This window comes from Scleropages formosus, chromosome 19 (genome assembly GCF_900964775.1).
Source record: "Scleropages formosus chromosome 19, fSclFor1.1, whole genome shotgun sequence".
NCBI classification, from domain to species: domain Eukaryota; kingdom Metazoa; phylum Chordata; class Actinopteri; order Osteoglossiformes; family Osteoglossidae; genus Scleropages; species Scleropages formosus.
Genome location: NC_041824.1, coordinates 9,608,139 through 9,718,965, shown reverse-complemented (window position 1 = coordinate 9,718,965; position 110,827 = coordinate 9,608,139). Strand labels below are relative to the sequence as shown.

Genomic DNA, 110,827 nt, shown 5'->3' with positions numbered 1-110,827 from the left:
CTAAGCATGATATATATATATATAATAAACTATCTACATATATACATATTTAAATTATTTATTTTACAGACATTACAGTTCAAGTCTCGCTAAAAATCCGAAAACAAAAAATAAAGCACATTGAGATTCGTCTGGAATGCCTGGCAAATGGAAGCTCAGAATGACTGTTTGGAATCTTTGATGACATTATGTCATTCACAACAGTACATTATTTAAAACTTCAGCAATAGGCATTGTGGCACCCTTGCTACCCCAGACCCGACTCATTGAGGCACTTTTTTTTGTAAAGAAACATTTGCAGATGTGACTACTTAATTTTTCGTACTGTAATGCCAGGAACTGTCAGAGGGAAAAGGTTAAACGTGGCGAAACAAATAGCACAATGCAAGGTGGGATCTGTTGTTCCGTGCTCGTTTGTTTGTTTAAAAATATAAAAACTTGTTTTTATTATTTTCTTGCTTAATAAAGGGTCTGGCTGCTGAAATGCACTGCAAAGAGTTTCCACAGCGCGCAGCTCAGAAAACAGCCCATACACAGGCTAAAAAGCAAAAGACACACACTTCAAGTACAGACAAAAGTATGTACACTGTAAAACGGGCAACAAGCAACTTTGCTTTAGTCGAGAGCACGGTGAGCATATACATTTCTTCAAAGGGTTACTGCCGGAAGAGCTGAACCGCCGCTTCCAAAAATACAGCCGTTCTTATGATGTTACGGAGGTTAGACTTCAGTAATTCTCACTGTAACACTTGTTACACACTGCAGTCCTTTCCCTGTCACATGAACCACGTTTACACAGACGAAAGGTCTCTCATATCAAATGCAGCTTCCTATGAACGAAACCCCTTGCAGTGTCACATATTACTGGAGTTTGACTAAATAAAAAGTCATCCTGTCAATTAAAATGGGATTACACATAAATGTATTTCATCCAGTTTTGTTACACTGCATTTATACACACACCTACATATGTATGTAAAAATATAACTATTGTGCAGTAAACGAGGTTTGATAAATGTTCATACATAAAACTCAGTCATGCACACACACGCACGTACACAGACACACACCTTGCAGGTTTACAGATACTGATAGAACCTGGAGCGTACAACTTGTGCACCTGACAGCTTGTGCGGATGTGCGTCTGCTGCCAGGCTCAGAGTCACCTTGTTCTTGTTCTGCAGACCACCGCCATTCACCTGCTCCACACACTCAGGGGCCGCAGATGCGCTGGGCGAGGCCCCCCCAGGGATGGCATCGGGGCCTTTGTCGCGGTAGCGCTCTCGAGCGATCCATTCCCGGATGGAGAAGTCCTGTGGGCTGCACTTGGGCTTTAACCGGCCTACAGCTGAACGCTCCTCCCCCGGGCTCCCATGACCCTGCCCCTTCCAGTTGCCAATGACTGCCAGCTCGGCAAAGTCGCGCTGACCCCCAACCGTATGCCGCCGGCGGACGTTCTTCTTCCTGCGCGCCTCTGGTGAACGTGTCTTTGGAGAGTTTCCTCCAAACATGTCATCTGCCGAGGTCTTCAGGCGGAACTTGAGCCTCTCTGTTATCTTAAGCTTCCAGGCCGGTTCCTGCCTCTCGCCATCACTCTTGGGGACAGTCACAGTGGAGCCCCCGCTGTACTTGCCCTTCTTCATGACCTCCAGTACCCGGGACAGCCGGTTGGTCTCACGTTCCGCCCGGCCACTTTCTGACGACTCGCTGTCCGTCTTGTGGCGGAGTGACCTCCTCCTGGAGAGCGAGTCGCACTCAATGAGCTTGTGGGAGGGAAGAGGGCGACGGCCATCCAGCTTGGGCGTAGAGCTTCCCTCAGCGGTGCACAGCCCCCCAGGGGAGAACACAGAGAAGTCGCTCTCGCTGTCCGTCTCAGCATGTCTGCCCTCGCTGACCAGCTCGCTGCGCTCGTCATCCGCCTCGTCTGCGTGGCTCTCGCTTACCGATTGCGCTTCAGGGCTCAGCATACCGCCGTCGGCCCCCATCAGAAAGGTCATGGAGGACGTGGTCGAGTAGTCCGAGGTGATGGAGCTTACTTCTGCGGCTGCCACCTCGTCACTCCGCCCCTCGGGCCCCACTGACTTCCTGTGCCGCGTACTTGGCCCTGAGGCCTGGGAACTCATGGTGCCCAGGTCGGATGCTGCCTCGTCTAAATGGGAGGACGGGTCCGAAAGCGAGGACTTTCCTCCTGCGGGCAGGCATACGCTCAGGCTTGGTGAAGGTGAGGGCTCTGCATGGGGCATCTTCTCTCTCACAAAAAAGGAGTTTCTGTGACCTTCCTTCTTACTCTTGGTAGTGAACTCTGTGCTATCCACACTTCCCTTCTCTGACTCTTGAGCTTCCTGCGCACTGGCCTCCTTCTTACTCTTCAGGTCGCCCGTGTTGTGGCTCTGTGCCCGGAGCTCATTCTTCACAAACACACTGTCAAGATCGTCGTCCGAGCTGCTAGGCTGCAGCTTCTCCCTGGGCGTCTTTCGTTTGCGGCTGGCTGCAGCAAAGATGGAGGAGACCAGCAGATCTCTGCTGTACTGATCCTTCCCGGACCCCCAGGAACCCTGCTGGGGGGGAGAGAGAGAGAGAGAGAGAGAGAGAGAGAGAGAGAGAGAGAGAGAGAGAGGGAGAGGGAGAGGGAGAGGGAGAGAGAGAGAGCAAAAAGATCACAGTGAGTTCCACCAAAGGGCCACTGAGAACAGAACAATAATACTCAGCCTAAGCAGATGTCTAGATGGGTGGACAACCAGTACTCCACCTGTTCCTCTGCCAGCGTCACAAAAAACAGGAAATCCATAAAATCCATAAAAAAAACAAGTGAACAGAAAGAGCGTTGCTGATGATGGGGATCACCTTCACAGCACCTCCCAGCTCCAGCAGCACACTTCTTAACAAACGTGGCACGGGCAGCTGCTGTATGGCAAGCACAGTGAAGCAATACTACGGTGTCCGCGGGTGCAAAAAGCCCATTCAAGCTGTAACCGGCAGCCAAGTGACAGCAGTGCAGCGTCAGCAAACTCTTGGAAAAATAAAGTGCCTTTCAAGCTGGATGGATGAGCGACTAGGAGTGTTCATGACATGAGAGCCCAGGGCTCCCGAATCCTCATTACTCATTCTGATCCCTCTGCCAAGAGTTTGTTATTTAGCAAAGTGCTGCTGTTGTTGCTGTCCCGCAGCTCACATTTCTTGTTTATGATCTGATGGAGCATACCGGGCCTGACCTAGAGAACAGCACCCCCACCATGCCCATGTGCAGCATGAGCGCCGTTGCTTCAACCCGGTCTGTGTTCTGGTACACTCCTGAGCAGGCAGCTCACCTCCCAAAGTAGTACAGGTGCTCCTAAGCATCCAGACAGACACTCACCTTAGATTTGGCAGAGTCACTAGTGGCCGAATCTGAAGGGGAGAGGAAGAAGAAAGAACAGAGTGTTAGTGCTACAATGAGCGCCCCAGTAGGCCCACGGTGTCACAGGGCACAGGTCAGAGTTTACGGCCCAATTAGTGAATGGTGAGGAAAGCCTGGTGAGTGACATCGATGGAGAGAGGTGGGTGGGGCAATGGAGAGACATCATTCTCACAGAGACAGATCATGCACACTGGTCCACCAACACATGTGTGTTACTCAGATCTATATTTGCAAGACAGCTCTTTCGCAAGTCCAGAACTCATGTATTTGCCTTGGAGGTCAGTTTTCTAAAGGCTTGGTGAATGTCTGTGAAATATATATATATATATATATATATATATATATATATATATATGTATGTATATGTGTGTGTGTGTGTGTGTGTGTGTGTATGTTGGGTACCAAAAGCATGTGCAATGAGGATTCTTCTATCTGCTGTTGAATGAACACTGTCTGAAATTCACATCTACGGCAATAAGAAAAAGCAAGTACACCCCCTGAAAAGTGGTTACTGTCAATATATTAAGAAAATGTGACCCTCTGGAGGACAAGTGGAAGAAAAATTACTGACTGAGTTTATTAAGACATGGATGTCTGATCCACAATGAAATGCTCTCAGTAAGGTTAAGGTGACCACATTTAACAAAAACACCAGACATTTGTTGATTATTCATTCATTATCAATAACCTCTTGTCCTAATTCAGGTTTGTGGTGGGTGAGCACTGGAAAGCTGCATAATTAATTATAAATAATATAATTATTTATTCAACAGAAATGCAGCTTCCCAGGGCTGAACTACGAGCACATGTCTGGTCATCATTTCGTCAACTGACTATGACGTGCCCCTGGTGCACCAACACGGGAGCAAATGATTGGCTAGACAGTAAAGAGATGCTACTAGGGTTTAAAGTGACCATATTGGTGAGAGGGAATGCACTGTGCCAAGGGCAATGGAGCAGTCAGGGGATCTAAGAAAAACTGCTGATGTCCATGTGTTTGACAGAAGATACAGAACCCTTTGTACCCCACCACATTTGCAAAATTTAGCCCTCTTGCTAACCATAAGATGCTCCAAGATGTGCGAAAAAGCTACAGGTCAACATCAAAGTATCTACATGAATCTCCTATCAGTCAATGTCAATGTGAACAAGTCAACAGCCAGAGAGAGACTAAACTAACGTTGAGGTCACAACTGTTGAATAACGGATAAACTTTCATGCAGCCGCTCATGTGATGTGCATTGGTTCATATGGTGGAAAGTAAATTAACTGTGCTCTGCATCTGGGTCTCTTTCTGTTCATGAAATGCACTGTTTTTTCTGTTAGATGTACGTCACTTTGGAGAAAAGCATCTGCTAAATGAATAAATGTAAATGTGAACACACTTGGTCTTTATGGGCAGTCAAGAAGAATCCTGTTCTCAAAAAAGAAGACAAAAGTATAACTGAAGTCTGAGAAATCACCTGGACTTAGAACATGACATCTGAAACAACGTACTCTACAAATACAACTCAAAGGTGAAATAATTTAGCTACAAAGCCAAATGCCACATTTGGGCACGAATCACTGAGTTTGAACATGGGAACTTTACCCCTAAAAATGGTGGTAGGAACATCAAGGTTTTGGACTGCTTTGCTGCTTCAGGGCCTGGGCAACTAATTTTTACTGAATCAATTATATATAATTTATAATTCCAAAATGTACCTGAGAAAACAAGCACAATGCAAGACTGTCAGTCAGAAAACTGAAGCTCCATCAAAAACAGGTTTTCCAGCAGGACAACGATCTAAAACAGAACACAACACTAAAGCAAATGCACAACTGAGGAAGAGGAAACAGACTTTTGGAGGAGCCAGATCAAAGTTCTAATTTACATCCAGCTGAATGGTGGGGGCTCAACGTGTGCTGTGTCTATGAGAAATCCTTGAGACGTCACAAGTGAAGCAGTTCTGCGCAGAAGAGCAAGACGAATTTCCTTTCAGTCCATGACAGATAGCCAGAAAAAAGAAAAAAAAAAAAAAAAAAAAAAAAACACTAAACACGCAGTTCTTTCTGCCAAAGGGGAACACACGATACTTAATCTGGGAGATGTTATTTGCTATTCCACCACAGAACACTGCACTTCAGTCAAATTTTGCTTAACATCTATCTGCAAAGTACAAATTTTCATTGCAACCTGTTAAATGTTGCCACATTAACCCATTATTTAAATGAAAAGACATCCACATTTCTTAATAATTTTAAAATGACAAACTTTCCAAGGCTCACACTTTCTCACATCACCGTACCTTTTCATTTCTCAAAACCCCCTTATTGAACAAATATGGTCAGTGGAAAAATGTCAGCTTAAGGGAGTTGAGTAGACAATTTCTGATTAATATCCTAAAGTATTCTTCGAAACAGAGAAGTTTTTTTCTCTCATAGCCTAGAAAATCTCCATTTGTAATACAAAACAGGCCACTGCCTTTCGTCCTCCTTCCCAGTGACAAGAAACAGAGAGAAGTGGAGCCACAGCGATGTTATGGTCCTGTAGATGTGAGGGGGGTATGATGTCAATATGCAGCATGATTGCTGTAGAGCAGCTATGTGGGAGAAGAGAGCGGCATGGCATGGGGGGAGACACACAGAGGCTAAACATGATGGTGGGGGGAAGAAAGGGGCTAGCTAGCCACAAGGTACACTACAGGAGAGGATGAGGAAAGTCCTCTACACAAGCAGCTGGGAAACATGTCAGATTTGTCCAACATTGGGCTGTTTTTCCAAAAAGAGTTTGTTCATTTTCATTTTTGATACATACACATTATAAATTACTTTTTTCCTTCTACTGAACTGTATTGTGCTGTAAAGCTGAGCCCCCAACCACACCCCTTTTAGACACATGGTGGTAATGCCACACGATAGTGAGAACCCAGAGACCATACCATGCTATTTCTCCTCATGGATTGCTTCAGAGATAATGAGAAACAGCAGAAAGGCTTAGAGAATGGCGTACCGGTCTGTGTGAGGTATTCTTTAAATGTAAATGTGTACCACAGATGACAGTATGGATTTTTATTTTCCAATTTACAAGAAGCGGGGGTTTCTGCAGACTAGGCAGCTACATTGGCCACAACAATCCTCCTTCTTCCTACAGTTCCAGCTGTCCATCAGAGATATTACAGAGTCCATGAGTGACATCACCGTGTGATAGACTCCTCCCACTTGGCCTGTTTCAAGATCAGTATGTGTAAATGCTGGAAAACCCTTAGACACTCAACAAGGAAAACTAGAGACAGAGGGATCATTTTTCAGAGGGGAAAGAACATGCCGGGTTAGTCACATTCACAGTAGTACGACAACACGTGTAAAGAACATGAGCAGAGTCTTTACTTTAAAAAAAAAAAAAAAAAAAAAAAAAAACACAAGAAAAGGGGAGGACAAATGAAATGGTGAGCGGAAATAAGATAGAAAGCAACAGAAGTAACTGAAATATGCATTTTCTTTTTAGATTACATTTTTTAAAAATTCTTTGTAATAAACAAAAAGTTATTACAAACCAAAACTGAATGTTGGCAAACTACTTTGAAGCTTTCCATTTTTTTTATTAGAATGGATTTATGCTATATATGCATGATAAAGAAACGGAAATAGTTTGCCACGGGAAAAACTGGCTTATTCTGCCTTAAAACAACATCTCAAATGAAAATGATGAACAGTTGAAAAGTAAACATTAAGAAATAAAAGGCAAGAACCGAAATCATTTGGAAAACAGCATTTATCTTTTAATCAGTTAGCATTACAAGAATAACTAGCTCTGTTTACTCTCGTATTCAAAGCAAAACTGACATGCATTATGTTTTCTTCCCAAAAGGAACTGAACTATAAAGACATTTCTCACCATGACAAGCTCAGAAATAGAATATGTGACCCACCCACAGGTCGTCTGGTCCAGGTGAGTTACCTGATACGTCTCCTGGGGAGGTGCCCGTCCGCCCAATGTTGGTGAGCAGGTGGTCAATGTTTGGCACAGGCTGAGACTCAACCGTGCTCTCCTGCTGGACCGCTGTCTGTGGGGGGGGGGGTGGGGGGGGGCACAGGTAGCTCAGCCTTTGTAGGAAAATGGGTTTCAACCCCCTTCAATTGTTCCTCAAAGCTGTACTGCCACAATCAATCAGTATGTGTAAGAGACAAATTTAAATTCCTGTGAAATAGTTAACTGTGTAGTAATGGCTTTCGCAAAGCTTTCTGCAGAACAAATACCAGCATGGCAGAATGGACAGAGGAGACCCATAGTGAAAAACAGCAATACTCATCAATACACACCATTGGTTCTTCATTTCCGTTGTCAGTGAAAAACCAGTCGTACTGAAAGAGAAGAGGGAGATGCTCAGAAACCACATTACACTGGCCAAGTGAAACCCGTGTTTTCCAGCACACCTTCAGCTCTTACATGCTGAATGAGGGTCTCGACAATTTTGTACTGGTCAGGCATGTGTGTGACCATGTGGGTCATATTGTCCTCAGAGGTTCTGACCAGCGTTGGACCGAACACGATGGCCAGGTTCCGTGGCTCCATCTGCAAGATAAGAGAGCAGAGGCTCTCAGAGAGATGAAAGACCACTTTATCCAGACGAGAAAGGCAAAAACCGCCTCACTGCTGTACATTGTACATACACAATCTGGGGAAATATTCTCCACCTTAGACCCACAGCAGGAGGTGGGATTCAAACCTAGGTTTTCAAACCCTCAGTAACAAGATAGACCACCACACAACCTGCTGCTCTTATATTGTTATCACTGTTATATTATAACAACAATAATAAATATTTAATTGCCAGTTCTTCTATATAAAGAATCAAATTTTTTCCACTTCTACAGGTGGAAATTTTTACTGGAGCTGTTCAGAGTGCGCTGCGTAGGGGTATTAAAGTGCCCTACTGCCCGACTGCCACTCAAACCCAAAATGCTGAGGACTACAACAGCCAGCTTCGGACATCTCACCTTGTTTTTCTCCGAGTTCTCCGCCACCGTTTTGAGATGTGCCGAGAGGAACTTCAGAGTTTCATAGTGGTGACTTGGCAGCTCACGGAGCTGTAACAGCAAGTGAGGTCAGTCTCTGTGTGCCTTCAATCAGGGAGAAGCACGATGGCAGTGTTTCACTCACCAGCTTCTTCAGTATCTTCAGCCTCTCAACTGCATCTTCAATCCTGTTGGCTTCAATAAAATCTCCATATTTTTCTGCAAGGACCAAAGACCTCTTAGTACATGATTGCCACTAAAAGCGCAGTGGAAAAAATCCACAATGATTTGCAAGTTGCACACTGCTCACTGTGTGGCGCTGTGTCAACTCTTTGCACTGATCTTTGTAATATGTTCACACAGAGAGCGCATTCCATCTAAAGAAGCAGTTGTAAGACAAAGTTCTCAAAAAAAAAATTGAAGAAAAAAAAAAAACAAGCAGCTAAGTAAAATATGTAGCCACTAAGTGCTGTTGAAACTAACAATTAACTTAATTGTTAAGTATCAGTTTAGATCATGACCTATAAAACACTAAAACGAAGTCAAGCGCAAAAGTTATCAAAGAGCCAATCATCCTAAAGTCTCACCATTAGTAAACAAAGGTTCTGGAAGTTTCCGGAAGAAAGACTTCAGCAAGCTGCTTATCACATTCAGGTCTTTCCATTTCTACAAGGTAAAACAGAGCGAGAAAGAAAGAAAACAGTCAGAAAGAGGCAAGAAGGTAGAAGAAAGGGAGAGAGACCAGTGGACAAACTGGACCATGACTGGGGCCACGTGGAACAATCGCACATCTGCGACGCACACTCACATCATCCTGAATGTCGATGTCCACCAGGCCCTTGTTGTTCAGCTCATCCTGCATGCTTGAGATGGCGGCGTTATTGCCGGGCACACGGTAGATACCCGTGTACTCGAGCCCTCGCTCCTCCACGAGCTTGCAGCACAGCTCCACGATGAGGGGCACAAACTGGAGCAAAGAGTGGGCCGGGTTGGATACAGCGCTACTCAGAGTCACTATAGTGCCACACACAATATTGAACAACACGCACCCAGACACACTCTGCACCATCTGCTGTGATGACTGAGTTAGCAAAATGGCAATGGACAGAAAACAGATTTATGTCATGAAACACCTCAAGATAATACATCAAGTAACTGAGAACCTTCAAACCCTTCACCATCAAAAATTTCAATTAACAGATTGCCATTATTCTATAGACAGAAAAAATAAAGATAAAAACAAGCAAGTATGAAATAACCTATCATGAAGAAACTGCAGACGTTAAAAGTCTCAATGTAAACTGAATGGTGAAGACCGTTGCTGAAAATCATCATTTTTGGGACCATTTTCACATGAATGAGATTCACTGTGATAAACTGGATCGACAAATTAAACTTTTGTGAACACAATCAAATAAAAAAAGATATTAAAAAAAATTTTCTGGGAACAAACATTAAAAAAGTAAAATCATATTTAAAAAATATAGAAACATTTCAGGATTGAGAATTTGTTATAAAAATGTATTCAGCTGATAACAGATGGGCATGTAGCACCACAAAGGCCATTATTCTTATTGTTCGTGGAACACAAAGGAAGTAAGGGAAAATTTGGCCCTTACCTTGTTGGTGTGGGCAGGTGGGCAGTCATCCAGTCGAACCCCGAAGGTGACTCCTGCAGGAGGCTTCTTCTCAAAGGGCTTCCTGATGAGACCTGGGATACCCTTCCGCCGGGGCCCCTTTTCCTTAGGGGGACTGCTGTCATCTGGGAGGGCCAAGTACACACACGCATACACGCTTCAGATAACAAAATGTCCACACATACCTGACAAACACAGACAAAGCAAAGGCTGCTTTCAAGAACACACACGCACCTTTGTGTAATGCTTTCCTCTCACTGTCCTTTGGTGAGTGTGGGCTCGAGCTCTTGTTCTCCCCTTTGCCGCCCAGGAAATTTGGTCTAAGGGACTGGCGTGAGGGCTTGGGTGATGGCTCTGTCTTACTGCCAGTGGGGCTGAGACACACTCGGAATTACACCAAGGCTCAGTAATTAGCACATCATTGAACAAGATCCCTGCAGCGAGGTGGTTTTAAAGGGCTCTCAGTTTACCTCATCAAGTTGTTGTACTCCTTTATCTTCCTGCTTATTAGGTCCCGGCTGGTAACAGCTGCATCCTATAAATGTACAGGAAAGTAAGAGGGATGAGAGAGCGGCGCTCCACCTGTCACATAACTGAGAACGAAGGCAAACTGCAGGTGACAGCAGTCCAGGTCTGATGCACTGTGTTAAAGGGCACACAATTTAGGGATGACACAAAAACAAAAAACTGCACATTCAAATTTCCTGTGAAGGCCTCCCGATCATCTTATCAATAACCAATTTGTCTAATGCTTGACTGATACTCCCTGATGATTCACTTTTGCACATACATTTACATTTATTCATTTAGCAGACACTTTTGTCCAAAGCGACATACATCTCAGAGAAAGTACAATTTATGCATTACATTAAGAGAAAGAGACATAGCTGCAGACATGAAAGTCTCAAGCAAACCTAGCTTGTTACCTACCACTTGTCACACCGAGGTTCATCATTCAAGTAGGTACATAACGCACGTACGCACGCGCTGTCTGAACTGCTTGTCCCATTCAGGGTCGCAGGAGCCTAACCCAGCAACACAGGGAGTAAGGCTGGAGGGAGAGGGGACACACCCAGGACAGGATGCCAGTCTGTCACAAGGCACTCCAAGCAGGACTCGAACCCCAGACCCACCAGAGAGCAGGACCCAGTCCAACCCACTGTGCCACTGTGCCACCCTTACATAAAACACAGGATAGACAAATCCTGATACCTTCCCACCAATTTTTTTTTTAAATATTATAAGATACACAAATAAGCAAGTACAATTCCAGAGTACTGGTTGAATAAAGGTTGTATCTGGGGAAACAAAAAACTGCACATAACCACCTTAGAAATATTTTGGGTATTGTCACACTGATTTCTGTAAAACCCAGCAAACTTTCCAGCCACAGTTTTGCCAAGCAAATCTCCTGGTTAGCCTTACACCCTGAAGGTTGTTGGATTAAATCCCACTTCTGCTCTAGTACCCTTGATCAAGGTAGATAACCTGTAAGAATACTCTGCTGTATAAATGGGTAAATCTCTGTAAAGTTGATTATCTATCACTGCAAAGCACCTTGAACACAAGTTTCAGCTAAATAAATAGCATTCCTAATAAATCAAAGTCATTGCATGTCACCTCAAGCTGCAGGAGATCCATCAATGACAGCAGACAACCTGTAAACCTGAGCAGTTCCTCACCTCTTCATCCAGGTTGCTGTTCTCCTGGATGACGCGGATCCAGGAAAGCATATCCTCCCGGTCCTCAGCCTGAAACAGGTACTCGCAGTCTGAGGTGGTGAGTCGAAGTACATTCTTGCGCTTGGTGTCGCTATAGGAGATGTCAATCAGGCAAGCCTTTATGCTGATTGGCTGCAGTTCATCCTCGGACTGTGAGGAAACATGGGCCAGGCCCTCCTTCTTGTCTTTGTAGAGACAGAGGGTATCTCCCCGTAGCACGGCATACATCTGTTTCCAGGGTCGAATGCCCCCACTGACACGCTGGAGGAGGAGAAGGATAAAAAGATATATGAACTTCCAATGAGATTCTTGGATGGGCTAACAGGGTAATGAATTCCATGAGAAATTTCCAGCATCACAGTTGCAAGTGATGCAGCAATTTCATGTCAGCTATCCATTCAACCATCAACCATAACCACTTATCCTAACGCTGGATTGCTGGAGTCCGTCCCACCATGGTACATCCAGGATGGGACACCAGTGTATCACAGGGCAGCTTACTCACTCACTCAATATTATAACTTCTTGTAAAGTCAGGGTACAGTCACAAATTCACCTGAAACACATCTCTGGACTATGGGAGGAAACCCACATGAACACGGGGAAAACATGCCAACTCGACACAAGGAACCACATTCAAATACACAGTGAGACAGTGAGCCTGAGATACCCGCTCAACCAGCAGTGAACACTATTGCTTTCAGTTCTGCCAACTCTGTAGTGTAATCCACTCAGAGAGAAAGAAATTAAAAAAAAAAAAAAAAAAAAAAAAACTGCCCAGAGAGTCCTTATAAAGTGAAGCTGAACAACTCACATGTAGGTCAATGTAAAGAGATTTTCTGGTACTCAAACACAAATGTAGCTACTTCGAGTATGACTGCCACGTTCTGAGCCTTTTCTCAAAAACTCAAGTATCAGAAAGGCTACAACTCAACCCTGCATATGCAAGTGGTCGCATTGGTGATTCAGTGGTAGAATTCTCACCTGCAATTCAGGAGGCCCAGGTTTGATTCCCGGCCAATGCAATGCTCTTTGGGGGAGCTGTTAGCAAAGTGGTTGTGGTTAGAGCTACAGCCTTTGGACTCAAAGGTCACAGGCGCAAATCCTACCTCCAGATGTAGTAGTATCCTTTAGCAAGACCTGAGTTACTCTAAGCTGATACAGTAAAAAAATACCCAGCTGAATAAATGGGTAAACAATTGTAGGCATCTTAACATTGCAAATCACTTTAGGGGGGGAAAAAAAAAAAAAACAACAAAAAAAACACCAGATAAATGTAAAGGTAACACATGAGTGGAGTACCTTGCCCTTCTCAGTGCTGAGCTGCCTGAAGTACAGAAGACCTTCCTTGGTGGCATCGCTGAAGACTTCAGAGGAAGAATCTCTTCTTGATCCAGAATCTTCTGAAGACCTGTCTGTCAGCTGAAACCCAGATCACAGTCATCTTAGCAGGGATCATAAAAAGACAAGCTCTCTATCTCTCTTAGCTGTTCATCTCCAATTAGAGAGGCCGTGTTAGAAGGTTGGTCACCTCCAGGAAGGGCCGAACCAAAGTGTGAGTGTCGCTGTTTTGATACAAGTCTGGGAATTAACACAGAGGTCCTGTGCAATTGGAACAGGGCATGCCACACAAAATCACAGCCTCTTTTTTGATGAATAACCCCACGGTGTGTCACCTTCATTCATCTGGACGTCTGCTTTCAGGTTACATACAAAGGGAAACCCAGTGGTGGAACAGAAGCAGAGCTGAAGTCTAACACCCAAATGAAACTGATGCCACTGTCTATCGCTGATTATTGTTCAGTTAAATAATGCATCGTCAAACATTTTTACTCCCGCATCTTATCATATAATAGATGCAATTTATCAAACCAATACTGAAGAATGCATTGCACATTTTACCAGATGCCCACAGTAGACTCCAGCTCTTTACCTAGCATACCTCAGTTCAGTGACTGTAAGCTATAGCATTTCTGGACACTTCAAACCTCAAGACCCTTTAAGCATAGGATATAAAATTAACAGCACATTCAGAAGCATTCAAGCTGCTCATCAGATGAGGTACCACAACAATCCTGTGGCTTCCTGAGCATGTTTTTGGGTGGGAAAGACTTGGATACTCACCTTCCGCAGGCTCCTGAGACCAGGTATGTGCTTAATGGATGGCCCACTGTAAGCAAGGTTGAAATAAGAGATTTGCTGAATAACATGCATTTCTGATATTAACTGAGTAAGAGACCTGCATGATGATATAAAATCAACAACAGTAAAACGCCTACAACACAGTTCCAATGGGCACATAACATACCCTTTTCCTTCTTCTCTATAATTGTCTAGTCCTTCATCGTAGGACTTGGAGCGCTCAGTTTTGGCATCAGACTCTGACTCCAAGATTGTGAGACGAAGGGAATCTTTAAAAACAAAGACAGATATTGAAAAATTATAAAAGTCAGACTCAGTAAAAGGCAGCACTGGTTCACATGTGAGTAAATACAGCTACCTGCAGGACAGTATGGGGCTAAAGGAATGGACCATTGGTGTGTCTCATTGGTATCACTCTTACTGTATCACAGTGACTTAAAAGCCATTCACACACCTTGGTTTTCATGCTGACATTAACCCGTGTCACTGTGTTAAGTGCCAGTGTAACACCATTCCCATCTGGGAAGATTTGGTTCTCACCTTGGTCATGTGACAGCTGGCGTCGAATATGGGGAGTCGGGGAAGTGGGGCTGGGCGGAATCGTTGTTATGACTGGTGTGATGGATATGACTGCAGAGGCTGGAATGTGCACAGCATCATGGTCGGCGCTTGGGCTGGAGGGCTCATCTGTGACAGAACAATGTGACGTAGGCATTAAGAGTCCTCAAGGTGGCTCAGTATATTGCTGCATTTTTTACATTTTTGAGTCGACCGGGATCCTTAACCAATGTCCACCATTACCTCGCCCACCTTGAAACAAAGCTATCAACAACAAAAAAATCTGTCTCCGTCCTCTTGTTCCAACAAACCAGAACAGCTGTCACACCAGCATTTTGTGCTTTAGAACACCCCATTACACCCTAGCTGGTCAACAAGCCCAGCTCGTACACAAATGGGTTCACACCCTGAAGTTCCCTCAGTTGACAGTGTCAGGCAGCAGAATGAGCAATGCTGCAGCTTTCACAATCAAACAGGCCTTTATTGCCGCCACACACACACACACACACACACACACACACACACACACACACACACACACACACACACACACACACAAAAAACAGAAAACAAAGGAATCTTACATCACCTTAGCAATGACCGCATCACTGATTCTGAATCTAATGCAATGACAGGAAACTGACTAAGTGAAAAGCAAAAGCTGTACAGACATGCAATCATATCCTAAACCCTAAATAAATGACTGGAATCCTTTATTCATGATACAGTCCATTACCCTTGGACTGGCATTCAAACCGCAGGTCTAAACTCAAAAACTACCTTCCTCATTCCTTCCAGATATTAAAATGTACCTGATAACACAGCTCAGGTACATCCTCAGCTCAGCCCAAAACATTTTCTACTATTAGTGAAAAAGGATCTAAACCATGTAAGAAGCATGGTGGGACAGCAGGTAGCCCTGCTGTCGTACAGCACCTGGCTGTGTGTTCAGATGTTGGTTTGAATCTGACTCACTCTGTTGTATTTACATGTTCTTAACGTGTTCACATGGGTTTCCTCCGGGTGCTCCTGTTTCTTCCCACAGTGAAAAGAATTACATTTCAAATTAATTTGTATCTCTAAACTGCCCGGTGCATGGGTGTTTGTGAATGTGTGTGTGTGATTTCCCTGTGATCGACATCCAGGGTGTTCACAGCCTTGTGCTGTATACTTCCAGGATAGGTTCTGGACCATGACCCTGCAGTGGACAAGCAGTTATTTATCACATAATGTAACAAAATTATGCAGTTTTTTTTTTTTGGATTTTCCATTCAGTTGTTAGATTAAACATATATTCCAATATTCCACCTTCTTTAAAAGAAAAAAAAAGTTTGGCTAATTTTGGCACTGGATTCAAACCATGACTATTCCAGTACTGTTTAGGATTTGATGCTTGATACCTGGTTTTGGGGGGGGGGGGTGCGGTGGCGCAGTGGGTTGGACCGCAGTCCTGCTCTCCGGTGGGTCTGGGGTTCGAGTCCCGCTTGGGGTGCCTTGCGACAGACTGGCTTCCTGTCCTGGGTGTGTCCCCTTACGCCCTGTGTTACCGGGTAGGCTCCGGTTCCCCGTGACCCCGTATGGGACAAGCGGTTCTGAAAATGTGTGTGTGTGTGTGTGTACCTGGTTTTGGGACTTTCTAGAATATTCTGGTACCTTGTAGAATCTTTCAATGGCTGTAAAGTACCAAACTAAAGCTGACATTCTAGAAAAACTAGTGGTATTTTTGTAATCAGTAAACTTTTATCATAGTCAATGCAAAAATCAGCATAACTAAAAACTTTGAAAATTTTTCTTGCGTTGTGTAATGGATTCGTGAATGAATGAATGCTGAATTTAATATGCTCATGTCCCTGAGGAAGTGTGTGTGGGTGTTACATTTTCCAGTTGTTTGGTTGAGCAGATAACTGTATGAAGTTTAGTGTATATAAGTTTCCTTGAACAAAAGCGAGGGGGGCGCGGGGGCGCGGTGGCGCAGTGGGTTGGACTGGGTCCTGCTCTTCAGTGGGTCTGCGGTTCGAGTCCTGCTTGGGGTGCCTTGCGACGGACTGGCGTCCCGTCCTGGGTGTGTCCCCTCCCCCTCTGGCCTTACGCCCTGTGTTACCGGGTTGGCTCCGGTTCCCCGTGACCCCGTATGGGACAAGCGGTTCTGAAAATGTGTGTGTGTGTGTGTGTGTGTGTGTGTGTGAACAAAAGCGCCAGTTGCATAGAAATTCACAACAAAAAGATTTTGGATCCACCAATTTGGGTGCCCCTCTCACTTTTGGTGAACGAAAGTATCTGATTATTCAATTTTAACATGGAAAATATTCCTTTTTTCTCCATAAAAGAAAATAATTGAGTTGCAGAATTAGTCAACAGAACAAACAAAATTGTTAGATAAATGGGCACTTAAAGATGAACTCCGTTAACAGCATGTTCACTGGAAAAGCAAAGTAACTCATACATAGCATGTGCTTACATATTTTCACACACACCTAGGTGTGTTTGTAGAGCCCGATAGCCAATGGGGATGTATACATACCTTAAAATAAGGATTTATCAATGGTCTGGGCAACTTATTTTAGGACTGCTTTCATACAAAAAAAAGTCTCTGTACCTTATGATGTAAGCACAATGATGTACAGTGGCTTTCAGCACTCACTCAAATTATGATAATATATATGCGCAGCAGCTGCATCAAAATTACCTGAACAAAATAAATACCAATCATAGTATTTCAAGGTACGCCTAACTAAAATGTAAAACCTCTGAAAAATTTATTCCAACAAATCATACATACCATGAACTCAGGCCTTTACACATGAAAATAATCAAATGTGTGTAAGCACACACATATACAAACACCAGACCAAATCTACAAGATTGAAAGAAGACTCAAATCTGATGATTTTAGGGACGGGATACTAGCTGATGTGGTAAGAACGCAACCTCAGCCTCAATATTCATGACTGAGATGCTGTAAAAGAGGACAGATGGTGTTTTTCTCCCAGTTCTGCATTTCAAAAGCCAAGATTTCTACATTTGTGCTTCTGTCACCCCCGCCCAGCAACTTCCTACTGAATAGATCTTTCCACAGAACTTGTGCACAGAAGTGAAGCTCTTTGGCCAGAAATATAGAACAGCTGCCCTAATTACAGCCCATTGCTGGAGAGTTGTTGATGTCGAGTGCGCTCACCCACCGCGGGGCTCCTCCATGGGCCGATACAGCCTATCGGCACAGTCTGCACAGTCCAGGCACCATCGGGGCACGCTCAGCCAAGCTGTAGGTGCCACACTCCCTAGCCATGCCAGGCCCTCAGTCCCCAGCCTCTCTGCCAACAGCATGGCACCTCTGCTCACTGTGAACCCACCCAAGACAGCAAGGGCTTCTGGGAGATCACTGTGAGCTCACAGAGAGGTGAGCCACAGGGGCAAGCAGCCCTGGTCAAACAAGTCCATTGATACGGCACCCCCCCATCCTCCAGCACAAGACCCAGGCCAATTCCGCTCCCGGATTGGTTCTGTAGGCGCTGTGACTGACTGCTTTGTCCACAACTGCTGCTGGCAAACTTCACTCCAACTACAGTAACGGCTGATGTGAAATCAGCTACTGGAGACAGCAAGTACAGTCACTGCTCAGTTAACGCTGCACACAGTAAAGGACAGCGCACTTTAACAATGGTGCCTTTTTCACACAATGTTCACTAATCTTCACTTAAGGAACCATGCTCCTAAATATGTTCTTCTTAAAACTTGTGTCCATGACCAGACCTGCATGACTTACCAATAACGTTGTCTCAGTGAAGGTGCCACAGTTCTTGTATGTGCATTATAATAACAACAAACCAACTTACAACAATGAGAAATGTATTTCTGTGAAGGACAAGTGCCTACATACAAACTTGCTTATAGGTGTGTGAGGAATATGTATCAATTTTCATTAATTTTTTTACTTGCAAATAGAGACCTAAAACATAATGTATAGGTAACCTTAAAAAAAGAAAAATCAGGCTGTTCAGTTTTCTGTATTTTTGGTGGGGGAAACAAAAATACAGAAAAATTTACTCTCACACGCACGCACGCACGCACGCACGCACGCACCCACCATCTGAAACCACTTGTTCCAGGCAGGGCTGCAGGGAGCGGGAGCTTAACCCGGCAGCACAGGGCGCAAGGCTGGAGGGGGAGGGGACACACCCAGGACTCAAACCCCAGACCCACTGGAGAGCAGGACCCAGTCCAACCCACTGCACCACTGTGCCACCACACCCCCCATGAAATTAACTGTAACCATATATTTTCTATTTTTTATACTAAAATGTATTTTGTACATTAGGAATCATATGACAACATAGAGAGAGGTAAGCAGTTATTACATATTATTTTTAGCCACTTTCCAATGGTTAACTAGAACGATACCAGTCACAGGACCTCACAGGTCCAGGCATTTAACCCAGTCAATGGACAAATGTGGTTACCAGCAGCACTTCAGTCCATAACCCTGACATAAACTGGACAATCGTATTCTTAGCGAGTGACTGCGCCTACTTAGAGCACTGAATGTTTGCCAAAGGAGTTCTGCCAGGTCTCAAGGATATGACGGCAGTTCCCCTTCAGCAATGCCAATTTACAACTCTTGGGTCCCGGTTATGTGCTGAACCATCTGATGCTTGTGCATCATGAACCATGAAGAACAACAGCCTGCTTATCGCTCCAAGGCCTCCACGCACTGTTAGCATACCACCATCACCTCTCGCATAGCACGCCCAGAGCCGTTTTAGAGGAAATTATAATAACAACAAACCAACTTACAACAATAAGAAATTTATTGCTGTGAAGGACAAGTGCCTACATACAAACTTGCTGTGAAGCGCAGGAAGGATGTGATTAATGTGCACTGGCTGTGGGCCATGGCCTCTAGGCAGTGAGGGGGTGACACTGAATCAGTGGCAGGGCAGCTCTAGGGGAACAGTTCATGGTCCACTTGCCACAATCAACACCAGGATGCCACAAAGTTTTGGTGGTGGTGGTGGTGGTAGGACCTCTGGGCAAGGCCCGACCGCCAGGTCTGAACCGCCCGCCCCAGACGGGGCATGGGGAACCGGAGCCCAACCCGGCACACAGGGCGTAAGGCCGGACACACACACACACACACACACACACACACACACACACACACACACACACACACACACACACACAGGACGCCACTAAGTTTTACTGAAGAAAAATAAAGGTTGGCCCTCTATTCAACAAAAGGAAGGAAATGTTCTCCAGCAGAACCTCAGCAACCAGGTCGATCACAAGAGGGAAACTGTGCCGTGTTCAAGAGATTCACTTCATACTGCAATGCAAGGCTATATGCCGTTTCAGTGTTTCCCTGGGGAATGGAATCTCACAGACCGAGGAGGACCCAGAGTGCTGCTGCTCCTAATTTCCCAACATCAAACAAACCCGACAATAAAGCATGCAGATTCAGGCCAGGCTGCTGCATTGCAAACCAGGGCATGCCTTGCATGCCTTACAAACACAAACACAAACACACACAAAGTCAAACTACTGTGCATTCTCTTACTGACAGTTTACGCTATCAAGGCCAAATTACTGAATCCCACCTTCAATTCAAAAACTTGAGCTCAACTACGAAAGCGCTGAAGTTAACTTGCAGGCATTAAACGTTCCACTGCTGTGAATATACCAGGGTCATAAAACACAACGCAGTAAATCTAATCATAGCCCAAACAAGAAGTGTGGCTGCAGACGCATTACGAAGCAGACGCAAGGGGGCAATTCCCGTAAACCTTGGGTGAGTCAGACAAGCGCAGAGGGAGTGTCAGAATGAAACAAGAGTGGCTCGGGCCGCTGAGCATAGCTTTGTTATAACTCCACTCCTCTACTGTGTTCAAACTCATTGTTATGACTTCCAGCTCCATGGACTCCACTCCAAAGCTAACAAGACCCTACTGCTCAGCAAACATTACCAATGGGTGCTATCAGTCAACAGTCCAAAAACCAGGTGAGTGATTAATTGGACTAGTGCCAATTATACATAAGGTTAGCACTGGAATAAAAAAGGATTACACTTAGGCTTATAAGAGGGTTACCAAGTTACCACACTTTCTATGTGTGCAGAGTTGTAAACAGTAATGTTTTGGAATATTTCACACTCATTGAGATGGATTAGACTAACAGGAGACCTTAGAATTCTGTTGCAGTCATGGTACATGGTCCTCTGTCAACATGTTATATTTACTAATTTAAATAATGCTTACTCCAAAGCAACTAACACACACACACACACACACACACACACATTTTCAGAACCGCTTGTCCCATACGGGGTCGCGGGGAACCGGAGCCTACCCGGTAACACAGGGCGTAAGGCCGGAGGGGGAGGGGACACACCCAGGACGGGACGCCAGTCCATCGCAAGGCACCCCAAGCGGGACTCAAACCCCAGACCCACCAGAAAGCAGGACCGTGGTCCAACCCACTGCGCCACCGCGCCCCCCTAGCAACTAACAATAAGTTAAATTACTATACCTGTATTTGCAAAAAAAAAAAAACTCTTCATTAGTGTGCCATGCCTCCCTATGATCATTTCATACAGTGTGTCGCAAAAGTATTCACATCCTTCATTAGCCATCTTATTTCACTGAATTATAAAAAGGACAATGAAATTTTGGTAGAGGTGCCTTCTGGCAGAATAACAGCTTTAACTCTTCTGTGGTAAGTGTATATATATATATTCATTGCTCAAAATGAGCCATCTTAAAACATGTTTTGAGTTTACCAAAAAGCATAAAAATGACTAGCTATGATGAGAGTAAAGATTTTGTAATCATGAGACCACTGCATAACTTTTTATCCAAAATTCAAAATGTTATGAGTGGTGTAAACTGAACACTGTCCATGCCTCAAGAAACACCATCCATGCAGTGATGCATAATAGCAGCAGCATCATGCTGTGAGGCTGGGTTTCCATCAGTAGGGTCTGGGCATCTTTTCAAAACAGGAGGAAGAACTGATAAACACAGAACTTAGTTCAGTCTTCTAAAAAACTGAAGCTTTTGAGAAAGTTCATATTTCAGCAGGACAATAGTTCCAAAAACAAGTCCAAAGCAACACTGGAGGCTGAAGAAGAAAAATGTGAATAGCCTGCAGTGCCGCAGCCAAAGTCCTGACATCAATCCCATTGAGAACCGTGGCGCTGTTGGAAAACTGAAGTCCACAAGTGTTATCCATACAACTGGAATTAGAGTTTGTGATGTTCTGTAATAAAATATTACAAGGAACACTTTAATTTACCATTTCTTATTCAGAGAAAAAAAATGAATGACTCTGGCAACCGAATACTTTTGTGAGGCACTGTATTTGTTTCCCCCACCCCCTCCGGCCTTACGCCCTGTGTTGCCGGGTAGGCTCCGGTTCCCCGTATGGGACAAGCAGTTCTGAAAATATATGTGTGTGTGTGTGTGTGTGTGTGTGTGTGTGTGTGTGTGTGTGTGTATATATTTGTTTCACATTCCTGATGAGTGACTTAAATCCAGAACAATTTTGTATCACACAGGACATGATCATATGACAACAAGCAGACAGATGCCACCTCAAACAGTAAAGTTTTCCACAGGCACAGCAACCAGGTGATGGCGTCAAAAATCAATATAGACCATAAAATCATCACAGCCACTTGTATCCCATCTGGATGAGAGTCAACATCCCCAAAATCCTGACTCCCTAGGCGGGATGATCAAAATGTGCAAAACACACAAAATGGCCTGCTGGGAAACTCCCTGTTTTTTTACCCAGATTGCTCTGGAGACTATGGCCAAAACACAAATTCATTAAGAGTTTGCACCAGGTCAGGGTTAGGGGTGCCAATGGAGGTGGACATACTCTCATACCTTAAAGAGCACAGTCCAAGCTCCTGCTTATCTTTACTGATTTACTAAATTTGTGTCTGACTGCAAAGTGTGATTTTAATGAATATAGTCATTTATTAATTTACCTTATTTTTTCCACAGAGTGATTTATAATGTTAAGCTACGTAGTTACCTACACATCTAGTCTACAACTGGTTCTAACCACTATGCTACCTGCTTCCCTCTAACCTTTACCATCAAATACATACCACTAGGAACTTGTTACTCTTTGTTCTAGCTAGTAGAAATCAAGAATATTGTTGGAATGACAAACTTAAAACTGTGCAATGTGTTCTCACAAAATCTGAACACATGGCAAAAGGAAAAAGGCAACTCACACATCAAGTAACATGCTCAGTATGCTCACTGAACTGTTCCTGGGCTACCAAGAGACGGACGGATCTTAATGCAGGCCATCCACATTCTACACTGTGTCAAATTTTCCACTTCAGCATCTTTTTTTTTAAATTCTGCACAATTATTTTTATTCAGTTACTCACAAGTATTTGCAAACTGAATGTTTTCCAACAGCTTGTTACCCTGCCCTCCAGCAGTCCCCCATCTATTGCCCATTACTCCCTACACACTCACCATAACCATGGCAACACATTGGCCAAGTTCCCAACAAGTATCTGTGGTGGTCCATACCTATGAAGGGAATGGAATCCAGGGATTCGTCCAGGTTGCTGGAAAAGGAGCCTTTATGCTGCTCATCCAGTCGCTTCATGTGGATCTCCCGACGTGCATCATTGGGCAGCCAGCAGGTGGTGCTGGGCGTGGGATCTCTGTCCAAGTCGGTCACTGCCAGGATGTAAGAAGGGTGCCGGAGCGCTGGCCTCATCGTTGTCAGCTTTTCCCGCAGAACAACAGCATTAGGTGGTGCAAGAACCTGTCCATTGCTGGCGGTTGTGGAATTGGCACCTTCCTGCTTCAGCACGGAGATCCTAGTGGGCCCTGAACAGGAAGTGGTCCTAGCAGTAGAAGGCTGTTCTTTGGCTGGCTCCTGCAGACTCTCAGCGCGTGCCCTTGACTGGAGACGCAGGTGCTGCACGGCTTCAGCTAAATGGGTGGCAAGCACCCCCTGTTGACCCTTCACTGGATCAGTACTAACAGGGCCCTGAACAGACACAGACGCTGACGCTGCCGGAAAGGCGGGCTCAGCTACAGAGTTTCTCACTGGCAGACGTGAAGGCCTGCTAATGTTCACCAGTCCTTCTCCCTTGGAAGTGAATGATGAGGCAATGGGCATACTCCGGAAGCTTCCTACACCCAAGCGGCTGTCTGAGCCATATGCAGTTGGAGTTCGGTTGGCCTGACCAAGGGACCAGGCTGGAAGGGACTGCCTGCTGCCTGGGGAGCTGTCACGGAAAGTCAGGGACCTGTCTTCCATCTCCACCCTGCTGTATCCCGACTTGTCCCCCAGCCTGCCCAGGTAGTCACAGGAACGTGCCCGGGGCTTAAAGACCCCTGAGGGGGCCGAGGAAAGTGCGTCCTGTGAGGCACTGCGAGGCCAGTCCTTGGCAATGACAGTGTGCTCAGTAGTCCCCAGGCGCTCCTGCGAGGCACTTCGTGGGGGTGCTGTACTAGGACCCTGGTGTGCCCGGTCGTGGGAAGTGCTCCTCCGGCGAGCCTGCAATATACCTGCAGACCCCCGAGGTTTGTACTCGGCTGAATTCTGGGAGGCAGCCCGCAGGCTGTCCAGTCGCTCCTGGATGGTCCGGCAGCCATACATGTGCAGTCGCTTGTTGTCAATGTACTCTTTGTAGGTGGTGTAGTTGCGCCAGTCAATGTTTTGGTGAGCGACAGGGGAAGTGGATGCAGCTGAAGAGGAGGGAGGGTAAAGACTGGGTTCAGCTGGGAACGGGTCACCTGCCCCTGGGACGGGGGATCTGGCAGACACGGCATGTCCATCGGAACAGCCTGTGTAATTTCCAGGCTGGCTCACCGTGGAGAACGTGGAAGATTCTGATGGATAGGCAGCAGTGTGTTGTGGTTGGCCTCCTGTTGGCATTGCCTTGATGTTGTACCGGTTCTCCTCGGTTCTGTGGCTTGGACCTGTCCGGTTTGCACTGGCATCTGAGAGAACCGCGACTGTCCGGACACTCTCGTTGCACACAGACACAACGGTCTGCGCTTTTGGCGTCTGTAGTGGTGACGGGGGCACGGGGATCTCCACTCGGTAGTTGAGGTCAGGTGGGCTCCCTACAGAACCTGCTGGCCAGACCCCTCGGCCCCCCAGTCTAGGACTCTTCAATGCCTCCTCCGTCGGGGATGGGTCAGGAGATTGTGCCATCCCTGGGGACTTACAGTCTATTCGAGGGTAGCATATGGGTGGCGGTTCTGGGATGTTCCGAGCGTTTCCACTGTAGGCCTCGTTTCCTTTAAGGTATGCATCTTGGGAGTATGCCTGAAAGAGACAGAACATCATTCAGCTCACAAAAGTCGCAGTGTGGCTCCAAACCCACCGAGGCGTCGACACACGAGCACACAGAAACAATCCTGTAAACATCTGGGCAAAATGTGAGCGAATAACAAAGGGCCCAAAGAATTTAAATTCAAGTCAATTATAGATGGAAAGGAAACAACAAGAAGCAAAACCTGTAGTGCTCACGTTTCAATGATCAGCAAAAGAGCATGCAAGACAAGCATGAGAAACGCCAATGGAAAGGATAGACGGGGAACAACTCAACCAATAGCAAGAATATTGAAAACAGTAGCACCGATAAGATTTCACACAATAAGATAACAAAGGAAGAATATAAACAGACTACAGAGATGAATGAAAGCACCGCTGCTCAAAAAATATTCTTGGCTTGTCTGTGTCCCACAGGCATCAGATGACCTCTATGCTGGAAAAGTGACACATGCAAAAGAGCGGCGAAGGATAAGGGCATCGTGCCAGAATGAAAATAAGAACAACACAGGAGAGAGATCGTCTGCCCACCTTTTGCCTCAGAGAATGAGTCGGGAAGAGCGACAAAAAGGAGAGGGAGCGTAGCCAGCCCCCGCTGTGCTTGCCAGTGAATGACACCTCGGGAATCATCTCCTGCTAACTAAACACTTGCAAAAAAACGCGCTTGCTTTAAAAGAACAGCGTGTGTGTGCGCGCGCACAAAAAGGTGTCGAAAGAGTAGAATCCAAATTCCATTAATATTCCTACAGCAGGAAGGAGAAAAGGAATGGTATTCTATGACCACAGCACGACCCGGGCAGAAGAAATTAAAACGAGCGGAACTATCTGGGGGACTTTAATCCGCGGTGTTTCACTGGCGGTGTCAAATTGCACTTCCTGCCCACAGTCAAGCATGCCTGTATCTCTGCTAAAACATGGGACACGCCTTCTCCGTTTGCATTGATCTGTTGTAAAAGCGGAGCTGCTGAAACCCAGAGGGCACTGGGGGAAGTGCAGTAAAGGCAGTTGTACGACATGGTTACACACTGATAAGCAATCAAACAGGTATCACACTTGGAACAATCAAAATGTCATCATGGCCAATGAAAGCAGCCGGGGGGGGACGACATCTCAGCCCCATGGGCAATGAGAGTGGACACTGGAGTGTTGCTCCCCGCAAATAACCACATGACAGCAACAGCGGTGGGGCTAAATCACACAGATGACATGAAAAGTGACACGTTGATTTTATTTTATTTTCCTTACCAGAGCTGTGATATCCCTTGAAAACTGCAGAAGGCAGGGCCGAGAGAACAGTGGCAAGCAGAAAGAGGGAGAGAGGACAAACAGTACAGAAACAAACAGGGAAAAAAACAGTGGTAAGAGAGACTGAGCGAAGCTGTGTAGAGACAGAATTATCCTGTCGCTTGATGTTGGATACAGCAAGCTAAAAATATACGTCTAGCATTCAGCCCCTGGAAGAAACCATCGGAACGAAAGGGCGGTGGCGCTGAGCAGTGCAGGGACAACCCGTTTGGATAGCGACACTCGGGGGAGCCAGGAAGAGCCCAGCTGCTGCGCATTGCCACAGTAAACCCATCGCCGAGCCTGAAGTGCAGCTCCCTCCTGCATGGCGCTCTCAGACACCGTTCGCAGTCACTCCTCTATCAATCCGCCTCCGCCCCCCTCGCTCATCCTCCGCACTTCCCGCTCACTGCCTCCCTCCTTGCCTGTGAAGCCACCTCTATTCAGTCAGAGGAAGCAGCTAAGCCGTTCCGATGGTACAGCCCCCACCTCCGACATACCTGCTTTCTGCGGTGCGCCACATCAGCCTGACCTGAGCTGAAAGCTGTTGGCTCATTGCAGATGTTTTCTCTCCATTTCCAGCCCTTCCCCCTCATTCACAAACTACCTCCAGCTGGTCTCCTCCTCTACTCCCCCAAGCAGTCTCGCCCCCACATACTTGCATCTTTGCGGCAGACCATTCTGTCCTGTTAACGCACCTTGTTCAATCTCCATGGGTGCTTCCCTTGATCTCAGGTACACAACACCTCCTTTGAAAGGATGCTCCTCACCGCAACCAGCTTGGCTACACGTACCGACCAAAATGTCTACTAGTGGCTGCGGCCACAACGCATTGCCTTTACGCTTGAGGGGTGGAGAGAAATGAATCAGCCACCCTTAATCAACCTGTATGAGTATTTGTGTATTTTTCTCACTATGATCATTCCTGTTTAGATTAAAACACTCTGAAGTGGGCCTGTTGGCAGTGATGGGGCTCTACTATGTCAGGTAGGCAGGCTGAATGGACGTGACAGGCACAGCACTAAAACCAGATGCACAGACCAGCTGTGGCTCTGCTTGCCATGGTGCCCAATACAGTCACACCCCAAGATATGCCCATCACTGTTATGAGAATTGCACTTTACAAGTAGGTCCATGTAATAGCCTTACTTTGGCTTTCGAAGCATGCCTTCACATTTACAAGCACCATATGGATTTTTGGTGCCTCCCAACAGTTGAGAGATACAAGACCAGAGCCACCATTCAGTCATCTTCATAGTTATATTTTAGCTTGTGTTGCCTAAAGTTCTCAACATCCATTAACGTTGTTTGCCATTTCCACCTGTTAAGATCTTGCAGTCATGACGCTCATTCGGACTGCCCGAACCATCTCAGTTTATTCAGTGAGCGTTTGTTCATTTGAACTGTTTTCACTTATTTATTTTGTCTTTACATCATTTTGTTTTTTGCATCAGAGGTTAAATTAATACCTAAACACTGAAAACCACATGCATGTCTTTTGTATGTGTTTAAGTGTACAGCTGTATTATAGAATAATTGAGAAACTGATCTGTTGTTACGAGCTCTAACGATTGAAGTAACTATGTCAATTTTAATGGGATCTGGTGATATTTCACCATAAATTAGTGTCTGTTTGGGGGTTCAGGAACACATAAAAATTTTTACCATTAAACTAATGGCAATTACGAAAATTCATCTTACAAAGGGGTTTCGGGAACAAACTGCTTTCATAGGGCAGGGAAGGATTGTAATCCTCTGTTACAGCCTGTAAGCACTGGGAAAAGAGCAGAAAAACACTGGGGCTTGTACCACAGAGGACTGACCTGCAGCAAACTGGGCACTGAACAATGAAAGTCCCCTGAATTCCTCCACAAAAGAAGTGCTCACAATTCCTTGTACATACCTCAACATTTAAACTTATCACGCAAGCACAATGCACTTAATTCATGCTTTTCACATAAACTGTATGGTAAGATTGGCTTCCTGGGAACTCAAATTACACGCATCATTCCTTTGTGCTAAATGCATCACATGGTTCCATTCCCATCATGCAACAGGGCACCTTTGGCCACAAGGTTTCCTGCAGTTGGGAGCTGTTCTTTAGCTACGCCTGGAATCCAGTCCTGTGAGAAATGCTAAATAATTTCCATTGCTGGGGTTTTTAATCTCGCCACCCTCCAGCGGAAACCGCAGGAACAGAAAACAAGCCCTCATGTCCCAGGTTCCTTGGCGCTAGGCACAGGGCACTGCTCTCTGCGTGTGCGGCTCTCTTGGAAGCCGTACAGACGGACAAGACTGGCGCCCTGGGGCACGGTCCATTGCTTGCCCCACATGCTACCGCAAGCTTCGTCATCCTTGCTTATGACAGTACTCCATGCTCAACAGGGGCCTCTACTCTTTTTCTTATGCCTTCCAGCCCTCCTAGGGCATAAGCCACCAACAAGGGTACTCCAGGTGTCCCTAAGAGCTGAGATGTTAGCTGGGTAATTCAGGACACAACAACACCAGGAGGGGAATTCAAACTTGAGTCCTGCAAGTCCAAAGGTCACAGCTCTGACCACTACGCCACCTGCTGCTTAAACTGTACAGCTAGCAGAACTCTGTTCAAGTAAACCTCACCTCACTTACAGAAAAAGAGTTGTGTAAAAAAATTTCTTAGAAAGGGGGCAAAAGAGGAAGAAAAATAGGAACATAAAATTAGCTAAGACAAAAGTCACAGTCTCAAGAGGGGAAGTCCATGCAGGGGTATATGCACTGAAGCCATGTTTATGGGTTCTGATCCGGTTTAGCTGGAAGTGTATTATCCCTAGAGCTGCGTGACGACAGAGGGAAGGACTGCCTGTAATCCTGTACTGAGAGCAGGCCAGCAGGGCCACCAATAAAGCAGCCCATATGAGCTCTATCTGACACACTGTGCCCCTCGGGCATGTGAACGCCACCCTCGTACCTTACCCGACAGAGGGAGTCCCAAAGCATTACCATCAACATTCAGCATATTACTCCAGAGGATAAACTCACTCAGGCAGGATTACCTGGAGAAATAGCAATATCCGGGGAGCACGCAATCTTCTCCGAAGTTTCATTTTAATGTGAAAACAAAGCACAACATACTTTGTTTTTGTTTGTTTACATCTCATGAGCTTAACTGCTGTTATGTCAACAGCGCACACACACGCGCACACATTTTCAGAACCGCTTGTCCCATACGGGGTCACGGGGAACCAGAGCCTACCCGGTAACACAGGGCGTAAGGCCGGAGGGGGAGGGGGCACACCCAGGACGGGACGCCAGTCTGTCGCAAGGCACCCCAAGCGGGACTCGAACCCCAGACCCACTAGAGAGCAGGACTGTGGTCCAACCCACCGCACCCCCTATGTCAACACCAATAGGTATTAATATATTCATGTGTCTAACAGTAGGACAAGTGGCAAAGTAACACCATGGGGACCACATATACTTGAATGCAAACTAAAACTGGTCTAGAAGATAGACACATTTGTGTCAAGGCTGGTAATGTGCCCCTCCAGTTTCCTGCACCAATATGTAACTGAACGTATGTTTACAAAAAGCACAAAATCTGTGATTCAGATAGGCTTTTGAAAAAGCTGTCAAATTACACCATGGAGAAACTACCCATTTTTAATTTCTATCACCACAGAATTGCATAAAACAGTTGACAAGCTTAACTTCCAGTGGGAAAACATTAACATGATAAATCACAAATTTCAAAACAAGGCCCAGCAGATGCAAATGTAGTTGAGATGGATGTCACCAACTTCTATAATTCTTCCTCTGTAAGTTCTGAACAGAAAGGCCAGTGAAAATTTCTGCTGCAAATTACAGCTAATTAAAGTAATAAACTTCATTCATCACTGAATGTCCCTGCTAACCTACCATGGCCTAAGCACAGTAAGGCAACTGGGCCAGACTGTCACCGAGTGAGTGTTTAACACACTGTACGTACCAGCTGTAGTATGTCTTCATCTTTTGGCATCACGCAGAGTTCAAGAGTGGTGTCGCTAAAATAAAAACATGGTACATATCCATTAAACTGCTGACCAAGTCCAACATGTGCCACATTACAACACACTGGCGGCTGAGCCGGGCTACAGAGGTTGGCGCTCAGTGCACGTCAGCTTTTCGCCTTCCCTTTGTTGCTGTGAGTTCTCCAGAGTAAAATCAGTTTCCTGCTGCTAGATGTCCCAAATTGTAGATTATTAAGAACTACGTATGTGTCACAGCCAATGGAATGTAATTTCCTGGAGAGGACGGCAGATGGTCTTCTGTGCCAACAGTAAACAATAAGGACCAATTTAGGCAAATAATGCACAAAAAACTCACTACATACAACCTGACCAAATTTGTTATTTTATGGCTCGACGAATTACAGGTTTTCCAGTGTTAAATCTTATGTTCTAAAGACATCTGAGGGAGTACAGTTATAACACTAACAAATCATTAAACACTGCCTGTGGTTGCTTACCTGTTCTGGATCAAGGCTATCACTTGGGAATATGTTTTTCCAATAATGCTTTCCCCATTGACTTTCACTATCCGGTCCCCTGTGGGAGAAGAATGAATGTAAGGCCACCAAGCCACCAAAATCAGTCCTGCTGAGCAACCCATGGCCATCCCCTGGGAAAAGACAGCATCAGAAGTGGGACTGCAGAAACTCAAATCCACTTAAAATCCTAGAAAGGGCTCCTCAATTCTAATGGACATCATCCAAATCCCACCCATCCCCCACAGACTCAGAAAGCAAGAGGGATGGACAGTGCATTCTGGGAGATAGAGAGGTGGAAACGAAACCATGGGAACGTCCGTAACAAATCCCTCCAAAAGATAAAGAACATTAAAGAATGGCCTTGAGGGGGTTTGCAGATGAATAAAAAGCAACTGACCCACCACATATCCCCCTCACCCACACACATCTAGACAGTCTCAGATGATTGCTGGGTTTCACCGGATTAATACTTAATTACACACACACACACACACACACACACACACACACACACACACACATTTTCAGAACCGCTTGTCCCATACGGGGTCACGGGGGAACCGGAGCCTACCCGGTAGCACAGGGCGTAAGGCCGGAGGGGGAAGGGGACACACCCGGGACGGGACGCCAGTCCGCCGCAAGGCACCCCAAGCGGGACTTGAACCCCAGACCCACCGGAGAGCAGGACCGTGGTCCAACCCACTGCACCACCGCGCCCCCTGGTAATACTTAATTAGTAATTGTTAATTAATACTTGCTTGGCCATCACTAACATTCAGTACTTTATCAACAGTGAGCACTGAAAAAAACTAATGTCAAAAAATGGCTCTAAAATGGCTGTACTCAATTTACAAACGCCACTGTGGAAGTGAACTAAGTTGATACAGTTCTAAATTCCTAGCCTGTCCACGCGTTTTAACGCCAACTAACCGTGTGTGGAAATACTGGTGGCTTTTGCTCTGCAACAAAGACAAATTTTACAAAACATAAAGCTTAAGAAAATGTTATTCAATAAACAAGTTGTTTATAGTTTCAAAAATTCCCCACTGAAATGTTTCTACGAGGACCCAGTGTATTAATTTTATCCTGAACTTGCCAGGTGGCATGAGTGAGTGAGGTATTACTGTACCTGTGCAGAGTCCAGCTCCGTGGGCAGGGCCTCCCTCCTTCACCTGCTTGACAAAAATGGTATCCATGGGCTCCAGGCGGGTTCGCTGTCTCCCTGGCAACAACACAGCACCAGAGTCACTTGCAACCTAGATGATCACAACCTGAACATGCAGCCTCAATTCTGAAGAGTGGCAGCATCCTGGGTTTGAGCCTCCTCTCTTGCAGTAGTAATGCCAATCAAAGTATTAACCCTGAAGTGATACAGTAAAAATTACTCCGTTGTATAAATGGTTAAATCGTAAGCAGCTTAGTATACAAACCCAAAATTGTAAATTGAGTTGGAGAAAAACGTTGCATTATTAAACAGCAGTACTCAGCAGTGTGAAGTATGTGTCATACCTTGGCTGCTGTAAACCTTCAAGCTCATTGGAAGAATAAGAGAGCCAGGTGTAGAAGCTATCAAGTATATGTTGGTACTTATGGTGAAAGTACTCCAACGTGAGTGACTCAATCCATAGGGAGTGACACATATCACATGGCATTAACACACAGCATCTGCCACAACATGCCAAATGACTTTACTCATGTATCATGTAAAGTATCAGTGCATCTTAAGAAGTTGAGCATATTATGCTTCTGTCTTTTAAAATATCTCTTTTTAATTACAACTATCAAACTGCAAACAATGCCATGTCACTTTAAACACGCTGTTGGTTAAATTGAGACTATAAAAATAGCCAATCTTAAAAACAGGTTACAACTCAAAATATAAACATGAAATACTCCAGCAGATATTGAGTACTGGCAAGTAGAAACTATCTGATCACTAGAAGTATGTGAAAAACCTGTCTAGACATCAAAGTGATGTGGTTCACCTAAATAAGAATGTGATTAAAATATTTTCCCATAAGGGTACTCCTACACACTCATATCTCTTCCTTTGTTAGTCAAATGTTTTTGTCTTATTGTGCAACTCCAGTGACTCGTACAAGGAAGCAAGCCTCACATCTAGCTCCATCTTACCCAAATTTGGTAAGCCAAAGCAAAGAAGTATAATAGCAGGATACATGATGCGGGGTGGAGTAGCTGGTCTCAGTGGCCAGATATCGATACGATGTTATGGCTTGACAGACTGGCACATGCGCTGTGAGGTGAGATACTGAATGGTCAAAACACTAAAAACCCAACTTATGGGTGACATGGTGGAACAGCAGGAAGTGCTGGTGTCATGAAACTCATGGGCTATACATTGACCATGGGTTCAAATCTCAGTCTGTCTGGAATTTGCATCTTCTTCCTCTGTTCTGTCAGGTGCTCCTCTTGTTTCTTCCCACAGGCCAAACACACGTTTCAAGTGAATGGATGACTCAAAATCACACACAATGTGTCTGTGTTGTACAGATATGTGAATGACTATAGGGAGTTTAGTAAAGGATATCTAGCACTGTAAGTCACCTCGAATAAAGGTGTCCACCGAGTACTAATCAATCACTCTGGACAAAAACTTACCCTAAATTAATATAAAAGCAAAACTTATGGTTCAGCTGTCTTTTTTTCTTCTTTTTTAAATTTCAGCTGTGGTCCCAACTGCTGATACAGAAACATGAAATAGCTCACTCTGTCTAAATCCACAACTGTACAGGGTATGGGCCTAACTTCAACGCAGGCTTTGACCCAAATGCACTGTAGGATGAGTGTTTGTTTTAATCCTGGCCCATACTTGTCCCCACCCCATCCGACCACTTTATCAAAAGAGCTTTACCTCCCACGACAAGCAGTAAATAAGAAGTGTGTGAGGATCACACGTCAATGACAATACCTCGGCAATTCAGCAAAAACTTCAAAGGTTTGCATCAGAGAGAAAGCACAACAACCAAAGGGTTTAATTTTCTTCCATTAGAAAAATTAACATCTCATCAGCAAGTCAATTGAAAGTGCTTCTGGAATGTCTGGACACCCTTCTGGAATTTAATAGATAGCATTACATGAGCACCATGGCTAAATATTGCAACATTTGCCCTTGTTTTATGTGTGTTGACATATTTGCAATTCCTCTATGTATAGTTTCTCTCGACGCTGCTGTGACTCAGTGCTGTTCTGCTATCAAACAAATAAACAGATAAAATTACTAAGGTGATCTGTGAGGGTCAGGGAACAACACAGAAAGAACACTCGTACTGCCTGGTGGGGAGAAAGATCACACACACTCTATACCTACCACTGTTACAGGGTATGAACCCAGCGTAGGCTCCCACTTGGGGAAAATCGGCAAGCGTGCCTCCGATTGCCCACCGATGCCAGTACACAGCTTTGCTCTCGTGTTAAACATGTAGGGTTCCAGCTGCCCAAGTTCAGACACAAGCTTTAAAAAAACTGTAAAACGTAAACTGTAAATGTCATACTGCTGTGCGCAAACAACAAATTAGTCACAGGTAAACAAGATTCCTCAGGTATCCAAAAAAAACAAAATACATAAAAAGTGATTACAGTTAGAGGCAGAGGACACTTTGTTTAGGTCACCTCTCTGAGTCCAACCTATGACGCAGTTACCATGGTAACGGTTACAAGCACCACCCCCTGTGCTAAGACCCAGGAAGGACTCACCAACAGCCTGGAGGGACACACAGAAACATGGGACCTGCTACATGCTAAAGGAGGGCACACATGTGCGCGCGCGCGCGCGCGCACGCACGCACACACGCACGCACACACACACACACACACACACACACACACCATCTTATGTAATGCAACATCCCTCCACACGCCTACAAACGTGAGCTCAGGCATCACTGCCCTCTGTTGCCCCCAGTGGTGGTGATGAGATATTGCATAGCATTTCCTTTTCTCAAAGTCCAGCGAATTTGACCAAACACCTGGACTTGAACCATGCGTTCTTGCTCTCCCACATAAAAAGATAGGAGGAACAAATTTTCATGTACATTAACTTTTTGCTATTTATTTCAGTAATTTTAAATTACATTGACCAGTAGCTGACAAACAAAGCGCAGGTATGTAATCTAGTGTTTTCCTATTTTTTGTGTTACCTCAGTAATGAAAATTTAATAGGACATTTCAGAGCTGACTTATTTTCAGCAAGTTTCACCATTAATTTTGTTTAAACTTTTTTGAATAAGTCTTACATATCAATTATTTTCTATTATACCTTTGAGGCAGAACCTGAGTAGTGAATAACTACGGATTTCTGTATTATTAAGCTTTTTATCAATTTTGTCTTAATGATAAAGCCAACTTTAAACAAACTGAACTTAGAAAAAAGCTGAACATATTTCTGGTCACAACTGATTGCAAAGTAAGGAGTCAGTGTGCTGAGTACAGATTTCAGTGGAATGCTATTTTACACAAGTGTAGAGCAATTACATTTTCCAAAGCCCAGAAACAAAATTTATTGAGAACCAACCAAAAAATGAAGAAACGCTTCAGAGTTGAAGTGTAGCCAAAAGATCAACTGGTACCCTCCAACCATTTTCTACAAGGCTTATTCTCTTAATATACAGCCATATATAAGCAATAAACAATTTCATGAAATGGATTGTCATGAAGTCCCCTAACTAGCTGTTCAGTTTGCATTAGCAGAATTATTTTAACAGACAATATGGATTTTTTTACTGATGAATCCTATGTGATAGACAGTATGAAAATACCATAATAAAGGGGTTTTATTCTGAAAATGTGCATTATTTCCTTTAATTGCAGCTTTCCCATTAACTTATCAAATTATAGTACACTGACTCTTCAGTAGATGGCAGCAAAGTCCACATAACAACTAAGATATCCACTGTCATCCAAATCAAACGAGATGACTATAATTTAATCAATGATGAAAAGAATCATTTTAAACACAGCCTACTGTACAAAATATAAAACTGCTTACATTACACAACCAGCAGCATAAGTAATATTACAAATTTACATTATTTCATTTAGCCGATGCCTTCTCCAAGTGACTTACAGTGTTAAACTACTTACAATTATTTACCCATTTTTACACCTGGGTTATTTCTACTACAGCAATATTTGGTTAGGGTATTACAGCTGGAGGTGAGATACTGATGACCTTTGGGTCCAAAGGCAGCAGCTCTAATCTCTATGCTAGCAGGTCCCTCTATTAAAATTAAAATTAAAACAGAACATTACATATTTAGCAGATGCTTTTCTCCAAAAAAACTAACAGTAGATACTATGTAGTGTTACCAGTCCACACACCTTATCCACCAAGATGACTTACACTGCAAGATACACTACTTACAATGGGTCACTCATCCATGCATCAGTGGAACACACTCTCTCTGTGTCACTCACACACTATGGGTAACCTGAACAGCATGTCTTTGGACTCTGGGAGGAAACCTGAGCACCCGGAAGAAACCCATGCAGACTCCACATAAGCTGAACAGGGATCAAACCCACATGCTCTCGCACCACCCACACACTGTGAGACAGCAGCAGTACTTGCTGTGCCACCATGCTACCCAAGCTATGATAGTTCCGTTGGAGAAAATTTTCTTGCCCTAGCTGCTATTTTGAGCTCTATACACTATAAATATCACACAGCATCCAATGAACACCACAGCACATCAAATACAGAACCTGGAGTGGAAATAATCCACATCTCTACAGCCTGTTCACATTGTTGTCCACAAGAAGGCAGTGTGGTCTGTGTATTCCCTGACAGCCTCCTGGAAATAAACATGCTGTGTGGTGGGGGCCAGCTCAGTGCCTCATGGGTGATGAACACTTGTGGCTTTCATCTCTGCAGATACAGGCGCATTCCCCAGAGGCTCCGATCTGACCGGGTAACTTTTTCAGAGGCAAAGTAAAAAGAAACACTACAGCAATTTGTGGACAGGAAGGATGCTACCCTTAAGTGCAGGACTGCAGCAGAAAGTACCACTAAGCATCACACTTTAAGGCCTATGGCAGAATGTTACCCTTTACCCTACAGAGGGGCAGTACAAAGGAATCCAAAGCTAAAAGACCAGACAGGGCCATGCATGACCTTTCCACATGACAAGTGCTGTGACCCCAATTGAAAAACAGTGACACATCATCAATACCTTGGTAACCACACACAGCTGAGTGCACAACACTACATGAACATATGTTTACGGACACCACAAATAGGATTGCAGAGCATTTCCACTGCCCTCACAGTAAATTACTACAATGCACCAAAACACGATGCATGTTGGGAACTGATAATAACTTGCATCTAGTCAGTGCACTAGCAAGCCTGACCACTTTAGGAGTAGACGAGTCAGAAAACACGATTTGCTTCGGATTTTGAAATTCAAGGGAAACATGAACTGAAACAGAATCCCAGAATGCAGTACTCAGTCATGTGACCTGGTGGAAGCAGGAAACCAAACCACCAAACCACATTGTCCAAGCATTTCATTTTTGATGAAAACAATCAAAACATGTACAAACTGCTCAGTGCACGTGTTTCTCTGTTGTTTTGTCACTATTTTATTACATGCGTACAACTATAGCCTTGTGCAGTTTCCTTCGCGATTAATTAAGTATGTATTGTGCAACTGTACACACATACTTATCTATTGAGTACCTACATTCTCAGTCTACCTGTCTACCTACAGTACCTATGTGTAGTATTTACGTACTTAGCGCATTTGTCTACATGCAGTAACTACAGTAACTAGTTATAGCATCCAACCACTTACCCAATGTATCTGTCTATTTACTTACCTAATAGTAACCCCCTGTATACCTACAGTATCTATCTATAGTATCCACCTACTTACCTAGCCACAGTAACTGCCTGCCTACCTACAGTACCTATCCATCTAAAATACTGACCTACCCAGCAACAGTATCTATCTGGAGCACAGCTACTTTTCACATTTGAAAACACAAAGCTGACAACAATGAAAAGTTGTTCCAGGGAGTCTGGGCAGCTTAATGAGACAGAGGTGCTTTCCAACAAGTAAACCTCACTGGTGCAGCCTGTGCCCAGTATCAATGCTGGCCCGCTTCCTGAATGACACAGCCAGACGAACTGTGTGGGCCCACACTGTATGTGGACTTTGTGTTCTGATATAATCCCACAGCACCAGGCAGTGGCCCATGCCTTTTACAACTCCAGCTCATTATACGACAAGTTGAATTTGTCCTGTTTCTCAAACATGGTAAAAATGGGTGGGATGGGGTATGGGGTTAGCACTCAACTGCCTGCTCTCCCCCAGGAGGTACAGGACATTGTGTTCAAAACCTGTTCTACAAAAAGTTACAGATGCACAGTTTTGTAAAACATAGCATTTCATATTTACTGCTACAAGTCAGGTAAAATACCAAGTTCAAGGTAGAGCTGTGCCTCCCCTGCCAGAGAATTAAACAAACATCCTACTGGTTAAATATTCTTCCTACTGGTCACATATATATTTCATATGTCCCAAAGATAAAGCCCCTGGAGTCATATAACTAAGATACCAGAATGCCACCATTGCAAAGTTAATTCAGGAGAATCATCCATGCAGCTCCAAATTTTGTTGCCTTTGGTATGAAAGCATAAGAAACCTGGTGCATTGTATGTTGTTACTTGTCAAGGTCATGCTGCCAGGTACATGCCAATTTCACACACTGCACCCAGGGCAAAAGAGACTGGCAGCTTTCTTCAGCACAGTTCTCCAGAAAGAAACATCTCTCCCAGCTTCCACAGTCTGCCTTGTAAAAATCTATCATAGCAGGTACCCCACACATCACAGAAGACGAGAGCATGAGGTTAGCATAAGTTTGAGCTGCAGAAAGACCAGAAATCACAGAGCATCAGACAGAAAACTTGTTCGCTGCTGACAATCAACTCTGAGCAGCGACTGTCTCGTCAGGATGCCTAGGTGTGTTTTGATCAGCCAAAAACTTGAAGCCACTGTCACATGATCACAGCATAGAGCATCAGAAAAAGGCAAAGGTTTAGAACTGGCAAAATTTATCGAAGTGGAACTTTTAAGGTGGGGGTGCAGTGGCGCAGTGGGTTGGACCACTGTCCTGCTTTCCGGTGGGTCTGGGGTTCAAGTCCCGCTTGGGGTGCCTTGTGACGGACTGGCGTCCCGTCCTGGGTGTGTCCCCTCCCCCTCTGGCCTTACGCCCTGTGTTACCGGGTAGGCTCTGGTTCCCCGCAACCCCGTATGGGACAAGCGGTTCTGAAAATGTGTGTGTGTGTGTGTGTGTGTGTGTGTGTGTGTGTGTGTGTGGAACTTTTAAGAGCTGGGTTTGAAAAATATCCCTTTGAGGGATTTCCAGGCCAAAGCAGAGGGATCCTCTCAGGGAGTGTGAGCTGGGACACAGGAGTCACATAGAGGATGTCTATTACTGCCATCACTTCCTCTGTAGCCTCTACAGTATGCTTCCACTATATCAACTTTCAACAAAGTAAATTAAATACTGATGAATATATGTGTGTGTGAGAGAGAGAGAGAGAAGTTGTGTAAACTCTTGCAGGTTCCTGAAAAGCAGAGCATCCCTCTTTGGCATGTTTCAGTCGATGGGGAGAGCTCTGCCTGTTGCTGGGATCAGAGGAATTCCAGCAACAACACTTGGGATACTGGCAGCCAGTCAAACAAACAGAAGGGGTCCTCTGCAAAGTCACACCCTGCCTGCCTGGCCCAGATGTTTTCCACAGCATCGAAACCATGTGACATCCCGAGTGCAAATGGAAAACAGGGATGGGGAAGTAGGGTGCACAGCAGGGAGATGGGCGAGAAGGGTCTTATTCACACGTCACCTCTTCCGTCAATAAAAGAGGAACCTGTGATGTATGGGCAGTGCTGGTGAAGCTGTTAATATTCATAGAGTCACTGCATCAATCAAGAAACTGGGGAATTTAAGGTAGGACTGACTGGCTCCTCCTGACAGAGCTCCTTCTGTGGGGAAGGTGGAGTAGAGCAGGGGGGTTACGAATGAGCCAAAATAACAATCACGACACTCACCATATGTAACCTCTTTCCTTGCTCTTCTCGCTTCCCCTCCCTCTGCTCCCTCCTTCATTACTGATTGCAACCAAAACCAACGGCAGGAGCTTGGAAGCACACAACCAGGATTTTGTGACTTATATTAACTATACACTGAGTACCATCTACATCAGAGCACACAACACAAGCCACAGTGAAATCCATCCAGAATTTAAATGTGTTCAATTACCTGATGCTTTTCTCCAAAATGTCTTAAAATTTTATGGTACTTACTATGAGTTACGCATTTATACAGGCTGGTAAACTTTACTGGAGTAGTTCAGGTTAAGTACCCTGTTCAACAGTACTAAAGCAGGAGGTGGGAATCAAACCATGGTCAAGTCCAAAGGTGGCAGCTCTAACAACTACACTTCCAGCATTGTTCCAAGCAGATGTAGGACAAGAACAAACATAATACTGATGTCACACCAAAGATTAATCTTCTTTACCATAAAACAGTGGAGCCAATCGGGCAAAGAAAGCTAAGGTGTGTTTGGAGTAAGCACCTGGAAGGGCCCATGTGTCAACGGAGCAGCATTAATAAACATGTACAATGACCACAACAGTCCAGGATTTATGCCCATCTCTGGGTGCCACCGGTTCAACCCTGTTTTGACCCACCGCATACTGAAATGACATTCACACACTAAGCAGCACCATAAATCACACATCCCAGCAGGAAAGAGATACATTTAATCTGAATAGCCTCAGTGTAGGTGTGACAACTCACTAGTTTCCCTGAGGGCAAATATAGGTATCAGTACTTCAGATGGTCACTGCATCAGTACAAAACTCATCTGTAAATAATATTAAATGGCAACAGAGGTTCCATTGACCACTGTGCTGACCAGGAGTAGTGTGGTGAAGTGTGTTTCAAAATGCCAACAACAGGAAATGTCTGGGATCACAGAATTAATTACTCATGTTAAAATCCTGCCCTCTCCACAACCCCCTAATGCCAACATCATCAAAAGGCACCTTAAACACACTGGTCATTGCTGATGGTGGTTGAGGGCTGTGATCAAGAGACTGAAAAGCAGAAGTCTTGAACAGCCTTAGCATTTGCAGAGGGACCTGATGTGGGGGTCCAGATCAGTTCTCAGCACCAATGCTATCCACTGCACTACTGTACCTTTGGCTTTACAGACATAAAAGCACAGATTCTGATCAAGTCCTGCATGATTACATTATGCGTGGAGAGATATGCAATGTTTGACTTGAGAAACTCAGGTTCAAGTTTCCAGGTTCGGAGTACACCAACTCCAACACCCCTCCAACCATCACCAATGCTAATAGCGACAGTCAGTGCCAAAAGATGCTGAGCTCTTACCTCGGCTACCGTTGTCTTCATCCTGGGGGGAAACAGAAAAAAATTAATTATTTCACAGATATTTGTTTTTAATTGTAAGGAACAGAAAGACATTCAAAAGGGAAGAGGAATTGCAATGAAACTGCACAATACAAAGACAAAAAGAAGCATATAAGATACATCAAGAAAAAAAGCTTCAAATGTCTATGACCATCAAAACCATAAAGCCATAAATGAAACAGCTACATTTCTCAAAATTTGTAGGTGTCATATTGGAAGAAAGGAAGCCAAGGAGTTGTTAAGGTGAACCCAATCGAAGGTGCGTTTATTGCAAACAGATCAAAAGAGCAGGCAAAAAACGTAGTCGGAAAGCACTGCAAGGGTCAGAAGCCAGGAAACGGAGAACAAGAGAGGGTGGACAATGCTAAGCATGCAGGAGTTGCGGTTGCTCAAGAGGAGGTTCTACGAGCAGGTGTGGAGTCTCTGCCCTTTTATACCATGCCTCCTTGATCAGAAGCAGGTGTGGGTGTCATGCGTGTGACAGTAGGTTTGTTTTTATTTATTTATTTATTTATGTCATGTCTAATACAAAAACAATATTGAAAGCTCCAAATCTTTAACTTCTGTAAAATTCTGCACACCAGACATTGCAGGTTTTGGTTCTGTGGTTCATGTGATTGGTAAGGTGGACTAATAAGAAGAAATATTAGGAAACACAAAACAGTACAAATGGCACCACAGAGATAACTCCTCAGTGAGATTACATAACACTCTTGAAAGAAAAATGCTCCTTCTTTGATCAAAGCCAAAGAACAGATACAGACCACATACTCATTACAGCCATAAAAGTAGAGCAGAAAGAAATGTTTTAATGTCTTTTTCATACAGAGTTATGGCTTGAGGCAGATGGAAGGCTACAGGGTGTACTAAATGATGTGCTAGGGGAGTAAGCAGTTATCCCACAGAAAGTCTCACTCTTTCTTTCTCTCTCACACACACACACACACACACACACACACACACACACACACACACACACAAAAGAGACCCAGTGTAACAGGGTTCCATTACTTCCTGTGCTGTAAAGTGAAATGACCAATGTGATCACAAATGGCAGCCTGGACAAACTACACTGATTCCATTGTACTTCAGGAGTTGGAGAGTGGGAGGGAGTTCTTTACTGGTTGCCAGTTTTAGTGTCACCAGAGGGCTCTTTCTGTTGTGCTCCTTAGAAAGGGAATCGATCTGAATGGTCATTTTTGATGAAAACTATTAGACTATTAAACTATTAGTGAAATTATTATAAATATAACTGAACTGCTCTACATGTGAAACTACAATGTAATTTCAAGAATGTGTTCCCCTATTCAAAAAGTAAAAAGTGCTAAATGAGTAAAGCAAGCAGGCAAATGCACCCTCTCTAAATACAGTTTTACTGTACATATCACAATGTTACTGTCAGGCTGTATATTAAGATTGCAGACTAAAAATAAGAGGTTGGTCAAAAGCACTGCTAATTCCAGCCTTGACTTTGGATAAATGCCACAGCTGCAACATCTTAGAGGAAGAGGGATACTGTATGCTGGCTGTGAAGAGAGCACTTGCTTTCACAGTGCCACCAACACCCTCACAGCACAAGCAGATGCAAGCCCCCAAAATGCCCCAGGCTTGTGCTCGGCCTCACCTTGAGGGAAGAGTGCACAGCCGACTCAGGTGGGTAAACAATGAAGTGGCGCAAAGTGAAGCCAAACCCCTGTGAGGTGCGACGCAGCCGCAGCGTCTTGGGCCCAGGCCACGAGAAAGGTTCCTCTTCTCCGGGAGATGGAATGCCGCTCTGCTCTGACACGTCCTTCCGCTTGGCCTGCATTGACAGAGACAGAAAGAGAGAAAGACATGGGATGATGCTGGACTTGTGTTGGCTCTCTGTCCAGTCCACTCCCATCCTCACAGAATTAGACTCTCAAATATCACACCACAAGGAAACACCAAAGTTGATCCTTAATATTACTAACAACATATTATCTGTATGCAGTCCATGGAAGGTCCAGAAAAAAAATGCTGTTATGAAAATCTGCATTAAGAAATTCAAAAGAAATGAGAAGAGGAAAGAAAAGTTTCTAGTATTAGGCCTGGTCTCGGTCACTCCCAGTTAACTAGCCTGAAAGTCTCACTCCTATGGGACTTAGACCAAGCCAACAAGATTTTTATCTTTATCTCCCTCCACCACAGAAAAAAAAAACAAAGTTTGCATGTAAATCCTTAGAGATCACTCATATCCCTGCTCTCTCTAGCGGAAAGAGATTATCCCATTACAGAAATGCCTTCAGAAGCAAATCCAGATATGTCCCCAGACTCCAGTGGACCCCACAGTACAAGTAGGACAATAAAGAGCAAGCTGCCAAAACCACCATTTCACATCAGACCAAGCTGGCAACCTGGTGCAAAACCCTTCTGAAAAATGCCAGTGCCTTGTGTACATCACGCAGCCACCTGCAGCCTTCCCACAAAACATCAGGCATGCATTCAGAGAGCACGACCCTCCAGGTAAACACAGTGTGGTAACCCAGCCTCCGGTGTCTCTTTTCAACTTCCTACAACAAAGGCTTTCCAGGGAAAAAACAAGCATACAGTTGTACCCATGTGTGTCTTTGAGAGGCCCAGGGCTTGGTGATCCTAACAAGTCCATTTCTCCTCATTCCACAGCAGCTGTGGAGTCCTCCAGAGAATGGGCTGGGTCTCTGTAATGAAATGAGGTCATCCTGACCCAAGGATCCTGGATGCAGACGCTCAACAAGCCGGAGCAGGCCCGTAAGCACGGAGGAAATGCTGACTTAAGCTGAAGGAGAAAACTGAAAATGCTTTAAAAATGTCTGTGAGGTATGAGGGCAGGTCAAAAAAGTATCCACAATAAAGTTCATTAAAAAGGAAAAATATTATTGTGGATACTATTTGACTTACCTTATAACTAGCCTGAGCTGCAGTGGAATCCATTTTTAACAACTTAACGTGTGATAATTTGGACACAATTTCATATCGTTGGCATTTTCTTCAGCTTATACCCACACCTTGGCCTGACAGTGTTCCTGCAATGAAGGCTGTGACATCGAGCTTCCTGAACATAACACTCTTTGTTGTTGCTAAAACATTCATGACGTTATGTAACCGAGCCATTAAGCGTCTCTGAATACTCCCCTCCACCACCGGTGCACAGGATATGCCAGCTTCTATATTTAAAGTGTTAAATTATAAAGCAGGAAAGACAAAAATCTGCTCTAGAGAAGCCCAGACTCTGGACTGAATATCTGCTTTGTGTTGGGCACTGACAAATACGCTCAACCGAAATTTAGCTTCTAAAGATGAAAATGCAACGATTAGGTGCAGTAACTTCTTACTTCATCGACCTAAAGAGTGTTTGTTTGGATTGACCCTGCTGTAGTACCTCTCAACAAGGACTAAAACATTTAAAAAAAAAAAAAACCTGAATTTCTTCACCAAAATGTCCAGCTTTCTCAGTGTACAACAATAACAATCTAATTCATAACCATTTGTGACATGTGACTAAAATTAAATGCTGATAAATTTGCAACAGTTCGGCTTCTTCTGAAGTTCGCAAGTTTTTCAAAAGAAAATTCCAGAGCCATGACGATACAGAGCACGTTGGGCGGGAGGGAATGGTATCAATTTCCTTCATCCAGCTGTCCAACCTCCAGACTCGCAGCTCAAGGATGCTCCTCAAAGTCACTGCCACGCCTCCCTTAAACCCTGCTGCCATGGTCACTGGTACAAAAAACAAGTTCTCTGTTGAGCTTATACAGAGCAGACAGGGGCTATACTGGTGCCATTGGGGTCCTGTCCATCCACTCTCATGACTGAGTGAGGGAAATGAAGTCAGCGAGTGAGAGTGGTGAATGAAAGAGAAGAGCGACAGAGCCATAGGAACCAGCCTGATTCACTGCCTGCTTCAGCCAAGGACTGACCAACAGTTTCCTCAAACCAAAGCCACACACTTTAACCACAATTCAGTCTTTTCACAAATACACCATTACTATAAATGAGGAAAATAAGGACCATGGTATGTCACGTCTATTTTAAACTGTCACAAGTCCCCCCCACTGCCTAGAAGCAGCACAAAAAAATTCCTTAGGTGACAAAACTGGTCTCTGTTTTGGGATATCTGAAGCAATATTAAGTTCCTGTACATTATTTATATTCAAAGTACAGCAGAAAAATCCAGCTATAGACCTAAAGAGTCAAAACCACATCATTCAGGATCATTCGCTCTTTTTATGTACAAAATGGAGAAGGTGCTTCAAGGTTTTGCTACATGAATCTGTAGTACTGGTGATGCCGGTATGCTGCACAAGAAAAGGACTGCATGGAAACACTGAGAGCACTGACAAAGATTTAAATAAATAAATATACAAACAAATAAATAAACAAACAAACAAGCAAAAAAATATAATAAAATGCTTCCATTAACCACTTAACCGATTACCATTCTGACTGCCATAAGGAATGAAGAAGACTGACAGGTATGCGGTATTTCTTACCCTGCCTTTCTGACGGTTCCCTTTGTATGCCTGTGCCAGTCTACCCCAAGAAAGTCCATCGTGACACTTGAGTCCCAGCTCCACGTCTCCCCAGTGGGCCCTGGACAACAGTCTGAACCACAGGCAGTAGGGTTCCGACAGGCATCCCTCCAGCCCTGCCAAGCGGGCCCATGGGCAGCCATCCACACATGGACTGCAGCCCACCTCGGACAGGTCCACCCCACGCAGGGACACGCCGTTCCTCCCAGCCAGCATGTCCGGTGTCCAGTAAGGTGTGAGGATGGGCTGCGTTGAGCGAGCAGGGAGCCTCTTAGCGTCTGGCAGGCAATTCCCACGACCACATGCTAACACTGGGGCAGAACAGCGCAGCTGCCTTAAAAGCGCACAAAGTTAACATGTAAGCAACCACGCAACCACGCACGCACGCACGCACGCACGCACGCACAGACGAGCACATCTGGGCAGACTGCAGGGGGAGGGGGAAAAGGACCAGCGCGTCCTCTTTTGCTCAGCCACCCGCTCGTTCTCTCTCTCCCCCTGCTCCCAGGCAAAAGAGGAAGCCGCCACTGGTGGATCAGTTAGGATCTTTCTCCCCGCCTACCCTGTCCCTAGGCTCCACTCCCCTCCAAATAAACCCACACACAGTCCCAGGTCATGTTCACAAGGACTAAGCCCAGAATTTCCACATGTAGCACATTCAAGTGAAGGGGGAAGAAAAGAAGCAAAGCATTGCTACGTGGGAGACTGAAATATGAGCTCCTGCTAGGGGAGTGCAAACTGGACACGTTTTGTGGCCATTTTGGCCTCTTAATTCCTGCGACTACTTCTACGCAAGCCTGTTACATCAGCGTGTCCTTTCTCTGTCCCTCCACAATTCCTCCCTCTCTAGCTGTTACATAACGGATGAATCTGTGCAACGTGTGGCCCTTCGGCAGCTGATGGTAAACAAACACACAGAGTGATTGAGGAGGTTTTATTTTTCAGCGTAGCGGTCAGACTAGAGAAGTGGCGGCAAGAACAGCCCTAGCCTTTGGAGGAAAGGAATGGAGCCAAAAGCCACGAATGTATGGACAAGTTCAGGTGAAGCATTCAAAAAGCTGAGTTTATCAACATAGTTTCAAATTCCTCTGACAACTCTTAGATGGATCTTAGTTCCAACAGGAAAAGCCTCGCTTGTTTATACTACAAAGCAGCTAATTTGTTTCGGATTCCCCTGGCAATAGCTGTTTTTGCAGAAAGGTGGAAAAAATTAAAGTATTTTACAAAACAAATGTTACTATGGAAACAGAGAACGTTAAACAGACATTACACACAGCTTTTTGTATTTTCGACATCCAACTGCCCCATTCCAGGCCAGGATTCCCAGCAGTCTTGTTGCCTGTATTTCAAACCCTTACAGAAGGTAAAGTTTCTGACCTCCTGCTCTCACACCAAGCCACCATCCGCCACCTTGATCGCATAATTTCCCCTTTCTTACAACTGATTCCCCCACAAATCATTTCCTTTTTATTCCCTCTTTAATTCTTCAGTCCCCTTTGGTTGCTTCCCATGTACCATTAAAAAATTCCTACTGCTGTTAAGGAATCTTTGTCAGAACCCAAACTATGTCAGGCTTTCTTCTCCCTTTTTCTCAAAAACTCTTGTATGTAGGGGGGGGCCATGGTGGCATGGTGGTGTGGTGGCGCAGCAGGCTTGGCCAGGTCCTGCTCTCCGGCAGGTCCAGGGTTCAAGTCCCGCTTGAGGTGCCTTGTGACAGACTAGTGTCCCATCCTGGGTGTGTCCCCTCCAGCCCCACGCCCTGTGTTGCCGGGCTAGGCTCCAGCTCGCCGCGACCCCGCTTGGGGTGTCAGTGACTCTCAAGTTGGGTAGAGACACCTAGGTCCTCAATCTACTCAACCTCTATAGAGTATTTGATACTGTGAGGGACCAGATTCTTTCTGACTTTTCTCTTCAACATCTTGGAATCAAGGGATCAGTGCTGAAATGGTTCGAGTCCTATCTATCAGGTAGTTCATACCAGGTAGTTTGATGTGGAGTCAGTTTCTCTCAGATGGTGTTCTGCAGGGCTTGGTGCTGCCCTCCTACTTTCTTAGGTTGTGTCATCATCTTTCAAGGGTTTACTGCAGACAGACAACTATCCTCTTTTCCTGAAGCTATATCTCCGCTTGACTGACCATCACCTACAACTCAGTATTTCCAAAACAGATCTTCCATCTCCTAGCATATCTGCCCACCTGTGAAGAACTCTATCAATCACTGACACAGGTTTTTATTTTGATTCCTCCGGCTGTTGCATCAACAGTCCACTCATCTCAATAAGACAGTCCTTTGCTGATCACCTCTGTGACAAACACCTCTTTTAGTGAGACAACCATGAAGCAGGAGAGTTTGCAAGTACATACTGCCCCACCTTGTATTTTTGTGACTACTCATTCAGCAGCTTGTTCCACAAAGCAGTCCCCCAGCATGACAAGTTAGGTATCTAAAAATCTAAGCAAAGCAATAAAATACATTTAAAAAAAATACAGTTCAGTTCATCCATCCCTTTATTAACAGCTTTTCTAAAGCAGGGTTAAATGGTCTGATGCATCCCCAAAGCATATGAAGTAAGGCAGGGTACAAATGACGTGACGCCACTACATTGTTATGCAACATTGTTGTTCCTTTGTATTAACTTAAAATTAAATTAAAATTTTTAACATTACTGAAAATAAAAAAATATGTAATCTCCACAACCTCCAGTTCAATGGAATTGATGGATCAATTCCATAAACATGGCCAACATTTGTAATTGTCAGGCCACTTTCAACCTTCTCATCTATAAAAATCAATAAAAAAGTTAATAAAAATACACACACACACACACACACACACACACACACACACACACACACACACACACATTTTCAGAACCGCTTGTCCCATACGGGGTCACGGGGAACCGGAGCCTACCCGGCAACGCAGGGCGTAAGGCCGGAGGGGGAGGGGACACACCCAGAACGGGACACCAGTCCGTCGCAAGGCACCCCAAGCGGGACTCGAACCCCAGACCCAACGGAGAGCAGGACTCTGGCCCAACCCACTGCGCCACCACGCCCCTGTAATAAAAATAGATTTTCACAATATATACAAGAATATAAATTAAAAAATAGTTAAAACACTTTGTCAGACTTTCAAATATTTCTATTAAGTTGAGCTAGAATAAAGCTAATTTAAAGTTACTAAAAAAAAATACACGCTCTTGATAAACCTCAACTGAATGCCGACTTGTTGACCAATTAGTTCCAGAAACGTTATTAATAACTGACACTCAGTATCTTATATCTGGAACTTTATTTATATCATAAACATCTCTGATCAAAATTAATAAAATGTCTCCATCCAAGGTGTACTCTGCCTTGCACCTAATGCCTTCTGGATAGTCTTTGGACCTCTGCAACTCTGAACTGGACAAGTGGTTCCTCAATGAATGAATGAATCAATGAAAACTATTAAAACATAGTTGAATCAAACATTAACAATGACAAAACATTACATTGAATCAATTTAAAAAATTACAAGACAAGCTACAAATAATGTTACGTATACCATAAAATACATTTGTGTTACCACTTTCATGTATAAAAATGACTTTTTTGCATTTTTGTTTATCAAAACAAGGTGATGTAGATTCTGTCCAAGAGCTGATGATTATTTTTTTCTGCAAGCAATAAAAGTAATTCCCTCTCACAATGGGAATTTGCCAAGCAGGGGGGACTTAATGGAATGAATTAACCAAACAGAAGAACAGAGGCATATGGCTCAGAAGGTTTTCATTCCATCTGGACAGTAAACCACCTGATTAATCCTAAAGTCCTCCCTTTAGTCCTCACAGAGCCCATTAAACTTGCTTTCTTCAAAGTCAAACAACTATGCACAGCAGACTGTAGCTTGCTGAAATTAATTTTTTATAGTGCACCACACACTTCTCTCTCCACGTCACATTCACATGGCCCAGCAGTGAAGCCTAGATGTTCCTGGACTCTCCCTCCCTTCCCCTCCATGCTTGCTTGCCTAAACATCAAGGTTTTTGCTAAACATAACATTAAACATGTCCAAATGGAATTTGTACAACATGTCAGAAGACAACTAGATAAGTAAAATGAAACATAAAAATTTGGTGTTCTTTTAATTTGTTTCCCTTTTTTGAAACCACATGAAAAGATACTTGCATTTTATTCCTTTGGTAAATGCATAAAACACTAACTGAGCACTAAAATCATAAGTAAACTTGGCAAGTCTACAAAAAATAAGGACACAGTGCAATTGAAGTGTCCCAAGTCACAGTAAGCAGAAGGTAGTCAAAAGCAATAGTGAAGTAAAAACTCTTGTCACTTAAAAGAATTTATTCAATAGGAGTAGTTCTACAAATATGAACCTGAATAACAAAGAATCGGGTCAAGAAACTATGCATCAAGCTAATTTGATCCAAATTATACTTTTCTAGTGTTCTGAAGCATTGGGGTGCTAGTAGCTTGAGTATAGTTTTAAAACATATATAAACAAACACATATGTAGACAAACACACGTAACATTTCAATGACTATCATCTCCCATTTCAATAAAATATTGCCAATAAGAGCAAAGAAAAATAAAACAAATAGGTCACAGATAGTCTACTAGCAAACCAGACGATGTAAAATGTAGCAAGTTAGCCATAATATACAGACAATATACTACATCTCTCCAAACTGTTATAATAGCTAAATGAGCAGGCTAGGAAGGACTATTATCTACAAAGTAAACATTTTGAGAGATCTTGATTATGCTCACAGCAGTTGACTCCATGGTTACCTAGAATGGATGTCAAAATTCAGCCTGTGAACAAGTCACATTTATTTTACTGCAGTTAGCTAAATATTATTTGTTGGTCAAATAAAGCAGAGTATGTCAGCTAGGTAACAAATACCAAGATAGCTACGCAACATGAGAACAGTAACAGTTTACTAACCTATCTTCTCTAGATTGGAAATAGAGCTCATGAACACAGAAATTTCAGCATCCTTTTGCAAAGACAAGAACACATAACTGATATTTCATGACCATGATACACAGCAAGTAGTATAACAGTTAGGGATAGGTAGTCAAAATTTCAAGCCATGGATCATCACCCTCCCCTAAACTATGTGGCTACTCCACTAGCTCCTGTGACAAAGTGAGCTCCAAAAAGTGAAGGTTTGTTACTAAAAGTTTTACAGTTGCAGAAAAAGTTATTACTGTGCTTGACTCATTGAAGGTGAGAGAAAAAAAATAAAATATTGCTGTCAGCCAACAATGGCTACTGTAATGTACACAACATAGGTGACACTGAACATGTTGCTGCTGGTTAACAGCAGAAGTGTACAAAAATATGTTTATGCCAGAATAAAAAAAAAAATTACCAAATACTAAGTTAAAAAGTAAATTTTTTCTTACTGCTTATAACGGAATAAGTGCAAACCCTTACTACCCTACTGACGGTACAGTTGCCACAATTTTGATAATAGAAAATTAACACATGAAATCCAAGTAAATGGATGAGGTGTGATTAAAAATTGTGGAATGTGTGCATTAAATAATTTCTTTTAATATGAATTGAATTCAAATTTGAATTTATTTCATGGCTAGTCCCACACTTATTCTAACTGTTCTGTTACTTTTGGAAGCAGGTCCAGAAAACTGCCTTTAACATTTTTAGACACTGCTGTAGCCTCACAGGTCTCGAGAACTGGGTGAAATGCATTCCTTCCATAGTCATTTTAATTTTGGGGAACAGCTAGAAGTTGCAGGGTGCCAAATCAGGCCAGTACAGAGGTGCGGGCATACAGTAAAACTAACAGGTAACAACAGATGCATGGAAAATAAGGTTCTGTCATGTTGCGTAATTAATGCAATTATCGATGTGAGGTCTGCAGGTGAAAGTTTTGACTCCAAAAACCACCAAATTTCAGTTCACTCTTAGAGCTTTACGGACCACAAACCGATGACACACAAGAAAATGGGAAATAAATTCATAGGAAATGGTACAAAGAAAAGGGGGCGCGGTGGCGCGGTGGCGCAGTGGGTTGGGCCGCAGTCCTGCTCTCTGGTGGGTCTGGGGTTCGAGTCCCGCTTGGGGTGCCTTGCGGCGGACTGGCGTCCCGTCCTGGGTGTCCCCCCCTCCCCTTCCGGCCTTACGCCCTGTGTTACCGGGTAGGCTCCGGTTCCCCGTGACCCCGTATGGGACAAGCGGTTCTGAAAATGTGTGTGTGTGGTACAAAGAAGAATAAAGGAAAGTGAAAAACACCTGCTGTTTAATTGAAATGATGTTGTTAAAGCTGCATAAATGAGTAAATAGGCAACAGAATTGTAAATCACTTTGGAAAGAAATTATCACAAAAAAACAAATGTAAATAAATATTACAGTAAAAACCACACAACGTTCAACATTCTGTGCCTGTAAGTCATCACATCAGGACATGTTCCACTCAGTATCCTCAGGACAGAGCCCTGAATGCAGCACCAGTGGCTTGCTTCTTGAAATTTTCAAAGGCGCATACCTCACAATGAAAAGTGCTAAGACCTTGGCCTTGTGGCAGAGAGGAGGGAATGTCAGTCTCTCAGGGCACCCTCCTTGGCTCCCTTGACACAGACACACAATCGCTGCTACCATTCATTCACAACAGTAGCTGTGGCTGTTGACAAAAATAGGCACAAGTAAAATTTTATCATTGAATTTCATTTAGTTGATGCCTTTGTCCAAGGCAATTTAAAATGCAAGATATGTTATACTAAGCTACTTAGTCATCTACCTAGTCACACCAATGTTAGGTACGCGCACCAAGTCTCGCTCCTACACACAAAGACACACAAAGGGAAATTCAGAGTCGCTAATTCACCCGAAACCCATGTCTTTGGACTGTGCAATGAAACTTGAGCACCCAGAGGAAAGCAACAGACAGCCAGATTTAAATCCACATCTTAACCCACAGCCCAAGAGCTATGAAGCCTAAGCACTACCTGCTGTCACCGTGTTGCCTACACAAGATTAAAAAAAACTACACTTAAAAGTAACAAAAAATATTGGGCAGCGTTTCATAAATTACATATTTGTCTATCTTGCAGAAACTTCAGTTACAACTGAAATTCTGCCGCTGATACATATCAAAATTTTAAATTGTCTATTGCCATAATGCAAATCCAAATTAAACCAACACATGACTCAAGCAGTTGTGAAACAGACAAATGGAGTGAGAAAACAGACATTTTCAGTTTTCTGGAGACAGTTCACGCAAGAAGTGGTGGGTAGGTGGCTAGTTGGCACAGCCACATCCTGTTCAAGAAGGAATCTGGAAAACCTATCCCCCAATAAGATTACAAAACAGCCCCATTAAGTAACAATAGAGACTTGCATATAGGCCTAATATAGCGGAAAAGTAAGCTGATCTGGCATCGCTAGCATGATTCTGCTGAGGGAAAGAAAAGGGGGGCATTCCAGACACATGCCTGACAGATTTGTCACGACCACTAGTGCTCCCCAGCACAGTGACACACCCGGCAAAACACATTCCAGCATAACAGATCGGAGCGGCTCATCCCCAAAGAGAGCCCCACTCCAACCATTTTTTTAAAAATGGGATCACATACGGACAATCTTTTCTCAGCATGGAATCAGGACATTTTCTCAATAACTATGAAAAACTACTACTAAAAAAAAAAAAAAAAAAACAACACTTATGTCCAAATATTAGCTTCATGATACAGAAACAAACACAAAATGAATCAAATTAACCTTTTCAAAACATCTCTTGATTAATTGGATTCAGGTGTGGAATATAATTAGGTTCTTTAAACTCTTTGTATTTACCCATAAGGCTGAAACGTTTCACATACACACCCTTGCCCCCTCCAACCTAAAGCCCCAGCTGAGAAATGCCATGCATGTTACCAGCTGTGTCCTGCATGTCTATTTCTGTAGCCTAGTGAAATATCTATGGTGACATTTTAAAATACATCAGCCTTAGACACATTTCATCATCCAAAAACTGCTCTTGCAGATGAAAATTAAATCTAAAATAAAATCAGAGTCTCGCTATTCATGCCATTTCTGCAGTTCAATATTCAAACTGCCCACTCAGAGTTCAACCAGTAACCCTTTGCTCCAGCTCCTTTACTGTCCACTTTTGATTTGCAGAAAAAATTCAGCAGATCTAGTACTACCTGAGAAGTGCCCATAGTGTAGTTAGAGTTTCAGCGGTGAAGAAAAGACCCTAAGAGTTGTGGAGGACGGGTCTGAGGAGGATGAGTGTATCAGGTCAAGAATTGAGCTGCCAGAGTGAAGTGCAATGAAGTGAAACGAGTCCACACCCTCAAAATATGACAGTGTCAAGCATTCTACGCAAGCTTGAAATTACACATAACATTTTAGAAAGTCGGGGCGAGCGGGAGGAGAAATTAATACAATGATCACAGTTATTGAGTCATTTCTAACAACCTGTAGTGTTCACTTTATTGAAAAGCTGCCCTGGAAACTGTCACATTGGTGATTTTCCACACAAACACAGCCTGAAGCAAGAGCACTTGGAACAAAGCAACCCCTTTCCCCTTTCATTTCATCTCTTCCTCCTGCTGCGCCTCTTCTCTACGACCCCTCCTGCCAATGGGTGTGCACCTCGCCAATGTCTTCCAGACAGCTGACAGCATTGACTCGCCACTGCTTCCAAACACTCCTAAAAATGAGGCCTGTCCAGCACTCTTGCATGTCTTCCAGTTGCTCCTCAAAGGGGCCTCTTCAACTCAAGGCTTCAGCAGCAGCGCTTGTCTAAGTTGTCTGGGGTACACTCCAAGCTTCACGATATCCCAGTCAGCACATGGGAATGTGACATGCCGTAGCAGAGAACAGAAATAATCCCACAGCCCAGACAAACCAAACCCAACCCAAGGGTTACAGCACAGCTGATGAAATTACAGACGAATAGAGCAGAAGAGCAGCGGTGAGCGCACTGAGCGAAGCCATTCTTGCTCTTTCTGAGGCATTTTCCTGCCATGGCTGAATGGGACTGAGAGCAGGGATCAGCTGATTTATGGCTTGTTGTTCTGCAACAAACAGTTGTGTGGAACATCTGTGCTAAAATAAGTTGCGTCTCCACAGGGGCCTCTGCCAAAGTCAGCTGAGGGGGTGAGAGACGTGAATTGGGGAAGGCGTCCCGTGGTGCATTCCGGGGCACGGAACAGAGCCTAGTCAAGCTATTTGCAGAGGGCGGAGGCAGAGCTGACAAACATTGGCGGCTTGTGCCAGTGGAGCAGCCAAGAATGCAGTCTTTCACTGACTTCTTTACGACTCTTTATGAAAATGTTTTGGGAGAGAGACAAACTCGCCAAGACCGAAACAGCTCCTTACAGACCGGAGTGGCCAGTGTGAGGAAGAAAAGGGTTGTGTGTTCCTCCATTGTTGCTTTAGAGATCAAGACTTGATGGAAGTACAGTTTATGAAACTAACAGGTTTGGAAAAACCTAGTTGCCATAAGGTGCTGCACATGCCTCCCATGAGATCAGAAGAATGTCCAAACATGAGAAGAACCCCCTTCCCCAACACTGACCTTTGTGAAGGGCACTGAAGGCCAAACAAGCCTGAAACACAAAACATTACTATGTCACACTGTGTCAGTACATCAAGATGTACCCGGATTACCCTCCACCCACCATAATGTCTTTGAAAAGCTAGTTTAAACTTCAAAAGGACATTTCAACAACACAACAAAAAAGAAAACCAGACATGGCTCAATTCATGAGCATCAAAGGACTGTAACTGTGCCCTTGTTGAACAAGTTCCTGTTATGTAATGCGAAATTCCTAGGGCCATTTCCTGCCAACTTGCACCTGTCAGCCATCAACACCACCACTTGCCCCTCCCTGCACTGGAGGGTCTGCCCACATTTTGGGTGGCTGATCACCTCAGGTATCACATTCTGTGGCCACAGGAAAACTTCCAACTTGTCGGTTACAGTTCAGCGGGCAAGAGAGCAGGTGGAACAGACAGAGCCGGTAACAGACAGAGGTGGAAGACTCAGAAACAGAAGCCGCAGTATGGTGCTATATATCACCCCGGCAGGCACAAACAGCATGTTACAGCAGGTGATGGGATGAAAAAAAATACTTATACAATTCTATTAATCACAACCGTTTCACATGGATGCATTCTTTTGGTGCTGAACAATAATCTCATTACACTAGTATTCCGGAAGAAAGGCTTCCATGGTGAATGCTTGTTTTGGATCAGCAAACCCAAAACTCTTTCATTCACTCACACCTCACTGCTATTCGCCTGGTTAATTACTTTGGCCTTATCCCTAAAAAAGCTGAGAAGACATTCGTCTCATAGTATGCCTTGAGCGTTTTACAGTGCGTTTTCTTTGTTGTTTCAGATGCCAAACCTGACACCCAAAGAAAGCCCAAATAACTGACATTGGACAAAGGGTAAATTAACTCAAGAGGGGAAAAATTTCTGACTTCTGAATAAGGAATCAGATATGCAGTGAAGAAAAAAGCAATAGAAATTTAAATAAATATCGGCTTTGCTAACCATCAGGAACATTAAAAAAGAAAACAAAGGAGCCAATTCAAACTGTATGATATCAAGCAGCGTACCAACATTTCTTTAAGGTAAAGTGCAAAAATGCTTTGCCAAGAACTGCTGCAGTTTGGCATGTACGTTATCTCCTTTGAAGAACAGCCCTCTTCTAATTTTCAGGAGTCTTGCCCTGGACACATAATTCCCAGACACACAATAGGACTGGAAGGAACCACCAGCTATGCTCACTGAAGTTACCAAGATCAGGGATCCAGTTTATACATGGGCAGATGGCAGGCCTCCTACACACAGTCTGTGAATAGCCACATGGCTCACACCACAGAGCCTCGAAACATCTAACAAAAAGCAACTGAACTGCAGCAAGGCACTCCAATCAACCGTGTAGCTAAAAGAACCTTTACCAAGCATTTCCCGGAAACGAAGCACCTGTGCTGCTGAAGCCAATGCTGCAGGATACCAGCGTCCATGCAGGCTTCTCCAAACCTGTGGCTGACAACTCACTGCAGATCTCTAATGTCCTTCAGTACATGAGGAAGCAACATCAAGCATTATGTCAAGATTCCACATCCATTCTCGTGATCAACTGAGCCCTGACCTTTCTCTGTATTTACTTTTTAATGCAAAAAAATTGCTCCAAACCTGATTGCAGGGCAGCCCAGTCACCTGGAGGCATGACTCAGCATGAAGCGGGACACAAGCTAAGGGACAGGTGGCCTCCACAGCTAGGCTCTCATGGAAAGGCACTGGGAACGGAAAGCCTGATTAAGTACCAATCCTGCTGTAATCGGGCGGCCAACCCCAGATCTCCAGGACGCTAAGTCGTCACAAAGGAGCAGTGAACAGATTTTAAAGGATATAAATAAGACAACAGGAGCAGACAGACTTAAAGGGATATAAATAAGATCAGGCTGTTGCTGCTCTGTGATGCCAGCACAGCCGAAAGCAGCAGGGTTAAGAGTTAAAGGGGCTGTTCTTCCAAAGTACTCACCAGTAGAATTTCTCAAAAGGGTCACATAATGTTTCAAAAGATTACCAAACTTCTGCATGGGACACACAAACCATCATTAAAAAAAGCACAGGGCTCTGTTTTAGGGCAGTTTATGGGTGACACACTGTGGAGTTTGATGAATGATGGATGATCCTGACTGGACATGTGCCCATGCTGAGGTGGCAAAAAAGAAAAGGAAAAACCAAGACACAAACAAAAATCTGAAGCAGTTAAAAGCAACTACTGAAGAACCCCTTCACTGGAAAAGAAAAGGTAGCTTTGGCTAAAAGACTAAAACACTTGACAAAGTTCTACTTTCACATTACACCTACTTAGGATTAGTCAAACTACACAGGAGGTGACACAGGCTCTCGACTGATCTTACAGAGCTCAGGCATCCAGGAGGACAGGGCTCCCTTTATTTCTGCTACAAAATCTGCTTGATTAAGTACAACCCCAGTCAGTTACTTCAAGAAAGACTAAAGCCTCTGCACAATGGATACGGAGCCCTAGAAAACTGCTCTGACATGCGTGTCAGTGGAATGTTACAGAACTGGGGGGGGGTTGCTGGGAAGAGGTTACGAGGCTGGAAGCACCTTGTTTTCTCAGATGGACTCGTCTAAAGATTTCTTCTCAAAATCCGACCAAGTCCAACATTCCCAGTGTACCAAGCGAAACAAGCAGAGAACACAGGAGGAACAGCGAGGGAATCAGGAAAACAGCAGCCTGACACTCGCTGGCCCTGGTAGCTACAGAAATAAACAGATCGGACACAGAGACACCATTTCAGAGAAATCAGTACAATTAAAATTTTATGCTAATACCATTTCCACTACTTCATATGCTTCGACAAAACTACAATCTATAGATTGGAGTGGAAACAGCATCCGCATTCTGTGGGTTAAAAAAATGTATCCCATGTGAACTCTTTTAGAGTGAGGTTTTTTTAATTTGTGCATTGTTTCAGCTGATTAGGACTCCATAGCCCACAGCGATTCTATGACAAGGGGGTTGGGGCAGGTCTGTGCACTGCTGTTCTGTGAGGTGGTGTGCAGGGCCCTGCACGTGGAGCCTGCCCACCCAGCTGGCACCAGCACTGAGAGTTGCCTGGAGGATGGTCGGGTGGGGACTCTGACAAGCGTTAGTGAGTGGCAGATGGGAGTGAGATCGCCTGAGTTGGATGACGTGGTGTGAAAAAGAGGGGGCCAGACAGCCAACTGCAAGCATGCTCCAGTGGATTAATCTTATCGCTCTCACCAATGGCGACTGCTTGCCAGTCATCCCACACCGGAGGGGCTTCAAACCAATGTTGCTGTTAGGATGATGAAGGTAAAAATCCTCTGTGAGAGGGTCTGGCCTCTTCACACAGGCATGAGGAGGAAAGATGGCAGACTTGCAAAAGAGAGAACATAAAGCAGGCACTGCAGAAAAGGCTCCACGTTGCATGACAGGTGAATCCTTTAAGGGACTGGTTTGGCTTTGCTGCTTATTCCATGCAACTCATAAAATACAGCTACACATAAGATAACCCTACCTCAGCACAACAATGTGCAGACATTGGCTAGAAAGAAAAGATTAGGAAAACGAGCATTAAACCATCAAGTGGCAAACATTGCCTTTCACAAAAAAGCAGATGCCACACAAATTCAGTTGCAGCTCAGTGTCAGACTGAAGAGGCAGGTCTCATAACAAAGGCCTGGCTGCCACATGAAAGAGTTTTTTTTACAGGTTCACTGCAGGTGGAGTCCACACACAGGACATGCCACTGTGTCCCTTGTTGCCATGGCAACATTTCATGGAAATTCTGCTGCAGATTCCATAAAGCTGGGAGAGGGTGCAGTATCCAAGCTAGGAGACATTTCATCTGCTTGTTTGTACTGTTCAGCCACAGAGGCAAGACAAAGACTGTCACCAAGTGACAGCAAGAAGTGGAACGGGTGGTGCGCACTGGCTCAGAACAGTTGCCAATGTGGAGGTATTTATGGGGTGGAACAAAAGGTAAGAAGGGAGTGTGGGGGGGGGGGATATGAGGCCAACGTGTCATTCCTGCTGCTACAGGGTATGTACATTAGATATGTGCACCCTCAGGCACACAACACTTCTAAAAGCAGCTATGAGTGCATGGCGCACGCACGCGCACACGCGCACACACACACACACACACACACACAGCATTCCTTTACAGACAATACTTATTCTCTCTACATTACAGCCACATAAACATTGCAGGGTTTTGTAAACAAAGCCAAAGGGTTCCATTCAAGGTGGGTAACAACCAATGCTCCATCAATTCAAAATTTGCATTTTAAAACCCAATGGCATGGATAAATTGAAAGCCTGTGAGAAATAAAAGAAATAAATCAATGTAAAGGGATTTACTGGCCATGCCTTCCAGCCAGGGGGGATTTCCACATAGACAGGACATGTGGAAGCAACAAACACCAATATGAACACTAATCCCTTATATCATTTAAGGCATGCAGGCAGAATTTGCTTTAAATAATCCACTACTGATAAGGGAAGCCCATCCTGATTTCATTATAATGTTTCTGTGACTAACCATTGCAAAATGGCTTAAAAAAAAAAAAAAACTGAAAACTCTGTCAAGTAAACATATCAAATACATCAAAAAAAACATTCATGGTTAAAATGACAAATGACACAGTGACGTTGGAGAACAAACAGGATCCCACAGTTTGGTTTCCAGGGTGACTGCGATGTTGAGTGATTTCTAAAACACTATTCACTGTTAGAAGCCTCAAACATGAGCACACATACGACATTTCACTAAGACAAGACAAAGAGAGAAATAAGACAAAAACTACGGGGTTTAAAAATTCAATACCCAGAATTTTCACTTCAGTGTAAAATATCTTAAGTATCAGTAAGTGCCTTATAAATTACACCCAATTAAAACAAGCCCTATTTCTCTTTGACTTTTGGGGCAAAAGGACAGTGAAGCTGGATCTGTTTTTCATATGGACATATACTGAAATACTTGAACTAAATATCCTGAAGGGATGGTTAAACAAACCCAAATCAAGGCAAAGTTGACTTTAACTCATAACAGGTTGTTCTGAGGAAAGACAAGCTCATAAGGGAAGTGGAGGTCAAATATCAAATACTCTGTTGGGCAGTCAACTCATGACTGTTATAGGCAGAAAAGTATTCAGGTCTTGGTTACATCACATGCAGACATGTCACAACTGCAGTGTCGTTCACTGATCTCAATCGGGCAATGGCCATCCATGCCTGCAGCTTGCATGATCCCAATGATCGATCAAAAAACTTCCGCTTTAAAGTTACGCATATCTCAGAAGTCAAAAGAAAGCACAAACCTGCTAACAGGTGCCTGCTTCTGTACTCTGAAGAGCTGCAAAGTTTCCCACAAGCAAAGTTTCACCACCCAATACAGAATTTATTTTTTTTAAATTATAACAGATTTCTATAGCACTCATACAATCAGCACCAACACCCTCAAACCACCACAAAACATCACATGCTCTGTCAGGTACCAGGCAGTCAGAGCTAAACTCCCCTCACACTCCGTCCGCAGCCCAGCTGTCACCTGCTCTACAGGCAGGAGGTGAGAAATGAGGCATGAGTGGAAGAGAACAGGGCTCCCTCTTCTCCTGACCGCAACATCCCCAAAGAGTAATGCATAATCCAAGTCACTCACTCTCACACTCAATGAGTTCCCCCAAGTCATGCTTTCCAAAACCACCACTTCCCTGAGAAAGAGAACTTTAAGTCATTATGAGCTGAACAAAAAAAATATGTACTCTGGCTGCAGTAAATCACTAAAGCTCTGACAGCTCATACCACCAACCATCCAGTGCATACAATGACTGTTATGGGAGTAATAGCAATCTTTGTTGCACATCTGTACGTTACCATTCTTAACATTTACATTTATTGCTTAACTGTATAATGACAGATAATGGGGGACATAATTCAAGGACAACAAAATAACCCAATTAGCCTGGAGATTAGAAAGCAAAATGCAGAAAGACAATTCAGCCAGGAAATGTGTGTTATATGTGTTAGAAAAGCAGGTCTACTACTCAAAACCATGTGCTAAAATCTGTTTAATAAAAGATGGTCCAAACACTGCCGTATGGGATACAAGACTCTTTCCATATTTCCCAAGCTTTATCAGTTCTGTTTTACCTATTGTTTAATAAACATCACCGTAAAAACATTTTACAAAAGATGCTGTGTTCTGTGACAAGAAAAGTCTTGTGGCAGTTAGGCATATCAAATACTCCTCTGTAAATTTATGCATATTCTTTAGTAGATTTATTTAAACAATTAAAGTATTAGCCCAGGGGGTGCAGTGGCACAGCGGGTTTGACCGGGTCCTGCTCTCCGGTGGGTCTGGGGTTTGAATCCCGCTTGGGGTGCCTTGCAATGGACTGGCGTCCCATCCTGGGTGTGTCCCCTCCCCCTCCAGCCTTACGCCCTGTGTTGCTGGGTAAGGCTCCAGTTCCCCGTGACCCTGTACGGGACAAGCGGTTCAGATAGTGTGTGTGTGTGTGAGTGAGTATTAGCCCAGCTCAAAGTTCATAGTTTGTTACCTAACAATTAATTAGACAACAAGCAAACAAAGAAATGCAGTGCCATTCCTTGACCACAGGACAGAAAAATTTATCTAGACAAATTCAAAATCTTAAGATTTAAAATAAAATCCAACATATGCAAGTTAACTTCATCAAGCGCGAGCTTACAACAACCCTGAAAACTTACTTACATACCAAAATATGTCTAACAAATGGACAAATAATTCAAAATACTGCATGACACTGAAAATTCAGTGTTTGTACTTAGATGTCCACTTTCCCTAAGTCTACATGGCTGCTATATCTGCTAAATGTCCAACACTGGGACTTAAAGGGAAGGTTGTCATGGAAATACTTCATGAAATAGCAGTATCTCTTTCCATCAACAACCCACCAAAACATGCAAATCAAACCATTAATTACCTGAGATCACCAACTAGGATGCACTGTGATTACTGCAAGTTAAAAGTATTTCAATTACTTGCACACACTGCAGTAACTCAACTGCCCCAGTAAAAGATTTACACTTTATTTCCCATATTTTTCCATTTCCTATATATACACACTACTGCTACAGCTTACATCAGATCACCACATTATACACAACAGCAAAATACTGGTAAAATACTGATTAGAAGACAGGGTCAATTGGCCTTTATTCTAAATAGAATGGAAAGGAAAAAGAAAAAAAAAAATACACTTCATGTGATGACAAAAAGGAGAAAAAGCTGTGGTTCAGGAACCATTCATCTCACACACACTTTATTGGGACAAGAAATGCACTACAACAGGTCCCCTGATCTCTGGACACATCCCTTCCCAGCTACAAGCAGTAGAAGTCTATTCTCTTGTCCCCTGGCCTTGCATGCTTGAGTGGGTGGGTCAGCTGCTTACTGCTCAGAGACAGGAAATACTATCCTGGATAGATGTCAGATGCCTGGGCATCTGTGCCAAATCTTTAAATAAAAATAATATTACTTTCAAAAACTAATAAACATGGAAGTCAGCTATGGGACAGCTGGTTGCATAGTGGTTAGAGCTACTGCCTTTGGACCCAAAGGACACAGATTTGATCACCACCTCTGGCTGTAGTACCCTTGAGCAATGTAGTTACCCTAATTTGCTTGAGTGAAATTACCCAGCTGTATAAATGGGTTAAAAATTGTAAGTTGCTTTGGAGAAAAGTATTAGCTAAATAAATGTAATGGAAGAAATTGTGAGGCTTCCAAGTCTTGAATCTCTCTTTTACAAAGGTGGAAAACCATTTGGTAATAGCATCAAGTCAAAAAAAAAAAAAAAAAGGCTGTGATCATTTACACGCATGTTGAGACAAACCACTGTGCTACCCACTGGAGCAAAACAACATGAATCTGGAAAATGGCAGGAGGTCACCTAAGCTCAGCATGTGGGGGTACAGCAGAAGCCTTTCCTAAATGATGCACTTGGGCCTGCCAGAATTGGGATGGCACATTTTGGCACTGAACAGATGCACAGTTAGCATCCCTGTTACAGGACCCCAGGCTAAGAGGAAGAAACAGGAAAGGTCTTTATTGCCCAACCCCCCCCCTTTTGTTTTAGCACATCTCAGACACTGCCTCAGCTGCTGCTGTGAATCAGTATACAAACACCTTTAATATTACAGCTGCAAGGAGCCCTAAAAGTGTACAGCACTAACTATGTGTGTTATGAATCAAACTACAGCACAGAGGCAGTCAAAGAAGCCACAATGGGGAAGTCTCTGTCAAACAATATGCTCTGAATCATAAAAAAGGAAAATAAGGTAAAATCAAGAGAACGCACAGCTCATGGTGAGATACAATGAAATTTGCAAAGTGACCTTTTCCTGCATTGCACAACCTGGCATGGCAGTGAAGGGGAGTGGAGGTGGCAGTATGTAGCTGTCAAATTCACATGGTTGTCATAGTGATGACACCCTCCCCCACCCAGATCTCATCTTCTACTCTGTACATCAAATTGAAGACTGGTGCTGTGCCTCACCCATGCGGAAGGGTAGAGGCTGGGAGTCTTAAAGCAGCTAGCCATAAATGTACACATATTAGCATGCGATCAAGTATACAGGCACACATACACACACCCATGCGCATGCGCCTGTAGTGCAGCACAGCCTGCTCCATTTCAGAGCAGTAAGGCTACTGCGGCAGATGGAGCCCCACCTCCCCTTGCTCTATTCTAGTAAACAAACGAATCTGCCCTGAATTAAATGAAAGCTTACTCTGTGTCTGAGTGTGTGTGAACCTGGACTCAGTCATGCATACAGAACAAATGAAAGGCACTGAAATCTTTGACAAATTGCTTTCCTATTGCTGATTTTGCCAACATGTTGTATTCAGTGTTACATATCTTGCAGGAGCCTGCAGCAAATGTCCCCAACCACCCCCTCCAGCCGAATGCACACGCGCACACCATAAAGCCATGCTCCTTCCCCAAAGAGGAAATTCTGAGATCAGGTCAAGTTTTAAATGAGCTTTATGTCTGACTTGCACCTGATATTTCTAAGGCATATTAAATGAGCATGTTTAAGACTTGAACTCAGTAACACTGAAAAAAAATAAGAATCACTACGTGTTACCTCCAGCACCGAGCACAAGGCAGCCTTTTTTCCTCAACGGGAAACCCATTACACGTCTACAGACAAATCAGGGTAAAATGTGAGGAGAGCTGTGTAAACCATCACTGTGAAGCAGCTCATTTACGGAATTCTCATTGCAATGACAAGCTGCTAGGCAAAACGCACACACACTTTCCAAACCATTTGTCCCATACAGGGTTGCGGGGAACCGGAGCCTAACCCGGCAACTCAGAGCGTAAGGCTAGTGGGGGAGGGGACACACCCAGGACGGGACGCCAGTCTGTCGCAAGGCACCCCAAGCGGGACTCGAACCCCAGACCCACAGGAGAGTAGGACCCAGTCCATCCTACTGCACCACCGCACCCCCACCTAGGCAAAACAAACCTGTCAATTATCATTAGAAATAAAATTTAAGATGCAACTGTATTACACCATACCATTGCAAAAGGGTAATGGTATCTTTGAAAAATCTTGATCGTTTACAACATCGAAGTAAGTAACACAGCAGAATCTATTCATTCCATCTACAGAATTCTTAATACCATCATTCCTTTATAGCTGACTGTTACCTGAAGTGCTCAGTGTGCTAAAATAATATTGATATATTGTAAAATAAAATTATGAAGAACAACTGACCTAACATTTTCAGGTTCCTAATACTCATTTTCCCTTGAATGCCTGGAAAAGTGAAAGTGGACAAGATCCACTAGATTATAGCAAAATTTTTACTGGGCTTCAGTGGAAACAGTATTGGTGGTTAATGATCACCATAAATGTAAAGCATAACAAAGCATTAGAAGAGCTGAGAAGCACGAAAAGATTACTTACAACAATAAATGAGCAATATCTGGTACAGATATAGGGACGGGCTGGCGTGGTGGATTTGGCCGGGTCCTGCGCTCTGGCAGGTGTGGGCTTCAAGTCCTGCTTGGGGTGCCTTGCAGCAGACTGACATCCCATCCTGGGTGTTTTCTAAATTGGGTGATTTCTAAAGTGTAAACCTACAGAGCCTAAACTTCATTCTTTAAAGCAAGGATTAGACAGCAAAACTCTCATGCACCTGTGTGTTTCAAAAACTGAGGGCAGAAACTTGATGACCACATTGCTGAATGCCTTTCTGTGTGTGTATGCGTGTGCAGCATAGTGCTGTGCTAGACAGGAGTGCAGGCTGGGAGAAAGGCAGGAATGTCTCGGCAGGATGCAGCGAGTTTCACAATGACACCTCTCTTTCACATGTAAATGTTTGCCAATTGTGCTCAAGGGCTGCCTGAACTCCTCCACCCCCAATCCATCTTGAGGGACAGCAGGAAAACTGCACATCACAGCTTCTGAGCACGATTCAGCTACATAGCCACAAACCAGTCGAGACCCACAGTTCCATGGCCCTACAGGCCTCCATCCATTTGCTCTTCCCTGATGTCTGGACCCTTCGGTCTTGCTAGACTGCAACGTTTCCAAAGCTATTCTTTCATTCTTTGCAGTGGATGTTTCCCTCCGTACAAGATCTGACCATTGCATTTGCAAGCCCATGGGCCACTTTCTTTCTGAAAATACCAGAAGCTGGGCAGCAAAGCAATTTGATTGCATGGAAGCCATTCAGATAGTACCCAGATCTCTTAGCTTCTCTCTGCGTCCACCATCCTTCAGCACTCTCTAGCTCCTTCACTGGGAACCACACTAATGAGTGCATTAGGGGACATTGCCTTTAATCCCTGTAAGGGTTGTGTGCGCACAAGTAAGTGTGTGTGTGTGTGTGTGTGTGTGTGTGTGTGTGTGTGTGTGTGTGTGTGTGTGTGTGTGTGTGTGTGTGTGTGTGAGTGAGTGAGTGAGTGAGTGAGTGAGTGAGAGAGAGAGACCGAATAAAGAGACAGCCCACGCTGTTCTAACAGGGAGCAGGTGGACAAATTAACAGTCCGCAAAACCACAGACACCACCAGAGACAGTCATAATTGGAGTCCTTGCCTCTTGGACGACATGAATAATTAATGGAACTTCTTTCAGGGTTTGATAATCCCCAAATACGTCTTCGCGAGGGCAGGGTTACTCTGGTAGACCAGATAAACAGGGTAGTAAAGACATAAGCACCCCCACTGAGATCCCCAAAAGTAGTAAGACTTCATTTATTGCCTGTGGGGGCGAACACCGGCTGGCATCACCAGGTGCTTGTCCGTGAAAATTTCATAAGGGTTCCCTGTGATGAACACAAAGGCAGTTTTCAGAGTTTTCCCACCACACAGACACCCCCCTCTGTCCCCCACCAGCTCCCCCCAGATGAAGAGAAGAGCGAACAGAGAACCGTCAGTTCCACATGGGACACTTCATTTTGGAACTGCTAAAATTAAGTTAGGAGAGAGAGCCAGATAGGAGCTAAATTAAAGCTGACATGGCATAACTTCTGTGTCAGATCATGTAGTTAAAAACTCAAACAATAAGTACAGTGTTGAAGTTTAACGTTACAGAGAGCCAGAGGAAGAATCTGGGTTTGGAAAAATAAAATGTAGAGCAGCTCTTCTGATCTCGAGCCTGTAATCTCAGTATGCTGTTATCCATCACCTTTTATGTGATGCCCACAATGAATCTCCAAATTCATTTTCGTAACAATGTAAATAGCTCACAATTACAGACATCAACGCAGCCATTTTTTTCTAACTCTCAGGCTGTCATGACCAGGGGTTTGTCCTTAGCAGCAAAACAAATCAAAGCATACCTTCTTTGCGGGTGGGTGGGCTCCAGAGACAAAAGTGAAGAAAAAAAAAAAAAAAAAAGGGCCATCTTGTCAGATAAGCATGACAAGGTACAGCATCTGGGATTCCACAGGACTTATGATTTAACTGTGTGCACTGCAGTTATCAATCAAGTGTGCTTGTCCTTAGAAGCAGTAAAAACAAACAGCTAGTAGAGGAATTAAGACGGAATTAACAGTGGAATTAGCATGAAACACACACACGCACACATTTTCAGAACCGCTTGTCCCTTACGGGGTCACGGGGAACCGGAGCCTACCCGGCAACACAGGGTGTAAGGCCGGAGGGGGAAGGGGACGCACCCAGGACGGGACGCCAGTCCGTCACAAGGCACCCCAAGCGGGACTCGAACCCCAGACCCACCGGAGAGGAAGACTGCGGTCCAACCCACTGCGCCACCGCACCCCCTGATCATTAGCATGAAACGTGCACGTAAAACAAAAAAAAAAACATGCTGCTCAGTTGAGGAGTATATATTCTGCATGAGAAGAATATTTTACTTTTTTAAGCTAAAAGCAGAGGCTTGTAGAGAGGGTTGGGAAGGGGCACAAACCTCACTGTTCCAGGCGCAGTATAGGTTGCAGATCAAGTTCCAGTTGTGGTTGATCACACGATCCAGCACTCTAAGGTGAGCCATTGCCGCAACCCGCGTCCCCTTCAACAATCAAACGCGGGCCTCTTGCTCCTCAGAGGATATAGAAAGGACACCCAACGATGGGCTCCATTCCAGTTACAGCTTGGTGACCCAAACTAAAATGAACATGACACAACCTGAAACTGCCTTAAAGGGAGCTTTAAAGAAATCCAAGGAGAGTGAGCCAGTGAAGAGAACGAGTGAGTGAGCGAGCAAGAGAGCTAGCCTGACTCAGCAGCATCGGAGCTGTGGTACCCGCACTGAGACACTATGCCGGAAGGCTGAGTCTCCGCATCTGCGTCATGCTGCTGTGGAACGCAGCAGCACACACCGTCAACGAGATGGAGCAGAGGAGGAAGATGATCAGACTGAAGCTATTCCACACCAGGATAGAGCATGCCGGCAATGTGACGACATCCAGCAAATGCAGGTCCTTAGTGCACTGGACAAGCAGCACACCTTCCCCTTACAAGGAGCTTCGCATCAGCTCTGTGTTGTGGTGGTGAGTATAAGGTTTTGACTTGCTGCTGCCAACGAATGACTGCAGAGTGCTGGGTTGTGAGACTGCAGAACCTCCCAAAAAGAGTTCTGTCTGACTTTGCAGATAGAAATGACCTAGTCTGTAGACAGGATGGAAGAACATGTTAGAGAGTCCTAGTTCTCATGAAGAGGAAGCTGCACTCCAAATACATCACGAAGGAACCAGGGAGGGAAAAAAAAAAAAAAAAAGTCACAATATTTACTCAGTCCTCAACATCTGTAATTTTTTTATCACAAATAATGATGGGAATCACATCAAAGGAAGGAGACAGTGGAAAGCACACAGATAGGGTTTGCTGAGAGAGTCTCCTTTCTCTTGGGTTGACTGCTCTGGGTCATTAATAGCCTCCATCTCTGCACAACACTCTCACTTTCAACTCAAAAAAAAAAAAAGCACCAAACGGCTAGTCCGGCACAGAGACTCCTCCATGCTGTCATGAGGCATAAGACTAACCATTATTAACGTCACATCGTTGCCAAATTGTCAGTCAGCAGATTGCTGACACCCTGCAGAGCTGCTGTCAACAACTACAACATAACTGTAGATGCAAGATATTGGCTAGGGTTAGAGTAACTCCAGGGTATAGGACCCTAAAGGACACAAAGCCTTGGCTACGCAGGGCCACCAAGACTAAAAAAAGGTCATGCAGAGGAAAATCTGAAGTGTGCAGGAACCATAGGAATGTACTGTTCAAAACTGGCATAGTCAGTAAGGGAAATGGACAATGCAATGCCTGCTTCTCAACAGAATAACTGTTGGAGGCTGACGGAAAGGCAAGATGGAGCTCAGAGAAAACATCAACTGCATGGGTGTAGAAGGGGACTTGCTGCAAGCAACACTTCCTGGTTTCACATTCCAGCTTCGTATTATTATTTTTCCTTTAGTTGACACCCTAGTCCAAGACAACAACGTGAGGCCTACATACTAAGCTACATACCATGTATTTACTGATTTATATCACTGACTAATTTTTTGTGGAGTAATTTGGGATAAGTATTTTTTATCAAAGGGGACTAGGGCAGGAGCAGGGATTCAAACCTGGGCCCTTTGTGTGCGAGGCAATTTAGTAACCTCAGGGTCTTACACACTGCTACTTCAAAAAACTGAAGCAATCTGGTTCTCAGATTAAACAGATAAGCTCCACATAGTGCAAATATAAACATAACAATGATTCTACACATTTTTTCTGTCCCCACCTCACTGTTAGAGTTGTTTTTTTTTATTTCTGCAAGACTGGATGTTTCACAAACCCTTGAACTAGTAAACAGCACAATGCACTGCAGGGTATCAGAAGGCAATCAAATCTATCACTATAATTTATTCAGCAGAAAAAGACAAGTTAACTGGCAAAGGCTGTCAGGGAAACTTGCATCACATTTCTGAAACAATACACTACCACCTAGTCTTCTCTTTAGAAAAAGTAAAGGGCCAAACTATGATGGCTCAATAACCCCCAAACCAAGCCCCTGCAGGTTGCAATCTCAGGAACCTGATCAAGTCCCGTGTACAGATAACGTGGCACAGGCAAAATGTCCGCGGCTGTAACGACACACATTGTAAGGAGAGTCAATTTGCCCCGGACATCAGTGAAAAACAACCAATAACTGAGACACTTAATGTGTATGAAGACCGGATGTGTCTTGGGTTAAAATGTTCCCCACAATGTGTGCTGTTAGAAGTATCGCCTTCCTCATCCTCCTCACACTTGTTGTTTTAAATATCCACCTTATACATCAAGATAATTTTCAGTTGCATCATTAAGCATACAGTAAATACAGTATAACGGTGATAAATGCTGGACTATTTAGTGTAGGAGGGGTACATAGTTGAGTGCACATAATCAGAAGAGCTAGAAAAATTGAGGAAAGCGCAGGTGTGAGAGCTGGCTGTCTAGATGTGTCTGGAATTGAACAATAAACTAATGGTTGCTTTAAATCTTCTTGTGACACGCCTGGTCTCAATCTCACCAAGCACTGAGAAAGACGGATGAGGGTGGAGAGAGGTAAATAAGAACAGGTAAGCCAGTGTAAGCTGTAAAAACCACAATCTGCAAGGTTTCACAACATGAAATCTTTTACTTCTGACAAGCATTTTTTTTGACCTGTCATTGTGACAAATTTGGCAATGAGGAAATTACATGGTACTTTCAGATATAACAACTAAGACACCGTTAACATAAAAGATTTTATCAATGTCATTCATACTTCAAACAGTGGCGAAAGGTAATGCTACAACACTAAAGTAAAAAAAAATAACTGCTCCACCAAGTCAATGGCAACAAACAAATGGAGTGCCTTAAAAGTCTTTAAGTAGGTGTCTGGATGAGTGACCCATTGTAAGTAGTCTATCTAGCAGTGTAAGTCACCTTAATGAATAAAGTGTGTGGGCTGATGACACTACAGAGTTCACTGGAAGTCGCTTTGGAGAAAAGTGTCTGCTAAATAAATGTAAATGTAAGTTGTGTAAGGGTCATGTAAGACAATTCAGGATTTACTCTTTATGAAGGTTCTAATCTTAATCACCATGTCACAAGGTGCTCATCACTGGGAAAATAAGGTCCACATTCTTGTTTGCTGGAATTACTTAACTCACTTCTTGTGTCACCACCACAGTGATCCTTTTTGTCATTGAATCAGACAACTTAACCCCACGATTTGGTGACGTGATGCTTCAGATGAAATTTGTTACTGAAGCAGATCCAGAGCAGCCCTGCAAACTGTGGAACCATATAGTGAAAGACAATGAAAGCCCCCTAGACTGTTCCTCCACTTACACCCTACTTAGGCTCTCAGTTTTAAAGCATTTTCACTATACTGACAACTCAGGAAAAGTGCCCTTAAGACATGATACCACATGGATCTAGTGCAGAACAGTAGTCAAGAAGCCCTCCATTTTGACCAAAAGCACCTGTACCATCACTGAAGGTTGTATCATTTCAAATATAAAAAAAGTGCCCTAACAAAGTGAGCAAGAAGCTACCCAAAGCAGTATATCTGGAGAACAATCAGGTTTGAATAGTAACATCTAACATTCTTAGATGTATGCCTTTTTTCATCACAGTAATGTAAATAAATACTCATGACACATTTCCGCAGATAAGATGAGGATCTGCACAATTTTGTAAGTTTACTGGTTACAGGCATTTTTTTCTTGCATTGGCATATATCCTGCACATCCTGCAATGCATACGAGGCTGATGATGAGCAGCTACTTTTATACGATACTAATAACATAAAAAAAAAACATAAGCATACTCCGCTATAGAAATCAAGATTATTTGTACAGGAGAGGACATAGTGACAAGGATAGCACAGATTGTATGTATTGACTCTATTCAAGCTTACAAATTCCACAATAATGTCCACACACACACAGTCTGAAATCGCTTATCCCAAGTGGGGTCATGGCAAAGGCAACACAGGGCGCAAGGGACACACACAGTGCGGGATGCCAGTCTGTCACAGGGCACCCGAAGCAGGACTCAAATTCCAGACCCACCAGAGAGCAGGACCAAGCCAAGCCCACCGTGCCCCCCCCCACAATAATGTCCAGCGGATACTCAAACTAAACAGTATAGTTTTTTTCAGACAGGACCACAGAAACAATATATTAACATCAATGCATGAAGAGGTTGAAAGCTTTGCCACTGAGCATGAACACTCAACATTAGAAAGGAGGTCAAAACATCTGTCCTTCAAATGCTTTTAATACTCACAGGCTCTGATGTTATTCACAAATCTCAGAGAGATTTATTGCTAGTTTCTGAACATAAAAATCATCAGTATCCTGTTCCTCAAATTTTCAACTTACTGAAATTATAGAAACATTAATCTGAAATGACAGAAGCGCAAGAGTAGAGGACCTATGCAAGAAGGTCAAGAATTTGTGCTGTGGAGGTGCCTGTGTGGCTATATGCACTTGGCAGCCTCATGCCTCCTAACACTACCATGCGTTATTATCTGTAGAGTAGAGTGACGCTCTGCCACAGGCACGTGTAATGTACACCATGGCGTTGGCAACACATTACTGCAAGTATTTTGAGCCCGGCCATTCCACTAACCTCTCTGGAAGGCTCAGGGTATCCAGGCAGAAATAGCAATGACATTGAACTACAGTGAAAACACAAGCATGTTTTTTTTCTTCCACCAGTATGTTAATCTTCTCCTTCCGGAACCCCCTGCCCTTCTACATACGCTTACTGAATGCAGATTCACTCCTCCAGCAGAGAAAAATCCAAAACACAGCAGCAGCATACAATAAAGATTATGTATCAACTGATCCTCTAAATAGTTGACCTTGAGATGTATAAAAAAAAATAGGTCATATACTTAAAATGAATTACAGAATAAAAAAAAAATAAGACAGTATGTACAACTACAAAGCAGCATCAACAAAGCTGTGACAGAATATTTCCCAATGGGTGGAAGGGCACATTCTATTCTGTGACAGATCTGAAGAGGAGCATGCAGGAATGGACCAATTCAGTCTCTCAGGAGAATGCTGACCACGACAGTCTATTTCTGGATTAAGCACCCATTACAACCTGCCACAGAGCTGGCGGTTGTTGGTTACTGCAAAAAGTGGCCCTTAAAGCATATTCAAAGCTTTTTGCCCAACAAGAGAAGTACTTATGATTCTATTTCCACGTATTCAGATCAGGTCTGATTACCTGAATTTTCAGTCTGTAAACTAGTGCATATTAATGATACTACCATCTTGAATACATATGCATTACTGACCTCTGACAAAAGCCTATAATGTTCTGACATCCAATCCAAGACATTGACAAAATCAACGCAACAATCAATTGACGATTAATAACCTTCATTTATCCATCTTGGAGTAAAAGAGGGCATAAGATCAGCTCTGTACTCTGTAATGAGTTGTGCTCCAAAAGAAGGCAAAGCATTTCCATGGAGCATGGAGGGAATGTCTAGCAGAACCATTCTGCATGAGGTCGCTTCATTGTCAAGGTATGGCATGACACACACCAAGCTCCCTAGGGTGCTCTGTCAATTAGCTGGCCAGTCTGGGAGGTGGGAGCAAAACTCCAAGGAAGTAACTGACAAAATACAAAATACTCAAAATCGGGAGGTGGTTGGGGGGGAACGGACATGGCTAAAGTAATTCATTGATGGTTCTTCCCCTACACTGTAGTTTAAGTTCAGAGCCAAAAATAAATGTGTGGAAAAGGGGCCAAAACAGTTGCTATGGAACAGAGAAGGTGAGTATATTTGTTAAAAAAGAAAAACAGACCTGAACCAGAGCTCTCCGTAAAATTAACTTTTATTTTGAGGAAATGTTTTTACATTTATTAATTTAGCTCTTGCTTTTCTTCAAAGGAATATACAATTTAGGGGAAACAAAAATACATTTCACAACAGATGAACAGCTTTAGCTGCAGATGCATGACTACCCAAGCACATTTCATTTGTCTTGATATTTTTTGCTGGCTCAAATTTCTCAAAAAGCTCCCTATAAAATTGACAGATAAGAGAAGAAACACATGGATAAACATGAGAAAGGATCAGGAGAGAAGTGGGTCTGAAAGAGATGTGTTTTGAGACTCTTCCTGAATGCCAGAAGCAATTCAGCAGTTCTAAAGTACAGAGGGAGCTCATTTCACTACATCAAAGCAAAAAACCAAGTTACAAAAAGCACAGTCCAGCTTACTTACAAACATGCATGTGAGTGAACATGTAAGTGTCCATCACTTTCTACTACAGCTGTTATTGAGCACGTTAAAACCTAAAACAAATCATCAAAAAAACAACACAATGTTTTGCTACTGCAGACCTCATCACATTTACACTTATTTAGTAGATGCTTTTCTTCACAGCAAGTCCCAATGAACTCTATGTAGTGTTATCAGCCCACACACCTTATTCACCGAGGTGACTTACACTGCTAGATACACTAGTTAAAATGGGTCACTCATCCATACATCAGTCACACACTATGGGTGAACCTGAAAAGCATGTCTTTGGACTGTGGGAAGAAACCCACACAGACATGGGGAGAAAATGAGAACTCCCCACAGATTGAGCAGGGAATCAAACCCACATTCTTTCATACCACCCAGGCACTATGAAACAGCAGGACTACTCATTATGCCACTGTGCTGCACACAATCTACCTTTAATTAATTAATTAATTAATTAATTAATTAATTAATTAATTAATAAATAAATAAATAAATAAATAAATAAATAAATAAATAAATAAATAAAACGAATGCAATTTTAGGACAGCTGGTAGTCTAGTGGTTAGTGCTACTGCCTTTGGACCCGAAGGTTGCAAGTTTGAGCCTCACCTCTGGCTATAGTACCCTTGAGCAAGGTACTTGCTCTAAAATTGCTCCAGTAAAATTACCCAGCTGTATAAATGGGTAAATAATTATAACCTCAACACTGTTAAGTTCCATTGGAGAAAAGCATCAGCTAAATGAATGTAAATATCTGCTCTATCTGGGGAACTGCAGTCAAGAGGGCAAACTGGTATTGAGCCACCAAAATGTGGTCAATGGAAAATGGACATAAAATGCTTTGAATGGTATTGTACAGCCTCAGTCAGAATATACTTTGCCTCGCTACACATTTTGACATACAATGTGTTGTGACTAAAAGTATTTTCACTAGAATTGGCTAAGTACACTATTTGCAAGAAAAACTTCAGGATCAACACTGACAACACCAAAAAAACAACCTGGAACATGGCAGTGTGTTTTGACTAGCTTGAGGCTTGACACGTTATGCCAGAAATAATGTTTTTACTTCTAGCATGATAAATTTTCAAAATGAATAATATCAGATAAAACACTAATTGCACACACAAGTTCACCCAGACATCACAAGGTTGATAAACTTAAAAAAAAAAAAACCCAAAGGCAAATAACCAAGCACTCTTATGCATTTATGTACTGCTATCAAATATAAGGACAAACACTATTCAATAAATATAAGAAGCGCCAGCCTTTTGTAATTTCTCCCTCATTAGACATTCAAATGTCTCAGGGATTAAAAACTTAAGTTGTGCATAGGATAACAATAAAATGCTGTTAAAACTATGAGCAGCCTCCCTTTGTTTCAAAAGCATAAATGAGGCACTCTTAAGACTGGGGGAAATGCCCAAGGGAAAGCCTCTGTTGTGCACCCACAGCACGTGGCAATCACAATCACAAGAGGGACAGGGGTTCAGCTGGCGGCACACCCTGCCCCGGCATAGGCGCTCAACTCTTAACGACAGGGAGCAGCTGGGCTTAAATTACCCTCTACAGTCCTTCGAGATACATCACCCGCAGGGGGGTGGGGGGCATCCTGGGCAAGAGACATGGCTGGGAAATCCCACTCATTAAGGACAGCAGAGAACGGGGCTTTCAGATGAAACGGGAAGAAATGGTCCCACATCAGCATCACAGGTTGCCTGACAAGGGGCAGCTGGGAAAAATGCAGCACCAGTGTACTAGGCAACACTTGCAGTGTTACTTCTTACAGCGAGACCTCTGGCGAAAGCTACAATAAATCCAAATTCAATCAGGCACTTTTTCTATGGCAAAAAAGCAGTAATCGCGATTTCAGTGACTGGGCAAGAGGCAATAATCAATGCCCAGAAAGGCCATAGCAAGGTTTCAGTTCCCATAAACCTGCCGCTCCCTATGACACTCCTTGTATCGGGGGTCCACAAAGGACATCTGCAGGATGACAGCAAGTGAATCAAATGACACATTACCATGCACAAACATCCAGTTGTCCTATGTTCACTTGGAGCAGCCCTGTACCTTTTCATTCTGTGGGTAATCATGAAGCCCTTTATAAAGTCACAGCCAAAATAAATGTTTAAAGCAGTGGCGTTAAGGCATCGTATATATTGCTACTGTCCCATCTGAGAAGAAATTAAGTAGGCTCCGGTTCCTCGCGACCCCGTATGGGACAAGCAGTTCAGAAAGTGTGTGTGTGTGTAATTTATCACCACACACACCCACACTTTCTGAACCGCTTGTCCCATACGGGGTCATGGGGAACCAGAGCCTACCCGGCAACACAGGGCAGACCAGAGGGGGAGGGGACACACCCAGGACGGGACGCCAGTCTGTCGCAAGGCACCCCAAGTGGGACTCGAACCCCAGACCCACCGGAGAGCAGGACCCGGTCCAACCCACCGCACCACCGCGCCCCCGCAATTTATCACCATTTAGAACTAAAAAATAAACAAGACAAACCTCCCATCACACGAGAGCCCCAGACCAATCAAACATTAACACTGACATAAGGCACTCCCCAGGCAGATCCTGCACCACCTGCAGTCTGCCCTTGGTCCACCAGAACTGCACTGATCTCCACTGCTAAACCAGAACCTGGGCATCTGCTGAAATTGTCATCAGCCAAAAAAACAGCAAACAGGAAAAAGAGACGCAAACAAGCAAAGTTTGAGCTCAGCCATGCCAGTCCAAGTGAAAACATGGATTATTTTTATGAATCCAGTGTAGACATACTGATCATTTGGTGAGGACTGTGATTATACTTTAACTTTCTGAAGAGGCAACAGACAAGAACTACTAGGAAAACTTGTCCCACACAGCACTGTCGGAAGAGATGATTGCCTGCATTTCACCAAGAACAGAATCTGCAAAGGAATTCCGTGGGAAGGTTTTTTTCTGCCATCAGTTCAAGCTAATGAATAGGAGTGCTTTGGGCCTTTCCTGAAAGTGATACTGTGAAACGAGGTTAAGAATATTGCATTAAAAAAAAAAAAATTAAGTGACGGCTTGCAATTCCCATGAACAACATTTAGAAAGTTTGGAGAGCACATGTGAAGAGATCAAGGACAGAGATAAATGGGACAGTTGCTTTTACTCTATAATGCAATTAGAGCCATACCAAACACCTGCTGCACAAGCATTTAAGGTTCACAGAGATCATACTCTTTGACTCTATGCTGACTATAACCAGAATCCACACACTGCCAGCTTTCAGTCCAAAGGATGCACACAGTAGACACGTTTCAAGCAGCATACCAAGGAAAACTCTAGAATGACCAACTCTGAAACATTCTGCCTGCTCTTTTTACCAACTACTGCAATGTTCTCTGTGGGCACATAGCCCTGCTCTCATGGGATTTAAGAGACCCATCCTCTGCTGCCTTAAATGGATTACATAACACGTGCTACAACACAAGCTACTGAATCCAGAGTCTGCTGTGACATTCACAATTCCTCTGGGATGCAACACAAATTTCAGAAGTGCTATTTTAAAAAAAAAAAAAAAAAAAACACACACAACACACTCTTCAGGTCTAATTTGGTATAAGACTTAGGTGATTTCTGTATCTGTGAACAATGTTTAGGACAGTAAAAATAAGGAATTAGATGATTTTGTGCTATATTGTGGCATTCATACAAATACAATCTATGTTATACAATGATGTGAAAAAATAATTACTGCATCTCCTTTGGAAAATACATTGTGTGATTAGCAAACAAAAACCTAACCTCCACCAATTATCCTCATATTTGAAAACATTATTCAATTTCTTTACTCATTCTGTGAAACCACCATGAAGCAGGAAACAATAGCATGTCCCACAACTCCACACAGCAGAGTCATGCAAATAAATTCATCTGTAACTCTTAGGAACCACTAAAATAATGAGCATCTAAAATATTTCATAAACAATAAATAAGTAAGTGTTCTACAATGTGGCACATAGTACTATTCTTCCATGACGCTTATGTCCACAGGTAAAGTCGAGCATGTTTCTTACAATCTGCCAAGTCCGGCAAAGTGAATTAGCCAGCACGGAAAGGAGCTTCCAAAGATTATCCATGAAGGTTTTGAAACTGTGTTACACATCTATGGGCTTTAGGCACAAATATGGTGAAAGTTACCCCAAAGTATGAAGGAAAAACATACATTAATGCATGGTATTGTGTGGTACCTGCAAATACAAGTTTTCCAGAGTAGTGAGTTACAATGTCAGCAGACCTTCCATCTTCAGTAGAATTATTGCTTCTCTTACTTTCCTCACACCTTTATTCAAGGTGACTATTACTGTTAGATAACCACATTTCCAATGTCCAATCCATTTATACAGCAGGGTATTCTTACAGTATTAATTCAGGAAGCTGATCTAAAGTACTACACAAGAGCAGGATTTAAACCTTGACCCTTCAGACTGCAATGATATAGCCTTAACCAGGACACTACGTACTGCCCAGTTACAACATAGTAAACATGCACCTGCTTGCATCACTAGTGATGGCATAAAACTAGAGGTATATGAGATTTGTTCAAAAGGAAATTAAACCACCTGGTGACTGACAGATTGGCCAGCAGAGAGTGTACTGTTTAGAGTTACACCTTAACCATTAAGAACACAGGTTCAAAGCCCACCTCCAGCTGTAGTATCCTTCAGCAAGGTATCCTAAATTGACAGTAAAAATTACCCAGCTGTACAAATGGGTATATCATCTAAGTCCCTGTGGAGAAAGGCCTCCTTAACACAGATAAATGTAAACAGGCTAAGCAATCTATGTCAAACAGGAGGAGTAAAACAAGAGGGAACATGCTGTCCTTTAGGAAATGAACCTACTCGGATTCCACGACTGCGATCCCTATTCTGAGGGTAAATTCATGCATTACTTAACTAGTGCTAGAATATGATAAACACCATAGTGCTTTGTCGCCGTTATGTTATTTTTTTCCAGAGAACACATCTAGATCGTGGATCCAACTGCAGAAAAGCACCCTCCCTCCACCTGCATTCAGGTCACGTCTCGGGAAAACGGAGCGTTTCTAACGCCTGTTATTCTCACCCACCTGCTGCTGAACCCGACTTATTCACATCTTTTTTTTTTAACAAAGACACGGAATGTGCCGTTGCGTCACAGTAAAGTGCGAATTTTTAAAAACGAACAAGGCTGGAATAGCGGGCTGTGGCGCGTGGGCCGTGGCGGCGCGAGGCGAGCCCGCGTCCAGAAACGAACCGTTAAACACGGGTGACGCGGCGCGCGCTGCACGTCGTCGCCGGCTCCCCGCGACACCACCTCTCCTCCTACCTCGCGAGCCGCGGACGCAGCCGACCGTGTCTCCGCGTCGCCTCCGTCCGGAGGATCCGTCCCACGTGTCGCCATCATTTCATTTCATTTCATTTCACATCACAAAAGCTGACGATCCATCGGGGGAGGGGGGGGGAAGCGAAGCAATCCAAGAGAGCTGAGTCCGATCAGGGCCTTGCAGACACGCTTAATCCACACCGACTGCGGTCTTCATGTCATCGGTCCCGCGGCTCTGTAAGGTAACATAACACATATTAGTCAGAGGTCATACAGAACAGTCGGAACCCCAGAGCCGCGCGCCGAGAGACCCCCCCGCCCCTCAGCCCTGCAGCGCGCGCACAAGACAAGAGCACTAACAGACACCTAATAACAACGCGCTTATTATTAAAACCCATATAAAAACGGTGACAGAAACATTTTTTTATTACACCTTTGAATAAAGTCAGGAAAAGAACCTACAATGGCAGCAACATAATGAGCTTCCACTTTCTTTACCAAGTTTACACGTCTCCACATAAAGATGCCCCTCTGCGCTAAATTCCTCTTCAGCATTTTCGCCGCTAGTTACTATTTTATCTTCTACACGGTGCATTTACAGGGTGCAATTAAATTCCAACGTTCCGTGTGAGACTGAGAGATATTACCACTTTTCTCTTAGTAACTGATCACTTCTGATCCAAAACACTGTCATTTCTGACCATTCCGACGTCTCGCCCCGCCCGCGTGCCCATCGCATCAGTCACACGTGTTTGACACAACTTCACCAGGACAAAGTTTGGAGCAACAATTGTGCTGCGACACAGTGGATGCTGTTCATTCACGCGCCGAGGAATTCAGTCAGTGGCTCCGGCAGCAAGTCCTTTTCCCTCGATCCATTGAATTCGCCTTAGACAACAAGCTCGCTGCCCCCCCACTTTGCGCGATCATGTGCACCTTTTTTCTCGCGTTACGTCTCACCGGGTGATACACAGAGAGGGGCGCGAGGAACACGAGACGGTGATTGTAACGCAGCCGCCAACTGAGAAAATTGTTCCTGACGTCGAATATCGCCGTCGCCCGGCACTTTCACTCGGTAACTGACGTGGAATCTCAGCTCAGCACGATTTACAACATCCTCCTGCTTTGTGCGCTGCGCGTGCAGAACCGGGAGCCCGCGGCAGCCACCAACTTGCACCGAACCGCGCAATGAGCGGTACCTCCTCCTGTCAATCCAGCGCAACGTAACACTGCCTAATTTCTTTTCTTTCGACGGAAAAAAAATCGTTCCCACATAGAACACCCAGGAAACTTTCGACGCCAGCTTTTTTTTTTTTTCCCGCTCGTTAGTGAGAAAGTTGCATCACCGCCGTCTCGCGCTAGTAGTACTAGTTACCTGTGGAGGAGAGCTGAGAGACATGAGCCCTGAGAAAAAGAAAAGGCCAGACTGCCAACATTTTATCACATGGTGCGGAAAAGATGGAATAATACAATCTCCGTCATGGTCCATGCGTGTCTTGCGTTAATGAAAACGCTGTCTAGGTACAGAACGAAAATATTTTATAGAAAAAGAAAAAAAAAAAACAACAACTGTCCATCTTCTGCCCGCTCCCTATCGGCGGCGCGGTGAACTGAACCGACAGCTAGCGGATTCTCCGATTCTGCAAAAACTCCGCCTCTTCTCCCCAGTCCCGAGCCTCCCACCCAATCACATTCGACACGAAAAAAATACGATTTCAAACCCAACCAATCGAATGCGTTCTTACATGAGCGGTCTCCCCAAACACCGGCGCTGCCACGAGCGTTTACACTGGCGTTCCATCGTCCCACTTACGGTGGCGCGTGATCGCTGCGGCTTTAAGACAAAGACGCTGTGCATTGTCAATTAAATGTAGCGTTTAGGACGTCATTTTATTCATTACGTCTCTAATACAAAACATCGCTCGATTGTCGTTTCCTTTTTATATATTATTTGAGATAAAAAAAAAATAAAATCACGCAGATCCTGTCACAATAATGTAAAATAAGTACTGGAGGGACCAAAATATTAGTACAAGTGAAACAACAAGCAAAATGCTGGGCAGAGAAATAGCTTCGCCCCCCACGTCCGTCCCGTCCCCCACGTAGCGCGCACGTGCTGTGTCACGGAACTAAAGACATGAGAACCGGGGGACCCGCGAAGTTCGGGAATGGAGCGCAGCGTCATTTATTTGTACCGTTAATTAAAAAATCATTGCCCACTCTTTTAAGTAAGATCATCGATCGATACGTGTTTGTCTGAATTATGCAAAATGCTGTGTGGATCATCGCTGCAGAAAATGATCATGATATGGTGCTTGTGGAGGCACCGACGAATGAAAGGGCATCGATAGCATGACAGTCAGTGTCGGACGGCACGCGGCTCGATCAAAGCGGCTACAACGCGGTTTACACTCCCTTACACTCTTGTCCTCTAATGTGTGTGTGTTTCACAGACGGCTTTCGCTGAGCTCTGGGTGGACGAGCAGAGCTTCGCAAAAAGATCGGACAGGATGTCCTTGGAATTCCCTTCCTCCTGGAATAAGACAAACTATTTCCTGCAGATGCTGAGAGATAATACAAAATACACTTTATCTAGTAGTCACTAGTAGATGAAGTGTGTTTATATACTAGTGACTAGTGGAGAAAGTCTAACGCTCCCTTTCACATTTCAAACTACATGCCATGGGACATTTGCTAATGCAAAATTGGTAGAAATGTATATACAGTATATATAATCAGAATCAAATATTACACTGAAGACCACAAACAAAGACCATTTTAATTCCAAATTTTAAAATGTCACATTTAGAAATTGTGTTGCAAATAAAGGAACACTATGTGCTGTTCTTTGGTTTGGGTTTTGCTTTAGACCAACAGATTTATCAAACAAGGGCTACTTGAAACATCCTAGGCCTGCCCAGGCATTATAAAAAGGATTTTTTTAATTAGTTTATTGTAATGGTTTGGAATGTTTTAATAACATGAAAATAGATGGTTTCAGTGATTATACAGTGGTTGGGGGTTGTGGTGGCATAGTGGTGCAATGGGTTGAACCGGGTCCTGCTCCCCGCTGGGTCTGGGGATCAAATCCCACTTGGGGTACCGTGTGACAGACTGCCGTCCTGTCCTGGGTGTGTCCCCTCCCCCTCCAGCCTTTTGCCCTCTGTTGCCAGGTTAGGCTCCGGCTCCCTGCAACCCCATATGGGACAAGTGGTTTCAGATGGTGTGTGTGTGATTATACAGTGTATAAACTGTGGTCACATGGATTAAAAAGTATTTTTTCTGTCTAGAGCAGCATTTCTCACATGGTCTAGTAATATCTACATATTGTCTCAGCTGCGAAACTATAATTTTGTGACAAACAGGCCACCACGAGATGCAATAAAGCTGCTCCCCTGACCCTTTCTGAAAATTATCTCCCGATGCAGACTGGGGTGCTATCCGTCATTGTTAAAAGGTCTGGCATCCTGTCAGCCTGCATGGTGTGATTTATCTGTTGCATAATTCTCTAACTGGCTCTGTTTGCTCCAGTAAAAAATAATATCATTCCAATCAAATGTCATGTTTCACTCTCCACTAAAAAGCTATTATGTGCCACACACAGAGCAACAAAACAATACTAATCAAACTAATATTAGTAATATTATCAATCATTTTATACTAGAGGATGGTGTTGGTTTTTAACATTCAATATATGCAGGACAAGCTGTTACACCCCATGTTCACTGTAATAATAAACTTCCAATGGAAGTACTTCACTCTAATAGTAATAGAAATTCCAGCACATTATTACAAACCATAGATATAAAATTGACAAATTGGCTGTGAAGGTTTTGAACAAATGTACTACATGATATATGTAATATATATTGAATTGTGTATTATGAGATACTAGATAAATGATATATATGTCAGGATATTTGTCATTAGTGTTTCTGATGCATTCTTTCAGGAATAAACTTGCATGGTGTCATATTCTTCTACTAATTCTTGGAAAACCAATTCAATTTATTTTTACAGAGCGCTGTTCTCAAAGAGGGGGTGCGGTGGTGCAGTGGGCTGGACTGGGTCCTGCTCTCCAGTGAGTCTGGGGTTTGAGTCCTGCTTGGGGTGCCTTGTGATGGACTGGTGTCCCATCCTGGGTGTGTCCCTTCCTCCTCCAGCCCTATGCCCTGTGTTGCCAGGTTGTCCTCCAGCTCACTGCAATCCCGCATGTTCTCAAACAGTGATGCCAAGTGCTGAACAAAGGATCATGAGCCATCATACAAATAAAAGATTGACTTTACATTTAACTTCGGGGGGTGTGATGGCGCAGTGGGTTTGACCAGGTCCTGCTCTCCGGTGGGTCTGGGGCTTGAGTCCCGCTTGGGATGCCTTGCAATGGACTGGCGTCCCGTCCTGGGTGTTTCCCCTCCCCTTCCAGCCTTACGCCCCGTGTTGCCAGGTTAGGCTCCAGCTCACTGCAATCCCGCATGGGACAAGTGGTTTCGGAAAACGTGTGCATGTGTGTGTTTGCGTGCTATGCATTAAATTACCACAAGAACTAAATTTCGTATTAAAGCTATAAAGTAACCAAACTGGCTACAGAGGAAAGCAAAACAAAAAAAACTCCCAAATGAAAGGCAAGGTTGGAAACAAACCACTGAGGCTCCAAGCGCCAGTGGCTTCCCACCCCTTCTTTGCATTGTAGGTAGAAGACTCTTAAGCCAACTGGTACAGCTATTTATAACATTACTGCAGTCACTAGAAGCTAATAAGTTGATGAGATGTCCAGGTTCAGATGAGCTGATCTTGCCTGCCTTGGCAGGCAGTCATCAGCTTCCATCAACATGGAGTGCTGGTACCATGGCTGGTCTCCTCTGCGCTCCTCACAGGGAAAGAATGCTTAACAAAAAAGAAAGAGTTAAAGAATAAAATAAACGGTTAAAATGAATCAGATAGCCCTCCTCTGCCCTTTTTGCATAAAGCACTGGGAGGACATTTGTGGAATACACCCTGAAACTGAATGCGGTCCAGCACGTTCATCATCGGCCAGACAAGTTTGATCTTTCTGGCATGGAGCGCCCTGAACATTTCTGTGGCCCTGTGTTGTGTGGCATTATTTAAAGTAATATTTCAAGCAGCAGAACATGGCTTGAGTCCAGTGTTTGAAAACCTTCCCCTTGGGGTTCGCCAGCGGACTTGCATACATGCTTCACATAGTGTGACTCCCCTCTCGGTGCTGCCAGATTTGCGGATCTGCAAAATTCTTCATTTCATGCTTTCTTCCCTCTCCCTGTCTCGCTCGGTCTCCCTCTCTGCACAAGAACGCCGAACTATCCCGACCCCAATCACGCACTGATTTAACACAGCGCGGCACAGCTCACAGGGCACCACAACCGAGAGGGGCTCGCTGCCTAGCCTGACACAAACAAATATTTGGTTGGATTACTAGCGCTCACATGATATCGAGGTTAAAAGCGAGGTCGGCTCGGCTACGGTGGCGGCTCTGGAAACAACAATCTGCCTTCGAATACGAGACAGCAAGTGTGCGAAAGTGACACGGGGAAAAGCAACGGGTGGGACGACATTTCCGTTCCTCCGAGCCTCAAATTGTAAGATGTTTAAGAAAAACAACGCTTCTGAATCGGCCGTGCTTTTATACCTTGTTCTGGTGCCAGCATTGTGGTTCAAGTTCTGAAAAGGGGACCCCAGAATGTCTTGGCTCTCAAGGCTTAACAAACGTCTCTTTCTTTGTGCCATTAATGAAGGCCCACCTGTTCCCGCAGATTCTTTGGCCTTTGTTCTGGGGTTATCCCAGGGAGAGACTTCCACAATACTCGTCTGCCCAGGGAATTCTTTTTAGCCATTCTCTTGGACTCCCACCTCCACGCTGGAGACTGGAGCTGAAGCGTATTCTTTGTCCGGGGCTGAAAGAAAAGACACAGAACTGGGAATTCACATGAACATCAATGATGGAAAAAATACGTGTCGACGCCTTACGTGGACACATCATACAAAAAAAAAAAAAAAAAAGAAAAACCACCTCTTTTTTCAAGAGGTTTATATCAGTGTCATAAGGTTTTGGACAGAAAGCCCTGCTGTGTCCAACTTCTGTTACATCAGCCCGGTTTTATTGGGCTTCAGCATCTGCAGAAAGAGTCCCTCATCTCACCTTGTTTTCTGCTTACTATAGTTCTCCCAGACTCATTAATTCAGAATGATATAAAAATCAATATTCTAAACACATTTAATTAAAATAAAAGCTCTTGTTGAATTTAGTCATTTGGTCAAAGCTTTTTTCCAAAGCAGCACACAATGATTGCTGCCTAGTATTTTGCTGACACCTTTGTCCATGCGCTTAACTCCCTATAATAATTTCCCCATCTATACACCAGAGAAACATGACACACTCCTTCACACACATAGAGTCACCAGTTCACTGAAAACACTCATGTTTGGGCTGTGGGAGGAAACCAGAGCAAATAAGAGGACAACGTGCAACCCCTCCCACAGACTGTGTAGGATTTAAACCAATGTCTAATCACGCAGCCTAGGTGCTGTGAGGCACCGGCGCTTGCCCACTGTACCACCAAAAACCACCAAAAAGATCAAATCAGCAGCCGCTTGATGCTATTACTGTACTGCCAATCAACATAAACCAAGTGAAAAAGTTTCTTTACCAAAACACTCAATTTGCAAAGTTAAAAAAAAACCTTTTGCATCAGGTGGATGTTGACATGCAACACATCAAACAGCCACAGGTTCGGAACAAATACAGCGCTGCTTTAAAGTGTCCGAACCCCTTGTGTCCCTTAGTTTTACTGCAAAATGGTTATTTAATGAGAAGCAGTCTTTCTCATCTGACATAATAGGGGTGTAATGATCAATTCCATATGTTGCTTTAGAGGAAATCGTGTGTGTAGTGGAAACATGGAAGTAGTGCAGGGGCAAAAATAAGTGAACCCCAAGTTGCACTGGTTTAACCAAGTAGGTGTGTAAATCATAATCATTTATTCATTGTATGAGTCTATTTCAAGAGTTAACATTTAGACTGTAAAGGTTTGTTTTAAGAACAGGGTGCAGCGGTTTGGCTGAGTCTTCCTCTCCGGTTGGGTCTGGGGTTCGCATCCCGGTTGGGATGCCTTGGGATGGACTAGTGTCCCATCCTGGGTGTGTCCCCTTCCCCTTGAGCCCTGTGTTGCCAGGTTAGGCTCCGGCTTGCCGCAACTTCGCTTGGGACTAGCGGTTTCATACAAGATTAATGACTGTCCCTGTGGGATTTTTTTCTAGCAGGACTGTAAAGAAGAGCTTTGGCAGTCTGGTCACCACTATTTCCAGAACACATGTTGATATAGGTCTGTCTTCTAGGTAAGGAAGGAACCGAGTCCAAACTCTCGTTGCAGAGCACCAAGGTAAATGCCCAGGTTCGACAGGTGTATCTGTGTGGCAACTGAATGAACAAACCGTTCAATTCCTCTTTTGAGTGAACTTTCCTCTTCCTCACACGACGTCACTTTGCCATTCCCTAAATCAGCACTCGACAAAGCAATGAGCAGCGGGTTCCCAAGGAAGCCCACAAATCCAGCACAGGGGGTATGTACCCATGTCTGAGCACTCAGGCCAGTGAGGACGGAAGCTAAGCCGCCACAAAGAGTTGCTTTGTTGCCCACCGATGTGCAGATTCGAGACCCATAATGCACTGTGACTTAACAGTGGAGGGGCTGTTTTGTGCCAGCGAATGGATAGCCCTGTCAGTAGGAACCCTACTGTAACTGAGAAGCCACCGTTTCTACCCCACGAACAATAGGCTAAATTAAGAGGCAACGTTCACTTCCTCTTGGAGCGAAATTTCACGAATGACTCCTGTTTGGTTTCCCCATGAAAGATGAGTGACTTTAACGCTGAACTCTGATTGGACAAGACACACGTATTTACGTTGATTCTTTTGACGGATGCTTTTCTCCATGTGACGTACATCTCCGAGATCATGCCTCCCATTATTACTTAATTCCACCGGCACTTACGCTGTGCACATTTTCGTTTGCCTCGCCATTGCAAAACCTTCATCTTTACTCAAAGTGAGTTCACGAATGAGTGTTTACACCATGCAAGTAACAAGTGTGGGGATGAGGGACAAGAGGCCCTTCTACTGTTCATGGTCTTCATTTGTATCGCCATTACTTGTACTACAGGGGTATGTGGTGGTGCAGCGGGCTTGGCCCATACCTGCTCTCTGGGGATCTGGGGTTCGAGTCCTGCTTGGGGTGCCTTGTGATGGACTGGCGTCCCATCCTGGGTGTGCCCCCTCCAGCCCTATGACCTGTGTTGCTGGGCTAGGCTCCGCTTCACTATGACCCTGCTTAGGACCAGTGGTTTCAGTCAATGTGTGTGTGTATTTGTGCTACTGCTAATATTCTTTGTCCACCCAAAACCCATCAAGTTATTATTCCACTAGTTGGAGTAATCAACATCAACTGTGTTATAACAGATTAAACTGCAATGGCTTTGTATGACATTAAAAAGTGAAGCCAAGTTAAGGGTAGCTGATAATGTTGCTTCAAAAAGTTAAAAAGCTAAAAGTTAGTTGCTACTGCCTTTGGATCCAAGGGTTGCGGGTTCAAGCCTCCCTTAGTGCTGTAGTATCCTGGCGCAAGGTACTTCCCTGACATTACTCCCATAGAATTACTTTGCCTTGGAGAAAAGTGTCAGCCGATGAATATAAGTCCAATATATCAGAATTCAGCCATTGTGCATTTTATCTGTTGAACCAAGAAGATGAAGAAGAAATTCCAGGTTGACACCGAGATTTTAAAAAATGTTATATGGACAACAAAATAAACACCTTCCTTAAAGATACGAAACCTCAAGCTGAGATAGTTGCATGAATAAGAACACTGATATTTATTGCTAAAATGTAATCACTGTTGACTTAAACAGCAATACTGTGTTATAAAACCTCAGCATGGTATTTCAGATGACAGCGCAATGGGTCCCTTCAGGCACTAATTCGAGTTAAAGTCTAGTATTTTCTGCCCAAATTGGCATCGCTTGTGCGCAATCTTACCCCTAAGTGCTAACATGCAGAAGTCATGAGCAGGAACATAAATGTGTGTCAAGTGAGTGTTGAGCTTGAAGGTCACATCTGGCCTGAAAGCAGAGTGATGACAACTAGTGCTTTGAGTTCAGGACATCACATTAGGTTACGAGATGAAGATGAGGTAATATATTGAAAGACTGATTAAAATAATTATTAGCAATAGAGATTCTTGTTTGGTGTAAACAATGCAGCCTCACTCTTCTGTCCTTGGTGACAGATGAAGAAGCTGTTTTCATGATGAGCTATTATGAGAGTTGACAGAAGGATTAATTATGATAGGTTTATTGTGGAGTGAGGTTGCATGGAAGGGGATACTGAAATGAAATTTCTTGCCAAAATCTTGCAGATGCATTTTGGAAATGTAAGAAATAAGAAAGAAACAGCCAGCCTGTCCTTGCACAGTCCAGCTCTTAGGTAAGTAACTGATGCCAGTAAATGCTGGGTTCCAGAGCACACCTAAGGCATTCCTACAGACAGTTCTCCGCAGTGCTGTCCTTGCGTGAGGCTGGCAGATACATCCCTCTCATGGCTCTGACAAATAAGAACCTTGAGAGCTTTGCATTTATTCATTTAACAGACATTTTTCTCCAAAGCAACTTACAATGTCTGTCAACCAACATCAACAACCACTTGTCCCAACAGGGTCACAGCAAGCCAGAGCTTATCCCAGAACCACAGAGCAGAAGGGTGAAGTGGGAAGTGAAACACCCTGGACAGGACACCTACACAGGAGGCAGCAACCAAACCCACTGGCCCACAACACCTTGCGGTGTTTATCATCTTATAATTATTTGCCCATTTATAAGCTGGGTAATTTTACTGGAGCAATTGAGGGTAAGTACCTTGCTCAAGGGTACTCCAGCTGGAGATAGGATTCAGACCTGCAGCCTTTGGCTCCAAAGGCAGCAGCTCTAAGCACTACACTGCCCGCTGTCACCTTAGAGAGCAAGATGCATTCAGCTCTGCATCCTCCCAACAAGGACCTCTGGCGATGAGCATTGACTTTAAGAAGCACCATGGGAAGCTGAGGATGCAGGAGCTCATTAACACTCTCCTTGTACTACTGTCATGATGAAATGAGCTTCAGCAAGAACTGACTCCACACATTGTCTTAATTGTTCTTTGAACGAACCAAGATGGGTTTCATGCTGAGTCTGACTGCTGCGTTCAATTTTGGGATGAGTCTTTGATGAAGAAGGAGGGCGTTCACAGAACCACATGAACAAACCCTAACAAAGAGAAGTAAGTCCTCTTTATTTGAGCCTCTGGGTTACTCTTTACTAAGCACCATCCAACAGGTTGGTATAGGAAGGCTGTGAAGATCCATCCAGGAAGCTCCCTACACCCTCTTCCAGAGGTTTACGAGTACTTATCCTCCCCGATGATCTGCGGCTCCTCAGTGTGACTCTGCCCCCTCTCTGTAAGTTGTGGTCATTACAAAACATTGATTGTACCAACTGAACATCCCAACAAGGCTGATTTTTGAACTAGACTAACTTTAAGCTGTATTATAAGAATCCAAGACTAAATCTCATAATTAAAAGTTGTTATAATTTTTATAAGCAGGTAACACCCATAGGTGGTACAGTGGTGCAGCGGGTTGTGCTGCTGCTTCACAGTACCAGGGCAGTTTGGGTAGACACTTGAATCAGGCTCAGTCTGCGTGGAGTTTGCAAGCTCACCCTCTGACTGTGTGGGTTTCCTACATGTGCTCTGGTTTCCTCCCGCAGTTCAAATGCATGCAGTTCAGATGGATTAGTGAAACTAAATTGCCCAGAGTGTGTGTGCGAGGGTGTGTGTATGTGTGTGTGAGACTGGTCTGCAATGGACTGGGACCCTGTCCAAGGTGTTTATCCTCCCACTTCTCAGCCTTGTAGTGCTTCCTGGATAGGCTCCACACTGCCCTGAACCTGACCAGGGTAAGCAGTCACTGACAGTGAGTGTGAGGAAACACCCAATACAGTATCCTCTGAAGTGATGCTGGTGTCTTTGCGCATGATCCTGGCAAAGAGGTTTTTGACAAAATACAAGCAAATACATTTGATGTTCCTTTGAGGAAAAGGCTAAATGAATAAAAGTAAATGTAATATAAATGACCACGGGGTGTGGTGGCGCAGTGGGTTGGACCTCGGTCCTGCTCTCCGGTGGGTCTGGGGTTCGAGTCCCGCTTGGGGTACCTTGCGGCGGACTGGTGTCTCGTCCTGGGTGTGTCCCCTCCCCCTTCGGCTTTGCGCCCTGTGCTTCCGGGTAGGCTCCGGTTCCCCGTGACCCCGTATGAGACAAGCGGTTCTGAAAATGTGTGTGTAATGTAAATGTTATAAAGAGCAAAAGATTTTGTTCAGTTGATTCAAGTCCAGCGGTAACAGAAAGCTCCTTGCTGGGACTTGAATTCCAGTCACAAGTCACAGCCCTGAACCACAGCACTGCGAACTGCCCATGAGGATTATGTAATGCGAGGCATGTCGTTCCCGAAATTTAACACGAGAGTAAGTGCTCCCAGGGCTTCTTTACTTGGCTCAATGGGACAGTTTTTACCTCACTCGTCCCGCTGACTGACCCGCACGTCCCCGACTCTGACCAGGGGCTCGAGCTTCTTGTAATGACCTCAGAATGAAACTTATTTCAGATTTATAAATATCTGCGCTCAACAGCATAAAAGATTTGTGGTCAGACAGCTCGCAGGCAACACTTTGGCATGTGAGCATTGCCACCCACGGCCCGGCCCTGGCGCCAGGACTTGCGGAGATGCGTGACGCCGCAATGAGCTCACGATGCAAATAGGCAACAAGGAAGAGCTCGTCGTCTCAATATGTTTGCTGGCCCTCGGATGCGGAGGTGTCCTCAACCTCCTACCTCTTTATTGTTTTTTTGAAAAATTTGTTATCCATTTTTTATTAAATGAAAATTTCAGTTACACTGGCTATTCCGGTAAAATCGAATCCCATCACCTGCATTTGAAATAGTGTCTGTATCCGGTACTATTGGAAATGTTTCCATGTCCTCTGCTTTCGAAATTGCGTCTGTGATCCTCCACCTGTGGCTCCTCGCACACGGATTCAGTCCAACACCTGCAAGTCCTACCGCAGTCCAGCTGGTGACCAAAAACTGAAATGAAGAATGGATGGCGGTAGGGTTAAGGCCGGAGCTAGGGTTAGGGTTCGGGCCAGGGCAAGTGTTGGAGCCCGGCTAAGGGTTTCAGCTTTTTGCGGGGCCGGCGCTGTGGCTTGCGCAGCAGCCAGAGTTCAGCTGGGAGCTAGGGTTAGGGCTGGAGATGGGGTCGGGGCCCGGGCCTGGGCTATGGCTGGAGGTAGGGTTAAGGCCGGAGCTAGGGTTAGGGTTCGGGCTAGGGCAAGTGCTGGAGCCCGGCTAAGGGTTTCAACTTTTTGCGGGGCCGGCGCTGTGGCTTGCGCAGCAGCCAGAGTTCAGCTGGGAGCTAGGGTTAGGGCTGGAGATGGGGTCGGGGCCCGAGCCCGGGCTATGGCTGGAGGTAGGGTTAAGGCCGGAGCTAGGGTTAGGGTTCGGGCTAGGGCAAGTGCTGGAGCCCGGCTAAGGGTTTCAGCTTTTTGCGGGGCCGGCGCTGTGGCTTGCGCAGCAGCCAGAGTTCAGCTGGGAGCTAGGGTTAGGGCTGGAGATGGGGTCGGGGCCGGAGCCTGGGCTATGGCTGGAGGTAGGGTTAAGGCCGGAGCTAGGGTTAGGGTTCGGGCTAGGGCAAGTGCTGGAGCCCGGCTAAGGGTTTCAGCTTTTGCGGGGCCGGCGCTGTGGCTTGCGCAGCAGCCAGAGTTCAGCTGGGAGCTAGGGTTAGGGCTGGAGATGGGGTCGGGGCCCGAGCCTGGGCTATGGCTGGAGGTAGGGTTAAGGCCGGAGCTAGGGTTAGGGTTCGGGCCAGGGCAAGTGCTGGAGCCCGGCTAAGGGTTTCAGCTTTTTGCGGGGCCGGCGCTGTGGCTTGCGCAGCAGCCAGAGTTCAGCTGGGAGCTAGGGTTAGGGCTGGAGATGGGGTCGCGGCCGGAGCCTGGGCTATGGCTGGAGGTAGGGTTAAGGCCGGAGCTAGGGTTAGGGTTCGGGCTAGGGCAAGTGCTGGAGCCCGGCTAAGGGTTTCAGCTTTTTGCGGGGCCGGCGCTGTGGCTTGCGCAGCAGCCAGAGTTCAGCTGGGAGCTAGGGTTAGGGCTGGAGATGGGGTCGGGGCCGGAGCCTGGGCTATGGCTGGAGGTAGGGTTAAGGCCGGAGCTAGGGTTAGGGTTCGGGCCAGGGCAAGTGCTGGAGCCCGGCTAAGGGTTTCAGCTTTTTGCGGGGCCGGCGCTGTGGCTTGCGCAGCAGCCAGAGTTCAGCTGGGAGCTAGGGTTAGGGCTGGAGATGGGGTCGGGGCCGGAGCCTGGGCTATGGCTGGAGGTAGGGTTAAGGCCGGAGCTAGGGTTAGGGTTCGGGCTAGGGCAAGTGCTGGAGCCCGGCTAAGGGTTTCAGCTTTTTGCGGGGCCGGCGCTGTGGCTTGCGCAGCAGCCAGAGTTCAGCTGGGAGCTAGGGTTAGGGCTGGAGGTGGGGTCGGGGCCGGAGCCTGGGCTATGGCTGGAGGTAGGGTTAAGGCCGGAGCTAGGGTTAGGGTTCGGGCCAGGGCAAGTGCTGGAGCCCGGCTAAGGGTTTCAGCTTTTTGCGGGGCCGGCGCTGTGGCTTGCGCAGCAGCCAGAGTTCAGCTGGGAGCTAGGGTTAGGGCTGGAGATGGGGTCGGGGCCGGAGCCTGGGCTATGGCTGGAGGTAGGGTTAAGGCCGGAGCTAGGGTTAGGGTTCGGGCTAGGGCAAGTGCTGGAGCCCGGCTAAGGGTTTCAGCTTTTTGCGGGGCCGGCGCTGTGGCTTGCGCAGCAGCCAGAGTTCAGCTGGGAGCTAGGGTTAGGGCTGGAGATGGGGTCGGGGCCCGAGCCTGGGCTATGGCTGGAGGTAGGGTTAAGGCCGGAGCTAGGGTTAGGGTTCGGGCTAGGGCAAGTGCTGGAGCCCGGCTAAGGGTTTCAGCTTTTTGCGGGGCCGGCGCTGTGGCTTGCGCAGCAGCCAGAGTTCAGCTGGGAGCTAGGGTTAGGGCTGGAGATGGGGTCGGGGCCCGAGCCTGGGCTATGGCTGGAGGTAGGGTTAAGGCCGGAGCTAGGGTTAGGGTTCGGGCCAGGGCAAGTGCTGGAGCCCGGCTAAGGGTTTCAGCTTTTGCGGGGCCGGCGCTGTGGCTTGCGCAGCAGCCAGAGTTCAGCTGGGAGCTAGGGTTAGGGCTGGAGATGGGGTCGGGGCCGGAGCCTGGGCTATGGCTGGAGGTAGGGTTAAGGCCGGAGCTAGGGTTAGGGTTCGGGCCAGGGCAAGTGCTGGAGCCCGGCTAAGGGTTTCAGCTTTTTGCGGGGCCGGCGCTGTGGCTTGCGCAGCAGCCAGAGTTCAGCTGGGAGCTAGGGTTAGGGCTGGAGATGGGGTCGGGGCCGGAGCCTGGGCTATGGCTGGAGGATAGGGTTAAGGCCGGAGCTAGGGTTAGGGATTCGGGCTAGGGCAAGTGCTGGAGCCCGGCTAAGGGTTTCAGCTTTTTGCGGGGCCGGCGCTGTGGCTTGCGCAGCAGCCAGAGTTCAGCTGGGAGCTAGGGTTAGGGCTGGAGATGGGGTCGGGGCCGGAGTCTGGGCTATGGCTGGAGGTAGGGTTAAGGCCGGAGCTAGGGTTAGGGTTCGGGCTAGGGCAAGTGCTGGAGCCCGGCTAAGGGTTTCAGCTTTTTGCGGGGCCGGCGCTGTGGCTTGCGCAGCAGCCGGAGTTCAGCTGGGAGCTAGGGTTAGGGCTGGAGATGGGGTCGGGGCCGGAGCCTGGGCTATGGCTGGAGGTAGGGTTAAGGCCGGAGCTAGGGTTAGGGTTCGGGCTAGGGCAAGTGCTGGAGCCCGGCTAAGGGTTTCAGCTTTTTGCGGGGCCGGCGCTGTGGCTTGCGCAGCAGCCAGAGTTCAGCTGGGAGCTAGGGTTAGGGCTGGAGATGGGGTCGGGGCCGGAGCCTGGGCTATGGCTGGAGGTAGGGTTAAGGCCGGAGCTAGGGTTAGGGTTCGGGCTAGGGCAAGTGCTGGAGCCCGGCTAAGGGTTTCAGCTTTTTGCGGGGCCGGCGCTGTGGCTTGCGCAGCAGCCAGAGTTCAGCTGGGAGCTAGGGTTAGGGCTGGAGATGGGGTCGGGGCCGGAGCCTGGGCTATGGCTGGAGGTAGGGTTAAGGCCGGAGCTAGGGTTAGGGTTCGGGCTAGGGCAAGTGCTGGAGCCCGGCTAAGGGTTTCGGCTTCTTGCGGGGCCGGCGCTGTGGCTTGCGCAGCAGCCAGAGTTCAGCTGGGAGCTAGGGTTAGGGCTGGAGATGGGGTCGGGGCCGGAGCCTGGGCTATGGCTGGAGGTAGGGTTAAGGCCGGAGCTAGGGTTAGGGTTCGGGCCAGGGCAAGTGCTGGAGCCCGGCTAAGGGTTTCAGCTTTTTGCGGGGCCGGCGCTGTGGCTTGCGCAGCAGCCAGAGTTCAGCTGGGAGCTAGGGTTAGGGCTGGAGATGGGGTCGGGGCCCGAGCCTGGGCTATGGCTGGAGGTAGGGTTAAGGCCGGAGCTAGGGTTAGGGTTCGGGCTAGGGCAAGTGCTGGAGCCCGGCTAAGGGTTTCAGCTTTTTGCGGGGCCGGCGCTGTGGCTTGCGCAGCAGCCAGAGTTCAGCTGGGAGCTAGGGTTAGGGCTGGAGATGGGGTCGGGGCCGGAGCCTGGGCTATGGCTGGAGGTAGGGTTAAGGCCGGAGCTAGGGTTAGGGTTCGGGCCAGGGCAAGTGCTGGAGCCCGGCTAAGGGTTTCAGCTTTTTGCGGGGCCGGCGCTGTGGCTTGCGCAGCAGCCAGAGTTCAGCTGGGAGCTAGGGTTAGGGCTGGAGATGGGGTCGGGGCCGGAGCCTGGGCTATGGCTGGAGGTAGGGTTAAGGCCGGAGCTAGGGTTAGGGTTCGGGCTAGGGCAAGTGCTGGAGCCCGGCTAAGGGTTTCAGCTTTTTGCGGGGCCGGCGCTGTGGCTTGCGCAGCAGCCAGAGTTCAGCTGGGAGCTAGGGTTAGGGCTGGAGATGGGGTCGGGGCCGGAGCCTGGGCTATGGCTGGAGGTAGGGTTAAGGCCGGAGCTAGGGTTAGGGTTCGGGCTAGGGCAAGCGCTGGAGCCCGGCTAAGGGTTTCAGCTTTTTGCGGGGCCGGCGCTGTGGCTTGCGCAGCAGCCAGAGTTCAGCTGGGAGCTAGGGTTAGGGCTGGAGATGGGGTCGGGGCCGGAGCCTGGGCTATGGCTGGAGGTAGGGTTAAGGCCGGAGCTAGGGTTAGGGTTCGGGCTAGGGCAAGTGCTGGAGCCCGGCTAAGGGTTTCAGCTTTTTGCGGGGCCGGCGCTGTGGCTTGCGCAGCAGCCAGAGTTCAGCTGGGAGCTAGGGTTAGGGCTGGAGATGGGGTCGGGGCCGGAGCCTGGGCTATGGCTGGAGGTAGGGTTAAGGCCGGAGCTAGGGTTAGGGTTCGGGCTAGGGCAAGTGCTGGAGCCCGGCTAAGGGTTTCAGCTTTTTGCGGGGCCGGCGCTGTGGCTTGCGCAGCAGCCAGAGTTCAGCTGGGAGCTAGGGTTAGGGCTGGAGATGGGGTCGGGGCCCGAGCCTGGGCTATGGCTGGAGGTAGGGTTAAGGCCGGAGCTAGGGTTAGGGTTCGGGCTAGGGCAAGTGCTGGAGCCCGGCTAAGGGTTTCAGCTTTTTGCGGGGCCGGCGCTGTGGCTTGCGCAGCAGCCAGAGTTCAGCTGGGAGCTAGGGTTAGGGCTGGAGATAGGGTCGGGGCCGGAGCCTGGGCTATGGCTGGAGGTAGGGTTAAGGCCGGAGCTAGGGTTAGGGTTCGGGCTAGGGCAAGTGCTGGAGCCCGGCTAAGGGTTTCAGCTTTTTGCGGGGCCGGCGCTGTGGCTTGCGCAGCAGCCAGAGTTCAGCTGGGAGCTAGGGTTAGGGCTGGAGATAGGGTCGGGGCCGGAGCCTGGGCTATGGCTGGAGGTAGGGTTAAGGCCGGAGCTAGGGTTAGGGTTCGGGCTAGGGCAAGTGCTGGAGCCCGGCTAAGGGTTTCAGCTTTTTGCGGGGCCGGCGCTGTGGCTTGCGCAGCAGCCAGAGTTCAGCTGGGAGCTAGGGTTAGGGCTGGAGATGGGGTCGGGGCCCGAGCCTGGGCTATGGCTGGAGGTAGGGTTAAGGCCGGAGCTAGGGTTAGGGTTCGGGCTAGGGCAAGTGCTGGAGCCCGGCTAAGGGTTTCAGCTTTTTGCGGGGCCGGCGCTGTGGCTTGCGCAGCAGCCAGAGTTCAGCTGGGAGCTAGGGTTAGGGCTGGAGATGGGGTCGGGGCCGGAGCCTGGGCTATGGCTGGAGGTAGGGTTAAGGCCGGAGCTAGGGTTAGGGTTCGGGCTAGGGCAAGTGCTGGAGCCCGGCTAAGGGTTTCGGCTTGTTGCGGGGCCGGCGCTGTGGCTTGCGCAGCAGCCAGAGTTCAGCTGGGAGCTAGGGTTAGGGCTGGAGATGGGGTCGGGGCCGGAGCCTGGGCTATGGCTGGAGGTAGGGTTAAGGCCGGAGCTAGGGTTAGGGTTCGGGCTAGGGCAAGTGCTGGAGCCCGGCTAAGGGTTTCAGCTTTTTGCGGGGCCGGCGCTGTGGCTTGCACAGCAGCCAGAGTTCAGCTGGGAGCTAGGGTTAGGGCTGGAGATGGGGTCGGGGCCGGAGCCTGGGCTATGGCTGGAGGTAGGGTTAAGGCCGGAGCTAGGGTTAGGGTTCGGGCTAGGGCAAGTGCTGGAGCCCGGCTAAGGGTTTCAGCTTTTTGCGGGGCCGGCGCTGTGGCTTGCGCAGCAGCCAGAGTTCAGCTGGGAGCTAGGGTTAGGGCTGGAGATGGGGTCGGGGCCGGAGCCTGGGCTATGGCTGGAGGTAGGGTTAAGGCCGGAGCTAGGGTTAGGGTTCGGGCCAGGGCAAGTGCTGGAGCCCGGCTAAGGGTTTCAGCTTTTTGCGGGGCCGGCGCTGTGGCTTGCGCAGCAGCCAGAGTTCAGCTGGGAGCTAGGGTTAGGGCTGGAGATGGGGTCGGGGCCGGAGCCTGGGCTATGGCTGGAGGTAGGGTTAAGGCCGGAGCTAGGGTTAGGGTTCGGGCTAGGGCAAGTGCTGGAGCCCGGCTAAGGGTTTCAGCTTTTTGCGGGGCCGGCGCTGTGGCTTGCGCAGCAGCCAGAGTTCAGCTGGGAGCTAGGGTTAGGGCTGGAGATGGGGTCGGGGCCGAGCCTGGGCTATGGCTGGAGGTAGGGTTAAGGCCGGAGCTAGGGTTAGGGTTCGGGCTAGGGCAAGTGCTGGAGCCCGGCTAAGGGTTTCAGCTTTTTGCGGGGCCGGCGCTGTGGCTTGCGCAGCAGCCAGAGTTCAGCTGGGAGCTAGGGTTAGGGCTGGAGATGGGGTCGGGGCCGGAGCCTGGGCTATGGCTGGAGGTAGGGTTAAGGCCGGAGCTAGGGTTAGGGTTCGGGCCTAGGGCAAGTGCTGGAGCCCGGCTAAGGGTTTCAGCTTTTTGCGGGGCCGGCGCTGTGGCTTGCGCAGCAGCCAGAGTTCAGCTGGGAGCTAGGGTTAGGGCTGGAGATGGGGTCGGGGCCGGAGCCTGGGCTATGGCTGGAGGTAGGGTTAAGGCCGGAGCTAGGGTTAGGGTTCGGGCCAGGGCAAGTGCTGGAGCCCGGCTAAGGGTTTCAGCTTTTGCGGGGCCGGCGCTGTGGCTTGCGCAGCAGCCAGAGTTCAGCTGGGAGCTAGGGTTAGGGCTGGAGATGGGGTCGGGGCCGGAGCCTGGGCTATGGCTGGAGGTAGGGTTAAGGCCGGAGCTAGGGTTAGGGTTCGGGCTAGGGCAAGTGCTGGAGCCCGGCTAAGGGTTTCAGCTTTTTGCGGGGCCGGCGCTGTGGCTTGCGCAGCAGCCAGAGTTCAGCTGGGAGCTAGGGTTAGGGCTGGAGATGGGGTCGGGGCCGGAGCCTGGGCTATGGCTGGGGGTAGGGTTAAGGCCGGAGCTAGGGTTAGGGTTCGGGCTAGGGCAAGTGCTGGAGCCCGGCTAAGGGTTTCAGCTTTTGCGGGGCCGGCCCTGTGGCTTGCGCAGCAGCCAGAGTTCAGCTGGGAGCTAGGGTTAGGGCTGGAGATGGGGTCGGGGCCGGAGCCTGGGCTATGGCTGGAGGTAGGGTTAAGGCCGGAGCTAGGGTTAGGGTTCGGGCTAGGGCAAGTGCTGGAGCCCGGCTAAGGGTTTCAGCTTTTTGCGGGGCCGGCGCTGTGGCTTGCGCAGCAGCCAGAGTTCAGCTGGGAGCTAGGGTTAGGGCTGGAGATGGGGTCGGGGCCCGAGCCTGGGCTATGGCTGGAGGTAGGGTTAAGGCCGGAGCTAGGGTTAGGGTTCGGGCTAGGGCAAGTGCTGGAGCCCGGCTAAGGGTTTCAGCTTTTTGCGGGGCCGGCGCTGTGGCTTGCGCAGCAGCCAGAGTTCAGCTGGGAGCTAGGGTTAGGGCTGGAGATGGGGTCGGGGCCGGAGCCTGGGCTATGGCTGGAGGTAGGGTTAAGGCCGGAGCTAGGGTTAGGGTTCGGGCTAGGGCAAGTGCTGGAGCCCGGCTAAGGGTTTCAGCTTTTTGCGGGGCCGGCGCTGTGGCTTGCACAGCAGCCAGAGTTCAGCTGGGAGCTAGGGTTAGGGCTGGAGATGGGGTCGGGGCCCGAGCCTGGGCTATGGCTGGAGGTAGGGTTAAGGCCGGAGCTAGGGTTAGGGTTCGGGCTAGGGCAAGTGCTGGAGCCCGGCTAAGGGTTTCAGCTTTTGCGGGGCCGGCGCTGTGGCTTGCGCAGCAGCCAGAGTTCAGCTGGGAGCTAGGGTTAGGGCTGGAGATGGGGTCGGGGCCGGAGCCTGGGCTATGGCTGGAGGTAGGGTTAAGGCCGGAGCTAGGGTTAGGGTTCGGGCTAGGGCAAGTGCTGGAGCCCGGCTAAGGGTTTCAGCTTTTTGCGGGGCCGGCGCTGTGGCTTGCGCAGCAGCCAGAGTTCAGCTGGGAGCTAGGGTTAGGGCTGGAGATGGGGTCGGGGCCCGAGCCTGGGCTATGGCTGGAGATAGGGTTAAGGCCGGAGCTAGGGTTAGGGTTCGGGCTAGGGCAAGTGCTGGAGCCCGGCTAAGGGTTTCAGCTTTTTGCGGGGCCGGCGCTGTGGCTTGCGCAGCAGCCAGAGTTCAGCTGGGAGCTAGGGTTAGGGCTGGAGATGGGGTCGGGGCCGGAGCCTGGGCTATGGCTGGAGGTAGGGTTAAGGCCGGAGCTAGGGTTAGGGTTCGGGCTAGGGCAAGTGCTGGAGCCCGGCTAAGGGTTTCAGCTTTTTGCGGGGCCGGCGCTGTGGCTTGCGCAGCAGCCAGAGTTCAGCTGGGAGCTAGGGTTAGGGCTGGAGATGGGGTCGGGGCCGGAGCCTGGGCTATGGCTGGAGGTAGGGTTAAGGCCGGAGCTAGGGTTAGGGTTCGGGCCTAGGGCAAGTGCTGGAGCCCGGCTAAGGGTTTCAGCTTTTTGCGGGGCCGGCGCTGTGGCTTGCGCAGCAGCCAGAGTTCAGCTGGGAGCTAGGGTTAGGGCTGGAGATGGGGTCGGGGCCGGAGCCTGGGCTATGGCTGGAGGTAGGGTTAAGGCCGGAGCTAGGGTTAGGGTTCGGGCTAGGGCAAGTGCTGGAGCCCGGCTAAGGGTTTCAGCTTTTTGCGGGGCCGGCGCTGTGGCTTGCGCAGCAGCCAGAGTTCAGCTGGGAGCTAGGGTTAGGGCTGGAGATGGGGTCGGGGCCGGAGTCTGGGCTATGGCTGGAGGTAGGGTTAAGGCCGGAGCTAGGGTTAGGGTTCGGGCTAGGGCAAGTGCTGGAGCCCGGCTAAGGGTTTCAGCTTTTTGCGGGGCCGGCGCTGTGGCTTGCGCAGCAGCCAGAGTTCCGCTGGGAGCTAGGGTTAGGGCTGGAGATGGGGTCGGGGCCCGAGCCTGGGCTATGGCTGGAGGTAGGGTTAAGGCCGGAGCTAGGGTTAGGGTTCGGGCTAGGGCAAGTGCTGGAGCCCGGCTAAGGGTTTCAGCTTTTTGCGGGGCCGGCGCTGTGGCTTGCGCAGCAGCCAGAGTTCAGCTGGGAGCTAGGGTTAGGGCTGGAGATGGGGTCGGGGCCGGAGCCTGGGCTATGGCTGGAGGTAGGGTTAAGGCCGGAGCTAGGGTTAGGGTTCGGGCTAGGGCAAGTGCTGGAGCCCGGCTAAGGGTTTCAGCTTTTTGCGGGGCCGGCGCTGTGGCTTGCGCAGCAGCCAGAGTTCAGCTGGGAGCTAGGGTTAGGGCTGGAGATGGGGTCGGGGCCGGAGCCTGGGCTATGGCTGGAGGTAGGGTTAAGGCCGGAGCTAGGGTTAGGGTTCGGGCTAGGGCAAGTGCTGGAGCCCGGCTAAGGGTTTCAGCTTTTTGCGGGGCCGGCGCTGTGGCTTGCGCAGCAGCCAGAGTTCAGCTGGGAGCTAGGGTTAGGGCTGGAGATGGGGTCGGGGCCGGAGCCTGGGCTATGGCTGGAGGTAGGGTTAAGGCCGGAGCTAGGGTTAGGGTTCGGGCTAGGGCAAGCGCTGGAGCCCGGCTAAGGGTTTCAGCTTTTTGCGGGGCCGGCGCTGTGGCTTGCGCAGCAGCCAGAGTTCAGCTGGGAGCTAGGGTTAGGGCTGGAGATGGGGTCGGGGCCGGAGCCTGGGCTATGGCTGGAGGTAGGGTTAAGGCCGGAGCTAGGGTTAGGGTTCGGGCTAGGGCAAGTGCTGGAGCCCGGCTAAGGGTTTCAGCTTTTTGCGGGGCCGGCGCTGTGGCTTGCGCAGCAGCCAGAGTTCAGCTGGGAGCTAGGGTTAGGGCTGGAGATGGGGTCGGGGCCCGAGCCTGGGCTATGGCTGGAGGTAGGGTTAAGGCCGGAGCTAGGGTTAGGGTTCGGGCTAGGGCAAGTGCTGGAGCCCGGCTAAGGGTTTCAGCTTTTTGCGGGGCCGGCGCTGTGGCTTGCGCAGCAGCCAGAGTTCAGCTGGGAGCTAGGGTTAGGGCTGGAGATGGGGTCGGGGCCCGAGCCTGGGCTATGGCTGGAGGTAGGGTTAAGGCCGGAGCTAGGGTTAGGGTTCGGGCTAGGGCAAGTGCTGGAGCCCGGCTAAGGGTTTCAGCTTTTTGCGGGGCCGGCGCTGTGGCTTGCGCAGCAGCCAGAGTTCAGCTGGGAGCTAGGGTTAGGGCTGGAGATGGGGTCGGGGCCCGAGCCTGGGCTATGGCTGGAGGTAGGGTTAAGGCCGGAGCTAGGGTTAGGGTTCGGGCTAGGGCAAGTGCTGGAGCCCGGCTAAGGGTTTCAGCTTTTTGCGGGGCCGGCGCTGTGGCTTGCGCAGCAGCCAGAGTTCAGCTGGGAGCTAGGGTTAGGGCTGGAGATGGGGTCGGGGCCGGAGCCTGGGCTATGGCTGGAGGTAGGGTTAAGGCCGGAGCTAGGGTTAGGGTTCGGGCTAGGGCAAGTGCTGGAGCCCGGCTAAGGGTTTCAGCTTGTTGCGGGGCCGGCGCTGTGGCTTGCGCAGCAGCCAGAGTTCAGCTGGGAGCTAGGGTTAGGGCTGGAGATGGGGTCGGGGCCGAGCCCGGGCTATGGCTGGAGGTAGGGTTAAGGCCGGAGCTAGGGTTAGGGTTCGGGCTAGGGCAAGTGCTGGAGCCCGGCTAAGGGTTTCAGCTTTTTGCGGGGCCGGCGCTGTGGCTTGCGCAGCAGCCAGAGTTCAGCTGGGAGCTAGGGTTAGGGCTGGAGATGGGGTCGGGGCCCGAGCCTGGGCTATGGCTGGAGGTAGGGTTAAGGCCGGAGCTAGGGTTAGGGTTCGGGCTAGGGCAAGTGCTGGAGCCCGGCTAAGGGTTTCAGCTTTTTGCGGGGCCGGCGCTGTGGCTTGCGCAGCAGCCAGAGTTCAGCTGGGAGCTAGGGTTAGGGCTGGAGATGGGGTCGGGGCCGGAGCCTGGGCTATGGCTGGAGGTAGGGTTAAGGCCGGAGCTAGGGTTAGGGTTCGGGCTAGGGCAAGTGCTGGAGCCCGGCTAAGGGTTTCAGCTTTTTGCGGGGCCGGCGCTGTGGCTTGCGCAGCAGCCAGAGTTCAGCTGGGAGCTAGGGTTAGGGCTGGAGATGGGGTCGGGGCCGGAGCCTGGGCTATGGCTGGAGGTAGGGTTAAGGCCGGAGCTAGGGTTAGGGTTCGGGCTAGGGCAAGTGCTGGAGCCCGGCTAAGGGTTTCAGCTTTTGCGGGGCCGGCGCTGTGGCTTGCGCAGCAGCCAGAGTTCAGCTGGGAGCTAGGGTTAGGGCTGGAGATGGGGTCGGGGCCGGAGCCTGGGCTATGGCTGGAGGTAGGGTTAAGGCCGGAGCTAGGGTTAGGGTTCGGGCTAGGGCAAGTGCTGGAGCCCGGCTAAGGGTTTCAGCTTTTTGCGGGGCCGGCGCTGTGGCTTGCGCAGCAGCCAGAGTTCAGCTGGGAGCTAGGGTTAGGGCTGGAGATGGGGTCGGGGCCGAGCCTGGGCTATGGCTGGAGGTAGGGTTAAGGCCGGAGCTAGGGTTAGGGTTCGGGCTAGGGCAAGTGCTGGAGCCCGGCTAAGGGTTTCAGCTTTTTGCGGGGCCGGCGCTGTGGCTTGCACAGCAGCCAGAGTTCAGCTGGGAGCTAGGGTTAGGGCTGGAGATAGGGTCGGGGCCCGAGCCTGGGCTATGGATGGAGGTAGGGTTAAGGCTGGAGCTAGGGTTAGGGTTCGGGCTAGGGCAAGTGCTGGAGCCCGGCTAAGGGTTTCAGCTTTTTGCGGGGCCGGCGCTGTGGCTTGCGCAGCAGCCAGAGTTCAGCTGGGAGCTAGGGTTAGGGCTGGAGATGGGGTCGGGGCCCGAGCCCGGGCTATGGCTGGAGGTAGGGTTAAGGCCGGAGCTAGGGTTAGGGTTCGGGCCAGGGCAAGTGCTGGAGCCCGGCTAAGGGTTTCAGCTTTTTGCGGGGCCGGCGCTGTGGCTTGCGCAGCAGCCAGAGTTCAGCTGGGAGCTAGGGTTAGGGCTGGAGATGGGGTCGGGGCCCGAGCCTGGGCTATGGCTGGAGGTAGGGTTAAGGCCGGAGCTAGGGTTAGGGTTCGGGCCTAGGGCAAGTGCTGGAGCCCGGCTAAGGGTTTCAGCTTTTTGCGGGGCCGGCGCTGTGGCTTGCGCAGCAGCCAGAGTTCAGCTGGGAGCTAGGGTTAGGGCTGGAGATGGGGTCGGGGCCCGAGCCTGGGCTATGGCTGGAGGTAGGGTTAAGGCCGGAGCTAGGGTTAGGGTTCGGGCTAGGGCAAGTGCTGGAGCCCGGCTAAGGGTTTCAGCCTTTTGCGGGGCCGGCGCTGTGGCTTGCGCAGCAGCCAGAGTTCAGCTGGGAGCTAGGGTTAGGGCTGGAGATGGGGTCGGGGCCGGAGCCTGGGCTATGGCTGGAGGTAGGGTTAAGGCCGGAGCTAGGGTTAGGGTTCGGGCTAGGGCAAGTGCTGGAGCCCGGCTAAGGGTTTCAGCTTTTTGCGGGGCCGGCGCTGTGGCTTGCGCAGCAGCCAGAGTTCAGCTGGGAGCTAGGGTTAGGGCTGGAGATGGGGTCGGGGCCCGAGCCTGGGCTATGGCTGGAGGTAGGGTTAAGGCCGGAGCTAGGGTTAGGGTTCGGGCCAGGGCAAGTGCTGGAGCCCGGCTAAGGGTTTCAGCTTTTTGCGGGGCCGGCGCTGTGGCTTGCGCAGCAGCCAGAGTTCAGCTGGGAGCTAGGGTTAGGGCTGGAGATGGGGTCGGGGCCCGAGCCTGGGCTATGGCTGGAGGTAGGGTTAAGGCCGGAGCTAGGGTTAGGGTTCGGGCCAGGGCAAGTGCTGGAGCCCGGCTAAGGGTTTCAGCTTTTTGCGGGGCCGGCGCTGTGGCTTGCGCAGCAGCCAGAGTTCAGCTGGGAGCTAGGGTTAGGGCTGGAGATGGGGTCGGGGCCGGAGCCTGGGCTATGGCTGGAGGTAGGGTTAAGGCCGGAGCTAGGGTTAGGGTTCGGGCTAGGGCAAGTGCTGGAGCCCGGCTAAGGGTTTCAGCTTTTTGCGGGGCCGGCGCTGTGGCTTGCGCAGCAGCCAGAGTTCAGCTGGGAGCTAGGGTTAGGGCTGGAGATGGGGTCGGGGCCGGAGCCTGGGCTATGGCTGGAGGTAGGGTTAAGGCCGGAGCTAGGGTTAGGGTTCGGGCCAGGGCAAGTGCTGGAGCCCGGCTAAGGGTTTCAGCTTTTTGCGGGGCCGGCGCTGTGGTTTGCGCAGCAGCCAGAGTTCAGCTGGGAGCTAGGGTTAGGGCTGGAGATGGGGTCGGGGCCCGAGCCTGGGCTATGGCTGGAGGTAGGGTTAAGGCCGGAGCTAGGGTTAGGGTTCGGGCTAGGGCAAGTGCTGGAGCCCGGCTAAGGGTTTCAGCTTTTTGCGGGGCCGGCGCTGTGGCTTGCGCAGCAGCCAGAGTTCAGCTGGGAGCTAGGGTTAGGGCTGGAGATGGGGTCGGGGCCGGAGCCGGGGCTATGGCTGGAGGTAGGGTTAAGGCCGGAGCGAGGGCTAGGGTTCGGGCTAGGGCAAGTGCTGGAGCCCGGCTAAGGGTTTCAGCTTTTTGCGGGGCCGGCGCTGTGGCTTGCGCAGCAGCCAGAGTTCAGCTGGGAGCTAGGGTTAGGGCTGGAGATGGGGTCGGGGCCGGAGCCCGGGCTATGGCTGGAGGTAGGGTTAAGGCCGGAGCTAGGGTTAGGGTTCGGGCTAGGGCAAGTGCTGGAGCGCGGCTAAGGGTTTCAGCTTTTTGCGGGGCCGGCGCTGTGGCTTGCGCAGCAGCCAGAGTTCAGCTGGGAGCTAGGGTTAGGGCTGGAGATGGGGTCGGGGCCGGAGCCTGGGCTATGGCTGGAGGTAGGGTTAAGGCCGGAGCTAGGGTTAGGGTTCGGGCCAGGGCAAGTGCTGGAGCCCGGCTAAGGGTTTCAGCTTTTTGCGGGGCCGGCGCTGTGGCTTGCGCAGCAGCCAGAGTTCAGCTGGGAGCTAGGGTTAGGGCTGGAGATGGGGTCGGGGCCCGAGCCCGGGCTATGGCTGGAGGTAGGGTTAAGGCCGGAGCTAGGGTTAGGGTTCGGGCTAGGGCAAGTGCTGGAGCCCGGCTAAGGGTTTCAGCTTTCTGCGGGGCCGGCGCTGTGGCTTGCGCAGCAGCCAGAGTTCAGCTGGGAGCTAGGGTTAGGGCTGGAGATGGGGTCGGGGCCGGAGCCTGGGCTATGGCTGGAGGTAGGGTTAAGGCCGGAGCTAGGGTTAGGGTTCGGGCCTAGGGCAAGTGCTGGAGCCCGGCTAAGGGTTTCAGCTTTTTGCGGGGCCGGCGCTGTGGCTTGCGCAGCAGCCAGAGTTCAGCTGGGAGCTAGGGTTAGGGCTGGAGATGGGGTCGGGGCCCGAGCCTGGGCTATGGCTGGAGGTAGGGTTAAGGCCGGAGCTAGGGTTAGGGTTCGGGCCTAGGGCAAGTGCTGGAGCCCGGCTAAGGGTTTCAGCTTTTTGCGGGGCCGGCGCTGTGGCTTGCGCAGCAGCCAGAGTTCAGCTGGGAGCTAGGGTTAGGGCTGGAGATGGGGTCGGGGCCGGAGCCTGGGCTATGGCTGGAGGTAGGGTTAAGGCCGGAGCTAGGGTTAGGGTTCGGGCTAGGGCAAGTGCTGGAGCCCGGCTAAGGGTTTCAGCTTTTTGCGGGGCCGGCGCTGTGGCTTGCGCAGCAGCCAGAGTTCAGCTGGGAGCTAGGGTTAGGGCTGGAGATGGGGTCGGGGCCGAGCCTGGGCTATGGCTGGAGGTAGGGTTAAGGCCGGAGCTAGGGTTAGGGTTCGGGCTAGGGCAAGTGCTGGAGCCCGGCTAAGGGTTTCAGCTTTTTGCGGGGCCGGCGCTGTGGCTTGCGCAGCAGCCAGAGTTCAGCTGGGAGCTAGGGTTAGGGCTGGAGATGGGGTCGGGGCCGGAGCCTGGGCTATGGCTGGAGGTAGGGTTAAGGCCGGAGCTAGGGTTAGGGTTCGGGCTAGGGCAAGTGCTGGAGCCCGGCTAAGGGTTTCAGCTTTTTGCGGGGCCGGCGCTGTGGCTTGCGCAGCAGCCAGAGTTCAGCTGGGAGCTAGGGTTAGGGCTGGAGATGGGGTCGGGGCCGGAGCCTGGGCTATGGCTGGAGGTAGGGTTAAGGCCGGAGCTAGGGTTAGGGTTCGGGCCAGGGCAAGTGCTGGAGCCCGGCTAAGGGTTTCAGCTTTTTGCGGGGCCGGCGCTGTGGCTTGCGCAGCAGCCAGAGTTCAGCTGGGAGCTAGGGTTAGGGCTGGAGATGGGGTCGGGGCCGGAGCCTGGGCTATGGCTGGAGGTAGGGTTAAGGCCGGAGCTAGGGTTAGGGTTCGGGCTAGGGCAAGTGCTGGAGCCCGGCTAAGGGTTTCAGCTTTTTGCGGGGCCGGCGCTGTGGCTTGCGCAGCAGCCAGAGTTCAGCTGGGAGCTAGGGTTAGGGCTGGAGATGGGGTCGGGGCCGGAGCCTGGGCTATGGCTGGAGGTAGGGTTAAGGCCGGAGCTAGGGTTAGGGTTCGGGCTAGGGCAAGTGCTGGAGCCCGGCTAAGGGTTTCAGCCTCTTGCGGGGCCGGCGCTGTGGCTTGCGCAGCAGCCAGAGTTCAGCTGGGAGCTAGGGTTAGGGCTGGAGATGGGGTCGGGGCCGGAGCCTGGGCTATGGCTGGAGGTAGGGTTAAGGCCGGAGCTAGGGTTAGGGTTCGGGCTAGGGCAAGTGCTGGAGCCCGGCTAAGGGTTTCAGCCTCTTGCGGGGCCGGCGCTGTGGCTTGCGCAGCAGCCAGAGTTCAGCTGGGAGCTAGGGTTAGGGCTGGAGATGGGGTCGGGGCCGGAGCCTGGGCTATGGCTGGAGGTAGGGTTAAGGCCGGAGCTAGGGTTAGGGTTCGGGCTAGGGCAAGTGCTGGAGCCCGGCTAAGGGTTTCAGCTTTTTGCGGGGCCGGCGCTGTGGCTTGCGCAGCAGCCAGAGTTCAGCTGGGAGCTAGGGTTAGGGCTGGAGATGGGGTCGGGGCCGGAGCCTGGGCTATGGCTGGAGGTAGGGTTAAGGCCGGAGCTAGGGTTAGGGTTCGGGCTAGGGCAAGTGCTGGAGCCCGGCTAAGGGTTTCAGCTTTTTGCGGGGCCGGCGCTGTGGCTTGCGCAGCAGCCAGAGTTCAGCTGGGAGCTAGGGTTAGGGCTGGAGATGGGGTCGGGGCCCGAGCCCGGGCTATGGCTGGAGGTAGGGTTAAGGCCGGAGCTAGGGTTAGGGTTCGGGCCAGGGCAAGTGCTGGAGCCCGGCTAAGGGTTTCAGCTTTTTGCGGGGCCGGCGCTGTGGCTTGCGCAGCAGCCAGAGTTCAGCTGGGAGCTAGGGTTAGGGCTGGAGATGGGGTCGGGGCCGGAGCCTGGGCTATGGCTGGAGGTAGGGTTAAGGCCGGAGCTAGGGTTAGGGTTCGGGCCAGGGCAAGTGCTGGAGCCCGGCTAAGGGTTTCAGCCTTTTGCGGGGCCGGCGCTGTGGCTTGCGCAGCAGCCAGAGTTCAGCTGGGAGCTAGGGTTAGGGCTGGAGATGGGGTCGGGGCCGGAGCCTGGGCTATGGCTGGAGGTAGGGTTAAGGCCGGAGCTAGGGTTAGGGTTCGGGCCAGGGCAAGTGCTGGAGCCCGGCTAAGGGTTTCAGCTTTTTGCGGGGCCGGCGCTGTGGCTTGCGCAGCAGCCAGAGTTCAGCTGGGAGCTAGGGTTAGGGCTGGAGATGGGGTCGGGGCCCGAGCCCGGGCTATGGCTGGAGGTAGGGTTAAGGCCGGAGCTAGGGTTAGGGTTCGGGCCAGGGCAAGTGCTGGAGCCCGGCTAAGGGTTTCAGCTTTTTGCGGGGCCGGCGCTGTGGCTTGCGCAGCAGCCAGAGTTCAGCTGGGAGCTAGGGTTAGGGCTGGAGATGGGGTCGGGGCCGGAGCCTGGGCTATGGCTGGAGGTAGGGTTAAGGCCGGAGCTAGGGTTAGGGTTCGGGCCAGGGCAAGTGCTGGAGCCCGGCTAAGGGTTTCAGCTTTTTGCGGGGCCGGCGCTGTGGCTTGCGCAGCAGCCAGAGTTCAGCTGGGAGCTAGGGTTAGGGCTGGAGATGGGGTCGGGGCCGGAGCCTGGGCTATGGCTGGAGGTAGGGTTAAGGCCGGAGCTAGGGTTAGGGTTCGGGCCAGGGCAAGTGCTGGAGCCCGGCTAAGGGTTTCAGCTTTTTGCGGGGCCGGCGCTGTGGCTTGCGCAGCAGCCAGAGTTCAGCTGGGAGCTAGGGTTAGGGCTGGAGATGGGGTCGGGGCCGGAGCCTGGGCTATGGCTGGAGGTAGGGTTAAGGCCGGAGCTAGGGTTAGGGTTCGGGCTAGGGCAAGTGCTGGAGCCCGGCTAAGGGTTTCAGCTTTTTGCGGGGCCGGCGCTGTGGCTTGCGCAGCAGCCAGAGTTCAGCTGGGAGCTAGGGTTAGGGCTGGAGATGGGGTCGGGGCCCGAGCCTGGGCTATGGCTGGAGGTAGGGTTAAGGCCGGAGCTAGGGTTAGGGTTCGGGCCAGGGCAAGTGCTGGAGCCCGGCTAAGGGTTTCAGCTTTTTGCGGGGCCGGCGCTGTGGCTTGCGCAGCAGCCAGAGTTCAGCTGGGAGCTAGGGTTAGGGCTGGAGATGGGGTCGGGGCCGGAGCCTGGGCTATGGCTGGAGGTAGGGTTAAGGCCGGAGCTAGGGTTAGGGTTCGGGCTAGGGCAAGTGCTGGAGCCCGGCTAAGGGTTTCAGCTTTTTGCGGGGCCTGGCGCTGTGGCTTGCGCAGCAGCCAGAGTTCAGCTGGGAGCTAGGGTTAGGGCTGGAGATGGGGTCGGGGCCCGAGCCTGGGCTATGGCTGGAGGTAGGGTTAAGGCCGGAGCTAGGGTTAGGGTTCGGGCCAGGGCAAGTGCTGGAGCCCGGCTAAGGGTTTCAGCTTTTTGCGGGGCCGGCGCTGTGGCTTGCGCAGCAGCCAGAGTTCAGCTGGGAGCTAGGGTTAGGGCTGGAGATGGGGTCGGGGCCGGAGCCTGGGCTATGGCTGGAGGTAGGGTTAAGGCCGGAGCTAGGGTTAGGGTTCGGGCTAGGGCAAGTGCTGGAGCCCGGCTAAGGGTTTCAGCTTTTTGCGGGGCCGGCGCTGTGGCTTGCGCAGCAGCCAGAGTTCAGCTGGGAGCTAGGGTTAGGGCTGGAGATGGGGTCGGGGCCCGAGCCCGGGCTATGGCTGGAGGTAGGGTTAAGGCCGGAGCTAGGGTTAGGGTTCGGGCCAGGGCAAGTGCTGGAGCCCGGCTAAGGGTTTCAGCTTTTTGCGGGGCCGGCGCTGTGGCTTGCGCAGCAGCCAGAGTTCAGCTGGGAGCTAGGGTTAGGGCTGGAGATGGGGTCGGGGCCGGAGCCTGGGCTATGGCTGGAGGTAGGGTTAAGGCCGGAGCTAGGGTTAGGGTTCGGGCCAGGGCAAGTGCTGGAGCCCGGCTAAGGGTTTCAGCTTTTTGCGGGGCCGGCGCTGTGGCTTGCGCAGCAGCCAGAGTTCAGCTGGGAGCTAGGGTTAGGGCTGGAGATGGGGTCGGGGCCCGAGCCCGGGCTATGGCTGGAGGTAGGGTTAAGGCCGGAGCTAGGGTTAGGGTTCGGGCCAGGGCAAGTGCTGGAGCCCGGCTAAGGGTTTCAGCTTTTTGCGGGGCCGGCGCTGTGGCTTGCGCAGCAGCCAGAGTTCAGCTGGGAGCTAGGGTTAGGGCTGGAGATGGGGTCGGGGCCGGAGCCTGGGCTATGGCTGGAGGTAGGGTTAAGGCCGGAGCTAGGGTTAGGGTTCGGGCTAGGGCAAGTGCTGGAGCCCGGCTAAGGGTTTCAGCTTTTTGCGGGGCCGGCGCTGTGGCTTGCGCAGCAGCCAGAGTTCAGCTGGGAGCTAGGGTTAGGGCTGGAGATGGGGTCGGGGCCCGAGCCCGGGCTATGGCTGGAGGTAGGGTTAAGGCCGGAGCTAGGGTTAGGGTTCGGGCCAGGGCAAGTGCTGGAGCCCGGCTAAGGGTTTCAGCTTTTTGCGGTGCCGGCGCTGTGGCTTGCGCAGCAGCCAGAGTTCAGCTGGGAGCTAGGGTTAGGGCTGGAGATGGGGTCGGGGCCGGAGCCTGGGCTATGGCTGGAGGTAGGGTTAAGGCCGGAGCTAGGGTTAGGGTTCGGGCCAGGGCAAGTGCTGGAGCCCGGCTAAGGGTTTCAGCTTTTTGCGGGGCCGGCGCTGTGGCTTGCGCAGCAGCCAGAGTTCAGCTGGGAGCTAGGGTTAGGGCTGGAGATGGGGTCGGGGCCCGAGCCTGGGCTATGGCTGGAGGTAGGGTTAAGGCCGGAGCTAGGGTTAGGGTTCGGGCTAGGGCAAGTGCTGGAGCCCGGCTAAGGGTTTCAGTTTTTTGCGGGGCCGGCGCTGTGGCTTGCGCAGCAGCCAGAGTTCAGCTGGGAGCTAGGGTTAGGGCTGGAGATGGGGTCGGGGCCCGAGCCTGGGCTATGGCTGGAGGTAGGGTTAAGGCCGGAGCTAGGGTTAGGGTTCGGGCCAGGGCAAGTGCTGGAGCCCGGCTAAGGGTTTCAGCTTTTTGCGGGGCCGGCGCTGTGGCTTGCGCAGCAGCCAGAGTTCAGCTGGGAGCTAGGGTTAGGGCTGGAGATGGGGTCGGGGCCGG

The 110,827-nt window shown here is 47.8% G+C and overlaps 1 protein-coding gene across 6 annotated transcripts; it reads right to left on the bottom strand.

Moving 5' to 3' along the window:
- Positions 1 to 424: 424 nt before the first annotated feature.
- Positions 425 to 80,797, bottom strand: arhgap21a (Rho GTPase activating protein 21a). Of its 6 annotated transcripts, XM_029246157.1 has the most exons (26): positions 80,579 to 80,797; positions 79,207 to 79,438; positions 42,644 to 42,820; positions 40,981 to 41,002; positions 31,685 to 31,777; positions 30,535 to 30,613; positions 30,016 to 30,070; positions 26,013 to 26,036; positions 23,003 to 24,761; positions 14,436 to 14,582; positions 14,062 to 14,164; positions 13,878 to 13,923; positions 13,056 to 13,175; positions 11,715 to 12,014; positions 10,503 to 10,567; positions 10,267 to 10,406; positions 10,015 to 10,157; positions 9,204 to 9,362; positions 8,983 to 9,061; positions 8,541 to 8,614; positions 8,378 to 8,467; positions 7,827 to 7,952; positions 7,700 to 7,741; positions 7,338 to 7,443; positions 3,356 to 3,387; positions 425 to 2,558 (listed from the first exon to the last, which is right to left on the bottom strand). In XM_029246157.1, the coding sequence occupies exons 2-26, from the start codon at positions 79,282 to 79,284 to the stop codon at positions 1,080 to 1,082; spliced, it is 5,538 nt and encodes a 1,845-aa protein (XP_029101990.1). In that variant the 5' UTR covers positions 79,285 to 79,438; positions 80,579 to 80,797; the 3' UTR covers positions 425 to 1,079. The 6 variants fall into 6 exon arrangements, with proteins under 6 accessions (XP_029101990.1, XP_018603276.1, XP_018603285.1 ...); XM_018747760.2 differs by lacking the exons at positions 79,207 to 79,438; positions 80,579 to 80,797 and adding an exon at positions 45,510 to 45,911; XM_018747769.2 differs by lacking the exons at positions 79,207 to 79,438; positions 80,579 to 80,797 and adding an exon at positions 45,510 to 45,911 and having other exon boundaries at positions 425 to 2,555.
- Between the last annotated feature and the right edge of the window lie 30,030 nt (positions 80,798 to 110,827).

What these genes read in the sequence shown, in the direction of transcription:
- arhgap21a (XM_018747760.2), bottom strand. Translation starts at nt 45,764, where the DNA reads ATGCTGGCTGGGAGGAACGGCGTGTCCCTGCGTGGGGTGGACCTGTCC. An exon ending in CAAGGGATATCACAGCTCTG is followed by an intron (nt 24,762 to 26,012) that starts GTAAGGAAAATA and finishes TGTCTCTTTCAG; the next exon opens with GCATACTCCCAAGATGCATA. An exon ending in CCAGCTGTCACATGACCAAG is followed by an intron (nt 14,165 to 14,435) that starts GTGAGAACCAAA and finishes TTGTTTTTAAAG; the next exon opens with ATTCCCTTCGTCTCACAATC.